This window comes from Lissotriton helveticus, chromosome 3_1, assembly GCF_964261635.1.
Source record: "Lissotriton helveticus chromosome 3_1, aLisHel1.1, whole genome shotgun sequence".
Classification (NCBI taxonomy): domain Eukaryota; kingdom Metazoa; phylum Chordata; class Amphibia; order Caudata; family Salamandridae; genus Lissotriton; species Lissotriton helveticus.
The window spans coordinates 142,492,921-142,637,099 of record NC_136061.1 but is presented as its reverse complement, the minus strand read 5'-3'; positions in this window follow the sequence as shown (position 1 = coordinate 142,637,099).

The window sequence follows — 144,179 nt, the reverse complement described above, 5'->3', positions numbered from 1 at the left end:
GAAGCATTGTTTTATTTCACTTTGCGTGTCTGCTCTGTGCACTAATAAGAAGCGTTGTTTAATTTCACTTTGCGTGTCTGCTCTGTGCAGTAATAAGAAGCGTTGTTTAATTTCACTTTGCGTGTCTGCTCTGTGCACTAATAAGAAGCGTTGTTTAATTTCACATTGCGTGACTGCTCTGTGCACTAATAAGAAGCGTTGTTTAATTTCACTTTGCGTGTCTGCTCTGTGCACTAATAAGAAGCGTTGTTTAATTTCACTTTGTGTGACTGCTCTGTGCAGTAATAAGAAGTGGTGTTTAATTTCACTTTGCGTGTCTGCTCTGTGCACTAATAAGAAGCGTTGTTTAATTTCACTTTGCGTGTCTGCTCTGTGCACTAATAAGAAGCGTTGTTTAATTTCACTTTGCAATTAGGTATGCACAGTTGGGAGCGCTTCGGTGTCTACACACAATAGCGGAGGCACTATTATCCTGTTTTGCAGTTGTAGCGCAAACCCGACTGGAAGGTATTGGAGCGCTTCACGGAAGCACTTGTTCTCCAGTTCCAGAGTGCCAGCTTGCCGCGCTTCCAAAGACGTGACAATATTTTTCAAATCTACAAATTGGGTTGTCACCTGATTTTTCTTAACAGTTTCCCATGGCAAGTCATAGAAAGACCCCAATGTCATGCAACCAAAAACAACAAAGATAACACACAACCAAAAGCACATAAACCACTCACTTAGTATTTATTTTACAGAACTAATATTAGGCCATTCTGTGCAGAAATCAAAATTCAAAGTCCAGTAGGAAGAACCGTCTTTGAAAAGCACCTATGTATGCCCATGATAAGGTAAAAAACTATATCAGTCAATGTTCCTCAATTATCAGGAAAGGATTGATATCCTAACTTCAAAGCTGCCAAGCATACCCGTTAAAGCCCCCGGCATCCTCCAAATCCATTTCCATGAAAAGGGAGGGCACACGCTCTACCTAATTTAAATCTATCACAGAAACAAATAACAGACCTACTCTTAGAAATTACCACAACATATATTTATCTCACTTGAAACACCATCATGGATTTAAACCCCTTGAACATCACATTAAAGGCCAATCACAGGATGTGTACATCCAATATACAAGCCGCCAATTAAAACAAATCTGTTTCATTACAAAGCGTAAGCAAGCACTAATGACTTTAAATGTACAAACTTAACATAATTTTCCCTACCTGCATGAAGAAAAAACAAAATCACAACATAAGAAGACTCAAACCTCTAATAATTCAAGTCAAACGCTACCCTCTAATCTTCAGTGCCATCCTTCCATAATAATTTGTCACTGTTTGTCTCAGGCTTATCAAAATGTAGAACATTGACTAGACACTTCTAAGCATGTATTTCTAATTGCTATTATAAGCCTAAACAGGACTCGAGCCTCCAACATGCTAAAGCAACTCCAATACTGTAGCGGTTTCCTATATTTGATTTTATGTTAATCTGAAAAAATAAAATGAAGACAGAAAAAATAGATTAGTAATTCTGTAGCTTATAACCAGTTACAAAAACAACAAATAAAGTACTAAAAAGTACACAATATTTCCAAAAGTCCAAAACCAAAGAATATAACGTGGTACACATGCAATTCCTTCTCAATACTCCCAACAATTATGGCATCTTTATGTGCTGCATGTAATAATTATCATCATGTAGTACAAATCACAGAGGAGGTTTGAATCTCCAATGTTGTCAGATTTCCTTTGTGCTTTTGTAATCCTTGGTACCCCCCTGTGGTAATATTCAACACTTAGAATGAAGGTCTTTGCATCTCATTTAGAGATGGGCTGACCTTCATTATGTTGATGGAGGAGACTACTCTGTCTCCACCGCTGACATAAACCTCTGATGGCCCGAAAGAGTATGGCTTCGAGTGGGCGAACAGATGGCCAGTTTTCACTGTCCCTCACTGCCAGTAACAACTGTGACATGCAGTGGAAACTGAAAAATATTTGCCTCGCCATGGGACAAAACCTCCACAGTGTTAGGGTTTTGTTTAGTAAATTAAAAAAATGCTTTGTAAGTTTGCTGTGTGGCTCTGCCATTTCGACACAGTTGTCCATCAAACTTGGAATGCATTGACAGGAACCATTGTGACAATGATTCCTACCAATGCTAGAGATGTCTGATGGGCCGGAGGACATCTCACAATATGGCAGACGGGGATCTGTCAGAGTGATAGAGTACTATACTCTACATTCCTGACAGAGTCAAACTCTAAATCAGGTTATTAGTATTCAACCTACTTTGATGAACCATACAACAAGTGAAGTACAGCTGAGAGCTTCAAGCAAAGTCATACAAAACTGTAACTAGATGTGGTGTTTCCTAATGGGTAAAAACTTCTCTTCCCGGTAGCAATTATTTATGACTCAAATAATCTCTCCCATGTTCATGTGGCAAGGATAGTAAACAAGAATCAAAGAGAAACCAAGGCGGTTGACTCATTATAGTTGCTAATATGTTAAGATACAGTAGGGCAATAAAGGTATGAAGGAAATGTAATTACCTTCAAGATTTTATCTTTGTGATAGGTGAAAATGCAGAATAATGCAAAAGAGATAATACTCTATTGCCTAACCTTTCAAATTACTAATCTATTAAAATGCAATATAAGATAATATATATTTGGACTAGATCTTCTGAGTAATGTAGTTAGACTGAAGAATTAAGTCACTAACCACAAAACAAGAAGAAGAAAAACTTTACTTTCAGAAAGTCACTCATTTCTGTGGTGGATAATAGGATGCACTACTAGGCATAATAACAGTCTGTGTAGCACTCAGTAAGCAGAGAACTCAATCAATCAATCAATCACGGCATTTATAAAGCGCGCTACTCACCCGGCAGGGTCTCAAGGCGCTGGGGGAGGGGGACCGCTACTGCTCGAACAGCCAGGTCTTGAGCTGCCTTCTGAAGGAGAGATGGTCCTGGGTTCGCCGAAGGTGGGTGGGTAGGGTGTTCCAGGTCTTGGCTGCCAGGTAGGAGAAGGATCTTCCTCCGGCGGTGGCTTTGCGGATGCGTGGTATGGTGGCGAGGGCGTGGCTGGTCGATCGTAGCTGGCGGGTGGGCGTGTAGAAGGTCATGCGGTCGTTGAGGTACTTGGGGCCCAGGTCGTGGAGAGCCTTGTGTGCGTGGGTGAGGAGTCTGAACGTGATCCTCTTGCTGACGGGGAGCCAGTGCAGGTCTCTCAGGTGTCCGGTGATGTGGCTGTGTCGTGGGATGTCCAGGATGAGTCCTGCGGAGGCGTTCTGGATGCGCTGGAGTCTTTTTTGAAGTTTGGCTGTGGTTCCGGCGTAGAGGGTGTAATCAACTACATGATAAATACGACCATCACCGTCTCCACCGCTAACAGGTCGTAAGGCTATAGAAGTGGGAGAAATGGAATGAGAAACTACCCCAAAACTGACTCTTGGGCCTGATTACGATGATGGTGGGACCACCACCTACAGCCCGTCTATGGCAGTCCCACCACTATCGTAATAATGTTTACTGACTGCCACATTCGGATGGGTGGTGGTCGGAGAGACCGACCTCCATGGATCCAACGGGCTCAAAGAGCCCCTCAGACCCTGGGAGGGGAATCCAATCCCTACAAAAGTGGTGGAGCCTTCCAGACACCGCCAAAGGGATTATGATGTCCCTCCCCACCAGCCGTTTCATGGCGATTTATCTGCCATGAAAAGGCTTATGGTCCCATTGGAGGACCTCCTCTCCCTCCTTACCCTCTGGCCCTCAGCAGAGGGGTTTGGGGGCACCTATGGTGTCCCCTACATATCCCTGCATATGTATCACCATGTCGCTCCGTCCATCATCTCCTTGTGTTTGCTTTGTTCACCGGCAGGGTATGCCCAGACGTGGGTCCGTTACTCACTTTGCCACTGGATTCAAGCTAGCCTGGCTGATGAAGGGTGTTACCCAGAAACCGGTCCCAGAATGCTTGTTTCCGGTTCAGGGAAGACATGGCTTGGCAGTTCGGGCTGGACTGTTCCCATGAGGCACAGGGTTAAGACTGATTTGGATATAGCTGGCTCTGAACTGAAGTGGCAAAGAGAGCTAAAGAATGATGATGGATTCAACACAGATCCGTGACTGGGGATGAGTGTCTGAAAAGTTTCAGAGCTCCGTACATCATCTCCTTGTGTTTGCTTTGATCACCCTAAGTTGGCAGGGTATACCCAGACGTGGGTCCCTTGCTCACTTTGCCACTGGATTCCACCTAGCCTGGCTGATGAAGGGTGTTACCCAGAAACCGGTCCAAGGATGCTTGCGGTTCAGAGAAGACCTGCCTTGGCAGTTCGGTATGGACTGTTCCCATGAAGCACAGGATCAAACCTGATTTGCATATAGCTGGCTCTGAACTGAGATGGCAAAGTGAGCTAAAGAATGGTGATGGATTCAACGCAGATCTGTGACTGGGGATGAGTGTCTGAAAAGTTTCAAAGCTCCGTCCAGCATCTCCTTGTGTATGCTTTGTTCGCGTTAAGTTGGCAGGGCATGCCCAGACGTGGGTCCCTTGCTCACTTTGCCACCGGATTCAAGCTAGCCTGGCTGTTAAAGGGTGTTACCCAGAAACCGGTCACAGGATGCTTATTTCTGGTCCAGGGAAGACCTGGCTTGGCAGTTTGGGCTGGACTGTTCTCATGAGGCACAGGGCCAAGACTGTGACGTTACAACGTGATCAAAATGATTGCGGTACACTACATCACAGATTTTACAACGACTTGCACTGGAGGGCGTTAGACTTTGGAATAGTATGATTTACTATTCCAACACCAGGCTATATACAGTAGGGAAGGTGTTGAAATAGTAAATCATACTATTCCTTAGGATAGAGCGCCATCCGGCGCAAGTAGTTGTAATGACTTGCGTTATAAAAACTGCGATGTAATGTACCGCGATCATTTTGATCATCTCCTTGTGTTTGTTTTGCACCATGTGGCAGGCACCGAATCCAAACCAGAAACAAAAGTTGTTCAAGTACCAACCAAGAGAATCAAGGACAAGAAACAAACAAACTTAGTGATCTACATCTCTGTGGAGAAGTGTGGTTCAATGGCTAGAGCGGCAGACCCTGATGCCGAAGGTCTAGCCCGGGACCAGGGTTCAATTCCCGTCTCGGCGGGTCTTGAGCTCAATTTCCTCGGACCTGATAATCTCGCCTCGGTGCCTATTCTAATCATGGGTCCCACTCTGCAACTCTGGGCAATAGCTTGCTTAATCTCCACAACGTGCCCCACAATGCTAGGATGCCTGGCTTCACCTTGGGGGTGCCCAGGAGTGGGCACTTCACAAGGAAAAGCCAGGAAGGGCTCCACGGCGGTATTCGTACAAGCGCCGAGATACCCCAGCTGGGGTTGATTGGTGCGCTATACAAGTACACTACATTTACATTTAGACATCAACTTAACCCTATCGAGATTCAAACTTTACAAAAAAGTGCCTCATTTGTCCCTACGTGTTATACCAACTGCCTTGAACTCGAAATCTATTCAAATTCATGCGCAATTAATGCATAAGAAATTGTTTCGAGAAAATAGTGGTTGACCAGGGCAATAACGAAGATAACCTTTTGAATGGTTTAAGACCTAAAAGTAACCATAAGATTTTGGACTCTTTTGAAACATTGGTCAGAAAAGCCATACAACATTTGAATTACCAGCAGCTACACAAATATGATAATTTATCTAAGAAACAAGCTGGAATTTTTAAGACAATTGCTCACAATCCTGATATAACGTGTCAAAAAGCTGACGAATGGGGAGCAGTTGTTATCATGGGCACTTCGTTTTACAAAAGAAGTGTAGACGAACATGTTACAGATATCCACACATATTGAAGTTTGAATTTCAAACGCACAGCAACATTTGCTATCGTTGCCGTTTTTGCCAAGTTTTTTTCACAGTTTACTTCACACGGGAACTTTCTTTGGATCTCTTTGTTTATTGTGTTGTAACCACTACTGAGCTATTAAACCATGTGCTTGCACATTGATTATTAATTACGGTGACTATTTTGATTGCACAAGACACATTGCATGCAGTTGTCCAAGGCACACCATGTGGTTGGTTTCAACTATGAGAGTCCTGTTGACACTTGACGGCAAACATTGTTGGCTGAGTTTGAGTCACACGACGTTTATTTTATTTTCATTTGATTCTCATGTTTGAGATTAGGGTTACTTGGGACACGTTTTTTTCTTGCTTGTTCTTTTGAATATTTCATGGTGACATTGTGATCTTTCTAATATTGCACTGATTTTAAGCATGATAACAGGACGTATTACTCTTTAAGAAGGTGTCAAGAATGAGCATGTTTTTGCACAGTCGCATCTAGAAGCATTTGCTGTATTCTAGTTGAAATTTAGTGATATATTTCTTCGTTATTTCCTCATGTATATTTAATTAATTTTCAAAACGGTTTCCCCTGATGTAGGGCTTCCCTAAGCCCGAAATGCACAGGCACAGGACGGGATGACATGAGAATAAATGTCATTATTGATGAACAGGAAATAATGAGTTACTTTTCTGAATAAGGTGGTGTCACAGACAAGAATACCACTGATTTGATTAATTAAAAACATAACATTCATAAATTGGATGCCTTTGGGATTTATTGTGAATAAAGTACCTTCATTCAAGAGGGGCACTTGGCAGTGCTGAAGGGGACATAACTCAAATGGGGAACGCTTACTGTGGCATATGCAGCAGCCCGCAACAACTGCTGTAAAATAAAATATAGGCATTGCAACTGCCGTAATGGCGTTCGCATTCCTAATGCTTATGGTGAGGCCACTGACATCCTGTAGGGCGGTGTCACCTCCAATAGGATGGCAGTCAGACGAAAATCCGACCACCATCATAGGTGGAAAAGAGGGACAGGATTGCACACCTCACCAGGGGCACCGCAGCTTGATCCCGGACGCTATGGCTGTCGATCTGCCCTGCTCCTATGCGCTTCCACAGTGCTGAAGGTAGTTTTACTGATTTCAAAGACATCACCGGAGCCCGAACGTTGGATGGCAACATTCAGGGACTGGAACATCGTGGATGAAGATTCACCCTCCTGCTAAGACCCGCAGCGCCAGAGGTAGCCTGCAGATCCACGGAACTCCCAGGGAACATCGCCACTGCACGTACTTTCACCCTCCCCCTTCCCCAGGGCGCAAGCATCCAGGAGTCGATGTTCGTGCCTGGATGGATCAGTTATTGGGATCGGACCGAGACTCCGCTTGTGCATTTGGGCTGATAAATTGAGTGTTGTGAAGCCTGGAGGTTGATAAGCGCTGATTTAACAACAAGCACGCTTGGTGCATGACTCTTATGACTGTGCACCAGAACGCCGATTTAGGGTATGGGGAACCAAACTGAGAATTGTCATTGATGGTACGAGCGCTGTGATAAGCACGATTCGCAGGATGTTAAGCCCCAGAGCACCGAATTGTGTTATGGAGAACCAGACTTTCTGCGGATGTGCAGCATAAGGCCCCCATTTTGTTTTGTCTTCCACTGTATACAGCAGTTGTTGGAAGACATAATGACCTAATTAGATATGGGTCTACCATCCCCAGTCCAATTCAGGAGAATCGACATAGGACCTCCACCCACTAATCATTGGTAAACAGTAACAAAGGACCAACCACTACTATTCAAATCCATGGAAAGTGACAGAGGACTAAACCTAGTGAAGCCCTTATCATGGAAAGAGCGAGAGGACTACATCGCAGATCATTACTATCACAGGATAATCAAGCAGCCATATTTGAAGGGCTACTTTACCTACTAATTATTCCAGTACATACTCAGATTCAGCTACTAGGACCTATTATTAAGGGTTTAACCAACAGGTCTCAAACTTGAGCAACATTGAGGGCTTAAAAGCACAGCTTTTGTAAAATTAAAGACAACCCACTTCAGGGGTAATGAAGATAAAACTACATCATTAGGAGGCCCACCATTGGAATTGTGGAGATATTTCACCCCTAGTATCAGTCATCGGTAACGAATAGGGCAACCAACTCATGCAACAGGATCTTATGTCCAATCTACGCAGAAGACAGCCATGATTCTAAACTGGTTATATACTTGCAAGTGTGATCTAGTACCTACTATACAAGATCGGAGGCCAGTGTGCGAGGCCCCTCCCCCCCTGAGATAGCTATATTGCTGAGAAAAGTGGCTGAGGTGGCAAGTAAGTGCAGAGTGCAAGCATTACTGTGGCAGCGTCAGCACTGACCTGGATCCTGTAAGTGGGAATCTGATGGGAGAGACCAGAGTTTGTGTGGGTCTATGCTCCGGGCCCTTCGGCGGGAAACCACAAGGAAGTCTCGAGTACAGTACTGAGGGTCCTGGGCTGACTACGGGCAACTGTGTTCTCCTTGGGGGTGAGACTGACCTGGACATCTCCATTTGGCAGGCTACTTGGAGGAAAGGGAGCCCCATGGGCATGAAACTGGTCGCCATTAGGCTCCTTGGACACTCTGCACAAGGTGCAAATCCCTGTTACTTCCTAGGATTGGGGCATTATCCGACTGGCCTGTTGATTCGGGGATACTGGATCACTGAAAGGGCAAGGAGGCAGTCCCCTGCCTGACCCCAAGATGGCTGCCATAGTGGTCCCTTCCACGTTATTGTACTTCCCTGGGACAATAATTGGACATTGACCAGACCTTTACCCTATCCCCTAACCTGCCTACACATCAGGAATTGAACCTGCGGAACTTACCCCAGACTGTTGAGACCAATCGATTTGGCTGATACCCGGTGGAGCTACCAGATAGCTAAAAGAGGAGATTGGTTGTGGACCCCCCCTGCGGTCACATACCCAGCCGGACCTTGGGCAGATTTTCCCCTTGTCTCTACGTCCTATCTCCCTCCTACCCCTTTACCCTATACCCTTTCTCGCTCCATCCACCTTGTCCCCTATGGTCTTTAAATGCTTTGCTTGATACTTTTTAAACTTTTAACTGATGTAAATTGCAACATTATTGTTCATCATGTAAAGCACTCTGATTCCTCCGGGTCTAGCTAGTGCTAAACAAAAGTCCTTAATTAATTATGTTCCCATTTAGTACTCTTTCTCCCTTTGTCTACTTCCCTAGCTCCTATCCCCTCTCCCCTGAATCTCCACCCTTGCCTGCTACTCTGCCCAGCCCCCTGTCCTTTGTGCCTTTTGACTAAGTACTCCTTCTCCCCTTGTTGGGGAAAGATCCAATATTTATACTCTGGAGTCTCAGCGAACCGGCTGAGAGAGTCCACTGCACCAAGGGAGCCACTCACAGTTGAGGTACGGTATGGCACCCCTTGCCAAAGCACTCCCTCTCCCCTTTTTGGGGAAGGATCCAGGATGTAGGCCTTGGAGTCTCAGAGACCCCTCTGAGAGAGTCCACTGCGTAAAGGGAGCCTCCCGAGATAGGAAAGTGATACCACTTCCCCTGGGATCACAGCTTACTGGACTTTGGACGTTGCTTTGACTCATCTACCGGTTCATTTCCCCGTCACCCTTCCCCTCCTCTTCCCTGCTGTGTCTCTCACCCTCCCCTCCTCTTTCCCGCCTTCACTATCTGTCTACTTCCCCTGCTCCTACCCCCTCCCCTGAATCTCTCCCCTTGCCTGCTTTTCCACTTACGTATTTTTGCTTATTGTTTATCTTGACCTTACAAGTAACTATGTTGCCATGCTCTAAGAACTGGTAACCTTTGTAATGATGTAACCTGTAACTATGATCTGATACTCTGGTAAAGCGCACTGATACCTCCGGGTCTAGCCAGCGATATATAAAAGCTTTAAAATAAAAAATAAATAAAAACATAACTGGGACCTTGCTATCAAAAAACTCCAACGATGTGTTAAAATTTATCTAAACATTCTCTGCCCCTTCACATTAAAAATACAGGTGGAGTGTGTCAATGTTGAAAGATGGTCTATATTGTCTCCACCCACCAGTGCTCACAATGGAGTTCATTGACTGGGAATAACAGTTAGAGATGTGCAGGAAAAATATCCGTTGGTCAGAGTGAGGCAAAGTCACTGAAGGAAAGTTGGTGGGATTCAGAGTGTGACTCCTCATTGCATCAATTCAGCTCTCCAGCAAAACTTCTGCCAACAATATGAGGTCACATTAAAGTCTTGCTTCATAAAAGTGATTGGCATTATAAAGATAATCTACCATGTTGTAGTAGTTGTATGCTCACACGCAGGAAAACTGCATACGATTACAATGGCAGAAATGTAGGCCCCTGAATTATTGATCTTCTCTTGTCAATGTCCTCTGCTTTAGGTTTACTTTGACATGACTGGGACAAGATAAATGGAAAAAATGTTCACCATGAAAGTTGAGGTTTCTCCTCAGCTGCTGTGCTGTAATCAGCACCAGTAAATTGTAATCTTCACCTTACCAGGAATCCAGGCTTAGTACCAGGCGTACTGGAGTGTTATAATGCCAGCAGAATCACCTCAGCAGGAAATTCAGCCTGTAAGTCCAAGCTCCACGCCAGGTGCTGAACAGTGATTGCCACATGTTAACTGTAGTAGGTAACGTCTCAGGGTGATACTGTCATGCTGCCTCCTTCACAGTAACAGCTCATTGCCAGTGTTGTAAATACTCTTTCATCACAGATTGTAGTTAAACCAATGTATTGCAGGACATCAAAAGCCACACATTCTTCACTGAGCTCTGACTCCCTCAGGCCAAACTAACTGCCACCCTACAATCATAAAGAACAATTGATGGACAGAAGGCTGATCAATGTCAATAATTCATCCTAGAACAGAGATCTGGGTCTTAATCCGTCATTTTTGTTGCTCCCCATGTCATTCCTGTGTAAACTCAGCCATATACAAATTAGTCTTGGCCCTGTTCCCCAGTGGAACAGTCCAGCCTGAAAAACTAGACCAGGTTCTCCCTGGACCGGAAACAAGCATCCTAGGATCGGTTTCGAGGTTTAACCCCTCATCAGTCAGGCTAGCTTGACTTCAGTGGCATGGCGAGCTTGGGACCCACATCTGGGCATACCAATTCCACTCGGGGAGACATAGCCAAAAAGAACAATTGATGGACAGAATGCTGATCAATGTCAAACATTCACCCAGTACAGATATCTGGGCCTAAATCCATAGTTGTGTTGCTCCCCTTGACATTCCTGTTTAAACCCAGCCATATGCAAATCAGTCTTCACCCTGTTCCCCATGGGAACAGTCCAGCCCAAACTGCCAGGACGGGTTCTCCATGGATGGGAAACAAGCAGCCTATGACCGGTTTCAGGGTTTCACCTGTCATCAGCCAGGCTAGGTTGACTACAGTGGCATGGAGACCACGTGATCCACATCTGGGCACACCCGTCCTATTTGGTGTAACAAATGCAAAAAGAACAATTGATGGACAGAATGCTGAGCAATGTCAAGTATTCACCCCAGTACAGAGATCCGGGCATAAATCCATCATTTTTTTCTCCCCATTCCATTCCCGTTTAAAGTTTAACCCAGCCATATGTCAATCTTTACCCTGTTACTGGGTGTGAATGTCTGCATTGTTCAGCATGCATGCATGCTTTTGTCTCATTTAATTGGTAAGGTTATGCTCAGACGTGGGTCCTGTGCTCTCTGTACCACTGGATTCAAGCTAGTCTGGCTGATGAGGGGTAATGACACGAAACCGGTCCCAGAATGCTTGTTTCCAGTCCAGGGAGGACATGGCTTGGCAGTTCGGCTGGATTGTTCCCATGAGTCAAGACAGATTTGCATATAGCTGGGTCCAAACTGGGGTGGCGTGGTGAGCAAAAGAATGATGGATTAAACCCAGACCCTTGTGACTGGAGGAGAATGTTTGCATTGTTCAACATTCAGTCTATCATTTGTTACCTTTGCTTTTGTCACCCTACAATCATTGCATTCCAACATTTAAAACAGTCAGAAGAGAAAACAATAAAGATATGTGAGGGGGTAATAACTGAGAAAGGTACCAGCGCTGGAATGGGGGAAGAGGATACAAATATATTACCATTTAACTAAGTGTACACAGTTGGAAGAGTACAACACATTACCTGGATGGCTTCTTCACAGGAACACAAAAGGCCAAAGGTTCCCTGCTCCGAACAATATCCAGAAGTCCAGTTGTGGGTGGACTTCAAAGGACCTAAAGAATGCTTGGAAAGACTGACATCTCATACCTGGAAGCCTGTCCTGATGACCATGGGACCGTAGGAGAGTCAAGTAGTGACTTTTCCATCATCAAAAAACATTTGCTAAAAGACAACAAGTACCAAAAAAAGTAACTAAGTACAATTCTTTGGCTTAGGATCGAGACAAGGCTAAAAATTCACATGAGCAACAAAGTGACATTGCAAGGTGAAAAATCTGAATTTGTCCCGCTGTGGGCTTTTGGTACTGTTAGAACTAGGGGTCTCTAGTTGGCAGAGGTAGGTACCACTGTCCAAAAAGGGACCCTTGCTTCTAGTCAGGGTAAGGAGGGACCACTTTTTAGATAACCCCTGCTCACCCCCTTGGTAGCTTGGCACGAGCAGACAGGCTTATCAATGGCAATGTGCTAAGTATTTGTACCAACACTCACAGTAACACAGTGAAAACATCACAAATACACTCCACAACAGTTTAGAAAAATAGAAGTATTTAATCTAAACTAGACAGGAGCAAAACGACAAAATCCAACATACACAGTTCAAGATTATGGTTTCAAAAGAGTTCTTAAGGTTGCGTTAAAATAATCTACAGTTGCGTGAAAATAATTCACAGTTGCGTCACGTTTAGCCAACAGTGCCTTTAAATGCGACAAAGTTCCAAAACAGAAGCTGCTGCGGTGGAAAACAAGCCATGCGTCACTCCTGAGGCTCTGGGGAGGTGATACGACAACCCCGCTGGAAGCAGCGGGCGTGTTGCGACCAATCTGGTCTGTATGGGGAGGGAGGCGATACCTTGTATGGATTCTGGTGTGTAGGTTCCGTAAGGAGTGTCTCGCAAAGGCACGATTGGACGATCTTCGGGACTCTCATGGCCCCTCAATGTGATGGCTCTGCGACGATACTCTCAGTGATGGTACTTTTCCCGCTCTGGAGCGATGCGTTCCGCTAGCGAAGGATGCGTCGGTTCTTGCAGAGGTAACAGGCACTGCGATGATCTCGATCTTCGCGGCAGCGGGAATTTCCTTGCACTGATTGGGATGTGCCCTGCAAGCAAGCGATGCGTGAAAATTTGTAGATAGTCTTAGTTTCTTGTTCTCCAGCTTTCCAAACTGCAGGCCACAACTTCCAGATGCCCCTCAGTCGAATTCAGCACTCAGGAAGGGCAGAACTCTCTCAGCAGAGTTCAGGGAAAGCTGGGGGGTGAAGTATTTTTGTTCCTGGGACTTCTTAACAGGAGGCCAGCTCACAACAGGCTGTTGGAGATCTCATCAAGCAAGGGGACAAACAACAACAAAGTCCTTCCCCTCTTCTTGGCAGCAAAGCAACTGCAGGTCAGTCCAGCAAAGCAACAGCAGGACAGTCTTCCTTCTTCAGTTTTCCAGCTTTCTCCTTGGCAGAGGTTCCTTCTTGATTCCAGGATGATCTAATTTTTGTAGTCAGTGGTCCTGTACCTATACCCCTAAAAGTATTTTTTCCCTTTGTGCAGGAGAGCACTGAGCCTGGTCTGAACCAGTTCTGGGTGTTCCATGAGCACTTTGTTTTCCTGGCTTCTCCTTTCCTTTTAGAGTGAGGGGCAGGGTCGTCAGCCGCCCAGCAGGAGGTGGAGTCAGCATTGTGGAAGACAGGCACAGCCCTATTCAGGCCCAGGTGCTATCCCCTCCCATCACTCTAGATGCAGATGGAGCTATTCCGGCCAGGGATGGCCCACTCAGCCTCTGGGAGCCACCCAGCCCCTGTCACTCACAAACCAGACAGTCATATCACAAACAGGCCAAGGCACACAGAAAGGTCAGGCAAGCGAACAGCCACTTTCTAAAAGTGCTGTTCTCAAACACAGGATTTAAAAACAACCTTTCCTAAAAGATGTGTTATTAAATTCTGAGTTCAGGGATACCAGACGTTTATGTCCTATCTTGCTCCTATGGGAATATATGCTGGTAGCCACTGGAGCCAACCTTCCCCATGATAGCCTGTGGGGCAAGATAGCCTTACAATAGTGAAAAACGAAAATGGGTGTAATTCACTACCAGAGCATGTCACCTGCACTAGTACATGCTCTATCTGTCACATACACTGCACCCTGCCCAAGGGGTTACATTGGGCCTTCCATAGGGGTGACCAATGTGCACAGAAAGGGAAGGCTTAGGCCTGGTCAGTGGGGACACTGACCAGGAGGACATGGCAGTTCACAGACTGCACATAGGCACTGCGATAGCAGGCCTGAGACACCATTTTAGAGCTACTCATGTGGGTGGCACAATCAGTGCTGCAGGCACACTAGTAGCATTTGAATCACCAGCCCTGGCACTCTCAGTGACCTTTACTAGGGACTTCTCGGTAATTTGAATATGCCAATCATGGATAACCAATCACAATAACAATTTATACAGGGAGCATTTGCACTTTGACACTGATCAGCAGTGGCATAGTGCCCAAAGCATCTAAACCAGCAAAAACGAAATCCAGCACAGCATCAAAAATACAGGAGGTCGAGGCAAAAAGATAGGGGGAAACCACGCCAAGGATGCCAGGTCCAACAGGTACCAAAACAGATGGCTTCTTTGAAAGCTCCCGATTGAAGTATTTGCCCTCGAGGGAACCTCGCTGACTTATGTATCCAGTGTTATCCTGTTGAAATATTGTGAGAACCAGAAATGTACCAAAATTCTGACTGGTGGGACAAACCAAAGGTTTCCCGGCTCCTGCTCCATCTGAGTTGACCTGAAATTGCTCCTAGGTCCGATGTGCAAACACTGAAAACAGAATGGCGTTCTGTATGTTCTTGGAGATAAAAACTTTAAAAAAACATTTCTCTAGTTCCCTTTTCTAAGTCTTTGTTCAGGTTACATTTTTCTTGATTTTTCTAAATTGTTTCGGGAACTTTAATGTGTGTTGTTCTTAACTTTTCTTTCTTGGTATTGCTTGGACGTTGTTCACTCCTCTCTGGTGAATAACATGCTGCTAGCACATCTACGATAGGTTAAGCAGAGAATCACCTTCAACTGCGTTGTGACCTGACAAGATTGGGTTTATTCACATGGTAGTGGTTCCCACCACCCAAATGAATAACCCAGTTTCTGGGCATATGCAGTGCACCTACTTGAGCACCTGCTCGGCCCCTCTCCTAAACAAAGCTTGCATGTCATGCTCATTCCCCTCCTCATGGAAGAAAGCCTGTATCAGACCCATTTTGAAGAAACCCTCATTAGACCCTACTGAAGTAAAAAACTACCGACCAATATCCTGTCTACCGCTGGTATCCAAGATTCTAGAAAAATCCACCAATTAGGAGTTAACTGGTTACCTAGAATCCAGCGACCTCCTAGATTCCGCTCAACATTGTTTCAGACCACGTCACTCAACGGAGTCAGCTTTAGCCATGGCCACCGAGGAGATTCGTAAACAGTTGGACAGTGGGGGAAGAGCCATCCTCATTCTATTGGACCTTTCAGCAGCATTTGATACGGTGGACCTCCAAGTATTAATACACAGAATGTAGGAAATAGGAATGAAAGGGATGAATTTAAGCTTACTCAACTTGTATCTGACTTCTAGGGAACAGAGGTTGTGCTGTGGTAACTTGACATCTGAGGCGTTCTCCCTCCCCTGTGGAGTCCCGCAAGGATCAGCTTTATCACTGACCCTGTTCAACATTTATAACACTCCGCTAGCTAGACTGATCAAAGCACACAGTTTCTCATTGATCTAGTATACCAATGACACTCAGATGGTAATATTTATATCTTCGAGTGTAGAAACTGTGGCTGGGAGGTTTCACAACTGTCTGAAACACATTATTGAGTGGATGCATTTGAATTTTCTTAAACTAAACACTGATAAAACAGAGGTTGTGGAGTTTGTAAAAGGTCCATCAATCTGGAATCAGTCGTGGTGGCCAGCGGAGGATGGGCAGTCTCCTGAACCTGCCGGGAAGATTAGGAACCTAGTAGTTTTGTTTGACGATCAGTTGAACTTTGCATGCCAGTGACAACACTCAACCTCCTCTTGTTTCTTGCTCCTATATGTCCTACGTAAAATTCTTCCATTCATTCCCCAGACCTTCGCAAAGCTTTGGGAGTAGCACTGATTTTTTCGAGAATTGATTACTACAATGTGCTATTTCTAGGTATTGACAAATGCCAATTACTAAAACTCCAATCTCTACAGAATGCCGCAGCTCAGGTGCTACTCAACATCCCAAAATACCATCCCATTTCCAACAGTATTAGGGAGCTTCATTGGCTTCCAGTCCAGAAACGCATCAAATTTAAAGCTCTGTGTCTGATGTACAAGGCACTGTAGGGAGGGGGTTCATTGGACCTACAGCAACTTTTTCGTTGGCACATCCCGCGTCGAGACCTCAGATCAGCCAAAAGTCTAGTCCAGGTCCCAAAAATCCGAAGAGCTCGATGGGGGGAAGAACACTCTCTTAAGGGGCAGCTAAACTTTGGAACTCGTTGCAGGTCACAATTAGGCCACAAGCAGATAGAATCCTGTTCAGGAGAATGCTTCAAACCTGGTTGTTTCCATCTAAACGAATTTAATTATGTTCACTCTGCAACATTTACCATGGCTCATTATAGCTCAGTGCCAAGACGCCTTGGCATTCGTAGCGCTCTATAAATGCTTTACTTACTTACTTATGTGGTGAGTGACAAATGTAATTGCAGCTCACATTATTTTCAAAGCTCAAGCATGCAGTGACCTTAACTTATGACATTGTTTTCAATTAATATACAGACAGCTCCTTTCTGTGCCTTGATTCTGGGGGTGACATCGCTCAAGAAAAGGTGGTATACATTTGATGGATTGTTTGGGAAACGTGCCTTAAATTTCTGGTTTCGTCAGAAATGGTCATACTGTTTAAGACATTAATTAGAATTTCACAAAAAAAGAAAACAACTAAATAAAAAAATATCAAGGCACACACACGGCAACCAATGACAGTGCACCTAGAGGAATAAAATATCAAAGAAATAAATCTATCAGCCTTTCCCGCCTCCACGGTGCAAGACTGGTATCTCGGCAGCGTGGATAAATGTGTCACTATCAGGCAATTGCAGTATAAGTCACACATGAGTAGCAGTCATTCACACACAAAGCAACACCACGTCCAGGAGAGTGAAAGGTCTTTTGTTAATGGGAGTGTTCCACATCAGCGAATCTGAAACCAATTGCATGTCACACAACAGAAGGGAGGGAACAGGACAGTTTACGCAATCTCTGTGCACACACGAGCATCTGCCTAATGATAAGAACGTGTCCATATTCCGATGAGGACCATCCAGTGGTGAAAAATAAGCGATTTAGTAGCGGCTGGCAACAACATGGAAAACAGACAGGAAAGGCTCAATGCGCACAATGTTATTTATTCCTCATATTTCGCAAGACCATTTGCAAAAATGCTTTTATTTCAAAGCATCGACATTGAAAAAGATCAATATAAAATGTGCAAGGTAGGTGTTCCTAGCAATTTCTGCTAAACTGCAAGATAATTCTCGCGTGACCAAAGTGTCAGGGGGTAGCGGAAGTGACATAATGCTTCATTTGACGTCAAAATGTTGATTGCTTGCCCCACGTTAATGTAATTATTACAGTTAAGAAGTTAGGGAAGAGCGTTATATAAAGCGCGTCAAACTGTACTGTCGTTTTCAAGCACTGTACATTACAGGTGTGGCTAATATCCATTATTTGTAACAACTGGTTTGAGACAAAGGTAAACATAGCCTCAGTTATGCTTTGAGTATCTTTAACTGCTAAAATCACCGACGAGTTGTCACTTCCCACGAACGGAAGAGAAGCGTGCATTTTCACCAACCAGTCTGAAGCAGCAATTGGCGTCGTTCAGACCTTTCCAAAACACTATGGGGCAGATTTATGAGGCTCTTGCGCCACGTTTACGCCGCTGTTGCGTCACGCAAGGCGGCGTAAACGTGGCGCATCCCTACGAACGATTTACAACGTGACGCATCTAGGCAGATGCGTCACGTTGTAAAGCCCTGCGCCGCTTGTGGGCGTTCCGGCGCAGGGTGGGCGTTCCGGGGCAGGCGCGCCTCGCAAAAGTGGCTGAGTGAAATCTGTAAGATTTCACTCAGTCACTTTCAGGCCAATGCTGCGTCAAAAGCCTGCGCCTGCTTGAAGCAGGCGTAGGTCTTGATGCAGCATTGGTCAGATAGGGCACCCCCGAGCCTTGCTGGAGCTGCGTCGCGCTTGCGACACAACTCCAGCAATGCGCCGCCTTTACGGCACAGATGCGTCACGCATCTGTGCCGTTTTTGCCCCATGGTGCGCCGCATTGTAAATGCGGCGCACCATGGGTGGCAGAGCTGTGGCGCACTGTGGCGCACATTAACTGGCGCATCCCTGGGGATGCGCCAGTTAACATAAATCTGCCCCTATGGGGCAGATTTATGAAGGCCTTGCGCCGCCGGTGCGTCACTTTTAACATGGGAAAAAGTGACGCACCGGCGGCGCAGGGCCTTCATAAATCTGCCCCTAAGGGGCATATTATCAAGAAACAGCGTTAAAGTTATCGCCCCTTTAGCAGCTGTAAACTGCAGCAAACGCAGAGTTAATGGACTTGACAATATGCCCTTGCGAATTCCCTTAGAAGCCCATGTTCCGGTGTGAACATGGGCTTCTATTGGAATTCTCAAGGGCTTATTATCAAGCCCATTATCATCGCTTTAGCGGCAGGAAACGCTGTTCTTGATAATATGCCCCCAAAATAGATAAAATAAATCTAAACAAAAAGCTGCAGCCAGCAATTGCTTTGTAAGAATCCCCACCCATAGGCAATGTTCCCACCTCTTGTAAAAAAGAATTGATTCCGGTTAAAGAAAGCAACAAAGAAGGTTGCCTCAGCACATTGTTTTTATTGTCTGGCTTGTCAACGTAGCTGTTGCCAGACAGTCATATGAGCAACACTAGAGAGAGGCTTTGGCTCTGCCTACATGTTGGCAGTATATATTTTGATTGGGCAGAATTTGTGTGCTTACACACAAAAGTGCTTGCCCTCCAAGCAGCTATGATCATGTTATTCATCCAGCTGCCTAAGATAGAACTTTAAGGAACACACACAAATGATATTGGAATGATATTAGAGAGTCTTAGAAAATACATATTTTATTGGGGCTTTTCTCTTTCAGGAGCACAGGCACAAATATGGTGACAATCACATAGAGATGCTGCAACATGCACCCCCAGACAACAAATGGCATCAGATTTCACGCGAAACATACAGACCAGGTCAGCCTTGGAGTGGAACAGCCACAACCATCACACGTCATTAATCTGCATGTATGCGTAGGTTTGCAACTATATCCTGAACCCTTAACTAACACCAATATTATTCTACAGTTGTTTGCTTCCACACAATTGAAGATGTATTCCCATGTTATTTACCTGTAATGCGTCACATTACCATACATCATTCCTTTAAATCCAGACCTATTGGCATTGTCAATGCTTGTTTTATTATTGAGATGGCTCAACAGTAAGAAAGGCAAGCAGAACTGGGCGGGGTTATGGAAATAAGCATGTCATTGTGAGGCTAGAAAGCTGTGGTTTGTTTGATGGCTCCGTACAAGGACTGTTCTGACATTGCTTTGATGATGATTAACATAATACCAATGTCAACATCACTAGTGCAATTATCTACAGAGGAAATTAACACTTGGCCGAATGATTCACTCAATTACATATCAATTACTGCATTGCATTTATTTTCAAATCTACTTTACATAAAAAAAAGATTTTTTATAGTACAAACGTCTTCAATTGTTTAAACATAGATTGTAACATTGGTTATTTATCAAACATTTAAACAGGTATACAGACAAACCATACATATTGCCACAAATCGTCATACATCAATGAGCAATAATCCTATAAAGCCATTAATTTCTAAATTAATTAAAGAGTAATTGTATAGACATACTCCTTCAGAAAGACAATGTTCAAAGGCAGCTTTTTGCCATTGGTGTTTCCAAATAGCAATACATTTGGTCGACACGTTTCATTGCTGAAACTGAGATGTAATGCACCTTCTACAGGGCCACAATTTATTCAGTCAAGATTGGCGAACATACTTCACTCTTGTCGTCAGGTCGGCCGCGCCCCACTAACGGAAGTCAGTGTCAGTGGCGAGTAGGCGTGTAGGCGTGGCGAGGCAGGGCAGCAGCAACGGTGAGTGCGCGGTGAGCTGCTGGGAGACGCTGGGAGACGGGAGACCAGGAAGCCGGAGTGGAGAGCAGTGAGCCACGGAGGGCCCCGATGGTCAGAGGCCAGAGGTGAGGAGGAGTAAAGAAACAGAGACGGAATGGGCGCCGTTTGGAAAGTTGCTCGACGGCCCCTAAATCACGTTGAGCTAAGCCTGTGTTGGTGTGTGGGCTGTGGGCGGTGAACTGCGGGCTCTTGCCTCCTCCCTTGTGTGGCGCACTCTTGCCACAGGTGCCCCCAAGTAGTCCCCAAGTGGCCCCCCCGCAGCACGATACACATGTCGTCTGATCCCTCCTGCCTCACCAGTTAACCCCAGCGCTGCCCAGGGACTGCTTCCCTGCTGTCTTCTGGCTCCCGGCTCCTGGCTGTAACCCCGCCGCCACCCTGCTCGAGCTGCTCCTTCATTTGTCTTTTGTTTGAGTCTGGTTCCTACCGGCTCGCACGGCGCACTCTCCCTGTGGCCTTTGCTCGCCTGCCAGCCCCGTCACCTCCAGCTCTGGGGCTGCTCCCCCTGCCTTCTTACCCTGTGCCCTGCTCGGCCCCGGTCCAGTGGAGGCCGGCTCGGCCGTCCCCCCCGCCCATCCTGTGAGTCAGCCTGGTTGTGCTACTTAATTGTGCGATTGTCGGTTGGCTCTGGATAGGGCGTGAGGGGAGCGGTGCGTGGGGGTCTCTACAGGTCGGCGCTCGGGAGGGAGGGTATAGTTGAGTGGGGGGGTGCCTTTATATCTAGCACCTGTGCTGGCACCCGTAGAGGCGTGGGGGAAGGAAAAGCTACACCATATCTTTAAACTCCTCCAGCCCACCAAGGGGAAGCGAATTCTTCACTCACTTGCTACTCAGTTTGCCGGGGATAGATTAACTTTAAATTCACCCCCCTGGCAGGGTTCCGTGCCCCGCATTTGAATTTGGAATTTGGAATTTGCGCAGCACCAGTCACTCTACAATCGGGAACTATGAGATCAGGAAAAGTAAGGAATGCTGCAGCGGCTCCCAGACGGAGGAGATCCAAACACCCTGCCCTGGCAGAGAAGCCCCATCTAGACTGTCAAATCCCGCCCAGAACCCTACAAGAAACGGCAAAAGTGGCAAAAGTGGCAAATCCACCTTCAACGGACGGCATAGACCTACATAAAGTCAGTTCCGCGGACAGGTCAAGAGCCTTAAAATCCTCAAGTTTGCTGAATTATTTAAAAAAAGACCCAATAATCAGCAACTCATTCTTTCAGCGGCAGTTACAACTCTCGGAGGAAAGAAGGCCTGACCCCCCGTGCGAACTAGCTGAATCAAGCGCATTTATTCAGCATTTGCCCTTGTCCCATCCTTCGTCCTTTGAAATCAAAAAGCTGGCTAAACCCCCGGGAGTTTATATCTTTGGATCCTCACCTAATGTTCAGCACAGGGCCCACGGGGGTGATGCAACTCTCAATCAGAATTCTACCACAAATCATCAAGCCCAGCTGTCACTGGGTCAGCTGCCTAAGTATTCCGTAGGGGTCACAGAAGTACTAGGCGGTGCACAGAGATAATATCGACTCCAAAATATCGTTTGGACAGAATATCGAGTTTTAAATATCGTTTGGAGAAAATATCGACAAGACAGAATATCGACAGCCAAAATATCGTTTTTAAGGTAAGTGAAGTAATATCGACTGTAAATAATATAGAAAGTGAAAATATCCAAGTATATAATCTAGATAGTAAAAAATATCGTTTTTTAAATAATATTTAATTATTTATAGTGTTTTTATGTTATAATATGTGTGAAAAGTGTCATTTTATGTTATAATTATTTTTAATTAATGATTTTTTTAAAATTATTGTGTAATTTTATTCTGTAGCGGGTTGTGGGTTTATAGGGGAATAGGGTGGGAAGTAATTTAATAATAATTAATTAAATATGTAAATTTATTAATTGGTAGTCATAATTAATTAATTGGTAATTACATATTTGTTAATTATTTAAAATTTAATTGGTAATTAATTTAATTTAATTGATTATTTGCTAATTATGTAAATTAAAATAATTTATTTCCTGTAGCGGGTTGTGGGTTTATAGGGGAATAGGGTGGGAAGTAATTTAATTATAATTAATTAAATATGTAAATTTAATAATTGGTAGTAATATTTAATTAATTGTTAATTAAAAAATATTTGTTAATTAATTAAAATGTAATTGGTAATTAATTTAATTTAATTGATTTATTACTAATTATGTTAAATTAAAGGGGAATTTTTAGGGTTCAGGGTCAGTTTTTGGTTTTTGGGCAAAGGGTTTTTTTTACGGTTCAGGGTCAGTTTTTAGTTTTTGGGTAAAGGGGTATTTTTAGGGTTCAGGGTCAGTTTTTAGTTTTTGGGTAAAGGGGTATTTTTAGGGTTCAGGGTCAGTTTTTAGTTTTTGGGTAAAGGGGTATTTTTTGGGTTCAGGGTCAATTTTTAGTTTTTGGGTAAAGGGGTATTTTTAGGGTTCAGGGTCAGTTTTTAGTTTTTGGGTAAAGGGGTATTTTTAGGGTTCAGGGTCAGTTTTTAGTTTTTGGGTAAAGGGGTATTTTTAGGGTTCAGGGTCAGTTTTTAGTTTTTGGGTAAAGGGGTATTTTTAGGGTTCAGGGTCAGTTTTTAGTTTTTGGGTAAAGGGGTATTTTTAGGGTTCAGGGTCAGTTTTTAGTTTTTGGGTAAAGGGGTATTTTTAGGGTTCAGGGTCAGTTTTTAGTTTTTGGGTAAAGGGGTATTTTTAGGGTTCAGGGTCAGTTTTTAGTTTTTGGGTAAAGGGGTATTTTTAGGGTTCAGGGTCAGTTTTGGGTTTTTGGGTAAAGGGTTTATTTTTAGGGTTCAGGGTCAGTTTTGGGTTTTTGGGGTACAGGGGTACAGTGTAAAAATAAAGTAAAATTAAATTTACATTAATTTAATTTAATGAAATGAAATTAAATTAAATTATATTAAATTCATTTTAAATAACTTAAATTATAAAAATTATTATATACTTACCAATACTTACGTTGTAATGGTAGTGCGTTGTAACGTCATATATCTACTGTTGCACTCTTTGGAGTGGGAATAGTAATTTTAACCCCTACGCTATCCAACGCTTTCCCTACTATTGCACCCACTGGAGTGGGAATAGTAATTTTTACTGTTTTGTATTTGCACGTTAATAATATTGGCTATTATTTAAAAACATTTTGTTACTATATATATATATGTTTTAAGAAATATGATTAAAAAAATATTATTTTTTTTACTTTCATTAATTATTTAATTATTAAAAGTTATTTTAAGTATTGTTAAGTATATTTTAGTAATTAATTTTTTATATTAATGTAATTAAACATTGTTTTTATTAAAGTCGATATTTTTTACAACTATATTTTTGTAAACGATATTTTTTACTCGATATTTTTGTACTTACCTGTTTGTAGATAGAAACTCGATATTTTGTCTCTCGATATTTTCTCAACGATATTTTTGTTGGTCGATATTCTTTCCCTCGATATTATTTCAGTGATCCGTACTAGGCCATTTGGAACCCCAGTTGGTGGGCCCTCAGCCTGTTTTAAGCCCCCGCCCGACCCCTCAGAGCCATTGGAGCACCAACAATCACCCACCAACCACAATTTGGTGTTACCAATGTCCCCTTTAAAGTTTTTCCCTAGTCAATTAACATATGCGCAAATTCACGGCCAAAGCACCAATGATGGTACAAATAAGATTCAACTGCTGGTCTCATCCCAAAACATAGCAAGCCCAACGGAGAAGCCAGCTGCACAACTCTCCGAGCACACTGCATTTTCTTCACCTGGAGCCACCAGGCATTCACCACAAAAGCAGCCAAAGACGCCCGATCAAAGCGAGCAGATTTAAGCGGATTTATCAATCTTTAAAAAAAAAAATAATAATTCTCCCAACTTAACGCCGATTTCATCACTTAATAAAAAACCTTTTCAAGGAGAGTATGCAGCAAGCAGTGTCTGGCCACAACTTCTTCAGGCTTTTGAACACACAGTCACTGCCCTAAATTATCATTCGGAAAAATTGGAGGTCCAGGTTGACCTCTTAAACACTTTAGCACTTTTTACGTCCAGGATCGACAACAAACTCGATAAATTAAACAACTTAATATTAGGGGCGCAAGCATCCACAAGGCTCGTTCAATCAGTTTGTTGTTGCTCCCCAATCATCGACTCTCTCTCCTCGCTTCCAGAGCTTTCAACCAGCATTATAAAGGAAGTTAAGTGCATGAAGGGAGGCAACCCACCCATTAATTCCACCCACCAACATCAAAACCAGTCTGACCCGTCCCAATATTCCGCCAATCCATCACCCACCATAATTAAAGAAACAGAGCTATTGGATGGAATAGCCCCACACACAATCCAACCCAATGGGCAGGGGAACGGCGGGCATTCAGCAATTTCACCAACAAGTGCCAAACTGTCGATCGATAAAGGCGGCGCACCGTGCGGGTACATAATCAACCCGGTCCATTTAACCACAGCGCTGAAGGATAGTCCAGGTTCTTTGAATGGGTCCAACCGGGAAAACCCATCTGCTCCCCTTCAACCGCGTAGCAAAAGAGAGCGCAAACGCCTAAGGAAAAATAGAAATAAAACCAGGGCCCACACACATACAGTTGACCGGCAGTTTTTCCCCATTTTTGAGAAAACAACAAACAACAGGCCTCTAAGCATGACGGGTGCCTCGCCACCCCCGACGAACGGTCATGAAGGATTCACTGGGTCAGCCAGCCAACAGGGCACGACGAGTGCACCCGCCCCAAGCAAATCAGATACGGAGACAGTAACAGACGAGTCCAGTATAGCCACAGAAACCCTAAGGTTGAAAATCAATGAATCCAACACGACCAAGCCAAGGAGTCCGACGACGAAACAAGAAAAAACCAACCCAGCGCCGGCCCCAACCTCTTCCGGAGTGGTCAACGCTACACCAAGAATGACTTACAAAAAAACAATTAACAACGAGTATGTGAAGCGGCCTATCCCAGCACAACCAACGTGGAAGATCCCCTATCGGCAGACCGACCCGATGCATGAAATAAACAAAGGGCATCCGCCCAATGAAATTAATACGTCTAAGCTCGCGACAAGAAATGACAAACCATATCAACAGCTCCTACTGGCCCCGGAATACAAATCAAAGGGCCGTCAAGACATTCTGAACAGATCAAACATACTGAAATTAGTGGGAGGCATTCCGGGGCTTGAAGGGCTGTCCTCGGAGGACATTGAAACCATAGAGTTCCTCCCCCCTAGAGGCACCCAACCGTCTGAGGTAACCTTGGTGTCATTCAAGCAGGCCAGATGGGTGGGAGCCTTCTTAGATCACAAGTCCCACTTTCGGAATTGGGGCATTAGAGTTTACCCATACTCTACCCCTGGCTATCCTATTTCCTGCTTCCTAAATCGCCGTTACCTCAGCAAGGCGCCAACAACCGACAAAGCTAGACCATACTCGATTTTAAAAAATGCACCAGGGTCATTAGACTACTGTATATCTCCGCAAGCAGAGGTTCATGAGACCGATCCTAGTCAGGGTTGGTGGTGGCTTCCAGGTATCCTGTCATCTAAAGGCACAGAATGAATCCCAGTGGCAGGACTTCCGCCCACGACAATTAATCCTCAGGGCGCTCTAACACAGGCCGTAGTTTTCCCAATACAGATGAACACCAAAGATATGCCACACTCTAGATGTGCTCCTGGAACATCAGCGGGATCCATCATAAAATCGAGAATCAAGAAACCTTATCCTTCCTATGTGAGCACACAGCATTAGCCTTGCAGGAAACCTGGGCAACTGACGGCCACCCCATTATTGGATTTATTGAATTTTGGAACCCTGCCATGAGGGATAGCCCCTATGGCCATGCAAAAGGCGGCCTACATATCCACTAATTTAAAAGGCACAATTGAAAAACTATCCATCAAAGAAGATTGGATACTAGGGGTAAAAACCAATCGGTGGCGACCTCTGCGTCCCCTATTTCTTTTAAATGTGTATATCAATCCAAACCCTCGTACCAAAAAAGCCCATCTGGCCCGCCTAATAGAAATTATGAGCAACATTGCGGCTGAGCATCCAAACTCCGATTGCATTGCTACGGGGGACTTCAATACCAACCTATTTCAGGGAATAACAACAGAAACTGACGAACATCGTCTCTTCAACATCGTTGAGGCCGCAACCCAAACTAGACCACCGAACCAAGGCCATAGTCAATTGGGAGAACTCTGTGTGTCGAGACTATACAGTGCCGGCTTCCTGGTAATGAACGGCAGGTCTGCAGGTGACACTCCGCCTAATTGGTCTTGGTCAAACGGCAGCAAATACTCCCACCTAGATTTTACTATCTGCAATGCTGACCTCTTTTACCACCTAGACTCTTTCAGTATTCTCCCACGCATTGAAAGCGACCACAGGCCTCAAGTCATTTCCCTTAATACAAGGCCAGTGTTCTACAAACCGGCTCCTTCAACCTGTCAGGGAATATACACTGAAAACCTAAAGCGACTCAAGTGGAGCGACGATATTAGCCCCAAAATTCTACAAGTGATCATGAACTATCTAAATGGCGGTAACAACTTCGACGCCTCACCGTCCGTTACATGGACAAGGCTCTGTTCCCATCTGACCAGTAGGTTTCCATCTAAAACGCAGGGTCATAGCCGATCCCAGCCTTGCAAGTTTGTAGTATCTCTAAAAACAAAATCGCTTAAGAAAGCAAGAAACAACGCTTTACGGCTGCTTGTTAAATTTACCGGGAACAATGAGATCCAAAACACATACCATAGAACCCAAAAAGCTTTTAGGAAGGCGATTTCTGATGACAAGCGGACCCACGAAAATCAATTCTGGTGTAAACTGGTGTGGGAGAGCAAGAGAAATAACCCAAGGAAATTTTGGGCTTTAATCAACCACTCAAATTCGAGCTCTTTACCCCTTGGGTCCGCAAACATAGAAGAGGCAGAATGGGTTAATTACCTCACGGACCACTTCAAGTCACAAGTTCAATCAGACTCTGCAGGTCACGGTCTGCAAGTAGAAACGGGCATTAGCCTTGGCCCAAATGGGTGCTTCCATACCGGGCCACAACACCTGTTTGACAAGTCTTATCAGGTGACCGAACACAGAGTCATCAATGCAGTGACAAAGGCCAGACAAGACGGAGCTCCCGGGCCCAACGGCATCCCACAAAATCTTTTTTAATCGGATATAATCTTCTGGTCTGGATTCCTAACAAATATTTTTAACTAGGCACTGAGGACTGCTACAATTCCAGAATCATGGCGGGGTGCAATAATTCAACCTATTTACAAATCCGGTTCGCATGCTGTCCCCAATAACTACAGACTCATAGCCCTCCTGGACATTGAGGCAAAACATTACGCAGGGCTCCTCCTGGATGACCTGAGGCATTGGGCAAATGATCACAATCGGGTGCCAATGAACCAAACGGGGTTCACTGCCAACTCAGGGACCATGACCAACTTATTAGCGGTATCTTCCATTGTCGACAAAGCCCTCTCCACATCTAGGTTTGTGTTTTGTTGCTTTGTCGACTTCAATGCCGCCATCGATAGGGTCCCCAGGGATGCCCTCTGGGAAAAGTTGAGGAAGTGGGGAATCCCAGACAATTTATTGAATGCAGTTATTGAACTGCACTCACGCACCTGGGTTCGAGTAAGGTTAGGGACCGGCACGCATCTCTCGCGAAAAATACCAACAACGAGAGGCGTTAAGCAGGGATGCGTGCTGGCCCCTCTCCTTTTCAACCAGTTCCTGGCTGACTTATCCAGCACCCTGGACGACGTTAATAGCCACCCGCCAAAGGTAGGGGTACAGCATTAAGTAATCTTCTATATGCCGACGATCTGGTACTGTTTTGCCTGACAAGGGTAGGGCTGCAAAGGCTCCTTGACACACTGCTGCAATACACGATTAAGAACCAACTAGAGGTCAATATTAAGAAAACCCAGGTAGTTCAGTTTGGGAAAAAACGATACGTTGGTGGCGGTTGGTCATTTAATAACTACGGCCTCGCCGCAGGCAATTCGTATAAATATCTTGGGATTCACTTAGATTTTAGGGGCATTTTTAAAAAGCATCGTGATGAGATCGCGGTCAAAGCAACAACGCTTGCGGTGTCTTTGACCAAGCTCTCGAAAAATCTGTCAGGTCCTACCCTGTCCCCCCTTCTGGAAGTCCTGAAAGCCAAAATAGGCCCTACCCTGTCGTACGGCATAGGGATATTCAAGGGCAAACTGAACTCTGCTCTAAATCAGCACACAACCAAAATTTATAAGAAGGTCCTTCAGCTCCCATACTCTGCTTCCCCCCCACAGATCAGACTAGAGATGGGGCTACTGAATTACGACGCTCCCAGTATTGGGGTATTTCTTAACCTTTGCCACAAATTAAGACAATCTAACCCAGGCACACTAGAGTTTTTAGTCTGGCAAGAAATACGTGTGAAGAACCCAGGAGGATCATTTGGCCGTCTGTTTAGGGACTACATTCAACAGATGTCAGCTGACGGCCTCTGGGCCATTAACCCAAGTCAGTCAGCGTTTAAGCTTGCAATTAAAAAATGTGTTCGATCGCTTTCACTCATCAGCGACAAAGCACTGTTTGCAAAGTGAAGTCACTCATGGGCAGTTATCAACTCTTATAATCACCTAACCCCTGCCTCGTACTTCTCCAGTCCTTATTCATTGTTCTTAAAACGTAGTTTCACAACAATTAGAATGGGTGACTGGCGATTTTTGGAAAACCTACCCCCCTGGCGTCGCACCGAGGAAGAAACATTATGTAGAGGGTACGGCGAAGCAGCAGAAACGCTAATGCATGTGGTTTGCATTTGTCCAGCCTTTGATCTCCAACGTAGGTTCAAGCTGAGGGGGGAATGGAATCGGCTGGCTGTCCGGTCCTGTAGGCAAGCAATTATCGCGGCCTTGAGCCCAGACAACACAGACCTAAACATAAGACTGACAAACCTGATTCAGCAGGCATACCGCAAGTTTAAACAAAAGTGAACAATTACAGTTTTTCACCTAACCTTTTTAAATCATCCTACGTTTTAAATAAAATATCAAACCATGACGTTATCATAGACAAGAACAGCTAAATAACTTTTACGATCATGGTCTGTTTTATAAGTTTTAAGTTTAAGTTTAAGTTTAAAATTATTTATAGAGCGCACGTCTACCAACGGTTTCTTGGCGCTAATGCTAACATGGTCCAGGGCTAGAAAGCAAGGGGGGGTGATGGCGTGTTACTCAAGGAACTTCTTGAACAAGAAGGTCTTGAGATGTTTTCGAAATTGGGGGTACAGAGTGATGGAGCGGAGTTCGAGGGGAAGGGAATTCCAGAGGATCGGGGCAAGAGGGTAAGTACCGCAAGTTTAAACAAAAGTGAACAATTACAGTTTTTCACCTAACCTTTTTAAATCATCCTACGTTTTAAATAAAATATCAAACCATGACGTTATCATAGACAAGAACAGCTAAATAACTTTTACGATCATGGTCTGTTTTATAAGTTTTAAGTTTAAGTTTAAGTTTAAAATTATTTATAGAGCGCACGTCTACCAACGGTTTCTTGGCGCTAATGCTAACATGGTCCAGGGCTAGAAAGCAAGGGGGGGTGATGGCGTGTTACTCAAGGAACTTCTTGAACAAGAAGGTCTTGAGATGTTTTCGAAATTGGGGGTACAGAGTGATGGAGCGGAGTTCGAGGGGAAGGGAATTCCAGAGGATCGGGGCAAGAGTGGCAAATTTTGAGCCTCCCCACTTCTTTCGTATGAAACTCCAGATCAGGGGAGTAGTTTTAATAATTTATGTAACTATGAGACCGAGGAAGATGATTATTTATATCTCTGCTATGTGTTTGACTGTTTGTACTGTTTTTAACATTTGTAAACAATATGAATAGGCAATTTCCCTTTTAAAGATATATGTTTTATATCTAAATAAAGATTATTATTAATATTATTATTACTTCAAGTAGGACGGTGTCTAAATAGAAACATAATTTTATTGTTTGTCCATCTTAATTTCCTTTAAGCATTATTTACCTTATTTATTTCATCATCTATCTCCCAGTGAACCTATCATATATACCAGTGTTCCCTTTACCAATTTAACTCTGTGGTCAATATAGGTTCATGCGAGCCCATATTCCCATTCCGAATTCCTCCATGTGTTGTATATAGGTTCAGATAGGTGTACACATCTACCACCAATTCACTCACATGTTTTTCACATTCCTGGGTGTTTTCTCAACTAGCTGATGTTTATGCTATTGCGCACAGAAATAGTTTATTTGTCTTTCGTGTAGGTGCTTACTTACATCAATCAAGTTAAGTACTTAATTTAGGTGACAATTGAACAAGTTCTAATTTTTCTGTAAAATGGGGCATACGTTCCTATCTGGATTTGAGTAAGTTTAGTGTATGATCCTATAGAAAGATAAATGACAAGGGGCGTGGTCTGACCACAAGAGTAGATGGCCGCCTGAGCTGTGTGCTCTGTTCCAAGACAGGCCCCAGACAGAGGCAGTGGCCTTCCATATGCTGCTGGGAGCACGCAATGGGCTTTCTCCCCTCTCCTCAGCCCTCCGGACTGCGGCAACACGCTTAAATCCGCGGGCAGCGGTCTGCATAGGCTGAGTGAAATCCCCTGAAACCGAGCACGGCCACTGGGCCTGACACCACGGCAGGAGCCTCGGCCCTTGGGTAGAGGGCCAGCCCGCCCCTCATTCCCGGACGCTGCAGCTTGCAATCTGAGGCTCGCCTCCTGCCCCGCACTGGAGGTGTCTTTGGGGAATGCGGTTACTGGACCTGGTCATGACGGTGCACCCATATTTCCAGCAGGCTGTCCCTGTACCCTGTCTAACACCGCGTACTTGACGGGTTACGGCCCCACCGTCAGAAGGGCACTCGTGGCACCGAGGGAACAGAAGCCGCGAGCCCTGGAGGCAATGTGACAGCCTCGATTCTAGCAGCCCCATCACTACTTCTAGTACCCCTTTCTCTCCATACTATGCACGCCGGGGGATAAAGATGCCCAGATGGGGCAGGTCGCCTCAGAAGAATCCACCACACCCTGCAGTCAAGCATCAGGCCTGCACAAACTCCTGGACTGTCCCACACCCCAGGCCCAGCAGACACCCTGGCACGTATAGGGGTTCCACAGCAACACGTGCCCCTTCACAGGTGAGCAGCAGGACCAGAAGGGGCGCACCGACACACAGCGGCCTTCTCCTCCCCCCTCATTTTCACCTTCTCTGCTGGACTGGTCAGCAGGGGAAGGCCAGAGAAGACTGGGACAACCCAGGGACTTTTCCTATCCCAGCAGGTCCTCCATCTGAGCGAGCAAGATTATACCTGTCCCATCATCCCTCAGTCGTCTTGTGTGGCTCAGCTCCAAGGGACATAGTGGAGGTCATGCCAGCCTTCAGACCAGGTTTGAAGACCTGGCTTGCCAGTCGGGCTGGACTGTTCCCATGAGGCACAGGGTCAAGACTGATTTGCATACAGCTGGGTCGGAACTGAGGTGGCGAAGTGAGCTAAAGATGAATGATTGATTCAACCCAGATCTGTGACTGGGGGTGAGTGTCTGAAAAGTTTCCGGGTGTAAGGATTTCCAGTCTGGTTCCGCAGGAGCGTCAGGAATCCGGAGAATAATCCTCAGCCTTCCCCTACGGCCTTCCGACTCTATCAGACTCTAGAGTACCGAAAGGCTCGCCAGGGGAAAACAGGGAAACCAAACAAGGAAAGGTTGGGGAAGACAGTAGGTCTTGACTGTGGACCTCAGAGTGGACGCTTGGTGAAACCGCTTGGTGAAACACAGGCTGTAAAGGAAGGAGGATATTACCATCTACACTGATAACAGTACAGTGTTATTTCACAAAGTCTAATACATAAAGAAGAACATCACCTACCACAGCTAAACATCTGTACTGTTGGATATGGTGGAAGGGTAGATGTGGGTGTTCGTGTTTCTGTGCATAATAAGACAAAAGAGAATCAAAACTCTATTCCAACCTACTATTCGTGTGAAAAGGAAATAGTGTAGAAATCTCACTGTGCTAGCTTCTGGATAACACTGGAAGAACATTCAATTCTCATCTCAGGGCTGGATACATGAATACGCGTCTTGCAGTATGTACAAGGCTATCTGCCAATAAGAATCACAATTAGTTATCCAAGCTTATAACTCTTCCTGATATAGAGTGTAGTGTAGTTCCTATTATCCCAATAGGCTCTGCGCATTGGAATAATATCTTCAATAGTATAGACGTAGGACTGTGGTTAACTAGGTCTTCTACCGACGATATTAGATTTAAAGTTATGTGTGTGCCAGCTAGCTCAGAGTTCACTAGAAACTTTCTCGAATAGGCAAGGAGGAGTTTAACCTCCCTGGATAGACAAGAAGGGATTTAGTTTCTGACAACCATAGAACATGACAACTTTGCTCTCCCCTAATCAAGAGTATATCTCTAGAGTCGTGTGAAAACAAAAGACAACTTATTTTACTCAGTCAGTACGTGCATTCTTAGTTTCACCAGATTGTAGAGAAAAGGAAGAGACGGGCGTGTTCAATAAAAAGGTGTTATTTATTGATCAGTCTCCTTTCTCATACAAGAGAAATGAATCGCTATTATTGCAATACTTATAGTTAAGTAAAGTGCATACAGTAAAAACAGAAATATAAAATAATACTGTAAAAGCATTGATATGGTTTCTTAGCCATATTATACTTAAAATGGATAAAAGTTATATACATATATACATTGACTAATCGTACTCAACTGGTGCTTCTAGCTACGCCTTCCCCAGTGTACCTGACCTAAGCCTAATACGTGGGCGGGAGTAGATAAGTAGCAGTTTAAGTTAAGTTTGCTTTGCCAAGGATCTGATTCAAGAACTCTCTGTGAGGGGTTATTCGGTTCAGTACCTGGGATTTAGAAGGCTGGAGGGCTGGTATCTCAATCTCAGGACTCGATATCCCAGTTGCCCGCAAGGGCAGCTGGAAACGCCGGGGCTGGATTTCTCAGCAAGAGAAAAAGCAGCGTCTCTCTCTCAGCGCGTCAAAAGGGAGGGGCAGCGTCCGTGGGCTTTTTCTGCATCAGCTGGGCTCCTCGGCAAGTATCGCTGCTCCAATCTCGTCACCACCGTGTGTTTGCTTAGGGCAATGTCGGTAATATTTATACCTGAAAGGTGCCGAGATTGACGTAAGGATGGACATAAATACGTCAATAAGGATGTTATAAGAACTGGTCGTTCGTACATTCTTTACTGGAGTTCGTGGTTAAATCAAAACAATAGCTGCGGGGGATTTCCCAGGTTGCTGGAGGTTTGATTTGGTTTGAGAACTCGGTATGCTTTCTATGGGGGCTGGGGGAATAGTGCTTGCCTAACGTGGTAGCATGCGCTATGACCTAATCAGAAAACGGGTTTCTGTGCCGTTGTATGGCCACTATTGATTTATTAACCGGACAAGGGTCAGAAACAGGAATATTGATACAGTTCCCATAGGAAATACATCACAAGAGTAATGAAAGCAGCCCAAGGCACTGTTACCGCGTTTCCTGTAGATGAGTCTTGAAATCACACCACACTCTGGTCCACGCAAGTTCCCCGAAAGAATACCAAAAAGGGGGGGAAATGGTGTGAGGAAATACACAATGGGAGTCAGCTGGATCAGGGAACCGAATTACTATTTCTCTGCAGTGCCCGGCCGGATGGGCGGAGCACCAGGAATGGGAGCGAGATTGGAATTGCAATGCCCGGCCGGATGGCGGAGACAAACCCGGCCACCGGGCGGAGCACTAGGGAAATGGGGCAAAACTGGAGTTGCAGTGCCCGGCCGGATGGCGGAGATAAACCCGGACACCGGGCGGAGCACCAGGGATGGGGGAGAAGAAGGAGCGACTGTGCCCGGCCGGATGGCGGGGAATAGACCCGGCCGCCGGGCGGAGCACAAAATGCGAAAACTAATTAGACACAACAAACACGGATGTAAATAATCCGAGACAAGGGACAAAGACAAATAACACAACATAAACTGACTGTAAGACGAGAAGGGACAGGGCGACGAGGTTACAGAGGTATAGCGGTAATAAGCAGCTAAACGTAACCACCCGCACGGAGGAGGAGGTCGGGAACAAACAGGAACGAAGGAGCAACAAGAAACCGGAAGTCAGGCAAACGGTATCAGGACAGAAGTCAGGCTAGACGCAAGAACACAAAGCGGCGTTCTGAAGATCAGGGTGTCTTATATAATGTCATGATTAAGGCTATAGTACGCGTGGTACGTCGGGGCATGACACCGGGATCCGTGCATCATTTCCTTGTGTTTGCTTTGTTCACCCTAAGTTGGCAGGGTATGCCCAGATGTGGGTCCCTTGCTCACTTTGCCACTGCATTCAAGCTAGCCTGGCTGATGAAGGGTGTGACCCAGAAACCGGTCCCAGGATGCTTGTTGTGAGTTCAGTTATTTACAACAAGGGGTGGTGATGGACAGAGTCTCTGAATTAAGCAGAGCACTCTCACCCAGTCAAGAGATCAGGGCTAGATCCAACACCGTTTTTTAGCTCATTGCACCATCCCAGTTTCAGAACCTGGCTGTATGCAAATTAGTCTGTCCCTGGCCCAGTGCATCATGGGAACAGGGCAGACCAGACCACAAAAGCCAATTCTTACACTGGGAAGGAAACAAGCTTCCGGGGACCGGTTTCTGCCATTTCAGGCATCTTCGGCCCGGCTTGCTTGAATCCTGATGGTGCAACGAGCAAGGGACTCACATCTGAGTATACCCTTCCACGCTTAGGGTGGACAAAATTATTTACAACAAGGGGTGGTGATGGACAGAGTCTCTGAATTAAGCAGAGCACTCTCACCCAGTCAAGAGATCAGGGCTAGATCCAACACCGTTTTTTAGCTCATTGCACCATCCCAGTTTCAGAACCTGGCTGTATGCAAATTAGTCTGTCCCTGGCCCAGTGCATCATGGGAACAGGGCAGACCAGACCACAAAAGCCAATTCTTACACTGGGAAGGAAACAAGCTTCCGGGGACCGGTTTCTGCCATTTCAGGCATCTTCGGCCCGGCTTGCTTGAATCCTGATGGTGCAACGAGCAAGGGACTCACATCTGAGTATACCCTTCCACGCTTAGGGTGGACAAAATTATTTACAACAAAGGGTGGTGATGGACAGAGTCTCTGAATTAAGCAGAGCACTCTCACCCAGTCAAGAGATCAGGGCTAGATCCAACACCGTTTTTTAGCTCATTGCACCATCCCAGTTTCAGAACCTGGCTGTATGCAAATTAGTCTGTCCCTGGCCCAGTGCATCATGGGAACAGGGCAGACCAGACCACAAAAGCCAATTCTTACACTGGGAAGGAAACAAGCTTCCGGGGACCGGTTTCTGCCATTTCAGGCATCTTCGGCCCGGCTTGCTTGAATCCTGATGGTGCAACGAGCAAGGGACTCACATCTGAGTATACCCTTCCACGCTTAGGGTGGACAAAATTATTTACAACAAGGGGTGGTGATGGACAGAGTCTCTGAATTAAGCAGAGCACTCTCACCCAGTCAAGAGATCAGGGCTAGATCCAACACCGTTTTTTAGCTCATTGCACCATCCCAGTTTCAGAACCTGGCTGTATGCAAATTAGTCTGTCCCTGGCCCAGTGCATCATGGGAACAGGGCAGACCAGACCACAAAAGCCAATTCTTACACTGGGAAGGAAACAAGCTTCCGGGGACCGGTTTCTGCCATTTCAGGCATCTTCGGCCCGGCTTGCTTGAATCCTGATGGTGCAACGAGCAAGGGACTCACATCTGAGTATACCCTTCCACGCTTAGGGTGGACAAAAATATTTACAACAAGGGGTGGTGATGGACAGAGTCTCTGAATTAAGCAGAGCACTCTCACCCAGTCAAGAGATCAGGGCTAGATCCAACACCGTTTTTTAGCTCATTGCACCATCCCAGTTTCAGAACCTGGCTGTATGCAAATTAGTCTGTCCCTGGCCCAGTGCATCATGGGAACAGGGCAGACCAGACCACAAAAGCCAATTCTTACACTGGGAAGGAAACAAGCTTCCGGGGACCGGTTTCTGCCATTTCAGGCATCTTCGGCCTTGCTTGCTTGAATCCTGATGGTGCAACGAGCAAGGGACTCACATCTGAGTATACCCTTCCACGCTTAGGGTGGACAAAATTATTTACAACAAGGGGTGGTGATGGACAGAGTCTCTGAATTAAGCAGAGCACTCTCACCCAGTCAAGAGATCAGGGCTAGATCCAACACCGTTTTTTAGCTCATTGCACCATCCCAGTTTCAGAACCTGGCTGTATGCAAATTAGTCTGTCCCTGGCCCAGTGCATCATGGGAACAGGGCAGACCAGACCACAAAAGCCAATTCTTACACTGGGAAGGAAACAAGCTTCCGGGGACCGGTTTCTGCCATTTCAGGCATCTTCGGCCCGGCTTGCTTGAATCCTGATGGTGCAACGAGCAAGGGACTCACATCTGAGTATACCCTTCCACGCTTAGGGTGGACAAAATTATTTACAACAAGGGGTGGTGATGGACAGAGTCTCTGAATTAAGCAGAGCACTCTCACCCAGTCAAGAGATCAGGGCTAGATCCAACACCGTTTTTTAGCTCATTGCACCATCCCAGTTTCAGAACCTGGCTGTATGCAAATTAGTCTGTCCCTGGCCCAGTGCATCATGGGAACAGGGCAGACCAGACCACAAAAGCCAATTCTTACACTGGGAAGGAAACAAGCTTCCGGGGACCGGTTTCTGCCATTTCAGGCATCTTCGGCCCGGCTTGCTTGAATCCTGATGGTGCAACGAGCAAGGGACTCACATCTGAGTATACCCTTCCACGCTTAGGGTGGACAAAATTATTTACAACAAGGGGTGGTGATGGACAGAGTCTCTGAATTAAGCAGAGCACTCTCACCCAGTCAAGAGATCAGGGCTAGATCCAACACCGTTTTTTAGCTCATTGCACCATCCCAGTTTCAGAACCTGGCTGTATGCAAATTCGTCTGTCCCTGGCCCAGTGCATCATGGGAACAGGGCAGACCAGACCACAAAAGCCAATTCTTACACTGGGAAGGAAACAAGCTTCCGGGGACCGGTTTCTGCCATTTCAGGCATCTTCGGCCCGGCTTGCTTGAATCCTGATGGTGCAACGAGCAAGGGACTCACATCTGAGTATACCCTTCCACGCTTAGGGTGGACAAAATTATTTACAACAAGGGGTGGTGATGGACAGAGTCTCTGAATTAAGCAGAGCACTCTCACCCAGTCAAGAGATCAGGGCTAGATCCAACACCGTTTTTTAGCTCATTGCACCATCCCAGTTTCAGAACCTGGCTGTATGCATATTAGTCTGTCCCTGTCCCAGTGCATCATGGGAACAGGGCAGACCAGACCACAAAAGCCAATTCTTACACTGGGAAGGAAACAAGCTTCCGGGGACCGGTTTCTGCCATTTCAGGCATCTTCGGCCCGGCTTGCTTGAATCCTGATGGTGCAACGAGCAAGGGACTCACATCTGAGTATACCCTTCCACGCTTAGGGTGGACAAAATTATTTACAACAAGGGGTGGTGATGGACAGAGTCTCTGAATTAAGCAGAGCACTCTCACCCAGTCAAGAGATCAGGGCTAGATCCAACACCGTTTCTTAGCTCATTGCACCATCCCAGTTTCAGAACCTGGCTGTATGCAAATTAGTCTGTCCCTGGCCCAGTGCATCATGGGAACAGGGCAGACCAGACCACAAAAGCCAATTCTTACACTGGGAAGGAAACAAGCTTCCGGGGACCGGTTTCTGCCATTTCAGGCATCTTCGGCCCGGCTTGCTTGAATCCTGATGGTGCAACGAGCAAGGGACTCACATCTGAGTATACCCTTCCACGCTTAGGGTGGACAAAATTATTTACAACAAGGGGTGGTGATGGACAGAGTCTCTGAATTAAGCAGAGCACTCTCACCCAGTCAAGAGATCAGGGCTAGATCCAACACCGTTTTTTAGCTCATTGCACCATCCCAGTTTCAGAACCTGGCTGTATGCAAATTAGTCTCTCCCTGGCCCAGTGCATCATGGGAACAGGGCAGACCAGACCACAAAAGCCAATTCTTACACTGGGAAGGAAACAAGCTTCCGGGGACCGGTTTCTGCCATTTCAGGCATCTTCGGCCCGGCTTGCTTGAATCCTGATGGTGCAACGAGCAAGGGACTCACATCTGAGTATACCCTTCCACGCTTAGGGTGGACAAAATTATTTACAACAAGGGGTGGTGATGGACAGAGTCTCTGAATTAAGCAGAGCACTCTCACCCAGTCAAGAGATCAGGGCTAGATCCAACACCGTTTTTTAGCTCATTGCACCATCCCAGTTTCAGAACCTGGCTGTATGCAAATTAGTCTGTCCCTGGCCCAGTGCATCATGGGAACAGGGCAGACCAGACCACAAAAGCCAATTCTTACACTGGGAAGGAAACAAGCTTCCGGGGACCGGTTTCTGCCATTTCAGGCATCTTCGGCCCGGCTTGCTTGAATCCTGATGGTGCAACGAGCAAGGGACTCACATCTGAGTATACCCTTCCACGCTTAGGGTGGACAAAATTATTTACAACAAGGGGTGGTGATGGACAGAGTCTCTGAATTAAGCAGAGCACTCTCACCCAGTCAAGAGATCAGGGCAGACCTGGCTTGGCAGTTCGGGCTGGATTGTTTCCATGAGGCACAGGGTCAAGTCTGATTTGCATATAGATGGGACTGAACTGAGGTGGCGAAGTGAGCTAAAGAATGATAAGGGATCCAACCCAGATCCTCGACTGGGGATGAGTGTCTGAAAAGTTTCAGTGCTCCGTTCACCATTTCCTTGTGTTTGCTATGTTCGCCCTAAGTTGGCAGGGTATGCCAGACATGAGTCTCTTGCTCACTTTGCCACTGGATTCAACCTAGCCTGGCTGATGAAGGGTGATACCCAGAAACTGGTCCTATGATGCTTGTTTCCGGTACAGGGAAGATCTGTCTTGGCAGTTCGGAATGGACTGTTCCCATGAGGCACAAGGTTAAGACTGATGTGCATTTAGCTGGGTCTGAACTGAGATGGCGAAGTGAGCTAAAGAATGATGATGGATTCAACCCAGATCTGTGACTAGGGGTGAGTGTCTGAAAGGTTTCAGCGCTCCGTCCATCATTTCCTTGTGTTTGCTTTGTTCGCCCTGAGTTGGCAGGTTATGCCCAGACGTGAGTCTCTTGCTCACTTTGCCACTGGATTCAACCTAGCCTGGATGATGAAGGGTGTTACCCTGAAACCGGTCCCAGGATGCCTGTTTCCGGTTCAGGGAAGACCTGGCTTGGCAGTTCGGGAAGGACTGTTACCATAAGGCAGAGGATCAAGACGGATTTGCATATAGCTGGGTCTGAACTGAGGTGGCGAAGTGAGCTAAAGAATGATGATGGATTCAACCCAGATCTCTGACTGAGGGTGAGTGTCTGAAAAGTTTCAGCGCTCTGTGCATCATTTCCTTGTGTTTGCTTTGTTCGCCCTAAGTTGGCAGGGTATGCCCATATATGGGTCCCTTGCTCACTTTGCCACTGGATTCAAGCTAGCCTGGCTGATGAAGGGTGTTACCCAGAAACCGGTCCCAGGATGCTTGTTTCCGTGCAGGGAAGACCTGGCTTGGCAGTTCGGGCTGGACTGTTACCATAAGGCAGAGGATCAAGACGGATTTGCATATAGCTGGGTCTGAATTGAGGTGGCGAAGTGAGCTAAAGAATGATGATGGATTCAACCCAGATCTGTGACTGTGGGTGAATGTCTGAAAAGTTTCAGTACTCCGTCCATCATTTCCTTGTGTTAGCCTTCACCCCAGCCCATGCCAGCCCTACTGCCCAATCTGGGGCACATCCATAATTTGTGAAGCGCCGCACAGTGCCCTGCTTCCCACCGGACCCTGAGATGGGTGGGAGGACGACCAACCCCAGACCGCATACCACACAGGAGCTCGTACCCTGTACTGCCTATCCCCGGCAGGCGTCCAGGCTCACTGCGCCAAGACGGAATAGAGGAAGGACTTGGGCAGGGAGGATCCCTCTTACTTGGTCTGTAGGGAATGCAAATCTTTCCTCCCTTGTACTCTGTGCTTCAACGGCCATCTCGGTCTTGACGCCACCTTTTAGCCTACCTCCACGTAGAATTGGAGAAACCTCCATAACAGGCGGTGCCCCCCTCTACTTCGCCTTTTAAAGGAACCAACTGTACAGTCATTCTAGATACAGTAGAGGCCAACAACACACCACCGCCCCATCAGCTCTCTCCCGCATGAACCAAGTGCAATGGCACAGGAGAGCAGAATATTGTCACACTGCTCCATGCCCTTCCCTCACGCCTGGCACCTTTCACTTTCCATTACTCCCCCTATCTGTAGATTATTTTCTCTCTCTTCCTCTCTGCCCCCTCTCCTCTTTCATCACTCTCTTTTTTTAAGACATGCCACTATTTCTTCTCTGTATCTAACGATCACTGCGCCCTCTCTCTACATCTCTCTGCCCCCTTTCTCTCTCACACACACCATCTTTGCTGCCAAGCACCCGAGCAAGCCCTCCAGACAACTTCTCTTTGCAGAAGTGCTCAAACAGCAGTGCAATGTTGCCACGAAAGATACCGCCCCTCCCACAAGCAATGCACCGAAGCCCCCCACAACCCCTATGCAGGGCAAGACAATGGACCGCATCAAGCAGGAAATATCAGCAGTAAACCGACGTCTAGAAGTAATGGACAATAAAATCTTCACACTTGCGCTAGAGACAAAATCGCTAAGGTCGGACATTGAGGGGTTTCACATGTGAGTGGAGGGGTTGAACCAAAGAGTGAAAGGGGTGGAAGGCAGACTCGATGAGGTTTTGGACAAAGACCGTGAGCTCCTCTTCCTCCACAGTAAACTAATAGACTTGAAGGACTGCAGTAGGAGGGACAATGTTCATTTTTTTGGCTTAGCGGAAGGATCAAACACCAAGGCATTTCTCAGAGACATCCTCAAGGGACTTACGTGTCTCACCCTTGACCCCCGGCTAGAAATGAAATGTGCCTAATGCATCGGCCCCCCTATACAAAGACTCTGCGGTGTGTCCTCGACTCCTATTACCTGCTTCCTGAGCCATGAACAAGCGCAACAGCTGCTGTATGCGACCCGTCGCAGAGTCCATTCACCTATGAAGGCCATGAGATCTGCATGGCAGCATATTTCTCTAGAGAGGCCAATGATCATGGCAAGGCCTTTCTCTGCCTTTGGCCCCGGCTATGACAAATGGACATTCAATACAGTCTCTTTGAGCCTGCTCTCTTCTGGATCACCAGGAATGGTTACTCCAAGGACTTATATGACCCAGGAGACCTGCGCTTGTTCCTGGACAATTTCGAACCACAGGACATGGAAGTCCATTGCCCCAAAGCAGGACACAAACACACCAATGAATCATCCTCTCTTGCCCCGGGAGGCAAGCGAAGAACCACCAGTGGCTTGCAGGACCATGGCAGAGACCAGGAGAAAACAGTACATACCCAAGAGGACAAAGCCACGGCCCTTCATTCAGTGACTGCTTTCATCCACGAGCAAAATAGAGACAAATATTGCTCTCCTTTAAAACCCACCTTGTAGGTGAATTGAGGGGCTCAGAATTGCGCTATTATCCCCCTCCAGTGATGTTCCATAGTACTGATGCTGCAATATGAGACTTGGCAGATTCCAGCCGTCAGACAGCTTAGTATCAATCTTATTCTCACTGTATCAGTTGCATGCACAGTTGCCCACATGACCTGTGGATGATCGCAACGTTATGGCTCTTGTTGGTCCTATTGGAATTATTGCTTGTCTTATCACTGTTATGCTTACTGTTAAGTTCCTTGTGGCATTGTTCCTGTTTCCGTCTATCTCTCTTGCCTTTCTCCCCCGGAGACAACAGTATTGCATCCTTGCTATCCCCCACTACTACTACGTGCATCTGGTACCACATCCCCTGGACCCAAAACCCCCTCTTCCCTTCTGATGGTTTGCACAATGCACTAAACGCAGGCCCCCCTCTTGGGTGCATGCAGGAGCACACACGACAACTAGAATCATGGGACCCCCGTGCAGAGTGCACTGTCTGTAAACACTGCCCTTACTACACTCTCCTCCCCCCCTCCCCTCAGACCCTGACTACCCTACTATCCTATGCCATCCGCCTTGACCCCTACTGCACAACCACAGTATATTTTCCTAAGTCCCCCCATATGCCACTTCCAGTCCACTTAAGCAACCGACATCTGACAATGCCCTGCCCTTCCGAAGGATCCACCCCTCGAGAGTTAGACCCACTGAGTTTAGACCCATGGTACAAAGTTTAGAACCACCAGTGCTGCGAACTAGATTGCAGACACTCTCCTTCCCCCTTTCACCCCCCCTTACGGGCCTATCTCTAATCCCTGAGCCCCTCTCCCTTTCTGACTCAGACCCCCATACCTTCAACATATTTCCCCAGTTGCCAATCTCCCTCCACATACACAATATCTGCGCTCTGTTCCCGTCACCGCCTCTCGCGTCCGCCCACCTAGAGGAGTGACAATAAGAGGTCACATCCCCCAGGCCACTAAAGCTCCCACCATGGGTTCAACACATCCCCTACGCACCATATCTTGGAATGTGCATAGAATCACCCACTACATTAAAAGGAAAAAAATACTCTCTTACCTCCAATCCAAGTGGTGGATGTAGCACACTGACAGGAATTGCATTTGAATGCTCTAGAATTTGACAAACCACGCCGGGACTGGGAGGGTAAGGTGATCCACAGTAATGTACATAATGAAGGCAGCTTGGGCAAAGGTCCACCCCATAAATGTGGCGTAGTAAATCCCTATCATTTACGATAACAAAGATGTGGACGGACACAGTTGGAAGGTATGTGTTCGCCAAACTATGCCTAGGGGACATATCTATATGTGTAGAGTCGGTGTGCACCCCAACGGGGACAAAATGGTTGTTCCTTCTCCAACTGAACTGTCTCTTAGTGGAGATAGGTGCCTCGCACTACCACCTCTGTGGAGATTGAAACCTAGCGAGGGATCTGGTCCTGAATAGAACAGGGCCCATTGACAAAAGTAGTGCTGCGGACAGGGCACTGATGGACGATGTGCTTGCGGACAATGGTCTTATAGATCACTGGCACCTTAGCCACCCAACAGACAAAGAATTCACCTTCTCCTCCCAGGTTCACGGCACGCTGTACAGGCTAAACTAATTTTTGGTCTCCCACAGAACGGTAGTGCTTATACGAGACTCTCAAATATTGGAGGTGATGCTCTTGGACCACTCCCCAGTCCTCCTGTACCTGGAATTAGGACTGTCCCGTCCGGGGCGCAAGCCCTGGTGCATGAATACACAGAGCCATCAGATCCCCCAGAGCAAATCCCTATAGAAGGCACATCTCACAGAGTGTGTTATCAAAAGAGACTAGCTTAAATATGACCAATATTGTTAGGACTCTGATTAGATTTGTCATGGGCACCTCGTTGGTGAGTTCATGCAGCCCTCACCCACCAACCTGGTTGGTGGCATGCTTCATCATCGGGCCCACCCAGTGACACCTAATGTGTCCCGGGTGTGCTGCGACGCCTGATTACAGCGGAGCTGGTATTTTACTGAGAGTGCAGTGTGAGGTGTAAAATGAAGTGTGAGTTAAAACAGCTTGGCGAGGGTCCCAGTACCCGAGGGTAAATTACATTTTAGTAACTGGGCCCCCGTCAGCGGTTAAAATAAGGCTTAGGGATGTTTAAGGGAGGCGAGTTACTACCTCCTACATCCATCAGTTGGTTGACATGTTTCAGCCAGTGCCTTATACTAAATCTGGATTTCCTCAGGACCTTTTTAAAATAGAGTGTAGTGCAGGTTAAAAAGGAGTGTAATCCAGGCTATGTGTTACACTCACTAAGGTGTTTCTCTAAGTGTGAGAGGGGGGATTCCCTTCTCATATATGAGCTTAGATTTTGCAGCCAATGCTTCCAGGAGTGAAGCGGTAAGGGGTTGACCAGCTTTTCTGGTCAGAGCCTGCCTTGTACCTGTTGCACCGTCCACGTACTCCGGTAGCCACATCTCACAGAGTACCTCTCCTACAACCAATGGTCAGTGGATTCCCACAGGACCCAATGAGATGGTGCAAAGGCCAACATCAGAGGTCACCTCATGAAGGACGCAGCGGAGGCCAACAGGCAGAAGGCTGCCAGACAAAAGGAACTAGAAAGGGATATCTCATCTAATACCCGTCTATATTCAGAAAACCCTACCCTGCAGCACCACAAGTCCCTGGAGCAGCGTCGGATGGCCCTAAACAGCCTTTTCACCTCCAAAGTTGAATGTGTCCTGCAACGGATGAAAGGGAGACCCTATGAACAGCGGGGGAAAGCAGGACAACTACTGGCAGCATTGCTTCCCCAGCGAGTAACAGTCATGGTCATCTCTGCCATACAATCAACAGGAGGTGCGATCCTCACAGGTCCTCAGGACATAGTGAACCTCTTCACTTAATTCTACACATCAGTTTACACCCCAGGAGATGCCTCCTAGAAGGACAACATGGATACTTTCTTGAAGAAACTGGACCTCCCCCGCCTCTCAGACAAGGGTAGGGAGCTACTGGATGGGGACTTAAGCAAGGAGGAGATTGCGTTAGCAATATCTAAAGTACCCTTTCACAAAACCCCTGGGGAGGATGACTTCCCCGCACAATTCTATTGATGAGCAGGAGATACTGTACTCTACAGACTGCATTCCAAGAGGCGGAGCGAACGTCCTCCCTAGGCCCCCTCTCCAACAAAGCAGTGATTGCCGTTCTACCCAAGCCTGGGAAAACCCCCCTATTATGCAATAGTATTCGGCCCAGCTCCCTGCTAAATTGCGATATCAAAATCGTGGCCAGCATCTTGGCTTCCCATCTATGCAAAGTCCTTCCCTCTCTGATACATTATACGCAAGTAGGATTCATACCTGACCCAAGACCCACCTAAGCACTCCGGCCCACTAGCTTTGGTCAGCCAAAACCCTTCTTACAGAAGCACTAGCTCTCTCACTTGACGCCGAGAAGGCGTTCTATCGCCTTTAGTGTAATGTCCTCTTTAAGGTGATGGAACGCTTTGGCCTGGGTGATCAGTTCAGTTCAGTTCATAAGCCTTTATTCGATTTGTCAAACAAATCATACAAGCAGCAAATTAAAAAAATAACAAACATTTCCTAAAAATTCAATAAGATCAAGATGCTCGATAAAAGCTAGATTCATTTAAAACATACAACTATAAAACAAATATACAAATATACAGACAGGAGTCCAAAATTGAGACATGGCTCAATCAAATATATCATATAACTATGGACATCCTGGCAGCTGTACATTTTAACGGTAAAACAAAACTATTTGTCGCTCGATGAAAACTGAATTCATTTAGAAATCATGCAGCTGTATGGACAAATATACAAATATACAAATATACAGACAGGGATCCAAAATTAGATCATGGCTCAATTAGATGTATCAGATAATTATGGCCTTCCTGGCAGCTGTACATTTTAGTATATATGAAGCTACAAAAAAGCAAATGTCCAGATCCTTCAAAGAATGTAATAGCTGTAGAGCAGTCTTCGTGGAGCCTGGGTGATCAATTCATCGCTAAGGTGCGATTGCTGTATGACAGCCCCACTGTGCAGGTCAGTTGTGGGGGCTTCCTATCAGACCCCTTTTCGATTCCTCGAGGAACTTACCAGGGATGTCCTCTTTCCCTGTTCCTTTTCCTCCTAGCCATGGAACCCCTGAACTCCACCATACACAACATGGCCAATATCACTAGCATACCCCACCATACCGGCGCCTCTAAAATATACCTTAGCATCCTGCTAACACTCACGGACCTTCTCTACTAGGCATTATAGATGACTTCTCATCCTTCTCTGGATACAAAATCAACTGGGACAAGAGCAAAGTTCTCCCCCATCTTGGCTAACACTACTAAGGCAGTCATACACAGACATCCCTTCCGCTGGCAACCCTTTCACCTTAAATATCTGGGTATCCTGGTGAACAGAGGAGTGGTGGGAATGGTACAGGACAACCTGAACCCAATGATTGCACAGATGCGAAGTGACTTGGAGAAATGGGCCACATTGGGATTCTCTATGTGGGGCAGGGACAAGCTGTAGGAATGGTGACCCTCCCACGCTTTATCCACATCCTTGGAATGCTCCCCATCCAGGAACCTCGCACCACCGTAGCAGCCGAGGTCTGGGCCTCTCATCTGCTGAACACTATGCCCTTGCCTCCAGCTCTCCCAGTTGACATACATGCTACTGTTGCAGGGATTCTGCTCATGCACAGAACTATGCGCAGGAAACCAGGACCTCTGTGTATTGTGGTATACCAAAAGCCACCCCAGTGCCTAGAACCCAAATCCCACTAGCAATAGTGTCTCATTCGTTCTCCGTACTACAGAGAAGATACCAATAATTAGATAACCTAGAACAAGCAACTTAGTAAACTCTCAGGAATAGTGGGAATTAAGAACAATCTTTCGCTCTACCACTCATCATAGTCCAATTGAGTAATCAGAGACACGGTATAGTTTAACTAACGTGCTCTAAGGTGCAGTACACTAGCCAACACTATCAGCAAAATGCAAAATGCATAAGAATAAAACAATCATCATTGTTACAATTCCATAAAACACAAAAAGGGAAATCATATTATAATGACAGTGGAAACAGGACTATAGCGCCTTTACCACCCTCCCCGTGCTTGAAGCTAGGTTATGTATAATAATAGAAGACCTCTAGGCTTTGTCAGGGGGACCCCATACCTCCAAGATCAGATACAGAGGATCACATCCCCAGACAATCACAGGTTATCTCAGTTGGAAAGGTTTTCTCCAAGTGCCTTCTCATACATGCAATGTCATATTAAAAAGCACCTTGGACAGTTGTGCCCTGTGTTATGTCTATGTGCGTGGGACTGACCAACGTGAATCAACAGTATACATTGTTATTTGACCTTGAACACGCTGTGCAGACAGACAGCACAGTGTACGTCTAGATCTTGAAAATCAGACCACTCTCATGTGAAGAAGGCAGGCCGTGTAATTACGAGAACAGTGCTATGAGTGTTGTGGGCAAAAGCAGCAACATGGTGTCTAAGCATATTTTTCACTTCTGCTAACTTTAACAATGTCTGCAGCTGACCCCATATCCACACTACACTACCTGAGGCCTCAGACTCACCACAGTGGGTGCTCATCAAACAGCAGCTACTATCAGCAGATCAGGGCCTTTCTGCTATACATGGGAAAGGGGCATGTCAACATGACCCCACGCATCCAGTGCTGCATTCCATACACAAGGCCTGGCAGCGCACACACTGCTTTCTAGGCGCAAGTCCACGGCTCCATGAGGAAGCCCCCCTATGGGGGAATATTAGCATACGAATCAATGGATAGAGTCTGTCCTGGCCCGATGAAAAGCAGTGGGAATACACGCCCTTGACCAGCTCTTTCAAAATAGGGATTTCAAATCGTTCGAATGACTTGAGGAGGAGTTTGGCCTCCCTGCCCCACAATTTTGGTGCTACATGCAATTACAGCACTGCCTGAGGGGATGCCTGGGCCCATGCCCGTGGTCCCTGACTACATCTCCGGTGGTATCATATCTCCATACCTGGAGGAAACACAATGGGATGACATCAGGACAGTACACCACGCTCTCTTCTCATCGCTTCTCGCAACCTTTATCGTAAACTCTTTATTCCAGATGGCAGGCCAGGCTATCAGTCTCCTTTGAAGTGGATGAGTTGGCGGACATCCTTCACACCCTGGACAGGGGTACCAGAGAGGTGCCTCTTCTATACATTACACAACTCCCACTGGACTCCAATGAAATTGAGCAGAGCAGGCTTACTCCCACACGCACACTGCTGGAGATGCGGGAATACCCGCTGCAACGCAACTCACATCATCTGAGAGAATATTCTTGTGCAGGTCAGGTCCCTGAGCACTTCCATGCCCCTCCAATTGCCACCTACCCCTCAGCTATTCTCTTACATGATTTACAGAATATACCTAAGCTGTCAAATCCGCAACATCGCCTATTTTCTTTCACACAGCAATGGCTGCAGCCAAAATCTGTATCCTCCGACAGTGGAGGTCACCTGCACCCCCATCTCAGGAGGCTTGGATAGTTACCATGATACAAACTGCATCTCATGAACAAGTCATCTACAACTCACAATACCAGACAGATCTATTCTTACAGATCTCAGCACCCTTTCTGTGCCTGGGGGAAGATGGGGGAATTCCTAGACCAATCGTTCATATGCTTACTACAATTGCAACAGTCTAAAATGTCCGGACCAGAGCAAGCATTGCTGCTGAGCATACCGGCTTGGCTCCAGAATTGCTGCCCCCCTCCTGCACTCTCATACTCTCTCTTTTCTGCCTCCTTGCCACTCCCCCTCTCACAATGTATCTCATCGTCTCAGACACACTCTTCGTCTATGACTCCTGCCCCCCCTTTATCTTCTCCTAATAACCCTAACTATGGTCCATCCCCTCCCCCTCCTTTTATATCCCCATTCTACTTCCCCCACACAACCCTTCTGTTCCCCCTCAACCCTCCCTTTCCTCCACGCCCTGCCCTCCCACCTCTCCTCCCTGGTCATGCAGATCTATGGACCCTCAGTAAAGGCCCCTCCCTCTTCTCCGCTTTGATAAATGTGGAGAAGACCCCCGGCACTGCTGGATAGAACTGCGCATTCCTGCCTACCCTTATCATTAACATCCCCCTGGTAGCCGGCACCCATCCTGACAGCAGTACAGACCTATGCAAGTGACAAACGATAATGGAAGGGGCGGCCATAACTGCCAGCCACTACCAACTCCACCTCTGCAACCATACTTCCCGCCAGCCGACATGCTCTTCCACCCGCCACAGACATGAATGCCACCCCATCCAGGCACTTCCCCTCCACATTACCCCCCATCCATCTGATTTATATTATGAACCCCTTATCCACACTCCCACTAAATATGATTATTATACATGTTTGAATGATGATGGTTTCCCATGCAGTACATCCTTGTTATTGTCAGTTTCTTCAACAAAAGAATTATAACACATAAAAGAAAGATGTATTACCATTTAGTTTCTTTGAAAACATTCTCCTTTTTTCTTAAATAAATAATTATATATTTTTTAGTTTTTTGACAGTGCTTTTTTTAATTGATCCATTGATGGTGTAAATTAAGCCACAGCTCAATACATCACACTGACCGGACGAAGAAGTTAGGGGTTTGATCAATCAATGGGATTTGGGGAAAGGTTTGATGCAGACAAACATTAAGCAAGAACAAGATTCATCTGGCAATGAACAGAACATCATTCGTCATTAAGCTGTTGAGGAAGGAAACAAAGGAATGAGTATGACAGAGTACAGATAAATGCATTGCAAACAGTTTTTCTGCCCTCGAATCCCAAGTTATCTAAATGTTCTTTCTTGTAGGTTGGGAGTGAACCCACCCACCCAGTTCTCCAAATATGTTTGTTAAAAGACAAATTATACTGTATTGCAAAATTAGGTGGTGAATCTGCATGCACTTTGGGAATGTCCATTCTTGGTTGCCTCTCTGGACTGTTCCGGTAGATAAGCAGGAATATTGTTGAACTCAGCTTTTGCCTTTCATTTGTGCAGGAGACTATAAGAAGGCCTGTAGATTGTAAAGGGAGTTTCAGAGTTTCACTTTTGCCATAAGTCTAACACACACACACACACACACACACACGCACGCGCACACACACACACACACATACAGTAGCATTTTACAAACGTACATCTCTCTCCATTCCGCATAACTAAGTACTAGGCTTCAGACTCTTGGTTTACCTTGGAACTGAAGTCAATAAGATTTGGCTTATAGCTGTAGATGAGGTAGTCCTACAGCTCCCGCCATTAGATTTTCTATTTTCCTCATGACTCCTGACTATTAGTAATTCAGTCTGAGACCAGTCTTCATCATGACCCGAGTAAGATGGAGGTGTAGTGCACTTCTGTTAAAGAACAAGTAGAGAAACAGAATGGCAGTATTTTGCATTGATTTTGTTCCTTAACTAAAGTGACTGTTCTGGTCTCTGAAGAACCAGAAAAAAGGAGAGGACCCTACAATTAAATCTGTGTGAACCGACCTCCAGACAAAATAATAATCGCCCATCACTGAGGCTGCAAACATTTCAAAACTATACTCATCTTGAAAATTTCCAGTATTAGTGCTCAACACACCCTCCCTCACTGTCAGCCACCATATCATTCATCACTCACAGTCACTCGATAATCTGATCACTTATTGATGCAATGATTACTTGTTCCAAGCCTGTACACTATCTCCCCTTTGATGCAAGCAACATATTGGAATTTGGCAGTCTTGTAAGTCAAACTATTAGAGGGCAGCCAACACTGAAGGATCATAGGAGTTGACCATACAGGCTAGTTAATTTTCACTACTACATTTTTAAAGGTCAACCACATCCAGAGAGAAATGATCGCCCATCACTCAGGCCCCAAACATTGCAAATCAATCACCTAAGGCATGTTCCTACATTACAGTTCAACATCCTCCTTCACTGTCTGCCACCACATGGATCATCAATCATCATCACTCACACACCATTGCAATAGTTGTAGTTACCTCTTCCAATCCAAGCAAAGGTAGAATAGGTATAAGGTTTTCATCTTTGATGCAGACAACACAAATAGAATTTAGTATTGGCAGGTAGGCTTGTAAATCAACGATCTTCTGGGGTAGATCTGATGGAGCAGCATAAATCTGGCACACAAATAATAATGGTCCACTAGCTAAAACATTTTTATTGCAAAGATAGAAGTTAAATGAGAAATAATTTAAAAGTTCTATAGAGGCACTGGTATACTTAGTCCGAGAAGAAGAGTTTGTCCTCAGATTTAGGTCCTTCACATTAGCTAACACATTTGATTCAATTTCAGGCCAATAACCCTCCACCTGTGCTGTTTCAAAAACAGTGTAATGGTATAGTATAAAATGTTAGTTCATTTTAGTCGTAGTCAATCCCTACACGTTTTGAGGCATGAGACTGGTCCTTCTCACTGTAATAACCACACCAGCTACGCTCAACGCATGCTCAGCAGACACACTAGCTACAGAACATGCCAGATATTTTATTGAAAACCTGCTGAGCTCTGGCCATTGGCGCATCTTCCTATACCAATACATGAATAGATTTTGATTCACATAGACCTCTATAGGATTATCCAGATACTCCTGGAACATCCTGTGGATGGTCATTCGTGCTGCCACTTGTTCATCCTGTTTTGCCATCTCCTCTCCTCTGCACTGGAATTGAGCCCTGCCGATTGAATCCAATGCAATGCAGAGGTTGGATATGGCCCTTCTGTTGCTGTTGTTGCTGGTGTTCTGGTTGACGGTGTTATTGGCTGCTGTGAGACAAGACTGCCCTCTCTGGAAGTTGAAGGTGGCACCCTAGAACTGCAGGGTGGGACTCAAAGTTCCAACCGTTCTTATTTCAAGTCTCTGGCATGCTCTACAATGCACCCCTTCATTTTGAAACACCCTCTTCAGAAAATGGAATGATAGTGGGCAGATTTGTTGGTACCATGGATAAAGTAGTGTGACACAAATGTAGTCTTTGGAAATGATGATGTCATGCTGCTATCTTATATTATAAGCCAAGCGAAGGATTACGGTCTCAACCAAGGCATGTGCTTCTGTATTTTCATTCACACCTGCGGGGGTGAACCTTTCAGACACCTTCTTTACCAGCTCCTGTAGGACATGCAACAATGGGAAAACTTGGCCTATCGTACAGTTTCCCTTGCTAACTTCCAGTTTGATGACCACAAAAGGGAGTGGCATCTGTGTCAGGCATTTGACTAGGCTGCATTTGTCTGCATCTATAGTCACAGCTTTACCAACTGCATCCCCTCCTTTTTGAATGACATAGTAGTTGAACTGTTTGACTTGCTCAAACATACATTGCAACATGTAATAGGTCGAGTTCCACCATATTGGCACCTCCTGTATCTTGGCTTTAACTGGTGCTATAGTATTACACGGAATAATCCGCAACTGCTTCCATGCTTTATAAGAATGGCTGAAATGAGTACAGATACTTCTGCAGGAGGTTAGTATGCTGCTAACTATGTCTTCTTTATTAGGAGGTTTTGCATCACCAGGTTGATGCAATGTGTGAAACACAGGACCCTGAAATAGCCTGTCTGATATGGCCTTGACTATGTTACTGCCATTGTCTGTGACAACAAATCCAATTCTGATACCTATGGGTGGCAATCATTCATACAAATTGCTGTTAAATTCCTCCAAGATGTTTGCAGCTATATGTGACTTCTCCATGTCAAACATGGCTACTGGTTCATGCCGCTGGATGCTCTTAAAACTTGCTTCAGGGCCAAGATCTGCAGATATCTTTTGCTTTACCCCCACAAAAGAGATCCAGTGTGCATTGATGCACATGTAATGTTACCTGACAACTGGTCCACATGTCTGTCATCAGTTGTATGGTGTGAACAACACTTTGCTGCACAGCTTATCCAACAAACTGCAGCACATCGTGATGTAGCGATGGAACAGCACTCTGGCAAAATGGATCCGATTTAGTACCTTCCACTATGGGCAGAGGGCTGCCACAAATTCAAAGAACCCCACTCCTTCCACAAAAGAAAAATGGAGGAGGTCCAGCCCTAACCTATTTGCCAGCTTTTCATTGTTTAAGTGTTGTGTTGGGTGCTTCTGCTTGTAGGGCACTTTTTGCCAAAACATGCCCAGAATAGTAGCTGGATTTTCTTCTTCTGTGGGGCCACTAACGCAGGCATCATTTGAGAAGTAGATGGTTGTGGCAGACTCAATGTGCAATATGGTGGGGCAGTCACTGTATGCTGTGGTTTCTCCATCTAACTCAGAGTCTTTTGAGTGTTGGCTGACTGTGTGATGTATTCCTATAGGTTCTGTATCGATCCCCCTATTCCTGACCCTATTCTGGTTAACAAGTTAACTAGCAGCCATCCCATGATGCAGAAACCGTTATCTGATTACGCCAGACCACGGCACAGGAGCGCGTTATCTGATTAGGTCATAACGCTTGCCATCTAATTAGGCAAAGCAATATTCCTCCAGCCCCTGATAAGGCATACGGAGCTCTCAAAACAAATCAAACCTATGACAACCTGGGAAAAACCCTGCGGCCATTGTTTTGATTTCACCGAGAACTTCAGCAAAAGAATGTGCTAACGACCAGTTCGTATGACATCCTTATTGACGTATCTATGTCCATCCTTACGTCAATCTCGGCACCTTACAGGTATAAATATTACCGATATTGCCTTAAGCAAACACACGCGGTGGTGACGAGATCGGAGCAGCCAGACTTGCCGAAGCCCAACACAGAGCGGACCCCGCTGGCGCAGCCCCGCCTTCCTGATGCGCTGAGAACGAGACGCTGCTTTCTCCTGCCGAGAAAATCCAGCTCCGGCGCTTCCAAGCAGCCCTTGCAGGCAGCCTGGAATATCGAGACCTCAGATGAGAGATACCATCCCTCAACCATCCTAGATTCAAGGTACAGAACTGAATAACCCCTTGCAGAGAATTCTTGAGTCAGTCACTTGGCAAAAAAAACTTAACTTAAACTGCTACTTTCTTTTCCCGCCCACGTATTAGGCTTAGGTCAGGTACACTGGGGTAGGCGTAGTTAGAAGCACCAGTTGAGTACGATTAGTCAAAAGTTTATATGTATGTATCTATTTTATCCATTTTAAACCACCATATGGCTTAGAAACCATATAAATGTTTTTACGGTATTATTTTATAATTCTACTTTTATTGTATGCACTTTACTTAACCATAAGTATTGCGATAATATCGATCCATTTCTCTTGTACGAGAAAAGAGACTGATCAATAAATAACATCTTTTATTGAACACGCCCGTCTCTTCCTTTTCTCTACAAACTGGTGAAACTAAGAATGCACGTACTGACTGAGTAAAATAAGTTGTCTTTTGTTTTCACACGACTCTAGAGATACACTCTTGATTAGGGGAGAGCAAAGTTGTCATGTTCTATGGTTGTCAGAAACTAAATCCCTTCTTGTCTATCCAGGGAGGTTCAACTCCTCCTTGCCTATTCGAGAAAGTTTCTAGTGAACTCTGAGCTAGCTGGCAAACCCAAAACTTTAAGTCTAATATCGACAGTAGAAGACCTAGTTAACGTCTGGTCTAGGTCTATACTATTGGAGGTATTATTCCAATGCGCAGAGCCTATTGGGATAATAGGAACTACACTACATGGCGCCCAAACGTTTGGAAAGGCGATAAAACTAACGCAAGACATTAGAGTAACTCAGTCGTGCTTTTTCAACAGAACCCCTTTTTTCCCATAATACTCCAAAGACGTCTGGAGTGGGTGAAAGGTCACATCCACCAAACCTCGCAGGAGGAAACTCCTATGTATGGTTCTTGGTTTAGTCAACGTTGAAGGATACACTGTTCCAAAATATTGTGCATCAAATCTTTGTTTCCATAAGAAACCTGATCTGCAAACAAACGGTAAAACCTTCCTGTCGGTAAAATGGTAGACAGTGATGAAGAAAGAGAGAGAGCTAGATTAGCAGCTGAACTAATAGAAGCTGATAATACTATGCAAGAAGCAGACCCGGATATAAAACTCATCCCGGTCAACATAAGAAGATCTATAACGTTAAAACTTATAGACAATGGACTGACACCAAGAGGGGGTACAGTCATATTCGTAATTGAGGCACACGAATATCGGCAGACAGAGGTATTCTATTCATGGATAAACTTTCCAGCAGCAAACGCTGTAACAAAAGAGTTCCACTATTATAAAATAGAGGAACCTCCAGATACCTACACTCCTTTTGAGGAGGTGGAAGTACCACTCAAATTCCAAGAGCACCTGCTCTTGTTTAATGGCGCCCTAAAACATAATAATCACATCACCAGGCTCGGTCCACTAGGTAGACTAGGAGCAACATGGCCGGCCCTAGCCGGATACACACCACATCCAGACATCGAAAGAATGTCTGCAGCAGATGTTTTAGTACAACTAAAACAATTAATTAAAATATATAGACAACTAGTCCAATATGTAATGCGGACTTCAACCATCCAACCTGTAGTTAAAATTCCACAGCAGACCCCACATCAGGGGAACACAAATAAAATTACACCACAGAACATACAGTCCTGCCTAGGTAAAGTACCAGCTAAACGGGAACAAATACCATTCTGGTTAGCACAGAAAATCACCCAAATAGAGGCGGTGTTTCCAGACACCACCCCGTTAGAAAAACACAGGATTCTGACTATCTGTCTTCCAATGGGAATCACACCACACGTGGAGGACTGTGACACTTGGGGCACAGTCTTTGCTTCCATCTACACAAAAACGTATGGTGTTCCATCCATCTCGGTAATACCAGATGTGCTAAAACAAATTCAAGATGAATATGGTCCAGAACTCGCTTTAACTCTCGGTATGAAACTACTAAAAGACTTCAAGCAGGTCTCGGCAATATTACTAGCCAACATAAAAGGAGAAGCAGCGAATGTGGCGATCCGCCAGAGGTTAAAAGAGACAGATATAGCTGACCAACCAGCTGAAATTGCCAGAATTATAGAAAAATCCTATGAAGAACTAGGTAGAGATAGTTTGGGTGGAATACCAGTGAAGCCCCAACTAATTGAAAGTCCTGAAAAAATATTTATTAAAAATAATCTAAACAGTCAAAAAAAGAACTGGGATGGAAACAAACAATCCAATCCAAAAGAAAAAAGATTCCAGACCAGAGGAAGGTCTCCTCGGCGGAGAGAAAGATCTCCTGACCAAGGACGCAAGTCTCCCCAAATGGAGCCCTCTGTGAAAAAATACAACCTAAGAAATAGGGATAATATAAAGAAACCTGATAGATATCAAGATAATGATACACGTCCCTCTCAATCTTTTCAGACTTCCTCGCAGAAATCGGAAAGAAGAGGACGATCAGAACACAGGGAAGGGCACGTCAAGTCCAAAGACAAGGAACCTGCTCATCCAAATAAAAAATTACAGTTTCCAAAGAAGAAGGTAGCCAGTATTAAAGTATTCAACAATGCCGAGAATACTGAGGACACAGCTGAAAAACGAAGAGTGGGCTCAGACAATGCTAGACAGCGCAGCAGAAGTGAGCATAGCACGCAAAGTCCTTATGAATCATCTGGAGACAGTGGACACGAATGAATACATTCAAGTGGAAACTGCAGACACCAGAGTTAGCAAACCTCACAAAATATATGAAATAACTTTACGTATAGAAGGGGATAAGACTAGAAAAATAAGGGGCCTTTTTTGGGATAATCTCTCCAAGGGCTATGACATCCTTCTAGCTGAAAAAGATTGGCCACCAGATTTTGTCAGGGAGTGCCCACATGGCGAAGAAATAATTATGCCTGCCTTCTCAAATCATATTCCAATTCATAAAAAATATACACTTGCAAGAAAGTGGGCAGTAGCTCAGGCTCCTGCTTTATATAAAAATCATGTGGGATGGGATGAGGAATCTCCTCCACACAAAATCCAGTTAAAATCACAACCGACTGCACAAAGGCAGTACCCAATTAAGCAAGAAGCTAAAAAACAGGTAAAAGAAATTCTAGATCAACTTGAATACCAGGGGGTGATTGAAACTTGCACCTCACAAATGAACAACCCTTTGTTTCCTGTCTCCAAACCAGACAATTCATATCGTCTAGTTTTGGATTACAGACACCTTAACTCATGTTGCAAAACTTTTGCAGTACAAAACTCGCATAGTGCTGCACTAATGAATAACATAGTGCGCAAAAAATACAAAACAACATTAGACATCTCTAATGGATTCTTTTGTCAGAATATAGCACCAGAGAGCAGATACTTGTCTGCGTTCTCAATAAATGGCGCTCAAAAACAATTCTGTTGGTTACCCCAGGGGTACAAGAACAGCCCAGGATTATTCTCAGCGAGGGTAACAGAGTTACTACAAACCTATGATGACGAAGCATTATCGTATGTCGACGACATATACCTAACAGACGATGACTTGGATACTCACTTGAAGAGAGTGAACACCATAATACTTGGGTTCGCGGCAGAGGGTTACAAATTCAACTTTAAAAAATCTAGAATTGCCCATCTAACAGTCCTGTTTTTAGGATATGAATTATCAAGTGAAGGCAAAAGCCTGGCTGACAATTTCCTAGATTAATGTGCCGTACTCCAAGCACCTAGAACACTAAAAAACCTACAGTCAATTCTAGGATTCCTAAATTTCGGAAGAACATACATTGCAAATTACGCAGAAAGGGTCAAACCCCTTTATGATCTAATAAAACCAGATTTAAAAAAAACCAATTGGACTCAAAAACACACAGAAATTCTGAGATCCTTACAAACAGATATGTTAATTAAAACAAAATTAGAAACACGTGATAACACACGCAACCTTGTGATTCGAGTCATCCCAGGAAGATGCGGATTCACATACCTGACCTCTAATGAGGGAGAAAAGGTACCAATTGCATTCAAATCACACTTGTACACAGAAGCTGAAAAGAAATTCAACATAAAAGAAAACATTGTTCATGCAGTTCAAACCGCAATAGCTAAAGAAAAAGATAAAGCTGACGGTAGACACATCACAGTCAGAACAGCAGAATCAGCCTTTGAGGCATTAACAACCCCGTGTAATTTACCAACAACAGCATTGAATCCGGAATGGATACAATGGGTGAATTCAATTACAATGGATAAAGTAAAATACTACTTTGATCCAGAACTAGAGGAACTAAAATATCTAGAATATGAAAGAATATTCCCTCTGCCAATCGACATTCTGCCATTACGACAGTACGCTTGTGTAATCTATACAGACGGACATGCTCAACCATCCGTTTGGGGAGAACAAGCATACAACCCCACATGTGAGATTACAAAAGAAGTGTGGCGCGGAGGTATACTAAGACCTCTATTAACAAAAACACACTCTGTAGAAACAAATTCAGAACAACAGACTGAAATAATAGCATTGAAAATGGCGCTAGAAAATGCAGATCGCGAATTCCCGACACTCATAGTGTCCGATTCATATTACTGCGTCAAATCATATAACAGCGATTTACAGAAATGGATTCAAAACGGTTACAAAGATGACACAGGTGCAACAATAAAGCAAAAACTGCTTTGGGAACAAGTAGTTCTTTTACAGAAAGAACTACCAAAGACTCACGTGATACACTCACTGAGTCATCAGCGTGATGGCGTTCACGTTGCAGGGAATTCATTGGCTGAAACAGCCACAGCGGTAGCAACTAAATCGGCTTCCGTAGCCAGGAAAAAGCGTACAGTGAAATACATTGACGGTGAGACAGTGCTGGCGGTGAAAACGTCATCAAAAGGCGACTGCTCAGCATTACCGATCAGTTACCCACTCAAATATACATACATAATCGATGCGAACTCCGTTCCTTTTGCTCGAATCCCTGGAGTGGGGGATAGAGTAATTCCAAACATGGACAGGAGAACTTTGTTAATAGCAGACACACATATGGGCGAGGGTCTCAGACACCTCAAACTAAAAGATTCTCTGGAAGAATTACAATCAGTATACTGGTGGCCAGGCATGAGCCTGCAGCATCACATTTTTGTAAAAAAATGCCCGGGCTGCAACAGAGATCGCAGCGGCGAGAGGAACGGGGTAATACCATGGCGTTTCACCCAATAAGAGCTAAACAATAATCAGTAAAACCAGTGTGAATAATGCGTCCCATTAACAAATAAAGACTAGTTTCCACTTATAATGTAGACCCCAGCACTCGGCTGACGTCGGGACTGTTATACAAAGATTTGCGAGTCTAAATGGCATATACGCTAGGAGTATGCTACGTTTGACCAATGTTTTCACTTTAGCCCTCAAGCTTGTGGGGAAGCACGGCCAAATGAGCATAGCGAAGCGGGATTCTTCTCACTTCCTTCCTGAGGGATACGGGATGGTGTAAAGAAAAAACCAAGGCATAAAGCTATCTATAACAGAAAGGATATTAGGTTCGGGAGCTGGGTGGGTCAAACATCTAATAAGTGTCCAACGTAATCTAAACAACTTGCCAAGAAATTCTCTGAAGGGATTCAGTCCGTACGAATTATTGTTTGGAACTAGGATGTTGGTCTTAGATCTTGACAGTCAGACTTCAGTGGTGAAGGAAAAAAGCTTTGATATCAAAGATCGTTTGGCTATTTTGCAGGACTTAAACGAAACAAGAAAAGACCTGAGCAACATAAAGTTGAAACAGCAGCCAACAACCACTGAAGAACCACCACCTGTCCCAGCAAGACCTGTCTGGATTCCAAAAGTCGGGGATCTAGTCAGAGAAAAGATCGCGGTAAAGAAGGAATTTGGGCCTTCTTACAGAAAAGCAGTTCCTGTCTTGTCCATCAACGGGACAAGATCAGTTGTACTACTGCCACTTGCTGGTAAAAAGGAGAACCGAGTTGTATCCATCGACCTGGTAAAACCACAATCATGTGGCCGATAACAAACAGTAGGCCAAGTGGACTCCCGATAAGTAGTAGAACACCGAGGTTTGCTACAAGTACAGAGGTGCTAACTTAAAGGCTAATCACATTCGAAACGCCTACAGAACAACAACAAGGACTATGCAACAAAGCAATGGAACTCACACCTCTGAAAACCCAAATAAAAAAATTTAGTAGAGACACACCAACCTACAATGAAGTAACAAATGAATATGCTGAAGCTGCAAGAAACAGTAATCCTGAAGCAATTGGAACAATAGACAGAACGGCATCCGGCTACTTCATCAACTTCGAAGATTCTTCTGAAGATCTAAGTGAATCAAAGACACAGCCATCAACAAAAACTTTTAAAGATAAAGCTAAGGAACTTTTGAAACAGCTGAAAGAAACCTATCTGATTTCTCCATGGATTGAATTTTGGGTGTCCTTTGGTGTATTTATCCTTATACTTTGGCTCATCATGATACTATGTTTGGGACGCTTCATTGAGGGAAAATATACTAAAATGGACACAGCAAGCCAGAAAATCAACTTGATCCTCAAGTCACACACGTCTTCACACGTCAGGAAAAGAGAACTGTCTTCAGTCAACTTCACAGCCAATCCTATACCGGGTGGGGTAGCATGGGACAATACTGACTATGAAATTTATGGTCCGGTTGAAATCCTCAAATATCCACACCAAATTAAGATCTCGTTAAGTGACTTTGTAAAACCAAACTCATTTGCTGATGATTGGGACTTTGAAAGTATCAATGACATGATGTCTGACCTAGTGATGTCTGCTAAATTTACCAAACATGATTATTTGCAGGGTTCGTCTAATTATGATAGTATGTACTGCTACAACCACTATGGTAACCATTTTTTACATAAATCAGCACAACCTAGAAATGTTTTAAATTATAATCAATGGGAACATTGTGCAACCCCTCCAAAAGGAAGCTCAAGAACCTTTTATGACAAATATTCATACTTTTCAGGGTTCAACACAAGTAATGCTGAAACATTTTATTTCAAATTGTCAAATAAGACAGGAACAAAAACCATGCTTACAAACACGAAATTGATATATTCGGACTCATTTTTTGAACAAATGAATACATTTGGTTTTGATTATTGGGACAAAAATGTTGAAGTAAAAAGTGTTTGGGGTACAAAAGAATGGCAAGTACAAGGTATAGAATCATTGTTTAGAGCCTGCATGATCCCAGAACAAATTATATTCTTGAATGACACTATTCAACAAACTACCTGTCTTGGATTAGCCAAAATCAAAGACTTAAATAAACCGTCTATTCCAAAGCCAGCAATGAACAGCAATAGCTCTACAGATGAGGAGATAGACGTAAACTATGTATTAAACCAAAACAGAACGCATCCTGATTGGAAACAATGGTTAATCTGGCCCACAGATACTAATAACTGTCAAGACAGATTCCTGAACAAAACACAGGGGTTCAAATTGACCAGGCCAGACCCTAGATATTCCCAAAGACAACACCCAGGGATAATCACCACCTACAGTGTGGGCAAACTCTGCCTTCAATGGCTAAAAACTTCCACACTGACAGAAATTAAGCAATACCTAACTTTACTTACTGATGGTGCTGACTTGCGTGATTTCATTATGGGACCGCGCAAACAGCGTCAAAAACGCTTCATAGCAGCCTCTATATATGCAGCTTACAACGAGGCCTGGAAGATAACTCAAATTGAGACAGCAGAAAGTATACGGGAAATTGACCGTATTCATTTGGAAAAATCGCTTTCTGTAGTGGACAATGGGTTAATGACTCTGTCCTCCAGAATTTTTTCATTGGACAGTATTGTGTCTTCAGCAATCGACATAATATCGCAAGACTTACTGTTGTTACAACACGGTCAGTCTCAATTGCGTTCTATTGTACAGCTTGGCTGGACGTTACAAAATCTGCGTTCAGGCTATGTGCCTTGGCGTTTAATCAACACAACGTCACTATTCAATATCTTTAACCTTACTGATAAACAAATCAGTATGGCACAGAAGGGTGCTGATTATACAATCCTGAGCATTGAGAAACTCGAGAGATTACCATTGACAATGTCAGAACGACCTGTCATTGAATGGATAATACATGGGATAATTAATATTCCAATATCGACTTTCAGGTTTCAATACTGCCAAAAATATATACAGGCTGGCATGTACGAAAAATTGGGAAAAGGGTACATTAAGACAACATGGAACTTGCCCTATTCACATGCATGTGTCAGTAATAAAGGACAGAAAGTGTTTCTTAGTGGCAATAATTGTGCGATGTCACTAAGCGGTACACTTCTGTGTAATGGAATTAGTTTGCATGGAGCCTGTGAAGGGAACTCAAATAACCTTTCATGTCACCAGCTAGGCACACCTGCAACAGAGATAGAACCATTCTTTAAAAGACTCTATAACGGGAGTTACATTCTAATTGTGGATAACAGATGTTGTAGTCTTCTGCCCGGGATTCCTTATCTCGTAACTACGACTGCAAAGGTCATGTGCTGTGGACGCTTATTGTTCCCCAGCTCCTTTCCAGACAGGGAGGCAAGGGCATGGCCTAACTTGAAAATTACTTCTATTCGAATTGATACTTTAAGCAGAATGAAAACAGTGCTTCTTCAGACGCCGACCAGGCTCACGTCATCAAAAGAAACGTATGATCTCCTAGTCGCAAGGACGACTGCAGAGATTCACTCATTGTTATCAACTAATTCCCCCATACATTTCGCAGAAATCCTGAATGAAATCTTAAATATTTCTGATACCAGTGGAGTCTCAAAAGTATTTAAGACAGTATTTTCGATGGCATTAACACCATTCAAAGCCATACTGGGTATTTTTCCAGACTTCGTCCATTCGATTTTTGGAGGAGTTCCCCTCATTTTGGGACAAATTGCAGGAATCCTATTCTTGGTCCTTATATTTCGTTATGGCAAACCATGTCACAGACAAAACACCTGCGACAAGGGAGCATGCTGTGCGGAGAAGAATGCGTGTTGGACACCTGTCTGACGCTACAATCGGATGCGCCAATGGATGCAGAAACATTGTTGGGTCCGGTAACGGCTCATGCATTGTGCTGCCCTCAACGGCTGCCAATCCTGATGACGGCATTCGTGGAAACTTCACCACTACGATTAAGGGGTAGTGAAGTTCAAGATGAAAGCAGCATCGATCAGGTACGACCTTCTGTCAGCAATACTAATCAAAACGTCAATGGAGACAATCATGCACACGAATGCATGGTTACATCTTTTTCCGAGTTAGTGGAACATCCACAGGAAGCTGTTGACAGCTTTTTCGACAGTCTCAATGATATGATGTTCTCTCCAGAGCAGAAATAATGACTCTTGAGCAAGCTAGCACACGGCGTTCCCAACACCCTGAATTTGGCCTTCAACTTTAATAATAAAGTAGCATGAACAATTTTCCCTCCAGTTCACGGACAGCAATTTTTTCAGCGGCCCCAAAATATTTTTTACGATTTTTTCGGGACACTTATCTTCTGCTTAAAGTAAGAACTATTCTTAGAGAACTACATTTCTATTTTTAGAAACTTTATAGACATTAGCTGCCCGCTGGTATGTTCATAATTATTTTATTCTGTGATGAAATGGTCTCGAACTTTTCTTTTGTATTAAGAGCCATTTTCATGTGTAATTCTCATATTTGATTAATAATAATGTATACATATGCGTGATTAATTTAGCATTATTTTACAGCTTGAGTGCATATAGTACATGTGACTATTTTTTTCTGTATATTACATAATTTCGAAATGCATTATATGTATTTTGGGGTGGTAAGGTATACACGATACTCTACAGTGTGTTTTACTATGCCTAGATTTGTAAATATGGCCATAGTTAGCGTGGAGTGGGTGTGATGTATTCCTATAGGTTCTGTATCGATCCCCCTATTCCTGACCCTATTCTGGTTAACAAGTTAACTAGCAGCCATCCCATGATGCAGAAACCGTTATCTGATTACGCCAGACCACGGCACAGGAGCGCGTTATCTGATTAGGTCATAACGCTTGCCATCTAATTAGGCAAAACAATATTCCTCCAGCCCCTGATAAGGCATACGGAGCTCTCAAAACAAATCGAACCTATGACAACCTGGGAAAAACCCTGCGGTCATTGTTTTGATTTCACCGAGAACTTCAGCAAAAGAATGTGCTAACGACCAGTTCGTATGACATCCTTATTGACGTATCTATGTCCATCCTTACGTCAATCTCGGCACCTTACAGGTATAAATATTACCGATATTGCCTTAAGCAAACACACGCGGTGGTGATGAGATCGGAGCAGCCAGACTTGCCCAAGCCCAACACAGAGCGGACCCCGCTGGCGCAGCCCCGCCTTCCTGACGCGCTGAGAACGAGACGCTGCTTTCTCCTGCCGAGAAAATCCAGCTCCGGCGCTTCCAAGCAGCCCTTGCAGGCAGCCTGGAATATCGAGACCTCAGATGAGAGATACCATCCCTCAACCATCCTAGATTCAAGGTACAGAACTGAATAACCCCTTGCAGAGAATTCTTGAGTCAGTCACTTGGCAAAACAAACTTAACTTAAACTGCTACTTTCTTTTCCCGCCCACGTATTAGGCTTAGGTCAGGTACACTGGGGTAGGCGTAGTTAGAAGCACCAGTTGAGTACGATTAGTCAAAAGTTTATATGTATGTATCTATTTTATCCATTTTAAACCACCATATGGCTTAGAAACCATATAAATGTTTATACAGTATTATTTTATAATTCTGCTTTTATTGTATGCACTTTACTTAACCATAAGTATTGCGATAATATCGATCCATTTCTCTTGTACGAGAAAAGAGACTGATCAATAAATAACATCTTTTATTGAACACGCCCGTCTCTTCCTTTTCTCTACAAACTGGTGAAACTAAGAATGCACGTACTGGCTGAGTAAAATAAGTTGTCTTTTGTTTTCACACGACTCTAGAGATACACTCTTGATTAGGGGAGAGCAAAGTTGTCATGTTTTATGGTTGTCAGAAACTAAATCCCTTCTTGTCTATCCAGGGAGGTTCAACTCCTCCTTGCCTATTCGAGAAAGTTTCTAGTGAACTCTGAGCTAGCTGGCAAACCCAAAACTTTAAGTCTAATATCGACAGTAGAAGACCTAGTTGACGTCTGGTCTAGGTCTATACTATTGGAGGTATTATTCCAATGCGCAGAGCCTATTGGGATAATAGGAACTACACTACAACTGCTGAATGTGGTCATGGCGGTAAGGAGAGCCAGGGAACATCAGCTAAAAGTCCAATCCCTATGGAAGGTGATGATGTGGAAAAAGGGGATGACTTTTCACGCAAAGCAGCCCTATCCCCAGCGACTTCACAATGGCACAAGAAGACTCAATCAATCAATCAGGAGTTTGTGAAGTGCGCTACTCAGGTATTGGCTACATCGCAGCCAGGACCTGGAACGAGCTCCCAGTGAACATCAGACGCTCCCCGACCCTGCACACATTCAGGAAGGACCTCAAGACCTGGCTCTTCGACTGATCCGGAGCTGCCCACCAGCGCCTTGAGACCCTCACGGATGAGTTGCTAGCTTTACAAACCCCTGATTGATTGAGTCTTCTTGTGCCATTGTGAAGTCACTGGGGATAGGGCTGCTTTGTGTGAAAAGTCACCCTCGTCTTCCACATCATCACCTTCCACGGGGATGTTCCCCAGCTCTCCTTAACTCCATGACCACATTCAGCATTTTTTTTTGATGTTCTCTTCCCACTGGATTGTTTTGTGTTTTTCATATGTGTCATTTGGCCTTCAGTAACATATTGTGTACCAGACTTACCTTGATGAACAGTCGTGCTACAAATGCGGCACCCTGCAATGTGCTCCCATACTTTAATAACCATAAATAAAGTCCCGTACAAGGGAGGAGTTCTTTTTTACAGTGCCACTGCCAATGCCTGAAGAACAACTGGAGATAGGTGGGCATGTTGTTCATTGCCTTTCTGCTTCTTGTGAAGTAGGGGTTGGTGCAGGTCTCAGCTAGGGCTTTGCAAATATGGGAGCTGGTGTTGGCGCTACCTGTGCCACATCCATCGGAGCAGGTTGAATAGCAATGGAAGGCTCCTCTGTGTTACCTTTCACCAGGACTGCCTCGCTGTCATCATCCTTTTCATCATCATCCCCTTCCATAAGCCTAAGCATTTCAGGAACTTTTATTTTCCCTTGTCTCCATTATCCCCTGGATTCTGACGGGCTCCACTCCATGTTCCTATCATCATCATCAGAATTGGTGCTTAGATAAGGTGGTGGAGTACTACCCTTCCTGTTCCATTGCTGGAGATGTGGGAGCCAATGATTCTAAAAGAGGAGGTTCATGCTAGGAAGGAAGCTCAACCTCCTGTTCTGCTCCGACATCAGACAAATTAATTATTGCTGGCTGCGGCTGCTGTCCACTTTTCTCTGTTTCCTGAAACAATTGTGTACTACTTTACGAAAGGGACAAATCCAATTCAACTTCACTACTCATCATCATGATATCAGTGCCTGCCACACTGTCAAACATGGTCCTGGGCTTATATAGGGATGGTGCTGTTGATGCTAGAGTGTTAATCGCAGCTTGCTCCCTGGAGGCTGGTGCAGCAGGCACAAGGTTCTGGTCTGCACGCCATCGGTGGAAATCTGCTTCCTCTCCTCCTCTCTGGCCACTTTCTTGGTATCACCTTTCTTTGAGGTCATCTTGAAGCTGTGAGTTGGCAGTGGCACTTAGCTTCACAAGCTGAAGAGATGTCTGTGCTGTGTAGTCAGCAACGCTTTCGGTCGTGCACAGGCCTTCTGTTTGGCAGTACTGTGGATGATGTCTCTTTTCTTGTGCACCAAACAGGAAAGAAGAACATCAGTGAAATGTTACATTGTTGCAGACAATTAGTAGGACAAACAAACAATAAAATTTAGAGTGGTTTCTGAAGTTATTATAATTATTCAAATAGAAAGTGTATTCATTCATAAAACCACTCCAGCATAAACTTGGTGTACACTCGGGTAGGATAAGAAAGAGCAACAACAACAACATACAGATGTAACTGTTAGCTTTATGTGCATCTTCAAGCTGGGATGTGGCACTCAGGAAGTTTCAGGTGACAATGGAATAATCCTTAGACAATTAATGCTATTGTGGAACAATTGCAGACATGGGGTTGATGCCAGATGTTAGGAAAATGGGAAATATAAAATGAAATAAAAAAATTGAAAACAAAATAAAAAATAAAATACAAATTTAATTACATTGAAAAAATGTAAAAAAGAAATATTTTTTTTGAAACTATTGTAAAAAACAATTAAAAACTAAAACTAAAACAAAATTAAATTGAACTAAAAAAATGGCTGCCAGCCACATGGTCATAACAACATTAAGCAACATTAAGCCTATAGGCCCATAGGAATGAATGGGGAGGTATTCCTTAATTGCGACTCGCAATTTGCGAGTCGCAATTAAGGAAATGTAAGAAATCGCTATTTTTTTTGCAATTTCTTGATGCATTGCATTTTGTGATTCCTTATTTGCGATTCCTTATTTTTCGCAAATAAGGAATCGCAAAATGTAATACTGAGCATCATAGATTAAGGAATACAGCTGGAATTTTATTTTCATTTTAATGTTTTTGATATACTCATTTCATGAAGGAACCTGATTTGTGTTGGCATATTGGGCATTATTATGTACAACACAGTACACAAAATTAGGTTAAATGGATCTATGATTTTTCTAAATTCATAATCTAACATTAAGTTGCTTGGGTCTCAGTTAACAGCAATCTTTATATGTTCAAATAAGGCTAATCACATGGTTTATTACCAGTACAGCGCTGACATATGTGCCTTACTCAGTTAATATGAAGGTCAAACAAGTTTACAGAAGCATAATTCAATTAAAATCTCTAACGACTATACTTATTTATATTTATTGTATGCCCTAATCAGTCACTCTTATTCAGTGGGCAGTGTCAAACTATATGGAAAAAAAACAAAGAAATCAATCTGAGTACACTGAGAGTGTGTCTAGTTGTTCCTATTACGATAACTTCCATGTGCACCATGTTTCATTTAAAGGCTCGACTGATTCTTACATTGGTGAGTCACTTGCAGTTAGCTGCAACTTTGTTTATGTTATTTACTTATGAGGTGAACCCTTTCATAACAAAAAACTACTTAAGGCCCATCGTTTCCATGACAGTTACATATATTTCCTGTGTTCCTTAACAAATCTTTCACTAAAACAAGTGCCCCCATTATGCTTACTTTTAGGTTGTTATAGTCTGTGGGTGTGCCTACAATGAGTTTATCACTTGTTATGGTCTCCTATTTCTTAAGTAACTGTGTAGGCACTCTTTAAACATATCTTGTGTGCTTTAAGTTTGTGTCTAATGTCTGTGTGTCTTTATGTATCGCCTGATGTTATTTTTGTACCTCTCACATTCTATCATATATATTATTGCTTTAAGCAAGATATCTTTATCCCATGCAGTTTTTTAAATTTCTATGTCAACTAAAATGATGCGCAACGTGGAAGGGAAATCCAAAACACAGTTAATTCAGAAAATAGTGTGAGAAATTGGGTTACTGGTTGAGGGGGATAACACCCTTACTGAGGCATTAACCACAATCCTTGTCAGTGCGAAGCAAAAGGAAACCCCACATTTTACGGTGCTCAACCCTCTGGCAGGTTGGCACAGGGCAGTCAGGCTTTACTTGTGAAAACGCAACACAAGAAAAACCCCATTCCGATTTAGAAATGTAGATTAAAAATTAATAAATAAATTGAGACCAAAAAGACAAAAATCCAATCAGCACAACCGGAGATATTTCAGTTATAAATATTTAAGTGGAAATACCACAAAAACCCCATAGTGCCACTCACAGCTATCTCGCCATGCGAAGACGGTAGAAAGTCACAAGAACAGGACAATAGCGATGGAGCGTGGGTCAGGTAATGGGACCAGGTTTGTACAGATGAAACGTTACTTTCTCAGTCCAGCACAAAGAGTCCTGTTCATAGAGGAGTGGGCCGTGAGGAGAAGGGAAGCATTGTGGGCGGCCGTCAGTGCAGCGCCAAGAACAAGCTGGCCATCATGGACAGTCAATGCGTAGTCGCAGTCCCAGGATTATTTTTTCCAGTCCTGGGAGGACCTACCTGGCAGTTCAGGCTGGACTGTTCCCATGCGGAATAGTGTCTAGACTGATTTTCATATGGTTGGGTCCAAACTGGGGTGGCATGGTGACCACAAAAACACTGGATTGAACCCAGATCTCTGTGACTGGGGGTGAATGTTTGTATTGTTCAGCATTCCATCTATCATTTGTTCTGTTTGCTTTTGTTTCCTTGAGGCAGGAGAATGTCAAATTTATAAAAGTGTGATTTTCAAAACTGTAATTTAAAATCCAACTTTATCATAAGAGAGGATTTTTCATTACAATTCCAAAGACACCAAACATAAACTGGTGACCTGTCCCATTTGGATGGTACATCTTTTTAAATGTAATAAGGCAACTCGAATATTATTCTCTTGGAGAGGTAGGTATCGCAGGATTGAAGTAAACAAATGTAAGAGTTTTCACTACCTGGGCACGTAAAACAAACGTTTATGACCTACTTCTTAAATACCCTGCACCCTGCACTCTGAACTGTCCAAGGTATACCCTAGTGGTGACTTATATGTGCTAAAAGGAAGGATTGGGCTGCCAAAGGTTGACTTTGCTAGGTCATCGTGGCATTTTAAAACTGCACACACAGGCAGCAGTGGCAGGCCTAAGACATGTTTAAAGGGATACTTAAGTGGATGGCACAATTAGTTCTGCAAGCCTGCTAGCAGCATTTAATTTACAAGCCCTGGGCATGGGTAGTTCCACTTTACTAAGAACTTACAAGTAACTTTATTATGCTAATTAGTTATGTTATGTTATGTTTAGAGGAGCTAGCACAATTGTTCTGGCACTGGTAAAGTGCACAGAGACCTAAAAGCCACAAAATGGGTCCAGAGAACAAGAGAATGAAGTTTTGGGATGACTCTGCAGAAAGAGCTAAGTCCAACAATTATTGACTAAAAACATCTGTTGATCTGTCAAGATGTTTTCAAATAGTTTCACATTATGGCAGAACAGGTGTGTCAGGGAAACACTACAATCATAACTGCAGTCTCAACGGCTCTGAGTAAGCAGAGAGCAAGGAACGTTTTAAATTCATTTTAAAACCTGCACCGTGTATTGGAGACATCGTTGTTTTAACCTTTTAGATGAGCACTGCAACTTTTAACTAAACTGTGATTTTAGAACTGCTATCGCATATTTGCACTTCTTAGAGACTGCATTTCCGGTCTGCCACAGCATGCTGGTTGCCGATTCTGCGGAGAAACGCAGTCCCACCCTCTGAGGCTGCACCCACTTCTGGCAGGTTGCCGAACCAGTGGTGGACTCCTCCATTTATTTAAAGCCCATGCTCCACCGGACGCGCAGCGGACGCGCAGCGGACGCGCGCATCTGGTGCTGCCGGCGCGCCAAAGGCAAGCCGGTCTGCGCCCCTCCGGAACGCACCCAGCGCCAGCCACGCTGCTCCATCCCTGCCAGGTATTGTGTACACACTTAAACACTAAAAAAACTTAACACTAAGGGAAAATGTAGCTGCCGGTTATCACCAGATAAAATTATGGGCCCTTTGACATGTTATAGTAGTCAATCTGAGCTGCCACGCATTGATATAGGGGACAATATTGCAGGAAGGAGAGCCAATATACCCAGTAGTATGATGATAAGAGGGGGATTAATAAATGTGTGGTAAATGAAGCTGGAAACCACGTAGAGATAAGGTTGGTTTATTGTAGAAGAACAGCAGGAAGCAACCACGACACAAGCTGGCCAGGCACAAACTGTCGCTACCTAGAACGCTAGGAGGGAACAGAGCCAACTACATTCTGGAATTGAGAACACAGGTAAGGATAGTGGTACAGCATAGAAATAAAAGAAAGGTAATATACAACACATCTCTTCCCGTAGAATATAAAAGAAAATATGTCACAAAAAAAGGAAACTTAACGCATTTAGGAAACAGTCATGAAAAGGAAACTTAGCCAAAACTAAAGAGAGCTAGCTGTACAAAGAAAGCTAGTAATGTCAGCAAAGTAATTTAAGCATTCAACAATTCAGAATCACCAGTGAAACTAAGTATTGAAATGGACACACGTCACCCCTCTAAAGACTAATCACAACAGAAATCATTAAGATGTGCAGGAGGCCTACGGCACCTCTGAGGTCTGGAGGCAGACACAGGAGGGTTGGAATCGGGAATATGGTTGGGAGAAGAGAGTCCAGGATCAGGTGCATCCCCACCCCCATCACCCCGCACCAAAACATCCGGAGGAGTAGACACAACCGGAGCTGAAACCTGAGAGGGAATGAACAAAAACCCGGAAGATGTAGGATCCTGGGTAGGAACAGAGGAGGAAGGTGAGACAGAAACAGGACCAGTGTTAGCTTTCTGGTAGAGAGCGACTCTCCTTAAATTCCATTTTTCACCATTAGAGAGGACTACATATTGAGGATAGACCATCTTGACAAGAAAGGGACCACGGAATTTGGACAAACCACCTGAAAGACGACCGGACTTTATCTTGACGAGATCACCTTTAGCAAGCTTCCCTGAATCCTTACCAAAAGGCAAACACACTGAACTCTCACCAGAGGACTTAGGAACACTTTGGGCCTGTATAGAACGACCAGCAGAAACTCCTTTATTAGTAGATAGGTTCACAGAACTCCCACCAGGAGAATACTTAGTAGGCGGACCCACAGAACTTTTACCTGGAGGTCTTGGTACACTTGGCAGCTTATCTAAGGTTGATTGACAAATCATGTCCTTGAGCCAAGAAGGAATAAGTTTGGTATTGGGGACTCTACCCCTCATCATTTCAAAAGGGGACTTGGACTGAGAGGTATGAAGATTGGTACAATACGCATATACCATCTCACGAACAAGAGAAGAGACAGAAGAACTGCTGGAGAGAGCCATCTGAATGGTGCCCTTCATGAATCTATTAAGGCGCTCACAAAGGCCATTGGCTTGGGGATTGTAGAGGGAAGTCCTATGGTGAGATATACCACAATCGGCTAAAAAGGCTTGCATGGTATGTGAGACCAACTGAGTGCCATTGTCAGTTATGATAACACTTGGAAAACCCTCTACAAAGAATAGGGACTTCAGGTGTTTGATGGTATTCTCCGTGGTAATATCCTTCATGAATTCTACGGATAACCATTTTGAATGGCAATCCACAATGACTGCGGCAAACCTCTGTGAAAGAGGTAACTCGGCCATTGGACCTATGAAATCCAAACAGATGGTATGCCACGGGATTTCAGGAAACTGCAACGTACCCATCTGGGACCCTACAGCGACTTTTAGTCTCTTTTCACCATCCTTACAGATATGACAGTCCTCAACCCAAGAAGACACCATAGAGTCCATACCGGGCCACCAGAAATTTAATTTGAGACGTTGTTGTGTCAGGGTTTGGCCAAGATGGCCCTCATGTGCTAAAGAAATGAGTTTGGGTCTCAAATCAACAGGAGGTACGAACTTATCACCTCGCATCACAACATTGTCACTGCATACAGACAAATCATCAATAACTTTTAGGAAGGGCCGAACTGAAACATGGACACAACTCTCCCTGCGGGAACCAAGTTTTATCAGTTGGATGACTTCTTGTAAGACATTATCCCGAGACATGGCATCTACCCACTCAGAACGAGAGAAGGAGCTTTCAGTTAGTAGAAGAATATCATCAATCCATGCAACATTCTCATCAAGGCCCTCCAGACTAAAGCCAACATCAGCACCAGAAGGAACAGCCAACCTAGACAGACAATCAGCCTGGAAGTTCCTCCAACCAGAGATGTGGGAAATGTCAAAGTGGTACTCCTGGAGTCTAGATGCCAACCTCGCCAACCTTGGAGAACCAAAAGCCCCCCCGCCAGGAGAAAGGATGCGGATAAGGGGTTTGTGATCCGTTTTGAGGTTGAAACGAATGTCCCATAAATAGGGTCGAAAATGGTGTACACCCCAGGCAGCAGCGAGAGCCTCTTTCTCTATGACAGAATAATTCTGTTCACATTTGGAAAGAGTGCGTGAAGCGAAAGCAACAGGCTTGTCACCATCTTTATGAGACTGCAGTAAAACAGCGCCTAGGCCATGTGCACTGGCATCCACCATGAGAGTTGAAGCCTTTGAGGTATCGAAGGGTGCCAGCACCTTCGCACTGCAAATTGCTTCTTTGATCTGCTTGAAACACTTTTCTAGTTCTGGGCCCCAAGTAAATTTGCAACCTTTCTTCATTAAAGCCCTCAGAGGTAAGGTCTTCTCTGAGAATCTCTCCACAAATTTGGAGTAGTATTCGATTAAACCCATGAATGACCGTAACTGGTCCTTGTCAGATGGGCAAGGGGCTAGGCGTATTGCATCAAGAAGATTCTTTTTAGGTTTTACTCCGTTGACTGAGATCTCATGTCCCAAGTACTCAATGTTCTGGACGAGAAACGAGCACTTCTCCTTACGTAAAGTAAGGCCAGTGTCCCAAATTCTGTGCAAAACATTTCTTAGCACAAGGTTGTGGTCTGCTACAGTGTTTCCAAAAACCAAGATATCATCTTGAAAGAATACCACGTTGTTTAGCCCCTTGAATACTTCACTGACCAGTCTCTGGAACACACTCGCTGCCGATATCAACCCAAAGGGAAGACGAGTAAATTGGAAGATCCCATCAGGGGTGATGAAGGCAGTGAGGCGCTTCGAAGACTCATGGAGCTTGACCTGATGGTAGGCACTCTTCAGGTCGAGCTTGGAAAAGTATCTGGCTCCCTGAAGAGTGGACACCATCTCTGCAATGTTGGGCAATGGGAATGTGTCTGCAACGACACACTTGTTCAGGGACCTGAGGTCCACACAAAATCTCAATTTTCCGTCTGATTTTTTTTTTAAATCACGACGGGCGAAACCCATTCAGATGCTTCTGTAGGCTCTATCACACCAGATTGAAGCATCTCCTCAATCAGGAGTCTGACTTCATCACGGATAGAGATGGGAATCCTCCGTACACGATGCTGCACAGGCAAACTATCCTTCTTTAGTTTAATAAGATGGGCATACCCCCGAAGTTCACCCAATTCCTCCTTGAACACAGACCCAAATTCAGAGAGGATAAATTCTATAGAGTCATCATCAACAACCATAATTTGATTCTTTGCTCTTGGGTTGATTACTATATATAGGTCATATTGATGTACCCAACCCAGAATGGGGGGTCCGTCAACTGAAACATAAACTTTCCCAAATATAGATCTTTTCTCAAAAACTATCTCAGTCTCGAAGAAACCAAGGATTTCAATCTTCTGACCACTGAACCCTTTAGGTGAAATGTCACTGTTGTGCAATTCTACCCTTTCCCAAAAAGTGTCAAAGGTGGACTTTGGTATGATGGTATGTCGAGAACCAGTGTCAACCATCAGCAGCACCTCATGGGAATCGATCTTAAAAATGGCTTTGGGTCTGTTTTGTCTTGGATCATCACAGATTACATCAACTTCGTCAATAATCAGGAGTCTATCAGGTTCAGTTACAGAGTCATCGACGTAGTCATCAACGATGGCAACCCTCTGCCTAGGTTTTGTCTTGCACATTTTGGAGAAATGTCCAACTTTGCCGCACTTCAAACATTCTTTGTTTGCGGCAAAACAAAACCTAGCTTCAGAAGAATGGCTACTACTGCCACACCTATTGCAAAATCTACTTGTTGGTTGTTTCTTCGCTGGAGGTCTGGGTCTGTTTTTTACTACTGCAACGTTGTCTCCGCAGCAATGTTCACACTCCGCCATAGTACCTTTGTCGGAAACAACAGAGACCTCTTGATGAGGAGAAGACTTATGTGAGTCTAGGACTTTCATGCATTTGCTGGACTCTTCAATTACTTTAGCCAAGTCAATTGCATCTTTCAAGGTCGGGTTCTTAGCAGCCCATAACCTCTCCTGAATCTTTCTGCTTGAGCACTGTACTACCAGTTGATCTCTAATAAGTTCGTCGTTCATTGCGCCGAACTTGCACTTTATAGATAACTCTCTAAGTCTAGCTACAAAGTCATCTATTGTTTCTGAGTCTTTTTGGCGTTGTGTGTAGAATTTATAGCGGTTCATTATCAGGTTCTCTTCTTTGGCAAATCTGATCTCGAGACGATCAACCGCTTCCTTAAATTCATCAATATCTTGTGGATTAGCTCCTAGTGTGATCGGTAAGAATCTGAAGATTCTCTGCCCTTCTTTGCCAAGAGTGCTTAAAAGGATAGCCTTTTTCCTTTTTGGTGAAAATTCCTGTCCGTCTAGCGCTTCAAGATAATTATCGAACATTATATACCAGTCTTCCCATGGTATCTCAGGAACACCAGGTTCGGGTAAAAACTGAGGAGGTAATGTGACTACGAATTGTTGTGCCATTTAATTGTGTATTAAAGTCAAAATAAGATAAAATGATTAAATTAGCACAACCAGGTTATAAATGTAATTAAATTATAAGCATACCTCTGTTGCATGGAGACTGGTAAAATTCTGCAATTCGATGTCTTAGCGCTGACAGTTGTGACAGAAATGATAAGGAAAGGGTTTCTGTGATAAAAATCGCGTTTAAACTAGTTAAGATGTCCTTCACCTTTATTTATCGAAATTGAGGCTTGGCAGGCAAACAAAAGAAGCTAAGATGGCCGCCGCTAGCGAAAACGAGGCTTGGAATCCGCTTATCTAGTCTTGAAATGCAAGTTTTCGTTTTGACGGAGTTAAGATGGCCGCCGCTAGCGAAAACGAGGCTTGGAATCCGCCTATCGAGTCTTGGAACGCAAGCTCTAGCTTTGACGGAGCTTGCTGATGTGTTGTCTCCTAGGCAACAAGCTCCAATAGCAGGGAGACGGTGACGTCAGGTCCACTGCCGTTACTGGGGTTAGCTTTGCGCTCGAGTTTTTAAAAGTACTTACAAGTACACCACAGGAGCATCTTTAGCCGGATTTGAGGGGCACCTCCTGGAATTAGACGGAGTCCACACGCAGCAGGTTCGTTTCTCGTCGTGGATGTTCTGCTGTGTTCCGCTGCGTTAACAGGAACGATGTCTTCAATATTTTAAGTACCAACTCGGAATCTGTTGAAGCTTGCTGGCCAGCGCTCAAGACGTCGCCAAAAATTGTGGTAAATGAAGCTGGAAACCACGTAGAGATAAGGTTGGTTTATTGTAGAAGAACAGCAGGAAGCAACCACGACACAAGCTGGCCAGGCACAAACTGTCGCTACCTAGAACGCTAGGAGGGAACAGAGCCAACTACATTCTGGAATTGAGAACACAGGTAAGGATAGTGGTACAGCATAGAAATAAAAGAAAGGTAATATACAACAAAATGCATGATCTATGTGCAAACAATCCCTAGGTATCAGGGAGCTCATCATAGAAGAGGAACTTGATTATTTGTTTGTAACAGAAACTTGACTAAAGGAGTGGTGTAACCTGGATATTGCGGCAGCACTTCCCCCCAGCTACACAGTTTGTAGAAAAGATAGAGGGGAATCGAGAGTAGGGGGGTTGGCCATTATCTTTCGAGATTCACTACAATGTAAAAATAATTGATTTTCACTCACTCAAGGGAGCTGAAAGCCTTGACTTCTGTTTTACAATAAATGTGTCTCTCTCCTTCACAGGAGCATTGATTTATCCTCCACCCAGACCAAGCGCCATCTTTTTAGACTCACTAGGTGAAACCCTTAGTCATTTCCTGCTCAGATATGCCAACTTCACCATCTTAGGAGACTTGAACCTCCACTTGGAATGCAGGAATGAACCAGGGGTCAATACCTTTTATGAAGTCATGGATTCCCTGGGGCTGCACCAATTAGTCAAGGCCCCAACGCACCGGGCTGGGCACACATTGGATGGGGTATGCACTAATTTCACCTTGCTTTCTGCAGACCCCCCCATTCCTCAGGTATTGTCAGACCATGAGTTCATTCCTATTAATATTAGGAAGCCATGTGTTGCTCAATCAGCAAAGAAAGTCTTGGTGGTGTTGCAGGGTTTCTGTACTCACACAGAACTGTGCACAGAGGAGTGGAACCTCGGCAAATTAGGATGTCCCAAAACTTACCTTAGCAACCAACTCACCCCTTACCGAGCTAGCTACAGTGTCTCATTGGACATATCAAACACCCAATGTTTAGACAAACCAGAACATGAACTTACAGTACCTCAGGGTACGTGGGACTCATGAACACTCTTTCGTTATATTATCATTACAAACCAGAACATGGAGTAAAGAAGACACATGTGCATTTGAAATGTTTATTTACTAATGCCGTCTTCTCAGGCGCAGTATCTTTGATAATACAAGTATACTTATTATCAGTAGCAAAATTATCAGCATAGTTACTAAGACATAAAAAGCGAATGGTGACAGCATGTTAACATGCTGTAATGAATAAGAGTTAACAACACTTATATCTCACCCTCCCTAACACATATATTATATTATTATCTAAGAAGGTCTCTTTGGGTTGTTTTAGGGCGGGCCCATACCTTAGTGTCCTAGCATGAAGGAATCACATCAGCATACACCAGCTCTCTCTGCATGTGCACCGCATCAAGTGTGTTAACAATTCTCGTGCAAAGCAATATCAATCCCGCCTTAAGCCCAAGTTGGCAAAGGCTGCACTTGTGTTATGACTATGAAGGCGTGGAGATCAGACCTCATAACAATTCCATATCGTGTTGCTCCTGAAACTTCAGCACTCTCCGTGCAGACATGTTTTATTAAACAAAGCAGATATCAGAGCAATAACATATTATTCTCACATTCACCACGGCAAACCACTAGGTTGAAAGCTAAGTCAACAATTAAGGGTCGTGTGCAGAAGTTGCAAGAAAGGAAAAATGGCGTTTAAATCTGAAATGTACCTATGCTAACTTAACACGAAATATGGATATATAGGAACTATACAACACCCCCCCATGATCCGAGAACGGACTAAATAAGGTAACAGAAGTGCCATCACATGAGAGCAGAATCCATTTAAAAACGAGCATGAATAAAAATTCAATTAAAAAAAACTAATGCTAAAAAATAGCCCACAAATATAATGTGGCTCAAGCCAATAGGCAAGCAAAAATAAAAATGTCTTGACCAAAAGTCAATAAAATCAAGGAAATGCTATCAATCAGCATGCCAATCTGAGGCAGTGTCTATGATAAGACCGTATATGAAAAGTAAGCTGCAACAGCCTCAAGGAGGAAGTCACTGTCCTCATCCGAAAACAGTTCAGCCATCCAGTTTAAAAGATGAAAGGAACATACGTGATCTTCCAGCACCGGATCCTCTATAACCATCAGAGGACAGCTCGGTGGGTTTTCAAGAAAACTTTGTTCCAAGAAATTTCGCGCTGCCGACAACACATCCCAGGGACCCATTAGTCCATGTGCCACCGCCAAGGCCATAATCCTTTCGTCAGAACAAACCAACTCGTGAGCAATGATAGGACTCATCAGTTGATCAAAATCGACGTCAGAAGATGCTGGTCCGCAGAGACACAAATCAATGGCCCAAAGGAAATCACAGGTCAGGCAGCGAAATACAGGCTGGACACAGGTGAAATAGGAGAACCGAAAAGATAATCCAAACGCCGTGCTTAGAGTCGCCAACGGCAGTGTGCCATAATAATCAAGCATGCGGTTGCGAAACCGCGTCAGTAGTAGCTGTGCGTGGTCTTGCACAGGAAGGGCATCCATATTTAAAAAGGCAGAAAACCACCAATGCGCCTGCCGCTAAAGCAAGTAAAAACGGGAACCCTCCAAATAAGGAAGAAAAAATAGAATGGAAGAAAGCAGGGATGACTCCAAAAATCTTCTCAAAGGAAGTCACGAGACCACCGCTAACAACTTTAAAAAAATGTGCTAGGCCCGTTGTGGAGGATGCGTTAAAGATAGAACGGACCATGGCTCCGAAATGCAAGGGCAAATCAGTGTTTAAAAGAGCCTGAACCTCCGTGCGGGTGTTAGCAATGTGAAGCACGAAAGTTTCACGGGCCGAGCTCAAGGCCACCTCTTTCTGGGACAATAGAGCTCTTATTCTAGCCATGCCGCTGAATTCTGCTCCCAAGGTCGGTATCTGTGGCCAAATGGAAGACTCCCTATGTTCACGTGTGGGAGGATAAAGAACATTTCTGCAGCAAATAACTCGCTCACTAACTGTTACTATGAAAGCTATACCTTTAATTAAACCACAACAGTTTTCATTATTGAGCATTAAATAACTACCATTCTCTAACAACTTAAACGTGGGGATGATAGCAGGAACTGGCGTGCCCTGTAAAACGCAAGCCATATTCGGGCGGTCCTTATTACATGAACCGTGTAACTGTATGTGTCTGCACATTAAAGAATGATCTGGCGTCTCAGTGCACTCATCCCCTGTTAGATAAACCTCTTGGTCATCCTTGAAACATCTGTATGTGTATGGGAGTGACCAGACCTCATGAAGAAAACCGCTACCTAAGGGTTCAAAACGACCTATTGGCACATATTTCATACAATTTGAAAACTTATATAAAGCAAAAGGCAGTGTTATTAAACCGTGGATAAGCCACGTAGCAGCGGTGGATTCTGCCACAGAAAAAGGTAAAGATTCCAACCTTTCAATATGTAGCATGGAAAAGGAAGCATCACGCATTGAAAGCAAGCGTTGTTTGTCTGTCAAATTAAACGGTGCAAATAAAGAAGAAACGTTCATGTATCCCCAGGGAACTTTACCCATTTTCAGAGTCTGAAGTGTCCACGCAAACTGCATGATTGAACGTAATTGATTTTGACCATGGTATAATACAGATACTTCATCATGTACAATATCAACAACAGACGACACAATATTATCCAATGTGTAAATTCTTGAGGAAAGCACGTTAATGCTATTGTCAACAACTGCAAGAACTTTCTCAAGATTTGCCTGATCAATAGCCCTAAGGCGTGAAGCAGCCTCAATTTGTGAGAGTTTCCAAATTTCATTGTAAACACCATATAACCAGCGTTTCGACCTGCCACTAGCTGGGCCCTTAATGAAATCATTCAAATCCACGTCTGCATTCAGTTTGGAAAGGTGATACTTAACCGCAGGTAAAGTTGAATGTTTCAGCCAAGCTTGACACAACTTGCCAACAGAGTAAGAGGTGACAGTATGACTCAAATCAAAACGGGGATCAGATCTAACAGTCTTAAAACCGTCAGTTATATTTAAAAATCTTTTTTGGCAAGCATCAGCACTACGGTGCCAAAGCAGCCAACCCTTGGGATTCATACTGGAAATGTTAAAGGAGGAATTCAGAAGCAGAGCCTGTATTTCTCTAATGGACAATTTAGTAAAATTACTCCAATCCTCATATTCCTCCAACTCCGGGAAAGACGGGGTGTTTAACCTTTTAGATGTAGCCAATCCAAAGCACGTGGTCTGGGAAATGGTTTCATTCAAAAACCACATATGATTTGGGATGAGACATGCACGGTGCAAAGCCTCAGTGCCTTGTACCTGCCAGGCCCTTGAGCCCCAAACTGATTTAAGGTCTATGGTATCCTTCCATAACTCATACCCTCCAGCAACTAATTTATCCAGGAAGGCCTTTGAATACAACAATTTTGTATTTGTAAGTCGAACCTTGGACAGTGGCTGTTTGTTAAATTTAAAATAAAATGACTCGGGATTGGACTGATTAAAGTCAGTGAAATAAGTATACTTTTTAAGAAACGTTTCTGAACTTCCTTGTTTTGGTGCTGGGCAATGTTCCCACTGAGTAAAATTAACCGCATCCCTACGGGAAGATGTCTTGTGTAAGAAGTGATTGCCATAATGTTGGTAACAGAACAATTCACCATAATTAGCAGATTCTAAATATAAATCCTCAGCATCAAAAGCAGCATAATATTTCAAATCAGAAAACAAACTTTCCACAGCATTAACATCCCAATCATCAGAACGAATGTTTTGTTTCACCACATCCCCCATATTAACTCTTAGTACATTAGGAACATTAACGACTTCCGTTGGGCCATGAATCTGAAAACGAACTGCATCCCACGCGATTCCATCCAGAACAGGCCATGCTGTGATGTTAACCAAAGGCAAGTCTCTTTTTAATCTGTGTGTAGAATGTGAAGAGGAAAGTGGGGCCAAAGTTCCATTTAAATGAGTAATGCAAGTTCTCTCCTCGACATAGTGTCCATTCATAATCCGAAAAAAATAAAACACAAAACCAATTGACATAAAAAGGTAAACTGAAAAAAGGACCAGCCAAATGTACATCCAAGGAGGTATCAAAAAATGTTTTTTAAACAGGCTGGCATATACTGCAATTTTAGAGGGTTTTTTCGAGGCAAGGGAAGCAGAGTCAAATGAAAATCTGGATTCCGTGGCTAAACGAGCTTGCAGGTCAGGCATGGACAAATCAGTGGGGTATGTATAGTCTGTCTCATCAAGGTTAGTTCCTGGTAAGTTATTCAATAATGGACTGGAAATAGCAGGTAATTCGATGGCCACCTCAGGTTCATTATTAGAAGCAGTGGGCATAATTGAATTTCTCACAATGGAAGGACAGGAAACAGCCGGTGTCATGCTAAGAAGAATCGGCCACTCTGTGTATCTTGACATTGTCAATAGAAATAAACCTGTTTTCCTTACGACCTGGAAGTGGTGGTAGAATGACTGTTCTTGTGCCCTTCACTCCAAGCACTGGGACTGGAGCTCGATAGGAGGGACCAAACTCTTTCTTGTTGTCGATCTTCTCTCGAACCAGTTCTCCAACTTGGGGTAGCCAGCCAACTACCGGGATCTGCAACGCATCATCCGATGTGGAGGGCAAATGTTCCTTAGCAAGAGTGTCTCTCGTCTTTTGTAGATTCTGTAAAATATTGCAATGTTCATCTGCGTCAAAGGAAGTGGCGCGAACCACCGAGTCTAGACCGTCAAGGTCAGGGACGAACATCTTGATGCCAAAGAGCATTTCGTATGGGGTCCGCCCACCCAGAGACCTTCTAGGGAGATTATTAAGAGCACGCTGCACGCCATAGAGGTGGGCCAGCCAGTTTCTGCCAGTGCCTATAACTCGGGCTGTCAAAGATTGCTTTAAATCACGGTTCATTCGTTCAACTACACTATTACCCTCGGGTCTGTAGGGTGACGAAAACTTGACTTGGACCCCCATCGAAGTCATGGCATCCTTATACGCCTTAGAGGCGAAAGCCGGACCCTGATCCGAATGGAAGGTACCACAGGCAAAAATCCCTATAAAGATACGCAAATCTCTGATGACAGTCCGGGAATCAGCGCTGCGATGTGGCCATAACCACACAAAGCGTGTGCATGAGTCAACTGCTACTAAGATGTATTTATACGCAGTATCAGATGAAAAAGGACCGCAGTGATCTAAATAAACACAGCCTAGTGGTTTATTAGAAATGTACAACTGAGTCTGAGGCGGACGCGTAGCAGTTGAAGGTTTAATCTGCTGGCATATGTCACAAAGAAGGACATAATCACGCGTCTGTTTGTACAGTCCCCGCCACCAGAAACGTTGTTGTAGTTGCGTTACAGTGGCTGAGACGCCCGCATGCGCAGACGCCACACCTTCATGAGCCGCTGTAATCAAGTCTGTTCTGCGATCCGAGTTGGGAATCAGCCGTTCCCCAACATCAGGAATTGTCACAAAAGGAACCTTTTCGGGACTTAAGTGGTATTTATACTTCGAAGGGAATCCCGAAGGATGTTTACTTCCCTTCTCAGAGGCAGCAACCGCTGCCAAGATGTCGCTATCAATCTTGGTTTTAGACCTAGTAACCGCTGCAACTAAGTATGTAGATACTGCTGATTTCGCCGCTTCATCAGCAAGCGAGTTGCCAAGAGCGTGTACTCCCACGCGCTGATGACCGAGAGTATGAATCACATAAACGAGTGGCAACATAGCCTTAAGCTCTGCCACTCGAACCCAGATCATTTTATGTTTTATTGTGCTACCCTTGGAATCACGAAAGTCATTTTGAATCCAAAAAAACAAGTTTTCATTGTAAGACTGGACACAGTAGTAAGAATCACTTACAATTAGAGTAGTAACACTTGGATCTGCGTACTCCAAAGCTAGTAATAGAGCACGAAGCTCTGCTAATTGTGCAGTGCAATCGCCCAGGGGCAACGTGTGTACCTCCCTGGAAATGAACTCGTCATTCAACATAGCACCGACCACAATGGCGCATGCGGAAACGTAGGCATGTTTAGAGCCATGCGCAACCTGCGCCGACCCATCAGTGTAAATGATGCAATGGAAGTCCTCCAAAGGTCGCATCGACAGAGGAGCAGGATGAACGAATTCATACTGCAAGTACTCCTGTGACCGTAAGGAGGCGTCAAAAATAAACATGACATCTGCGGATGACAATGACGCAGCCCACTGAATCCACCGAGGGTGCAAAGCCTTTGAATTTGGTACACTGGCTTTCGTGACTGCCTCCAAATGAGGACAGGGTGTTACCACTAGCATGCGTTTCCCCTGTGACAGAGCACGTTCTTTTAGAATTGCCATCTGTACAGCAGTTAAAACCTTTTCTATGGTGGGAAACCGCATCTCAGCCGAGGTGTACAAGTGTGACTTGTAAGCAATAGGTACTGTGTCACCTTCATTAAAAGTGAGGTAGGTGAAACCCACCGTCCCAGGAATTATTCTTATTACCAGGTTGGTGTGGTTATCACGAGTCAGTAAATATTTAGAAGCGAGCAGATCAGCCTGCAACGATTGCAAAATGGCTGAATGCTCAGGCAGCCAGCATGATTTTGAGAAAGTTGGTTGTATCAAAGCATACAGAGGCTTGACACGTTGGGCATATTCCGGAATGTAAGTTCTGCCGAAATTCAAAAAGCCCAGTAAGGATTGTAATTTCTTCAGTGTTGTTGGTGCGCGCAATTGTGCGCACTTCTCCAAGAAGTGAGGAGCCAAACCTCTACCTTCATTGTTGAGCTCATAGCCCAAAAACAACACTGTATGTTCAGCAATGTGCGATTTTGCAAAGTTGAATTTGTAACCCATGTCTGCGAAGTTGCAAACAAGAGAATTCACACGACACAGATGCTCCCAAATATCGTCGTCTGTGAGATATATATCATCCACATACGAAAAAGCATCAGGGTCGAGTGCCTCCAGAATAGAGACAATTCGAGCGGTAAATACACCAGGACTATTCTTGTAGCCCATTGGAAGACGCCGGAATTGCTTTTGGACTCCAGCGCTTGTAAAACTGGTCCATTGGGAGCTAAAGCTGTCCAATCTGTGGGCATAAAAACCATTGGATATGTCAAGCGTTGTCTTGAAACGCTTACGCACGAGACTATCCACTAGGGCAGAGCCGTGGGTATTCTGTACTGCACAGTTACGGCAATGCGAGTTCAAATGCCGGTAATCCAAAACCAAACGATATGATCCGTCAGGTTTATTCACAGTAAAAAGGGGATTATTCATCGGTGACACACACGTTTCAATAACTCCCTGATATTCCAATTGTTCAAGGATTACTGCGACGGAAGATTTTGCTTCACGTCGAATGGGATATTGAGGTTGAGGCTGCGGCTGAGACCGCAACGGAATTTCGTGGCAAGGCGACAATTTATCCCAACCACATTGGTTACGGTACAGAGCCGGCGCGAGAGCCCGAGCCCACTCTTCTGCAAAATGCTGCGCATGCTCCTTCGAGACAGTGTTCGCGAAACTGGGTAGGATTACCTCCTCCCCTCGCGGCGCCGCGAGCACAAAAGGTGGGGGCCAGTCAGCCTCCGAAAGTAAAATATCATATGTGGAAGACAGATTCTCCCAAAATACACCTTTAACGGTACGCTGTATGTCACCTTCAATTAACAGGACGATTTCATATAGTCTTTCAGGGGGAGCAAGTCTTGTATCCGCTGTTTCTATCACAACGTAGACATCAGTCGCTGTCACCCTCAGTAGTGGACGCAGCGCCTCTCTGACTATTGTTATCTCCGCCGCGCTGTCCAGCAAGGTCAGAGCCCACGTCAGATTCCGAAGCCGCGTTCTCACTATCTGTGGCATATCGATGCGCTGTTAAGGCTGCGACTTTCTTTTTCGCAAACTGCGGACGCCTAGGCGTAGAATCCTCCTGCTTCACTGCGCCGTCCGTCTGGCGGGACTGACCACGTCCTTGTTGGCCACCACGTCCACGTCCACCCCCTCCTCCTCCACCGGTTTTCTGGGCCGATGCGTCCTGAAAGGAACGAGGAGAGCGTTGATCAGAAACCTGAAAACGATCAGGTGATTTAATCATCGCGCGGTCGCGCAAATCATAAACTTTGTCGGATGGTGCAGGAGCTTCTATTGCAGGAAAAGAACCCTGAGTCTGCATTGTCTGCTTCCCCTGTGTCTGTTTTTTAGGCCAATTTTGTTTCTTGGACTTTGGCTGGGCATCTGTCACTGCAGACTGCCCCTGTGGTTGTTTTTTCTCCTTCACTGGAAAATATTTCAGACCTCTACTGGTGCGGCCAATCGTTTTATAAGCGGCCACCACAATCTTTGCTAACTGGCGGGGTTTGTCGGCATCGGGCAGAGCAGCCAAAGCATTCGACACCTGAAAGTTAACTGCATCTCCTTTAACATTGGAGAGAATGAGATCACTTACAATCTCAAAAGAACCACACAGGCGCATACCCAATTCAACCGCTGCCTCTGGACCGTGATCATTCTGAACACGTCGAACGATTTCAGGCAGGGCAGTCATAGACGGGGTGCCGAAGCACCTTGTATAAACTGCCGCAAATGTTTTTCCCCAGCTGTCACAGTCAGCAAGTTCAGGAGTAATATCCTTCGGGAGAGTAATCGTCAACATTCTATGTTTATCAGCAGGAGTGGAATTCGGAAAAACCGCTTCCAGTTGATCAAACTTCTCTGCTAGCCAGAATGGGAAGTCATCGTTGTCAACAGGACGCGCACCAAAAACCGAATTTACCATCACTGGATTGAGACGCATTCCGCCTCGTTCCAAGGGAGCGGCCGCACCCCCCTGGGGACCACCAGGAAGATGTCGACCGATGTATTGCACTAATGCACGAATCACGGAAATGGAAACTACATGTAGCCGGCGAATTTCTGCCAGGGTACAAGCCCCGTGATTCGGGTGCGGGGTAAAGCCACCCAACGCAGGCCAATTAGTACCTGGAATAGAGAGTGGACCTAACCTCGCACGGGACAAAGAGTGGGGGAGGGCGCCATCAAACCAAACTCGATGCTGCCAATGATCAATAGGTATTTCCAATGCCCTGTATGGCGTATATTCAGCCGGGACATCCGAGGCGGTGTAGGAGTGGTACAAACCAGAATTAGCGTCCACAGCCGGAAACGTAACCCAAGAGTAAAACAACTCGTAAGGAAACGCCGGATCCGCACTCACCACGAAAATCACAGCCATCCCATCTACTGGGACCTGGTACGTCTGAAGATGGTTGCGTATCGCTACGCGACTATGCTGCGCAATAGCCACCGCTGCCGCCATCACAGAATTGGAAACAAGAAAACACAAAGAATACTTTGTAGCACAACTGGGTAGTAATTCAAAGAAACCGTTTAAGTAAGAATCAAGCTTGAATAAAGACCTATTTCAAAAAATAGGTAGGTTTCACCAACACCCCGTTTTCCGGAAACGGATGTGAAGGGGTTAAGGCATGAATGATAAACTACTCGAGTGTCATGATATAAGACCACCGAAACCGTTGGGCGCCATGTTGCAGGGTTTCTGTACTCACACAGAACTGTGCACAGAGGAGTGGAACCTCGGCAAATTAGGATGTCCCAAAACTTACCTTAGCAACCAACTCACCCCTTACCGAGCTAGCTACAGTGTCTCATTGGACATATCAAACACCCAATGTTTAGACAAACCAGAACATGAACTTACAGTACCTCAGGGTACGTGGGACTCATGAACACTCTTTCGTTATATTATCATTACAAACCAGAACATGGAGTAAAGAAGACACATGTGCATTTGAAATGTTTATTTACTAATGCCGTCTTCTCAGGCGCAGTATCTTTGATAATACAAGTATACTTATTATCAGTAGCAAAATTATCAGCATAGTTACTAAGACATAAAAAGCGAATGGTGACAGCATGTTAACATGCTGTAATGAATAAGAGTTAACAACACTTATATCTCACCCTCCCTAACACATATATTATATTATTATCTAAGAAGGTCTCTTTGGGTTGTTTTAGGGCGGGCCCATACCTTAGTGTCCTAGCATGAAGGAATCACATCAGCATACACCAGCTCTCTCTGCATGTGCACCGCATCAAGTGTGTTAACAATTCTCGTGCAAAGCAATATCAATCCCGCCTTAAGCCCAAGTTGGCAAAGGCTGCACTTGTGTTATGACTATGAAGGCGTGGAGATCAGACCTCATAACAATTCCATATCGTGTTGCTCCTGAAACTTCAGCACTCTCCGTGCAGACATGTTTTATTAAACAAAGCAGATATCAGAGCAATAACATATTATTCTCACATTCACCACGGCAAACCACTAGGTTGAAAGCTAAGTCAACAATTAAGGGTCGTGTGCAGAAGTTGCAAGAAAGGAAAAATGGCGTTTAAATCTGAAATGTACCTATGCTAACTTAACACGAAATATGGATATATAGGAACTATACAACAGTGGTACAGCCAGGAAGTAAGTGGCTACAATTAGCCACGCATCCGAAGTTATCCATGATTGTCCAGGATCGCACTCCAGCTCTAACGGGTATCACTACAGAGGACTCTCACCTCTTCCATGCATGGATGCCATCTATAAGTGATGAGCTACTTCCATCTAAGAATCCTCGGAAAACAGTAAAAGTGAAGTTACACAAAGCCCCCTGGTTTATGTCCGACTTAGCCAAACATCTGCTCCACTGCAAGCAATTAGATCGTAAGTGGAGAAGGGCCTATGATCCAGCGGTGCAAAAAGCTTTTAAATAGGTAGGAGGCAATATCATACCTGTATCAAATCAGCAAAAAAAGATTACTACTGAAATAAAATCGTAGAGGCTAACCATGATCAAAAATCGATCTTTTCAATAATAAAGGGCCATATTATCAAAGAAGCTGCGGTAGTTTATCGCCGCTTTACCGGTAGGAAACTGCCGATAAAGCGGCGATAATGGGCTTGATAATATGCGATTTGAATTTCAATCGAAGCCCAGGTTAGATGTGTGAAAAATTATTTGATCTCATTCCTCTAGGAAGACTGTCGCAGTGGCTTTGATCCTCTCGTGCCTAGACTACTGTAACAGTCTTTTGGCAGGGGTCAACAAATCCACACTTAAGAAACTTCAGATGGTCCAACATGCGGCAGTCCGCTTAGTCTTGAAGCTCCCTCGTAGGTCATCGGTGTCGGCAGTGCTAAAAACCCTACATTGGCTGCCTCTACATACGAGAATTTTATTTAAAATCCTTCTAATTACTTTTAGAGTAGGAGCAAAAATTAGTCCAGTGTATCTCTCAGCCAGATTTTCCCCATATGTTTCAGCTAGGACCCTCAGATCTTCCGCAGCAAACCTCCTTAAGCCTCCCTACTTTAGACTCAAATCCAAGGCAGAGAAATCGGTAGCCCCCCTAAGAGCTAAAGCATGGAATCTCATGGCAGTTCAACTGAGGCTCGTGATAACAGAAACTCAGTTTAGGAAGGCATTAAAAACTTGGATCTACGGAGCCCTGGACGATTTTTTGCGGATCACTCATATAGGGACTCACTACTCTCTGCTTGGTTTTATCCTCACCCACTTCGCGCCAGGATGCTCCTTTCAGAGTGAAAGTTGCACTTTATAAATACACAATGCAATTCAATTCAACTCAATTGATCTCATGATCTTCTCCATCAAACGTACAAAAACAACACTTGGAACCCCTGGTACATTTACAACAAGACACTTCTAAACCAGCAACATATAGAAGCTAGGTACTATGTTGGCTGAGCACCTTAAATGACAGTTTCAATCTTAGCAAACAAAATATATAGAAACCTGGAATACATCTCAGCCAAATTAGTGAGCTTTTTTACAATTTATTCTGTAGAATGTATCATCAATGCTTAATTTCTAAAAGAATAACAGCCTGATTCATGTAGGCAATAGCGCTCGCAAAAGGGCCAGATTCTGAGAATCTGGCCCTTTGCGAGTGCGATATTTGCATTTGGTATTCACAATCCCAAATGCAAAAATCGCTATTTAAGAATTCGCATATTTGCGAGGAATGGCATTTAAGGAATCTCTAATAGAGATTCCTCAAATGCTATTCATGACACATCAAGAAATTGCGATTTTGCACTTTTGGGGCCGCTATTTACCGAGAGGTCAGACCTGTCGGTAAATAGCAAAAACTCAGAAAAATGCTTTTAAAAGCATTTTTCTAAGTTGCATGTTGCACACACACATGTCCTTTGGACATGTGTGTGCGCAACACCTGTTCAAATGTGCATTTTAGGGGTGCTACAGGGCGTCCTTTGGACACCCCTGGCACCCTTAAAATCGCTATCTTATTTGCGAGTAGCAAATTGCTACTCGCAAATAAGGGATACTCCCCATTCATTCCTATGGGCCTCTTGGAATGAATGGGGTTGTTGCGAGTAGCAAATTGCTACTCGCAAATAAAGAACATGTAGGAATCGCTATTTAATTAGCAATTCCTACATGAATGCCGTTTTGCGTGTCCTCAATAGCGAGTCGCTATGATTCGCTACTAGGGCCACGCAAAACGGCATGTACATGAATCAGGCTGTAAGTGCCGTAGCCCGGAGCTCTGCTCAGAACTCCACAGCCAGTGCAATTAATTATCAGCATACCCAAAACCAGGGCTGCGTTGTCTTTATTCCACTTTGTACCTCTTTAATCTAGTACCAGTCACTCCCTTCCACTTTATCTCACTACAGGTTTCTGCTTTTTCTCTTTAAGACAGTTTTCCATTTTTCTTTTATTCTGTTTTACCATTTTTGTTTTTTCTCTCTCCTGCCCTCAGTAAAGGTCTGAATGCTAGTCCCCAAAAGTGAGTTCCAGTGGCAACCACCGGCTCAAATTCAGCACTGTATATAACTCACTGATAAAAAGCCCATTGTGAAAAATAGTACTACTCACTGCAATTCAGCCAGTGAATTTCAGAGACAGGGTTCAATTTCTTTCAAATTTCTTGGGTAAAATTATTTTTAAACATCCAAAGTCAATATGAGAGCCGAACATTGTCACTGAATAGCCTCAGAGGGCCAGTGGGGTGTAGAATATTGTTTTTGGAAACCTTAATGTGCTGTATGACAGATAACCCCATGAACATAACTAAACTTGACAAGACCCTCCATACGTACCAAAGCAATTCTGATTACCATTTCTCTCAAGAGTAGCTAAGGTAGTAATACAGTATTACTCCCTTGTAATTCCACTGAATCACTGTTGACAATTTTCACCCTCCAAGTAAAATGATGAGAATTCAAAACAGTGTTTGAAATTGTATGTTTTTTTTAAAACTTCTAGAAAATTATATAGAAGTAATCATATGGCATGCAATGTACTTTGACAGTCTCTTGTATTATATTCTCATGTGATGGCATGCCTCATGTGAACAAGTCACCCATGATACCATCAAAAGATAGGTTCCAATCTACTATGTTAAAAAAGGCACAATGTTTTGAAAATGTAAAATTTCACTATATTTTTGCCCAATGGCAAATTTGCAGATTTCGTGACTAATTAAAATTTCAGCTGGGCCCACTGCTTGTCTCAGCTTGTTCGTCAAAATTATGCAGAAAGAAAAAATTAATTATGCGTTGGAGTAAAACACATTTTTGACAGTATTACTTCATTAATATGTCTTTGTTGAGGTGAATTTGAAGCCAAGTAGAGCTGTGAAGTTGTCCTAAAAAGTATAAAATTTCCTGAGCGAACCTTAACACGGAAAGCTCTCACCCATAGTGAATCCGAAGGAACAGTGCTGAATTCTACATCCAAGCAGAAGCAAGTAAAATGGCAATATATGACACCCTGGATGTCTACAGAAATTTGGACTGCGCATGTTGAACCAGACTATCTCTTTCAAAATATTGTTTGACAAACATGTTTTATCCTAAATATACAGTTTACATAGCTGTCGCTCCATTGGCGCTATTAATAGAATATTTACACCCAATTAAAACCAATGTATGTAAATGATATTTAAAACAAGATAATTATATAAGACAATAAAGCTGCATATTTCCTGGTTTGTGCTAGAACAGACAGAACAGATGTTGAATATAAGAATTATTCCTAGCTAACATTTATGGTGTGTGTATGAAAATGCCTCATTATGCATGATCAACCCATGTTTTGGGACTGATGCTGCTGATGTTTTGTTCTGTATACTTGGAATGTGCTCACCAGTCTCCATGCATATGCTGTGACCCCCCACACATGTTTAAATTGGCTCCATTCTTGACTGTCATATTTAACTTACCTGTATGTCCCTACTCTATAGTACAAAGCATGCCCTGGATTTGTACGTCAAATGTCACTAATGGATAGCAACTCCCATTGTGCCACCCACTATAGTGACCGTGGCAATATGGCTGTGTGCTTACAATTGTAGCCTGGCTGTGAAGTTTTAAAACTGTAAATTTAATCTGTTAATATTACCCCTTTTTGACATGCCTAAACCTTTCCCTGAAATATGAATAAGTCACGCCTAATTAGACCTTACTGCCCATAAAGTGCGGTGCATTGTATTTAAAAGTAGGCCATTTAAATATGTAATGTTAAACATGTCCTTGTAGTGAAAAGGCCGAAAAAGGAATCTTCATTGTAGCATGGTTAGGTGTTCCATAGGAAAGCATTGTGACACAATTTTGTATTTAATAATTGTATCTCCAGGTAGAAAACAGCAACACATTCCATTCTTGGGTTATTAAAATATTTATTGCAAGCCCAATTCATTGGTAAAGTTAGATTGTAATGCTAATTTTGGAAAAAGTTATTTTAGGATGTTATCTTTTTCTAAATCCTCTGGCTTCAATTGTCTCCTATGAGGTGAATGGTCCCATTGATAAAGTGTCAACTTGATCTTGAGTATGAGGAGGTGTTCTATTCCTCAGACAGGATGCCCATCTGGGCTGTGCCCAGGAACCTGAATAACTTCAGAGAGGTCTACCCTATCCCAGGTAAATGCTAGCTGGCACCTGGACAAGTTCCCCAACTTGTCCAGGTGATGTTCCCCAAGTCAGGAAATCACCAGTCACCAGTGGCAGAGGAGCTACACCAGGAAAAATTTGAAGTAACCACAGAGGAGAGGTGGCTCATGTCCCTGGTCACATCTCATAGGCGGGCACATAGGCTCTGCACAAGGGGGGGGGGGTCACCATCTTGAATTTAGACAGAGAGGAACACTTTGGAATTGTTTGTAGTTGGGCACACAGATATTTCTGCAAAAGCCTGTTGTGTTACCCCTGTAAACTCTTTCCATATTGTTGAGAGGGTGGTCATCCCCACCCATAGGATAGTGCCAGGCATAAATGTGGCACCCCTGGAAACCTTCCGCAGACCCTGCTGGACCTGTAGAAGAAATAAGTAGGACTACACCTGCTGTTAAAACCTGTAAGGGGACCTGTAAGGGTGGACCTGCTCCAACTTGTAACAAGAACAAAGAGGTAGACTCCAAGGATCAGTTAGCTCACCTTCTGTTTTAAGCTACAGGACTACAAAGAGCTGAGAGAAGCCCATTTTCTTGAAGAGCTCAGCTGATCCATTCTAAATGGACCTGAGTCTTGATCCCTGTTAGAACTGGGGGTCTCCAGTTGGCAGAGGTAGGTACCACTGTCCAAATAGGGACCCTTGCTTCTAGTCAGGGTAAGGAGGAAACCCTCTGAGATAACCCCTGCTCACCCCCTTGGTAGTTTGGCATGAGCAATCAAGGCTTATCAAAGGCAATGTGTAAAGTATTTGTACCAAAACTCACAGTACCACAGTGAAAATACCACAAACTGACTCCACAACAGCTTAGAAAAATAAAGGTATTTAATCTAAACTACACAAGACCAAAAAGACAAAAATTCAACATACGCAGTTCAAGAATATGGTTGCAAAAGCGTTCTTAAGGTTAGCGATAAATTTATCCACAGTTGCATCATGTTTTACCTACAGTACCTATGTTTGCGATAAAAAGTTCCAAGCACAAAAGCTGTAGTGGTGGAAAACAAGCGAAGCGTTACACCTGAGACCTTGGGGAGGCGATGCGACAATTTCGCTGGATGTAACGGCGTGTTGCGACGAATCCGGTCTGTATGGGGAGGAAGACGATGACTTGTATGGATTCCGGTGCGTAGGTTCCGTAGGAAGTTTTCTCTCGCAAAGGCACGATGCGATGATCTCGGGGGGCGCGACGATCTCCGGGACGACGATGCGTGGTCCAGCGGCGATCTTCCTCTCGCAGCTCCTCAATGCAATGGCTCTGCGACGATTCTCGCAGCGACGTGATGCGGTGATCTCACCCAGCGAAGACAGGCTTTGCGTCGATATTCGTAGCGATGGAAATCTTCCCGCTAACGAAGGATGCAACGTCTTCTGGCAGCAGCAACAGGCGCTGCGACAATCTCGGTCTTCGTAGCGGCGGGAGGGACACAGCACAAAGCAAAGTCCTTCCCCTCTCCTTAGCAGCAAAGCAACAACAGGTCAGTCCAGCAAAGCAAGAGCAGGACAGTCTTCCTTCTTCAGTTTCAGCTTTCTCCTTGGCAGAGGTTCCTTCTTGATTCCAGGATGATCTAATTTTCTGTAGTCAGGGGTCCTGTTCTTATACCCCTAAAAGTCTTGGTTCGCTTTGTGCAGGAGGGCTCTGAGCCCGGTCTGAACCAGAGCTGGGTGTTCTTTGAGCACATTGTTTTCCTGGCTTCTCCTTTCCTTACAGAGTGAGGGGCAGGGTCGTCAGCTGCCCAGCAGGAGGTGGAGCCTGTATTGTGGAAGGCAGGCACAGCTCTATTCAGGCCCAGGTGCTATCCCCTCCCACCACTCAAGATGCAGATGCAGTCATTCAGCCTAGGGCTGACTCAGCCAGGCTCCTGGGGGCTCCCCAGCCCCTGTCACTCTCAAACCAGACAGTCAATTCACAAACAGGCCAAGGCACACAGAAAGGTTAGACAAGAGAACAGCAACTTTCTAAAAGTGCTGTTCTCAAACACGGGAGTTACAAACCACCTTTCCTAAAAGATGTGTTATTAAATTCTGAGTTCAGGGATACCAGACTTTTATGTCCTACCTTGCTCCTATGGGAAGATATGCTGGTAGCACTACCAATCATGTCACCTGCACTAGTACATGCTCTACCTTTCACATACACTGCACCCTGCCCAGGGGGGTACCCTGGGCCTTCCATAGGTGTGACCAATGTGCACAGAAAGGGAAGGGTCAGGCCTGGTCAGTGGGGACACTGACCAGGAGGACATGGCAGTTTACAGATTCCACACAGGAACTGCGGTGGCAGGCATGAGACACCATTTTAGGGCTACTCATGTGGGTGGCACAATCAGTGCTGCATGCCCACTAGTAGCATTTGTATCATCAGTCCTGGCACACTCAGTGCACTTTACTAGGGACTTCTTGGTGAGACAAATATGCCAATCATGGATAACCAATTACAGTCCCAATTTACGCAGGGAGCACTTGCACTCTGACACTGAACAGCACTGAACAGCAGTGGCAGAGTGCCCAGAGCATCTAAACCAGCAAAAACTAAATCCAGTACAGCATCAAAAATACAGGAGGTAGAGGCAAAAAGATAGGGGGAAACCACGCCAAGGATTCCAGGTCTAACAATCCCCAAAAACTGTTCCTGAGGTCCTGTGATCATTAGCTGTGTTAAAGTGTACTCCTCCTAACAGCTGGAGAAATCTGGGACTTAGAATTTGTTAAGCATCAAAGACCTAACCCGCTCCCTACACTTACCTGATTACACAGCCGCAGCTCCTTCTGCATTCCGCAATGGAAACCACACCAGCTAGAAAAAGAAAGCAAAGTGTTAGGAAGGGGGCGGGCCAAAATCATAAAATAAAATGCAGACAGTGAGAAGGGACTCTTGATTGCAGGAGCAAGAGCACTAAAAGGGACGACGGACCAAGGAGAGGAGGCCCCAAATCCAGGAAGCAACGCTGGCTTCAAGAACGAGAAGGATAGGAGAGAAAGTGAGGGCTGCATGCAGCTTTTGGAGGAAGTTGATGGAGGTGAGGAAGAGGGCCACCATACCCAGAAGGCTAGAGAGGAACTTGATAAAGGTACAGAAGATTGGAGCAAAGAGTGGTAGACACCACCAGCCTTCACGCAGACGTCTGCCATAACTCTATTGAGTTTTGGCTTTGGGGTTGAGAGATACTGGGACAGGCTGAAAGGGGAAGCATAAATGGAATTTTCTAAAAAAAAGTCATGATCAAAGGAGCCCCTCCAGAGTACTTTTGAACCTCAGGCATGGGTAAAAGAAGGGCAAAGGGTACCCTTACTCTTAAGTTATGTTTGATAGATTGTTTTCTTTACCCCTCTGGAAGAACTACCATCTCATATGATATCCAGATTTAGTTATACAATGTAGGGAAACTCAGGAGAGGGAGCCTGGAAGCAGGGGGGTAATGGGCAACAAGACGCATACAAGAAGAAACTAAACAGGAGATAGAACCCTTATTATATGACTGTATATTTCCATTCTTTGTTCATTTACTTATCACCTTTGGCATCTCACTGGTGATTGGTGATGGGATCTACAGAAGCACAACCAACTTGGGCTGGTCATAAAAGGGGAACCAGACCAGCAGGACCCAGCGGTAGGGTAGCATTATTCCACATTATTCCTACCACAACATTCTCCTATTTTTCCAAGGGTACTAGTGGCTACCATATTGTAAGACCTAAAAGGAAAATAAAAGAAGAAAAGTGGGGCGAGTGTAATACCGTGGTAACATCCACCATTAAGAAAGTTGACCTCATCCAACTTTTCATAAATCCACTGGGGCTATATACTTTATATATAGTTCTGTCAAACCCTTCAATGAAGCCACCATAGGAAAAACAGAAAAGCCTCTTAAGCCATATTTATGTCCATTCCGCCACACTACAGCACTGAGGTCCAACGCAAGCCCATATTGGTCAGAGCCTGCTGCCTTGCACGACTGAGTATTTGTGACTTCCATTTCAGATACTAAGGGCCTTACTATGAGTTTGGCGGCCTTGGAACAGCCCCCCATGTCAGAGCCTTGCTCCAAAACTGCCAAACCCATAATTAGACCGCCGGTCGGATTCTGACTGGGATTCAGGTTGGGCAGTCCTGCGGCAGCCAGCCCACGGAGGTGCGGTGCTAATGTGTGAGCCTCAGTAGACACTGCGATGGGAAAGACATTGCACGTCCCTGCATGCCATGAACTGTGAAGTCCATGCCATGCAGGAACTGGGGGTGAATGCAGACAGGGGGGCACACCATATGCCCCCCTGCATGGATCCCCTGGAATAGAGGCAACATAATGCCCTGCAGGGCCCCCTTAGTTTCATCATCCCCACAAAACTGTAGAAGTGAGGAAACTCGTAAAATGCTTGCTGGTGCTGAAGCGATCCCCAGTGGTAGCAGTGGTCCTGTGGCAGTCTGACCCCCATAGTCAGAATATGGGGGTGGACCACCACCATGAGTGCGGCGAAATAATGTACAGCCAGAATGGCAATAAGGCCCTATTTCAAAAGGTAAAACTTCCAACAAGAAAAAACCTGGTTTCTGTATCTGACCTCAGCTCCATTGATTTTGGCCCTAAATCAAGCCTAGGTCCTCGTCAAGTGCAATCAGATGACCATGGTTGGCTCTTAATGCTGTTTGGCATTAATTTTATTTAAAAATTAAACAATTCATTGAAAATCCTTCAAAGGTTCCCCTTGAAGGATTTCTGTCATTTTAGTGTCATTTTGTTAAATAAATTATTCTCTATTTGTATATACTGAAGTGGGATTTTTAGTGTGTGATATTTTCTGACTTTAGCTGATTTGGTACTGCTAAATTCTTCACTCATTTTCATAAGTTAAGCTTGTCTCCTCTGTGTCGTAGCTAGAATGGGTTGAGTTCAGGTTTAGATTTCTGAAATGTATACTGGACCTAACAAGTGACATTGTTATTTTTTTCTAAATAAGATACAATTGATAGGGTGTTGGAAGTTTTGAAAAAAATGACACCAACACATTATTAGGTCACTCACTGCACTCAACCACATAATGCCCACCCTCAAAGAGTCATACAGGGGAAAATGTCCTCATCATAAATATTGCATTAAATTGATAAATATTTATGCACTAGATTTAATGGATTTGCATGAAACACGTGCATAGTGAGTTGCGCATGATAAGTAATCAACTGCTATCATGTTGCACTCAGGTACAGTTTGCCAAACATTCTCATGTTTTACACTGAGAATAAAGAAATTTGAGTGGCCAATATTCAGCCTACAAGTGAAGTTATTGATTTTCATGCATCTGTGATAAACCCATAGGAAAAGAAGGGTTGTTTTTAGTTTTTCAGTTTTATGTTTTCTGACTGGCACAAAATCTGCAGCTGGCACCCATGATGCTCCCTGCTTTCAGGTTGAGAATGCAGCAAACTGAAATGATCTCATATATTGCATGAAAGTATTGCACAAATGTGAAATTATTTTCTACATATTTTCTCTATTAATAAACACAGGTACTGTGGGATAGGCTCATGGAAATGTTGTGGCTACACACCTAAGAGCGGATATGCAATTGCATTTGAAAGCCCATACTATATGCATGTCAGAGCAGTAAACATGCACGCACTCCTCAAATATTAGGGGAGAGGATGCCAGAGCTGCTAACTTTGGAACTGGTGAGCAAGGTTCGACTCGAGCAAAGAGTACAATGAAATCCAAGCAATGTAAAAAAAAAAATAATCATTAACCCATCAATGACAAATTTCCAGCACTAGGACGGGGCATAAGATTCTGCTCCGCTCGCAGAGTTTGTGTAAATTCTGCTTTCCGCAAAAAGAATTTGTGTTGGTGTTCTCGAATCATGACATTGTATGCACTGGCAAGTGGTATGAGGCTTGCCAGGTGCTCCCAAGCGCCCATGAGATTTGCTGATCCCAAGCTCTCTTGAGATTTGTTGGCTGCCAGCATGGTTTTCAGGCACACCTGCGCCTTCTGGAGCCTTTTTTGTGGCATTAGCGAGTGATCGCAGCTACATCTTGAGCAGATTCTCTCCCCTAGAAGCAGCTGAATCTATTCAAAAGGATGTTTTTGAGTTAATGTTCTTCTCCAATGGACCATTCAAGATGTTTTTATGCAAGAAGCCTTTTTTATTGGGTTTTTTTCAACAAGGAGAAAGTGACCCAGAGACTCCACATTTCTGTTCCTGTCTAGCAGGCTCCTGCTAGTGCTTTGTCCATTTCCTGGTAATTTTCCATTTGGATTTGGAGCTGGAAGGATCACTCTCTCTGTCTGCTGCATATATATAATTGGATTTAAGGACTTTGTTTTTGTGATATCACAAAATGTTGTCTACGGGAGATGTTTGTTTGGTATAGGGCATTCACCAGGATTTATTTGTACTTTTATTTGATTTTTAAAATGTATTGTGGTGGGTAGCCTGCAGTTTAGGTAGGGGCCCAGATATTTTCTTCTTTTGTAAAGGAAAAATGTTGCACGGTTCAGTAACTTTTTTCCATTTCTTTTGAATAAATTAGCAATATTCATTTATTTTACTATGTGGCCTAATATGACAATGGGCCACCCAGCTAATAGGCCCAGTACTAGTCATGGGTGTAGGAAACACGTGTTTATGTGGTGTAGTTTAGGGCAGGGATGGCATTAGATTACATTTAAAAATGTGTTTTTTGGGGTAATTGTTTATCTAGGTTGTTTTTAAACCAATTCAGGTGTAAAGTATGATAAAATAATTTTTCTCTTTATTTTTTAACAACAACAAAATCTACCCTTTCCATCTACAACAAGCCTATCACTTTCCCCAAACAATTCGCTCCATCCCGAACCAATGTCCAATGTCCAACGAAAACTGTTCAACAAAGTCCAAACTACTGGTCCCAAATCCCTTCCCAATTCTGACCCTCTCCACCCATAACAAAAGTCCCTCCCATCAAAACAAACAGTTTTAAAAAGGTTAAAAGATGTGTCTATGCAGGTCCGGAGGTATCAAGGTTCTGCTCCAACCGGACCATCCTGCTTTCAAATTAGTCCATCTACTGCAGGAGGAAGCGCTGGAATCGGCGGTCTGAGTGTGGGGGCATTGGCGGTTAGAGCCCCTGCCAGCTGGTGACAGCGGCGGTGTATTGGCTAGGAAGCTGGAGGCTACAGCTGGCTGGAGAAACAGGTGCCTGGGGAAGAGGCAGATGTTCCCGCCTCCTCTTCAAGGGCCACTAGCTGGCAGTATCCTCCCTTGATAGTCTCCAGCCTCAGTCACTGCAGCCAGGTTGTTATCTACTGCTATATCAATGGTGGTAGTGGTGGACCAGCAGGAATAGCTAAATCAAGAAAAACACAAAACGAAAAAAGAAAAATTGTAAACAATACTCTGTGCAAACACTTGTTTAAATTAAATAGTCCCAACGGATTCATCAGGGATATATCAATTAAATTGAACGATCCGGCACTCTGGAAGGGATTATTTCACAATGTGTTTATTTTACAAAGCCCAACCAACGTGTTTCAGCCTCTCATGGCCTTGCTCACACTCAGTGAGTCTTTTCTTTCTTGCACTATTTGTACACCCATATGGCCCTAATGTGGCATTATGGGTATTAAAGTGCAATTAAAAATATATGTTACAATCTTTACACGAAAGAAATCTTTTGTATGATATTTACAAGACAATTGCTGCATGGCAGTGCTGATATAGTATCAAGCGAGGTAGTTACCATTCTTTTCAAGCCATATTCAGTTAGTACTTAATGTCAATTGTATAGTACTTAATTGATCATTCGAATACTGATGGCAAATGAATGAAAGGAAGGAGACAAGGACAAGGAAAAAATTAAAATAAAAGAAAGGGAAGGAAAGGGGGAAAGGAATAAAATAGACAAAAGAGAAAGGTTAGAGGTTTTGGGAGACTGTTATAGTATCTTATTTTTTCTTTGCATGGAGGAAAAAGTACCTTACCACCTTGTGGGGTTGCTGTTGTTAAATTTGTTCAAGTATATATAAAGTTTAACATTAGTACTCTTATGTTGAGGATCGGCCTAAATATTTCTTTTTTAAGTTACAACTTGTCAGTAGAATCCCAGAGAAATTGGGGAACATGGGAGTGGAAAGGGGAGGGGAAGAAATTAAATGAAAGAAAAGAAAAACAAGAAAGGGCAAAAAGATGGACAAACTTAGTTTTAGTGTCGGGACTAGTACCCTAGACTCAATTTTCTGAGTTTCAGATTTCAAAAACTTCATCAAAGTTCAGTCAATAGGTGTATGAATTTCTACTCCAGGTGTACTGACAGTTCTTCGTCATTATTCATTCCTATTGGGGTCATTGTTTTAAGTCTAATAATGTAGCGTGATTCCAAATTGCGCAATTGTTTGGTTCTATTTCCGCCCCATTCATCTGGCATGATGGTGGCAATTCCATAATGGCACATTGCCCACCAGTCTCCATTCTGGCATAAGAACATATGTTTTGCTGTCACGTATGCAGTGTCCTTATTTTTGACTGCCTGAATGTGCTCCAAAATGCTTTTTTTTCAAGGGGCAGATAGTACTGCCAATGTACTTTTGGCCACAGGTGCACTCAATGAGATAATTCACATACTGTGTAGTGCAAGTGAATCTTTGATTTAGCATTATTGTATTTCATTCGGTTCTGTAATAGCTTTCATATTTTTTCCGATCTTACAGGCTTTACATGAATTACATTTTGTAAACCCATTCTGTTGTTCAACTAGCCAATTGGTTTCTTCTTTACATTTAAAGTGACTGTTCACTAGCATGCCTTTCAAAGACTTTGTTTTCCTGTACGTCACTGTTGGTTTAGGACCTATTAATTGTCCGATGCCTGGATCTTTCACAATCAAATGCCAGTGTTTTCTGATTTTATTCATGATTATGCCACTTTCTTAACTATAGGTGGTAATAAATCTGGACATTGATTCTCCTTCAATATGGTCTTGTTTTACCTTTGGTGTCAAGGTTTCTGCTCTTGATATGAGATCAATCCTTCTCTTGTTTTTCTTCAAAGTTTTTTCTCTATACTCTCTCTGTTTTAATCTTTCCATGGTTTCCTGAATTTTTTCCTCTGCGTCTTCTGATTGTGAGCATTTACGTTTCATCCGCATGAATTCACCATTCGGGATACTGTTCATTAGGGGTTTAGGGTGAAAACTGGGTCCATGAAGAACACTATTGGTGGCTGTCTCCTTCCGATAGAGCGTGGAACGTATTTGGTCATCTTTGATGAATACAAGTGTATCAAGGAAGGGAATTACAGTTTTGCTCATATTGCACATGAAAGATAGACCGACTTGGTTACTGTTCAATTTATTATAATAGGCTTGGAATTCTTTTTCATTTCCATTGCATATTAAAAACAAGTTGTCTATATAACGAACCCATAGTATAATTCTTTCCAGATCTTCTTGGTTCACCACATCTCAGGCCACTGTCTTCTCCCACCACCACATAGTTATGTTACCGTAGTTCACAGAGAATGAGATGCCCATGGCAGTTCCACATAACTGTTTAAAAAGTTCTTTACTAAAACAGAAGATATTGTTTGTGAGGCACATTTCAATCATAACAAGTAGCATCTGTGTGTGTTTCATCTCAGAGATTTTTCTCTGTTTGAGAAAGGCTGCAGGCTTTCAGTCCTATGTCAGGCCGTATTGACGTATATAATGAAACTACATCTATGGTTACCAATAAAAATTGGTTATTCCAAGAAATGCCATTATGAATCCGCAAAAAATCTCCAGTGTCCATGATGTAGGAGCTCATACTTCTGGCTATAGGAGCAAGAAATTGATCAACATATTCAGAAATGTTCTCATATAATGAGTTGTGTGAGGAAACAATCGGTCTTCCCAGTGGATGGTTGAGAGTCTAATGTATTTTAGGCAAAAAATATATGGTTGGAATGACAGGGAGTTCGTTCATCACGAATTTCAATTCATCATCGCTTATAAGGTTCACATTGTACCATTTTGTTAGTTTATCATTCAGATCTAATGTCATTCTATTGATTGGATTATTGGTGATTCTACCATAATTTGTGGTGTCATTTAATTATCTATATGCTTCAAGCAGATAGTCTTTGGTGTCCAAGAGTACAAAATTGCCCCCTTTGTCTGCAGGTTTTATTATTAGTTCTTTATTCTCTTTTAGGCTTTTGATTGCTTCCCGTTCTTTTTTTGCTTAAAAATTCTCTTTTATTTTCATTTCTTATATTTGCTATCTTCTCCAGTTCTTCCACTATTGCTTCACTAAATTGATCAAAACGGTTCCCTGGTGGCAAGACAGGGCAGTATTTTGATTTCCTCTTCAGGCCACTGTCCACTTTTTTGTTTGTTTCAATTGCAAGTTCATCTAGAACTTGCTCCTCTGTCAATTCATTTTCATTCAAGTCATACAAAAGATCGAAAATGTTCTTTAGATCTTGTACTTGATCTATACTGATCATAGGTTCTGCTGTTTGAACTGTGTTGTTTGTTTCTCCTGGTGTAATCGCATTCATTTTGGTCTTTCGACTGGCATGTATTTTGGCAAGTTTCAGTTTCCGTATATATTTGTAAAGGTCTATTCTCACTTGTCTGTGGTCATAGTAGCTCTCTGGGCAAAAGGATAAACTTTTGTTCAATGCTGTTTCTTCCTCTGGTGTTAAAACATATTTAGATAGGTTTATAATCAAATTGATGTTATTTATTTGCGATTGCCCAGTGGATATTGTTTTCTTCCGTTTGGCATGTCGTGTTTTTCTAGTGCTGGTGAGGCATTCTCTCCTCTTCCTCGTCCTCGATTTACATTTCTTCAGCGGCCTCTTCCTCATGACAGGGTTTGGTCCACATGCATTAACCGCATCTCCTCTAAAAAGTTGGTTTTTGGCCCAGATATACTTCCACTGTTCTGTTCTCCTTCGCTTAGGTCTGATTCCCTTGCACTGGTACTGTCAGTTACTTTTGACGGCTGTATGGGATAGTTCTTTTTCAATGTTTCGAATCACTTTGCAAATGTCAGGATTCTTCCATACCGGTAATCTTTCTCATCTCTTGTGAATTTACGTTTTTTGCGCTCTTGAATTTACGTTTCATATTTTTATAACCTTGTTTCCATATCTTTGCGTAATTTTGCAATTTCATTATGATTAGTATAATCTTGTGCTTTTGCTTCCATTTCCTCCAGTTGTTTCGTTAGATCAGTAATATCGATTTTTGCATGTTTGATCAAAATTCGCATCATCTTCAGTGAACATTGTGCATTATTCTCTGCCCATTCCTCTAGTAATTCGATTTTCGTATTGGGGTGTGTGGGCATCATGAAAATACGTAACCCCCTCGGGACTCTTTTGACTTCAACATAAATTTCCAGGGCCAGTATTTCCCAACTTTTATTAATCTCCTTCCTGTAAAGTTTCTCCATTTTGTTAAAGTGCTGTTTAATGGTTTAATCGGTTGAAACAGAAGCATTTGGCTCTCCATTATTCAATTCGCCTGCTCCTTCAGGTACTTGAAACAATGTTGCCACAGTTGTCGCTCGTTTGCCTTTCTGTGCTTCCATTGTCTTGTATTTTAATCAAATCAAATCAAATAAACTTTATTCGATTTTTAACATTAAAAATCATAAAAGTCGAATATTAAAATTTACAGGGTGCAGTTAAAAAAAGAATAATACACACAGCAGTTACATCTTTATATATCACTTGAATCTTAAAATCTCTTCTTCAGTTAATTCTTGATTATTATAACAGGTGTTCTATACATTAGTCCACCTCATGTTGGGTTACCCACATTATACTTTTCCTATTTTTTCAGTATGGACTTCAGGAGTCCAGTCATAGCACCCACACAATACACATTGTCCAACTTTTGTAGATAGAGGAAGGGCGACATTGCCTCCAGCCTCCTCTCTTCAGCAATGGCAAAATCCATCTAGTTCTTTCCGAGCTATAAAACTTGCAAAATAAAATCACATGTATTATCGTCTGAAGAGAGATTTTATCGCAAGGGCACCTGCAGAGACCTCTGGTCCGTTCATTTAGTGTTGGGAAGCTTACTAATCGATGAAAGCTATCACATCTGAGTTGTGTGAGGACATACCTGTCATATCCTCCTATACACCATTCCAAGTATGGTTGAATAGTGTGGGATACAAGAGATAACTGATGTGGAATAACAGTACTTTTCTTCATCTCTGTAGCCGCTCTTAAGGACTCTAAGTGTGCCTGGCAGATAACTTTAAAATCCTTCCTAGAAATTGTAATCAGGGTTTCGGGATTATTATAAAAGTCAGGTTTGCCCACGTCTACTAATAATCTTCTGATATAATTCAACCAGGTAATCTTGTTTGCGTGGGTTAAGCTCATAGCATCTCAAATTATATCTCTGTTTAGCTCAGTATTATTAGACATCCAGACTCTATGCCATAATAACAGAGGCTGCATCTTAATCAAGTCAGAGATATAGGGAATCCCCAATTCATTATGACAGTTATAAATGGAGAAGCTCTGTGGTACTGCTAATAAAACCCTTAAAAACACATTTTCCTCTTTTTGTAATATAACCACATCCTGGTATCCCCAAAAGACTGCCCCGTACATAGCTATACTCAAGCATTTTGCTTGGTAAATCTTAAGGAGCATTCCCGGGGGTCTTTTACCCAATGTATTAGAAAAATTCATCAGTGCCCTGATTGTTCTTTTGAAGAGAAGAGTTCTATTCTTAACTGCCGGGATCCATGACCCAGAATGATCAAGCAAGACACCCATATAGGAGAAAGTGGTGGTTGCATCAATCCTGTCATTCCCTAGGGGTAAACCTTTACAATTATTTCTCCCCTTCCCACATATCATCACATATGTCTTCTTGACATTGAGTTTTAGGCCCGGCTATCCATAAAATTAATATATGTTCTAAGGGCACTCTGGAGACCTAACTGGGTTCTGGCCATAAGCACTGCGTCATCCGCGTAGAGAGGTGACACTATGGGCTTATTGTTGTAATAAGGAGGGTCTTTTGTCCTGGCCGTTAATTCCTCTTCTAAAGCGTTGGTATATAAGGAGAAGATGAATGGAGCCAAAACGCACCCCTGCCCCACACCCTTCTCCACAGCGAACAATGCAGTGTATTCGCCCCCTACTCCATATCTCACTTTTGCTGAAGCACGAGCATACAATTGCCTCAAAAACTGGACTAAAATTGGATCTACTTTTAAGTCCTGCAAAATATCCCAAAGTCTATTATGACGGACGCAGGCGAAAGCGGCCGTAAGGTCCACAAACGCTACGTACATTTTCCCTTCTTTAGGTTGGGTATATTTCCCTGATAACATTATAAAATTCATCACTTGCTCAATAGTCCCTAGCCCCTGTCTAAAACCATACTGTACTTTACATAAAATGTTATTATCCACGGCCCATGTTTGTAACCTGTTCAAAACTCTTCTACCTACTATCTTAACCAAGGAGTCCAAAAGAGAAATGGGTTGGTAACACGCCGGGTTATCCCGTTATCCCTTTTTAAAAATTGGAATGATCACAGATTCAGACCACGTCTTAATAAATCCCTTCTCACAACAGGCCTTCAATACCTGTGTCAGCAAAGGGGACTAGAGTGCAGGAATGTTCTTGAATAAATCCATGGGGACGCCATCTGGCCCAGGAGCTTTGCCACCTTTGCTTGCGTTAATTGCTACCGTAACTTCATCTAGAAGTTAAGGTAGCATTTAGCCCTATAGGCATGAAGCTTTCTGCCCCTCCTTGTACCCGAGAATCAATATCAGTTGTGGGATCATCCCCCTATTGCTATAAACGCTTGAAAAGAATTTGATCCAAGCCTCTTCGTCTATAGCCATTTCTATCCTGAGTCCATCATTGTTTGAGAAAAAAGGGGCATTTACTGCCCGCCAGAATAAAGTGCCATCCCTTTTTTGTGAGGCCTTGAAGAGTAAATCCCACGCCTGATCTTTTAGTTCTTTTTTCCTTTTTTTTCTAACCGGGTTATAATTCTTTCTGCAAGTACTAATTTCTTCCTGGTTTCTCTCGATTTTATAGAGGGCAACCTTCAGTTGGTTATAGGCTTTCGTGCATTTAGTATCAGACCATCCATTAATCCTCATTGGGGGTGCCTTCTTGTGGGCTCTTAACGAGTTTTGTATCTCAATTGTAATTAATGAGTAGGCCCTCAAGATTCCATTATAGTCTACACTATCTTGGAGACATACCGCTATTTGTTCGTGTGCATTACCAATAATCTATTTAGTCACCTCTTCAGCATTTATCTTAGCCCAGAGTAAAGAATAGCCATTCTGGCGCGCTAAAAAATATTTTGTGACAGTGCCAGATAACTATTATTTGGTTGTTCAACTAGTTTGGGGATGATTAAGTTAATGCTCAGGGGCAAATGATCGCTAAGAGTATTGGAATGAGTTTAATAGGGACGATTATAAAATCTATAAATGAGACTTGACCTCTGCCAACAAACATATGTGTAAAGTCAACGGGAGGAGTACACAGAAAATTAACAAAACCCAATTCATGCCCTGCCATGAAATCATTGAACATTTCGCCCCTTGCAGTATGGGTAAAATGAGGGGTATGTACATTTACTTCATCATAGAAACCACACTGACCATTTTCTATATTACAGCAGTTACCAGTATTGAAATCCCCACCCTGTGAGCTGATCACATCAGTATCATTTGGTACCCTTATTTTATGTAGTTCATCACTGAGAAAATGTATAATTTTACCCAATTCACCCTTTTCAATGTTATTATAAAAATTCACTACGCATAGTACTACACTAGAATTCAAGTGGATACCCAGCATTTGGTAGTAACTTGTGGAACTATACATTTCTATTTTTCTGACCTTGATCAAATTTGTGATGTATACACACAAGCCACCTTTGTGTCTTCCGTGCGTAGATCTAACAGCTGGTATGTGGAAATATAGCCATCTAGATTAATCTCCTTTAATAACCAGGTCTCCTGGAAACATAAAATGTCAAAACTATATATAAAACGTATCCAGATAGAGTTACGACTTTTGATTGTAAGCCAGCAATATTCCAAAATTCTACTACGCAAACTTTGTTGGTTACCGATTCGGAAAAGGATCAATTTCAAGATCTGCTGCATGGTATACAAAGCCCTGAATAACCTAGGACCCAACTATATCGCAGATAAATTGCTCCGCTACGACCCCTCCAGGACTTTTCGCTCTGGGTCCAAAGAGCTTCTCTGTGTTCCTCGCATAAAACAAACCCGGCTGGGGGTGCATCCTTCTCCTATGTTGCACCATCTCTCTGGAATCAACTCCCCATACACATGTGTCTCTCCCCCTGCTACTTATCTTTCAAAAGCCAATTAAAAACATTGCTGTTCGAATTACTGGGCTTAGTTGTCTACAGCTGTCATAGCGCAGAGATACCCCGTTTGGGGTGATTCATGCGCTCTAGAAATGACATAAATAAATAAATATGGATTTTTATCAAACGCACATTGACATTTTTATGTGTCTGTTTGTGCTTTCGATTAAAAACACACGCATATTTGACACACTCGTATTCGAATCCAACGTTGTGTATAGAAAAACAAGCGCGTATTCGAATGCAACGTTGTGTCAAAATTTCAAAGCAATCGGGTAATAACTTTCGGAGATTTGAGATTTTGAACAAACGAACTGTTCAGCTGCGTGGAGTGACGCACAATCAGTAATTTTTTTATTTATATATATATATATATATATATACATATATATATATATATATATATATCGTGCTCACTTTCCGTCTTCAGCTCCCTTGCACTCGCGATCAGGTGCTTTGTTGCGGGGTGGCAGACACCCCGCTGATATCCAAGATCCCAGCTCTCAGTACACACAAATTGCACCAGCACTCTCAGGAATGTAAGTTGCCCAGATTTTTATTGGGATAACAAATACACGACTAAACGCGTTTTGGCTGCCGCCTTTGTCAATAGTGGCTGGCGCCGCCATGAGGCAGGTTTAAATATTCATGTTCTGTTAACACAAAGAAAGGACACCCAACTTGCTCTAGGTCAGAGTGTCCACCATTACTGAGTGGGTCATTACATAACATAAAGCCAAAATTAATGCAATAAACCAAGATTGAGAGCACGCCACATCAAACATGTGGCCCAAGATGGGCTTTTATAGCAATGCTCCCATCTGCAAATAATAAGCACAATAAATTTGTAGTGATAATACAAAATAATTTTGCTCTGGATGGGCTGTGTAGCATTCTGGCCAATTACATATTCAACCCCAGTGTCTAAGCCTCATGATAGCATCTCAGTATTCTGTCTGAGACATAGACATTTAGGCCATCAGGAGCTGTGGCTCTGTTTGTATGTACCTTAATCTCACTACCTTCGATGACATTTGTTAGACTTACAACACTGGTTTCATCCATCAATAGATTTATCAGTTCCTCCCTATTATCTTTTATCCCACTCTGGGCAAAATTACATCCCCCATCTTCACTCTCTAAAATGTTTGCGCTAAATTTTGGAGGTGCTACTTTATCAACACCACTACGCTCATTACCATTATCTGGGAGTCAATTGTTCTCGCCCAAGGATTGGAGTGGCATGACGCTATTAGACACCTCTATGTTATATGCCAACTTGCTTATAGTCTGTGCATGGGGATACCTGTCCCTATTCCATTTAGAAGGTCCTGGTTGATAGAAATGACTCAGGGGTAAAACCTTTATGCCTGCTTCCAAGTTGCTATTATTATTGCCCGTCTGTCGGAAATTTTCGAGAACCAGAGTTGCAATTCCAAGGGAGAGAACTACACAATCCCCTTGCACACATTTACCAATTGTACCCACCCAGGGGACCCGTCTAACCATTTTATAGGCTAAGAACATATCCATAGTTAAACCTGTTCTAGTTCCCAGGCAGTGGATTGTCCTGTTCCTTAGGGTGTCCCATGTTTCCTTTCCCCCTTCAAATAACGGGGGAACGTTTGCCAACACCACTGTATATGGTACTGCCGTGGGGGGTAAATTTAGTATTTGGCGTTTCTCTAGCTGTTCAGGCATTTTAATATTTTCTTTCCCAATGTTAGGGCCTTTTTGCCTCTGTTGTCTATTATTCTGTTGTTTATCTATCCTGTTAATACTCTTTTCTATTGATTCACTACCATTCCCTAGACTTCTGGTATGCACAGCATTAGATTTTTTTTGGGTTCGGTAGCCAACGTAATATAACCCTCTCTTTTTACCTGCTTCCCGGGAGACACAGTGTTACCTGTATTTTAATCATACACTTGAGCTGTGCTTGTTACAGACAGTTAACGTAAGTTTTGAAAGTTATACATATATATATTCACTGAAAAAACCATAGGTTATAGACCATATATAGTTAGGAATTAGCATTTACAAAACCTTGAAAATTCACTGAAAAAACCATAGGTTATAGACCATATATAGTTAGGAATTAGCATTTAAAAAACCTTATTTTACTCACACAAAACCATTGAAATTCCATATATAGTTAGTTGCACTAACTATATATCGCGCACCTGCAATCCACTGCTGATGATGTCACATATTACATCATTCATGACATGGTCAGTGACATCACTGATGACATCACTGATGACATCTCAAATGACATCACTGATGACATCACTGATGACATCTCATTTGACATCATTCTTGTGCTAATACGATAAACCTCTTCAGACTCTAATATAACCTTAGATGCACTCAGTGTATACAGACACTCACACACTGTCACTCATCCATGGAGTTACTCACACACCTAGTCAGTCATGCAAAGAAACAATCTCACCTCCATTTCTTCAACTATACAGTTATACACACCTTACTTATTCAAACATATACTAACACATATTTACTCTCTTATACAATCCCTGATACAAGTTCACAATGATCCATACAACCACTCACACATTCAGTGGCTCTCATGCACAGTTATTTATATATGCCAACTCTCACATGTACTGTGTTTTACATATGTACTTACTATGACATGTAGCATTGAGATATCCATTCACTCATCAATACACTCATGCACACAGTCAACTGCCCATGTAGCTGTTTCCACATGCACTCTTGAACTCATACACCTAGTGAATCAACTGCTCACACATCTATGCACAGAGTCACACACCTCCCAGCCACCCCCACACAAACTCAATCTCCCATACAAATACTTGGGCAACCAATCAATAACACATATAGCCTCTCGTATAGCTAATGATCAACACATGCAGCAGTTTACATCACAACAGACATAATGATGCACAAATTAAGACAGTTTAGTCACTAACCCATGCATTCAGTGAGACACATTTAATCACTCACTCATACAGTCAGTCACGCACCTACTAAATCCTTCATCCAGACACTTATACATCCACTCATTCTTCAATATGTAAGACATATTTTAACTTTACAGAAACATACAGTCACTGGATGTTGTCATCAGTGATGTCATCAGTGATGTCATTTGAGATGTCATCAGTGATGTCATCAGTGATGTCACTGACCATGTCATGAATGATGTAATATGTGACATCATCAGCAGTGGATTGCAGGTGCGCGATATATAGTTAGTGCAACTAACTATATATGGAATTTCAATGGTTTTGTGTGAGTAAAATAAGGTTTTTTAAATGCTAATTCCTAACTATATATGGTCTATAACCTATGGTTTTTTCAGTGAATTTTCAAGGTTTTGTAAATGCTAATTCCTAACTATATATGGTCTATAACCTATGGTTTTTTCAGTGAATTTCAATGGTTTTTTAATAGCAAATATCATAAGCTGTCGAATGTCAAGTACGTGGTAAGTGAAAACATTTTCGTGTTTATGCACACTGATCTGCTTTGAATGGTGCCCCCCCCCCTCATTTCTATTAGGAGTACTCTCTCTTTGCAGATAGTGAAAGGTAGTTAACGCAGGTCTTTGCCCCCATTGTAATCCGTCGTGCCTGCTTCTCTCTCCATTTGATTCATTGTTATCCAAGTATTTACTGTTTTAGAATTAGTTCTCTTTGGTTCATTCTCTATTTACAAACAAACACAGAGTCGCAATACTCTGTTTAGTCTTTGCAGATAACGAAAAATCGTGTAAAAAAAAAGAAAAAGAATCGAGCAAAATCAGTAGGCCACTAATGGGATCTCTTTTTGACCTCGCAAAAATAGAAACATTAGGAACAACCCCTCATGACAAATACAAAACTAGTGAGATGAACTGAACTCCACACAATGATGGCTGCAAAACAGCTCGGCTCCGCCACCCACCCCGCCCAAAATAACGATAAAGAACGGCTGCCATGATTGGTTGCGGAATGACCACGACGGAGCTACGAAATGGTGCTGCTCTCATGCTAACCCCAGCTTCAGTCTGAAACATCCAGAAACACTGTAGACTACCAATTCGATCAGTTCCGGTAGCGCCCCAATGTAACCCGGTAGAGAAGAACTAGCCCTCCCCTCTTTGACTGATGGTTCTTGTTGCCTGTCCCTTCTGTTGTCATTTAACAGAACTATTTAGCCTGCTGAAAGGGGTTGTGTTCCGACCGCTGGTTGGTGGAGACATTTTGACTATATTCTGTACCTGCGTTGTCGCGTAATGCGTCATATGACGCGCCGCGTTAGCGCATCCGGAAGTCATCCGGGGCGCGCAGCGCGTAACGTAAGCATAACAAGTCATGTGACTTGTTAATAAAACTTTTCATTGGTTCATTTTACTTTTCTTATTGTAATGATGAAAGGCTTGATCATATGACCTAAAAATTACGCTTTTCATTACTTCCGAACATTATTTTTTCTTAAATATATGTTATAATGTTCCAGGCTAATGTACTTTCCCGGAAATTTTACAACTGTCCTGCAAGTAAAATATATTCTTTTTTCGAGAAAAAGAGCGTTTCTTCGTCCCATGACGGAGCCGTTGAGCAAAAGAGGGTCGACCTGCTGTCTTAGTCGCCGATACGCCTGAATATGAGATTCTTATCGATCACTTTATGTTGCAGGAATAGAAAACACAACAGCCCTTGACCATTTATCTTTACTGCGTTCCTTCGTATTATACCTTTTACCCTTCATGTAATTGGTCTGCTTTATTTCACTTGCCTTTTAATGATTCTAAAACAGTGACTATTATTAAAAACTTTACCAATGTATATACTACTACCATGTTTTCTTTTAAAAACCTTTATTGTGAAAATTTCATTATACAAATACGAGCCTATAACCACGTGGGCCGGCCACGGAGCAAACTGTAATCGTATATGATGAATAGACATTTACACTGTAGAGGAACGTAACGGGCGGGCCATTAGGTTGCAAGAACTAAGGTGTCTAACAGTTACGGAATCGGTGGACGTACATTTTATAATTAAAATACGACAGGGCCAGTTACAATAAAATTATCTAGATATACATTTGCGGGCAAGTACCATGGGTGACGTTAATTCGAACTTTCAACAGTACAGTAATCAATAACACATCAGAACTTAATATCAATAGGGATGTCGAAATATTCAATCAATTCTCGTCCCCGCCCGCCATGTGCTTCAAAACTGCATACGTATCTCGTGATTTCAAGGTTCTGCAACCAGTACACAACAAGGAGTTACGAGTCCCATTTATTCTGGCGCCATTTTGGGCGAGGACGGGCAGGTCCAGGATATAGTCAAAATGTCTCTACCAACCATCGACTATGATGATGTTCATATGCTGTATTTATTAGAGTAACACTCAGATGTCCACATGAAATAAATTTGCCACAATCTAAACATGTCATTTTAATCTTTCCAAAGTTCTTCTAAATATTTGGGACCGTTTCCCTTGCCTCTGAAGCTCTCAGTGCCACTTCTTTGATGAATGTACTAGCAGGTCAGGGGTTCTCCTCCAAATCTCTCTTTTATGCAGCACTATAATTAATTGTTGCCACCTCTCCATATGACGATGCATGGTATAGTTACCACAACTATATTTTTTTTCGGTTCCTCTAGAGAGTTCATCGTGGCAGATGAAGCGTGTAACGTACCGGGCATTTACCTTTTTTTGCATGTACAGGAAAGGAAAAAAAAATCGAGCGTCCGAGTTCTAAGGTGTCCCAGGGCCATTTTAGTGGACCAGGCCCAAATCCAAAGAACAGGCCGCCATTTTGAGAGTCCTGTTGCAGCCGCCTGTCGCTGTAGCATCAAGAGCAGCCGAAACTCAGCTGAATGGCAACTGAAACGGTAAAGGGGCGCCCCACTACAGCAGACGAGCCAGGCCCAAATCCAAAGAACTGCTATCTCACAGGCTAATGGGGCGACCCACGCCGAGTTTCAGCATTGTAGGATGACCACACAAGTACAGCAACTTGCTAGACATCACCTCGGTGCCATCCGGATCTCGGCGCCCCACTGCAGATGAAGTGCCTCTCAACTATGAAACCACCACGGTGACATCCGGATCTTGGCGCGTTGTGCTGCCTTCGGCCTATTCGCACATCGGTCCGCTACTGACGCCATCTCACAGGCTAATGGGGTGACCCACGCCGAGTTTCAGCATTGTAGGATGACCACAGCAACTTGCTAGACATCACCTCAGTACCATCCGAATCTTGGCATCTCAACGCCTAGTGGTATCTTCCATACAAAAAATATTGTTACGCTGCCTTTGGCCCCATTCGCACACCAGTCCGCAACTTAGACATCACCTCGGTGCCATCCGGATCTTGGCATCTCAGCGCCTTGTGGTGTCAGTCAGAAAATATTGTTGTGCTGCCTTCGGCCTATTCGCAAATCCAAAGAACTGCTATCTCACAGGCTAATGGGGCGACCCACGCCGAGTTTCAGCATTGTAGGATGACCACACAAGTACAGCAACTTGCTAGACATCACCTCGGTGCCATCCGGATCTCGGCGCCCCACTGCAGATGAAGTGCCTCTCAACTATGAAACCACCACGGTGACATCCGGATCTTGGCGCGTTGTGCTGCCTTCGGCCTATTCGCACATCGGTCCGCTACTGACGCCATCTCACAGGCTAATGGGGTGACCCACGCCGAGTTTCAGCATTGTAGGATGACCACACCAACTTGCTAGACATCACCTCAGTGCCATCCGAATCTTGGCATCTCAACGCCTAGTGGTATCTTCCATACAAAAAATATTGTTACGCTGCCTTTGGCCCCATTCGCACACCAGTCCGCAACTTAGACATCACCTCGGTGCCATCCGGATCTTGGCATCTCAGCGCCTTGTGGTGTCAGTCAGAAAATATTGTTGTGCTGCCTTCGGCCTATTCGCAAATCCAAAGAACTGCTATCTCACAGGCTAATGGGGCGACCCACGCCGAGTTTCAGCATTGTAGGATGACCACACAAGTACAGCAACTTGCTAGACATCACCTCGGTGCCATCCGGATCTCGGCGCCCCACTGCAGATGAAGTGCCTCTCAACTATGAAACCACCACGGTGACATCCGGATCTTGGCGCGTTGTGCTGCCTTCGGCCTATTCGCACATCGGTCCGCTACTGACGCCATCTCACAGGCTAATGGGGTGACCCACGCCGAGTTTCAGCATTGTAGGATGACCACACCAACTTGCTAGACATCACCTCAGTGCCATCCGAATCTTGGCATCTCAACGCCTAGTGGTATCTTCCATACAAAAAATATTGTTACGCTGCCTTTGGCCCCATTCGCACACCAGTCCGCAACTTAGACATCACCTCGGTGCCATCCGGATCTTGGCATCTCAGCGCCTTGTGGTGTCAGTCAGAAAATATTGTTGTGCTGCCTTCGGCCTATTCGCACATCGGTCCGCTACTGACGCCATCTCACAGGCCAACGGGGCGCCCCACGCCGACTTTCAGCATTGTAGGATGGCCACACCAGTACCACAACTTGCAAGACACCACCTCGGTGCCATCCGGATCTTGGCATCTCAGCGCCTTGTGGTCTCTTCTACACCGGAAATATAGTAGAAAATATTGTTGCGCTGCCTTTAGCCCCATTCACACATCAGTCCGCTACTGACACCATCTCACAGGCCAACGGGGCGCCCCACGCCGACTTTCAACATTGTAGGATGGCCACAGAAGTGCGACAACTTACTAGACACCACCTCGGTGCCATCCGGATCTTGGCGCGTTGTGCTGCCTTCGGCCTATTCGCACATCGGTCCGCTACTGACGCAAACTCACAGGCCAACGGGGCGCCCCACGCCGACTTTCAGCATTGTAGGATGGCCACACCAGTGCGGCAACTTCCTACACACCACCTCGGTGCCATCCGGATCTTCGCGCGTAGTGAAGCTGCAGCAGCTGCAAATAAGCTTCAGACAGTGTTACAACCGCTGCTCAGAACTCTCAACTATGACACCACCTCGATGCCATCCGGATCTTGGCGCGTTGTGTTGCCTTCGGCCTATTCGCACATCGGTCCGCTACTGACACCGCCTCACGTGCCAACGTATTTTCTCCACATTTTATACCCTATGCCGCATAACAGGTCATGTGACTTCTTTATAAAACTTTTCATTGGTTCATTTTACTTTTGGTTTCCTAATGATGGAAGGCTTGATCATATGACCTAAAAACAACACTTTTCATTGGATGAAAACTTTTTTTTCCCCCCAAACGATGAAAGCCCCACCTTGTTTCTGGATGTTTCAGACTGAAGCTGGCGTCACCATGAGAGCACCACCATCTCGTAGCTCCGTCGTGGTCATTCCGCGAGCAATCATGGCAGCCGCTCCCCACCAGAAGCCTGCAGGAGTCGGGGCCCCCAAAACTTTTGATGAATTCTCAAGGCGGAGGGGACGCTTTCGAGAATGGGGTCCAAGACCTAGCAGACAAGCGTCCGATTTCCAAGGTGTCCCAGGGCCATTTCAGTGGACCAGGCCCAAAAAGGAAACAGCCTGCCGCCATTTTGAGAGTCCTGTGGCAGCCGCCTATCGCTGCACCGCAAGAGTGGGCGCAACTCAGCTGAATGGCGGATTTTGACACAGTGGACCAAAAGCGGACGGAATGGCAACTGAAACGGTAAAGGGGCGCCCCACTACAACAGATGACACTCCACCTGGAGAGGCCCGTTCACGCCGCCTCCCCCGGGGCGCCCCACGCCGTTATTCGGAGCAGCATTGTAGGATACCAAAACCAGTGCGGCAACTTACTGGACATCACCTTGGTGCCATCGTTCTGCTGCCTTGGAACTATTCGCACAACAGTTTGCTACTGATGACCCACCCCCCGCGACGCCCCACGCCGTTATTTGCTGGGTGGCAACTTACTAGACATCACTTTTGTGTCATCTAGATTTCGGCGCGTTCTGCTGCCTTGGAACTATTCGCACAACAGTTTGCTACTGATCACCCACCCCCCGCGACGCCCCACGCCGGAAATCTGGACGTTGTGCTGCGTTGGGACTATTCGCACAGCCGACCGCTACTTCGTTGTTTTTCTCTAAAAATGTTTATATGTTATTACTATTTTTGTTTTCTTGTATATATTTATAAATTATTAAAGTTTTATAATCTTACTACTTTGTCGGAGTGCTATATATTTTTAATGTGACACATAATTGTAAAAACTTTGATGTACAAAGAGTCATCCCTGGAATCTTCCGCTTCACGCTCGGTCCCCTCCCCAATCACAATACAGGATGGTTTTCAGATAATAGCAACGCTTCTGCTGTGACGGATCTCATCGAGTGTGGGCCTTGATCTACTATAACTCCTTTGAAGACGGGTGATTCTTTACAGCTGTGGCCATAAACTACATCTGCAGGGCTAGCTGATAGCCTAGGACCGGCCTGGACAATCGGACACAGAGGAAAAGGAGTGTCAGAGGGTGCGGTAGTGAATAGGGCGAAAGGGAGGTGTCGGGCGGGCACAGGGTGTGATTCTCAGGGAAGAACAGCGCAGATGGGGGGAGGTTTATTACCCATGCATAAAACAGAGAGCGGGGGTGACCACTGCCTGGGGGAGATGCTTGCGAGGGTGGGGAGCCATGGTAAGGATCGACAGCGTTCACAGAGTGGATCTGGTCAAGGCATCTAAAATGGCTGCCGTGCACGACAAAAGTGTGGCATTTGAAAAAAGACAAGATGGCGCACACAATGTTTTTCAACAATTCCTGATTTCCTTCGAATCGAACGTTAACAGACGTTGGGGCATATTACCAAAGTTAAGCGATATTTATCCCTAACGATGCATTGCAAAGATTTTTTTACCGTCAGAAATTATCGCAGATAAACCTTGCTATTATCAAGGTTTATCGCAAATACGATAAAAAACGAGCGCAATGCATTAATGTCGCTGAAAACTCCGCGATATTCATGCATTACCGAGCTAATGCTCTTAGCCATGTTATCCACCTCCCATTGGATAACATGGCTAAGAACTGCTCAGGGCAGCTGTTACTTTTTGGAGATATTCGCGCTTATCTCGAATATTTCCAAAAGTTGATAATAGGAGATAGCGATGTTAGCGACTGTTTCCAGTCGCTAACATCTTGGCATGCCCACTTTGCATGTCATTAGTGATAAATATCACTCACATGCAAAGTGGGACCCAAGATGGTCGCTATCTCCTACTAGCCGTCGCTAACTGGTGTTAGCAACAGCTAGGTAATACACATATAATTTTATCTCCGCGAAGCGGAGCGCTGTTACAGATATATATCTTGTTTTTGAACGTTAATTTCTCAAAATGCACTGAAGCACATATATTGAGACATAGCAAAGGCACATCGGGCTACCAGTCCCTAATATTTTACCAAGTTTCGTGCAAATCCATTCAGCCGTTCGATTATTATTATTATTATTTTTTTTTGCCCCGCGGGGCCCTTTTAAAACCTCCACATCAAACCTAGGGGGTCAGCGAGGATCTACTATGCCCCCTTATGGTCATCAGCCGTTCGATTATTATTATTATTTTTTTTTTTGCCCCGCGGGGCCCTTTTAAAACCTCCACATCAAACCTAGGGGGTCAGCGAGGATCTACTATGCCCCCTTATGGTCATTTGCCCCTTCGCTTTGGCCTCCTCTTGTCTCTCGATCCTACCGAGAGACAAGATGGCGGCCGCTACGTACTGTTTGGAATGTTTACAGACACCGGAGAGCCAATCAGCTTCGCTTCGCAAAGCTCCGTAACGCGAAAAGTACGCGAAGCGGTGCGCTGTTACAGATATAAATCTTTTTTTGAACGTTAATTTCTCAAAATCCACTGAAGCACATATATTGAGACCTAGCAAAGGCACATCGGGCTACCAGTCCCTACAATTTTGCCAAGTTTCGTGCAAATCCATTCAGCCGTTCGATTATTATTATTATTATTTTTTTTTGCCCCGCGGGGCCCTTTTAAAACCTCCACATCAAACCTAGGGGGTCAGCGAGGATCTACTATGCCCCCTTATAGTTATTTCCCCCTTTGTTTTGACCTCCTCTTGTCTCTCGATCCTACCGAGAGACAAGATGGCGGCCGCTACGGACTGTTTGGAATGTTGACAGACGCCGGAGAACCAATCAGCTTCGCTTCACAAAGCTCCGTTGCGCGAAAAGTACGCGTCCTGGGCCGCTGCCCAGTCCGCTGTTACAGATATATATCTTTTTTTAAACGTTAATTTCTCAAAATCCACTGGAGCACATATATTGAGACCTACAAAAGGCACATCGGGCTACCAGTCCCTACAATTTTGCCAAGTTTCGTGCAAATCCATTCAGCCGTTCGGGCTAAAAGTGAGGCCAACCGCCCTATGGAAAACTCAATGTTAAAAACACGTTTTGGGACCCCCCTTTTTTCTCGACCCCCCCTGGACGAAACCCCCCCCAATTTTCAGGGGCTGCTCAGAAACAAAATGTGCCATTTTCCTGAAAATTTCAGCCAATTCCGTCCACAAACGCCAAAGTTATTAGACATAGAATTTTCAAAAAACCCATAGAGAAAAAATCCTAACTATATATACCTACTGGCGACCGCCAGTAGGTAATATATATACTAGCTGTACCCGGCCACGCGTTGCTGTGGCTCAGTCTGGTTAAATGGAAGAGAAAGAAAAGAGTAAGTGCACGTTTCTAATATGTTTAATTTCACAATGCTTGTGGGTATACAACATGTTTTTGTCCATCTAATATATGTAGCCTATTGTCTATATGCATCCCTTGAATTTGTTACGCAGCAACCAAATCAATAGGGTCTGTTCGGGTGAACCAACTCCTCCACCCTCCCTCCAACCACTTCCCGGTCTGCCATCCTGACACCAACTGTCCATCCTAATATATGTAGACTATTGTCTCTATGCGTCCTTTCCTAATGTTGCCAAGTGAGCCAACTCCTCCCCCTCCCTCCACCCACTTCCCTGCCTGATGCACTAATGTTGCAAAATGAACCAACTCCTCCCCCCTCCCTCCACCCACTTCCCGGCCTGCCATCCTGACACCAACTGTCCATCCTAATATATGTAGACTCCTGTCTCCATGCGTCTATTGTAGTTGTTGCACAGCAACCCAATCGATAGGGTCTGTACGTCCTTTAGCTTAAAAACACGCACGTATTTGATACGCACGTATTCAAATCCAATGATGTGTATATGTAAACACGCGCTTATTCGAATTCAACGCTGTGTCAAAATGTCAAATTAATTGGTGAAACGTTCGTAGATTTAAGAGTTTTATCAAAAGCACATTCAACAGTCAACCTAGGCCCCTTCAGATCACAAACTACCATGGTCAACAAGGGGGTTCCCCAGGGCCTGAGCCCTACCCTGTTCAATAAATATGTCACCCCACTTGCTAACTTAATAAGAAACTTAGGGTTTTTCCCAATTTCCTACGCCAATGACACACAACTGCTCCTCTCATTTGACAAAAACTGCACCAACGTTCAGAACACCTTTTCAGAGGGATTGAGATCCATCACTGAATGGATGAGCAATAACTTTATTCAGCTTAATGCTGAGAAAATGGAAATAATGGTTTTTAGAGATGCAGTGACAAGCTGGTCTTCAAACTGGTGGCCGGGAGACTTGGGCCCAGCTCCCTCCCCTAAACCAGTGGTAAAGAACCTAGGGGTAAAAATGACCAGAAACTTAACCTCGAGGAACACGCCTCCACAACCGCTGGTCATGCTCTGCTGATCTCCGCTAAAGAATCCTCCCTTAATAGTTTGCAAATGGTCCGGAACACAGCTGCTCGACTGGTGACCAATGCTCCCCCGGAACACCCTCACTCCCTCTACTACGCAAACTTTGCTGGTTACCGATTCGGAAAAGGATACATTTCAAGATCTGCTGCATGGTATACAAAGCCCTGAATAACCTAGGACCCAACTATATCGCAGATAAATTGCCCCGCTACGACCCCTCCAGGACCATTCGCTCTGGGTACAAAGAGCTTCTCTGTGTTCCGCGCATAAAACAAACCCGGCTGGGGGTGCATCCTTCTCCTATGTTGCACCATCTCTCTGGAATCAACTCCCCATACACATGTTTCTCTCCCCCTGCTACTTATCTTTCAGAAGCGAATTAAAAACATTGCTGTTCTAATTACTGGGCTTAGTTGTCTACAGCTGTCATAGCGCAGAGATACCCCGTTTGAGGTGATTCATGCGCTCTAGAAATGACATAAATAAATAAATATGGATTTTTATCAAACGCACATTGACATTTTTATGTGTCTGTTTGTGCTTTCGATTAAAAACACACGCATATTTGACACACTCGTATTCGAATCCAACGTTGTGTAAAGAAAAACACGCGCGTATTCGAATGCAACGTTGTGTCAAAATTTCAAAGCAATCGGGTAAGAACTTTTCGAGATTTGAGATTTTGAACAAACGAACTGTTCAGCTGCGTGGAGTGACGCACAGTCAGTTAAATTTTTATTTATATATATATATATATATATATATATATATATATATATATATATCGTGCTCACTTTCCGTCTTCAGCTCCCTTGCACTCGCGATCAGGTGCTTTGTTGCGGGGTGGCGGACACCCCGCTGATATCCAAGCTCCCAGCTCTCAGTACACAAAAATTGCACCAGCACTCTCAGGAATGTAAGTTGCCCAGATTTTTATTGGGATAACAAATACACGACCAAACGCGTTTTGGCTGCCGCCTTTGTCAATAGTGGCTGGCGCCGCCATGAGGCAGGTTTAAATATTCATGTTCTGTTAACACAAAGAAAGGACACCCAACTTGCTCTAGGTCAGAGTGTCCACCATTACTGAGTGGGTCATTACATAACCTAAAGCCAAAATTAATGCAATAAACCAAAATTAAGAGCACGCCACTTCAAACATGTGGCCCAAGATGGGCTTTTATAGCAATGCTCCCATCTGCAAATAATAAGCACAATAAAAATGTAGTGATAATACAAAATAATTTTGCTCTGGATGGGCTGTGTATCATTCTGGCCGATTACATATTCAACTCCGTTGTCTAAGCCTCAAGATAGCATCTCAGTTATTAACTTAGACATTTATTAGAACATGTTCAAGAATCACATTTCATCCGAAAAAAACATTACAGGTGCACAGCCATCTCTTCACCACTGTTGAGAACCCCTGGTCTCTTTGTTTGGTTATCAATTATGTACCGTGACTCTAATTTGTGCAGCTGCAATTGCCTGCTGCCCCCTCTCACATTCACGGGCACCTGGTCCATACAAAAGAAACTCAAAAGATCCCTGTTACTTTGATGGAACATATATATATATATATATATATATATATATATATATATATATATATATATATATACATATATATATTCACTGAAAAAACCATAGGTTATAGACCATATATAGTTAGGAATTAGCATTTACAAAACCTTGAAAATTCACTGAAAAAACCATAGGTTATAGACCATATATAGTTAGGAATTAGCATTTAAAAAACCTTATTTTACTCACACAAAACCATTGAAATTCCATATATAGTTAGTTGCACTAACTATATATCGCGCACCCGCAATCCACTGCTGATGATGTCACATATTACATCATTCATGACATGGTCAGTGACATCACTGATGACATCACTGATGACATCTCAAATGACATCACTGATGAGATCACTGATGACATCATCCAGTGACTGTGTGTTTCTGTAAAGTTTAAATATGTTTTACATATTGAAGAATGAGTAGATGTATAAGTGTCTGGACGAAGGATTTAGTAGGTGCATGACTGAATGTATGAGTGAGTGATTAAATGTGTCTCACTGAGTGCATGGGTTAGTGACTAAACTGTCTTAATTTGTGCATCATTATGTCTGTTGTTCTGTAAACTGCTGCATGTGTTGATCAGTAGCTATATGATTAACTATATGGGTTATTGATTGATTGTCCAAGTATTTGTATAGGAGACTGAGTGTGTGTGTGGCTGGCTGGGAGGTGTGTGACTCTGTGCAGATCAATGTGTACTTGTATCAATGATTGTATAAGAAAGTAAGTATGTGTTAGTATATGTTTGAAAATGTAAGGAGCTCTATGTTTAACTGTATAGACAAGAAAATGGAAGTGTGATTGATTCTTTACAGGACTGACTAGGTGTGTGAGTAACTCCATGGATGAGTGGCAGAGTGTAAGTGTCTGTATAGGTGTATGAGTGCATATGATAGTGTTGTAAACATGAGTGATTGTATGTATGAATGATTGTATGGGTGAATGAGTGAATGTGTGTGTAGACGTAGGAATCAGTGAGTGCGTATGTAGTAACTAGTATTGGTGTGTCAATGGTTTCAAAAATTATACTCTGTATTTAACACTGGGTGTAACAGAGGTTATATTAAAGTGTGAGGAGATGCATTGTATTGTCACATTAATGATATCATCATTGATGTGACCATTGATGTCAAATGAGATATCATCAGTGATGTCATTTGAGATGTCATCAGTGATGTCATCAGTGATGTCACTGACCATGTCATGAATGATGTAATATGTGACATCATCAGCAGTGGATTGCGGGTGCGCGATATATAGTTAGTGCAACTAACTATATATGGAATTTCAATGGTTTTGTGTGAGTAAAATAAGGTTTTTTAAATGCTAATTCCTAACTATATATGGTCTATAACCTATGGTTTTTTCAGTGAATTTTCAAGGTTTTGTAAATGCTAATTCCTAACTATATATGGTCTATAACCTATGGTTTTTTCAGTGAATTTCAATGGTTTTTTAATAGCAAATATCATAAGCTGTCGAATGTCAAGTACGTGGTAAGTAAAAACATTTTCGTGTTTATGCACACTGATCTGCTTTGAATGCTACCCCCCACCCCTCATTTCTATTAGGAGTACTCTCTCTTTGCAGATAGTGAAGGGTAGTTAACGCAGCCCTTTGCCCCCTTTGTAATCCGTCGTGCCTGCTTCTCTCTCCATTTGATTGATTGTTCTCTTTGGTTCATTCTCTATTTACAAACAAGCACAGAGTCAAAATACTCTGTTTAGTCTTTGCAGATAGCGAAAAACCGTGTAAAAAAACAAAAGGAATCGAGCAAAATCAGTAGGCCACTAATGGGATCTCTTTTTGACCTCGCTAAAATAGAAACATTAGGAACAACCTGTTGAAAATAGCAATGCGTATGTACATAAGCGGCGTTCATTTGTGTTCACAGTACCCCTTGTTGATTGTTTGAATCGAGCATTGAATTGTTCGAAGTTGGTTCTCTTAAGGATCTTCTCTGCCTGCAAACGAGGAAGAATAGGAATATTCTCTCTCCCTTTGCAGATAGTGAAGGGTAGGTAACGCAAGCCTTTAACACGTCGTACCTATTTCATTCCTCATTGATTGATTGATTGATGCACCTGTTTCACCCGGACCATTTACTAGACATACGTCATCTGGCCCGACCAGAGAGCACCCCTAGTGAAAAAGACATATGCAATAATAACGAAGTGATCACTGTATCCTGTTAACAGAAACTTTAGCATGAAACAACCTGGAAAGAAAAGAATAGGAAATCGAAAATCAGTAGGCCACTGATGAACATGAACTTTTATTAAACAACGAACAAAGAAACGATAACATAACGTAATGATAAAACCTATTAATGTCCTAGAAACAAGAAAACGTTAGAAATATGCCAGTGGTGAGAGACCAGAAAAACAGTAAGAGAAACCAAATCACCCCTCGCTGTCCCACCGCCTGCCACGCCCAAAAAATCGATAGACTAGGGAAAATGCAAGTCAGTAGAACATCCGCCCCCACTCTGGAAACTTCCAAGGTGGGGCAGGGTTCCGGCTACGCCCAGCCGGGAGCAGCCCATATAAAGCAGGTCCTGCTGCCACGCCTCGGCCAGGAGATCCTAACGTAGGGTGTAGCCGGAGGAGAGGCCGAGACCAGCGGGACCCGGCCAGGGGATTGCCTTTACAACGCTGAACAGTTGCAGGGGGGGGGGAATGTCTCCTCGACCCTCCCCTCTCTCTCCCAGTCCGGCCGCGGTGGCCCTTGAGAGTTGCAGGTAGTCCCGCCACATGCTCTTCCGGTCCGGCCACCAACGGTCGGGGGGCCGAGGCCGACGGGATCCGGCTGCAGCCAATAAACCAAGAAACCCGTTAATGGGGCCAGAGCCAGGGGCGTCCGGCCGACATCTACCGGAAGCCCGGCCCGAAGACGGACGGGACACTTCTTCTTTCTTGAAAAATGGCTGCGACAACACTGGGGGGGGGATGTCTTGCACATGCCTCCGACCCCCCCCCCCTCGTCCTCATCGCCTGGTCCGGCCATAACAAATCTCAAGCGAGACGCCGTGGGATGCACTGGCAGGGAGAGACGGTGCGAACAGGCCTCTCCCGCCTCCCCAGGTGGAGGCTTCCCAGCTGCACCCTCAGCGCTCCAGGCGCCCGGAAAAGGGTTCTTCCACTGTGGCTATGCTGCAACGTCTCGCCCGGCAGGGTGGAGCCCGTCCGCTCATTTGACCCCGCGATCGCCAGTAGCTACCGAACTCTCAAAATGGCGGTCGACCTGGCAAGAGCGGGCCCAGCATAAAGAAATGGCCCGGTCACTGGTTGACTCCACCACCGTAGTCCTCCACGACCTTGAAGATTCTAGAGGAGCCGCGGGAGTCTCCGACCCCCGATGGGGAATGACTGCCATGATCACCCGTGGAGTGACGAAACTGTATCCGCGGGACGTCGGCGCCAGCCTCACTTTGAATTACTAGAATCCTGCAGACCTCACTTCCGGTGAAAGCACAGTGTGACCCGGTAGGAAAAATTGTTGCACCCCCTCCCCTTTTTGACTGATAGTTCAAACCACCGATCCTTTCCTTTGCCCTTTTAACGGAACTTTGGACTGCCTCCCCCTCTTTTACATTTTCTAGAGAAAACAAAACATTAACCACTACAATAGCATAGCAGTTGACACCAGAACTGTTTTCAAATTGAAAACCAACAACATCTTCAACAGAATCCTTTTTGTTTCTGCTGTGACCCTGCTACAGCACAGCCATTGTCCCCAGCAGTAATTCTGCAATGCCGCTAAGAATAGCTGTGGTGCCTACTGGACTCACTCACCCCCGCGGCGCCCCACGCCGTTATTTGCTGGGCGGCAACTTGCTAGACATCACTTTCGTGCCATCTAGATTTCAGCGCGTTCTGCTGCCTTGGAACTATTCGCACAACAGACCGCTACTGACAAGAATATTTCATTATTGGTGCTGTCAATTTCAATAAATCTATTGGATAATTCAAAAGAAATTGCCACGGTCTCTTCGTTGTTTAAATGTTTTTACTGTTTTTGTTTTCTTGTATATATTTATATGTTATTAAAGTTTTATATTCCTACTACTTTGTTGGAGTGCTATATATTTTTAATGTGACACATAATTGTAAAAACTTTGATGTACAAAGAGTCATTCCTGGAATCTTCCGCTTCAGGCTCTGTCCCCTCCCCAATCACAATACAGGATAGTTTTCAGATAGTAGGAACACGTGTGGTGTGACGGATCTCATCGGGTGTGGGCCTTGATCTACTATAACTCCTTTGAAGAGGGGTGATTCTTTACAGCTGGGGCCATAAACTACATCTGCAGGGCTAGCTGATAGCCTGGACAATCGGACACAGAGGAAGAGGAGTGTCAGAGGGTGCGGTAGTGAATAGGGCGAAAGGGAGGTGTCGGGCGGGCACAGTGTGATTCTCAGGGAAGAGCAGCGCAGATGGGGGGAGGTTTATTGCCCATGCATAAGACAGAGAGCGGGGGTGACCAGTGCCTGGGGAAGATGCTTGCGAGGGTGAGGAGCCATGCTACGAATCGACAGCGTGCAGAGAGTGGGTCTGGTCAAGACATCTAAAATGGCTGCCGTGCACGACAAAAGTGTGGCATTTCAAAAAAGGCAAGATGGCGCAGACAATGTTTTTCAACACTTCCTCATTTCCTTCGAATCGAACGTTAACAGACGTTGGGGCATATTACCAAAGTTAAGCGATATTTATCGCTAACGATGCTTACCAACGAATTTTTTACCGCTAAGCATCATCAGAAATTACCGAAGATAAACCTTGCTATTATCAAGGTTTATCACAAATGCGATAATAAACGGCCGCAATGCATGAATATCGCTAAAAACTCAGCGATATTCATACATTACCGAGCTAATGCTCTTAGCCATGTTATCCACCTCCCATTGGATAACATGGCTAAGAACTGCTCAGGGCAGGTGTTACTTTTTGGAGATATTCGCGCTTAGCGCGAATATCTCCAAAAGTTGGTAATAGGAGATAGATATCTTGCATGTTGTAATGCAAGTTATTGTGGTATATGGAACTCATACCATAATCTCTCAGGAAAGCAGAAACTGATCCTTTTGGGACCGCCTAAAAAGGCCTAGGGGGTGAGGAGTACTCTACTTTGCCCCCTTTTCACGTTCCGAACTATTTTATTTTACTCTCTTCTGTAATTACACAAAATACCAGCGATAAGATGCATCGGAGACACACACTGAGAGAAAGGAGGCCGGAGATGAAGAAGACATGTCAAATACACATTGGAGATAATATAGTGGCAGAAGGGAAGTAAATATGAGTAAACTTACCATGTAACATAAAAATGTTGCACTCTATACTATAAGTCTCATTTTATACTACAATCACTTCGCTACAACCTCATAAATTAAAAATAAAAATAAATAATGTCTCAAACAATTTTTGATTTCTAAATATAAATTTATTCTTCAGAATTTTCTAAATTTGAAACAACTAGTAACATGTCCTCATCAGTAATTTCCTCTTCAATCATCTCATCTGGAATCTCCTCATTAAAAGTCTGCAATGATGATTCTTGTAACTCTATGGTCTCCAAACACTCGATAAATTCGCCATCAAGAGATTGATCAAAAAAATCATTCAAGTCATCTCCTCCTTCTGACAATATTTCATTATTGGTGCTGTCCATTTCAATCAATGTAGTGGAATCATTCAAGTCATCCCCTCGTGACAATATTTCATTATTGGTGCTCTCAATTTCAATCAATGTAGTGGAATCATTCAAGTCATCTCCTCCTTGTGACAATATTTCATTATTGGTGCTGTCCATTTCAATCAATCTAATGGAATCATACAAGCCATCTCCTCCTTGTGACAATATTTCATTATTGGTGCTCTCAATTTCAATCAATGTAGTGGAATCATTCAAGTCATCTCCTTGTGACAATATTTCATTCTTGGTGCTGTCCATTTCAATCAATCTAATGGAATCATACAAGTCATGTCCTCCTTGTGACAATATTTCATTATTGGTGCTCTCAATTTCAATCAATGTAGTGGACAATTCAAAAGAAATTGCCACGGTCTCTTCATTGTGAGCCATTTTATTTTGAAATTGCTTGCTGTAAATTGCAGAAAAAAATAATCACTTTCATTTATCGTTTTTAGTAATACATAATATAAAACTAACTTTATCAAGTATTTAGTATAACAGAAGGACTGCAAATAAATAACAGAAAACATTTTTCAAATTATCTTCAAGTGTACAACATAGTTCCCCTTACAAATTAACAACTCACCTTTTCAAAAGTAGGAAAAGTGTTAGTACTGTGTAAATCAAACACCAGAAATTCACCACCAAAAATTCCTCACAAATGTACCTCAGACAGTAGTATCACAAAATGGCTGTGGTTTCCTCTCATTTGACATATATACATAACCAATTAACTTTCATCACACACAAATACAAAACCAAAGTAACATTTTAATTGGTTCTAAATTTCAACACTTTCAAATGTGTTTTCCCCATGCAATTTTCCATAGGACATTTACATACGTCTACAGCCTGAATGGCTGAACGGAATTACACCAAACTTGACAAAATGGTACATCAAACCTAAGAGGTCAGGAAGGATCTACTATGCCCCCTTATGGTCATTTCCCCCTTCGCTTTGGCCTCCTCTTGTCTCTCAATCCTACCGAGAGACAAGATGGCGGCCGCTACGGACTGTTTGGAATGTTGACAGACGCCGGAGAACCAATCAGCTTCGCGAAGCTCCGTAACGTGAAAAGTACGCGAAGCGGAGCGCTGTTACAGATATATATCTTTTTTTGAACGTTAATTTCTCAAAATCCACTGGAGCACATATATTGAGACCTAGCAAAGGCACATCGGGCTACCAGTCCCTAATATTTTGCCAAGTTTCGTGCAAATCCATTCAGCCGTTCGATTATTATTATTTTATTTTTTTTTTGCCCCGCGGAGCCCTTTTAAAACCTCCACATCAAACGTAGGGGGTCAGCGAGGATCTACTATTCCCCCTTATGGTCATTTGCCCCTTCGCTTTGGCCTCCTCTTGTCTCTCGATCCTACCGAGAGACAAGATGGCGGCCGCTACGGACTGTTTGGAATGTTGACAGACGCCGGAGAACCAATCAGCTTCGCTTCACAAAGCTCCGTTGCGCGAAAAGTACGCGTCCTGGAGCGCTGCCCGGTCCGCTGTTACAGATATATATCTTTTTTTAAACGTTAATTTCTCAAAATCCACTGTAGCACATATATTGAGACCTACAAAAGGCACATCGGGCTACCAGTCCCTACAATTTTGCCAAGTTTCGTGCAAATCCATTCACCCGTTCGGGCTAAAAGTGAGGCCAACCGCCCTATGGAAAACTCAATGTTAAAAACACGTTTTGGGACCCCCCTTTTTTCTCAGCCCCCCCTTGACGAACCCCCCCCAAATTTTCAAGGGCTGCTCAGAAACAAAATGTTCCATTTTCCTGAAAGTTTCAGCCAATTCCGTCCACAAACGCCAAAGTTATTAGACATAGAATTTTCAAAAAACCCATAGAGAAAAAATCCTAACTATATATACCTACTGGCGACCGCCAGTAGGTAATATATATATATATATATATATATATATATATATATTTACTCCACTCTGGTTCAAATCGCCGTTTCTGCAGCGCTCTATCCGGGTGCGGCACCCTGCAGCCGAACCACGCCGCTTCCAATTTCCACTCAATCTCTCAAGAGAGACAAACGGGTCGCACTCCAAAGGTCGATTTGCAATTTTTCTTTTTATTTTCTTTACATTCTCTTTGTTTGTGGCAAAGGGCAATTAACACGATCTACGCGTTTCGGTATTCCTAGATACCTTGCTCACGATCAACTGACTGCTTGGTTCCCACTGCTACATATAGTTAGTTTAACACACCCTCATTTCCTGTTTGGGAACCCAAGCGCCTCATTGCATTTTGGGAAATGTCGTTTTTTATGTACACTTATGTATATATGTTAAAAATAAAACTTTATTCCAACATTGGGAATGACATAGGGCTCAAGGCATGTAACTTTTTTCTACAAGAAAGAAAAATGCAATTTGGAAACCATAATCAAATGCTACTGGAAATGATTACAATATGCCTGACCAGAAATATTGTTGTATTTGGGGAAGAAGTCTATTGTCAAAGTAATGGAACTTCAATGGGATTTTCCTTCAGTCCCAGCTACGCCTGTTTAGCAATGGGATGGTGGGAGAAGGAAGTGGCATGGAGTAACAGCAATGAACAGGCACTGAACAAAGTCAGTTGATCGTGAGCAAGGTATCTAGGGGAATACCGAAACGCGTAGATCGTGTTAATTGCCCTTTGCCACAAACAAAGAGAATGTAAAGAAAATAAAAAGAAAAATTGCAAACTGACCTTTGGAGTGCGACCCGTTTGTCTCTCTTAAGAGATTGAGTGGAAAAAAAATATATATATATATATATTACCTACTGACGGTCGCCAGTAGGTAGTTATAGTTAGGATCGTTTTCCATAGGAAATCGGCAACATTCTATTGGGAATAACTTTGGCGCCGAATGAGGGATCTGCCTGTAATTTTCCTTAACTTTGCCTCGCTGTGCTCCGCTCCTTCCCTGACAGTTTCGGGAGGATCCGTCAAGCGGGGGCCGAGATAAAAGGGGGGCCCCAAATGTGTTTTCCCCATGTTAATTTCCATAGGGCGGTTGGACTCACTTTTAGCCCAAACGGCTGAATGGATTTCCACCAAACTTGGCAAAATTGTAGGGACTGGTACCCCGATGTGCCTTTGCTATGTCTCAAGATATATGCTCCAGTGGTTTTTACGAAAATTAACTTTGAAAAAATATATATTGGGCTACATTGGGCTATATATATGTTAGAGCCCAAATGTAGCCCAATATAGCCCAATGTAGCCCAATGTAGCCCAAAGATGGCCACCAGAGACAAAAAAAACAAATGTAGCCCAAATATCAGCCAGATGTAGCCCAACTATAGCCCAATGACAGAATGTCCCAGAGTGTTCTAAAGAACAACTAGAGCGCTAACAGTCTTACTTATGACAAAAGTATGGCACAACTGAAGTCATCTTGATTGGAATAAAGTGGTAACACTTAATACATTTAATTTGAAAAGCAACAAAATGAGGGGTTTCATTTTGCCATAGAAATTTTATATATATATAAATGGTGTGAAACCTATGGTTTTTTCAGTGAATATATATATATATATATTCACTGAAAAAAACATAGGTTTCACACCAGTTATAGTTAGGTGGAAATTTTACTCGCATAAAACCATTGAAATTCCCACTTTATAGTTAGTTGGACTCACTATAACTTGCGCGTGCAATGCACTGCTGATGGCGTCACATATTACATCACTCATGACATGGTCAGTGACATCACTCATGACATCACTGATGACATCTCAAATGACATCACTGATGACAACATCCTTGTGACAAAGTGGCAGACCTCCTATCAGCATAAAATAACCTTTGACACACACATTCAAAAATAGAAACTAACATTTTTAAAAAAAAGGAGAAACCAATACCAATTACAACAACTTATTAGTTAATTCCAACATCTACATACACATCCACTCATTCACCAACAGTTTTATATAGTCACTCATGCATGTACTTACTCATCATATGTACTCATACACCTATACATCCTGTTACACACTAATACTCATCCATATAGTTACTCACACACAAATTCACACATGCAAATAAACTATCAAAAAAACATTTACTTGATTATACTGCTATATACACACCACTACACATACTTCTACAGAAACGGAAACATATTTACTCTCTTAAACAATCAATTATAAAAACACATACTCACTAACCCACCCATACACACAATCATCCACCCATACAGTCTTGCACACATGCTGTCTTCAAAATACATACAAATAGTGAGTCACTCATTCATGCATCTGTGCTCTAAGTAATATCCCCCACCGAACCATACAGACACTGATACTGATACTCAAAAAAACAACTAATAACCCATATACACACTCATGTAGCTACTCGCCAACCAATGCAGCCACTTATACACAAAGTGAGACACAGATACAGATATTTAAATATTTAAACATTACTCGCTAATATATGTATTCACTAAGATACATTTAATAAGTCAGTTAACCAATCAATTTTACACAAAAAAACATCCATTTAGACATTTATTCACCCATTTATTCTTCCATCAACCTTTAGATATACATATATAAAAAATATTTATTTTTCAGAAAGATACACATTCACTGGATGATGTCATCAGTGATGTCATTTGAGATGTCATCAGTGATGTCATGAGTGATGTCACTGACCATGTCATGAGTGATGTAATATGTGACGTCATCAGCAGTGCATTGCACGCGCAAGTTATAGTGAGTCCAACTAACTATAACGTGGGAATTTCAATGGTTTTATGCGAGTAAAATTTCCATCTAACTATAACTGGTGTGAAACCTATGTTTTTTTCAGTGAATTTAATAGGTTTTTTAAATGCTAATTCCTAACTATAACTGGTGTGAAACCTATTTTTTTTCAGTGAATATATATATATATATATATATATATATATATATATATATATATATATATATATAAAATTTCTATGGCAAAATGAAACCCCTCATTTTGTTCCTTTTCAAATTAAATGTATTAAGTGTTACCACTTTATTCCAATCAAGATGACTTCAGGTGTGCCATACTTTTGTCATAAGTAAGACTGTTAGCGTTCTAGTCGTTCTTTAGAACACTCTGGGACATTCTGTCATTGGGCTATAGTTGGGCTACATCTGGCTGATATTTGGGCTACATTTGGGCTCTTTTGTCTCTGGTGGCCATCTTGGGAGACTGCATATCAGAATTTTTTTAATGAAATATAAGAGGATTTGAGAAGTCACTCAAAATGTGCCCTAATTTTTCTTTCTTCAGCACTAATCATAATTTCTATGGCAAAATGAACGCCCTCATTGTGTTCCTTTGCAAATTAAATGTTTTAAGTGTTAACACTTTATTCCAATCAAGATGACTTCAGGTGTGCCATACTTTTGTCATAAGTAAGACTGTTAGCGCTCTAGTTGTTCTTTAGAACACTCTGGGACATTCTGTCATTGGGCTATAGTTGGGCTACATCTGACTGATATTTGGGCTACATTTGTTTTTTTTGTCACTGGTGGCCATCTTTGGGCTACATTGGGCTACATTGGGCTACATTTGGGCTCTAACATATATATAGCCCAATGTAGCCCAATATATATTTTTTCAAAGTTAATTTTCGTAATAACCACTGGAGCATATATCTTGAGACATAGCAAAGGCACATCGGGGTACCAGTCCCTACAATTTTGCCAAGTTTGGTGGAAATCCATTCAGCCGTTCGGGCTAAAAGTGAGTCTAACGCCCTATGGAAATTAACATGGGGAAAACATGTTTTGGGACCCCCCTTTTATCTCGGCCCCCGCTTGACGGATCCGCCCGAAACTTTCAGGGAAGGAGCGGAGCACAGCGAGGCAAAGTTAAGGAAAATTACAGGCAGATCCCTCATTCGGTGCCAAAGTTATTCCCAATAGAATGTTGAGGATTTCCTATGGAAAACGATCCTAACTATAGTAGGTAATATATATATATATATATTCACTGAAAAAACCATAGGTTTTACACCAGTTATAGTTAGCTGGAAGTTTTACTCGCATAAAACCATTGAAATTCCCACGTTATAGTTAGTTGGACTCACTATAACTTGCGCGTGCAATGCACTGCTGATGACGTCACATATTACATCACTCATGACATGGTCAGTGACATCACTCATGACATCACTGATGACACCATCCAGTGAATGTGTGTCTTTCTGAAAAATAAATATATGTTATATATGTATATGTTATTGAATATATTAGTGAATACATATATTAGTGAGCAATGTTTAAATATTTGAATATATGTATTAGTGTTTCAGTTTGTTTAAAAGTGGCTGCATGGGTTGGTGAGTAGCTAAATTTGTAAAAAAAATATATATATATATTACCTACTGACGGTCGCCAGTAGGTAGTTATAGTTAGGATCGTTTTCCATAGGAAATCCGCAACATTCTATTGGGAATAACTTTGGTGCCGAATGAGGGATCTGCCTGTAATGTTCATTAACTTTGCCTCGCTGCGCTCCGCTCCTTCCCTGACAGTTTCGGGAGGATCCGTCAAGCAGGGGCCGAGATAAAAGGGGGGCCCCAAAACGTGTTTTCCCCATGTTAATTTCCGTAGGGCGGTTGGACTCACTTTTAGCCCGAACGGCTGAATGGATTTCCACCAAACTTGGCAAAATTGTAGGGACTGGTACCCCGATGTGCCTTTGCTATGTCTCAAGATATATGCTCCAGTGGTTTTTACGAAAATTAACTTTGAAAAAATATATATTGGGCTACATTGGGCTATATATATGTTAGAGCCCAAATGTAGCCCAATGTAGCCCAATGTAGCCCAAAGATGGCCACCAGAGACAAAAAAAACCAAATGTAGCCCAAATATCAGCCAGATGTAGCCCAACTATAGCCCAATGACAGAATGTCCCAGAGTGTTCTAAAGAGCAACTAGAGCGCTAACAGTCTTACTTATGACAAAAGTATGGCACAACTGAAGTCATCTTGATTGGAATAAAGTGTTAACACTTGAAACATTTAATTTGCAAAGGAACAAAATGAGGGGGTTCATTTTGCCATAGAAATTATGATTAGTGCTGAAGAAAGAAAAATTAGGGCACATTTTGAGTGACTTCTCAAATCCTCTTATATTTCATTAAAAACATTCTGATATGCAGTCTCCTAAGATGGCCACCAGAGACAAAAGAGCCCAAATGTAGCCCAAATATCAGCCAGATGTAGCCCAACTATAGCCCAATGACAGAATGTCCCAGAGTGTTCTAAAGAACAACTAGAACGCTAACAGTCTTACTTATGACAAAAGTATGGCACACCTGAAGTCATCTTGATTGGAATAAAGTGGTAACACTTAATACATTTAATTTGAAAAGGAACAAAATGAGGGGTTTAATTTTGCCATAGAAATTTTATATATATATATATATATATATATATATATATATATATATATATATATATATATATATATTCACTGAAAAAACCATAGGTTATAGACCATATATAGTTAGGAATTAGCATTTACAAAACCTTGAAAATTCACTGAAAAAACCATAAGTTATAGACCATATATAGTTAGGAATTAGCATTTACAAAACCTTATTTTACTCACACAAAACCATTGAAATTCCATATATAGTTAGTTGTACTAACTATATATCGCGCACCCGCAATCCACTGCTGATCATGTCACATATTACATCATTCATGACATGGTCAGTGACATCACTGATGACATCACTGATGACATCTCAAATGACATCACTGATGACATCACTGATGACATCTCAAATGACATCATTGATGATATCACTATTGACATCACTGATGACATCATTGATGACATCTCAAATGACATCACCGATGACATCACTGATGACATCACTGATCACATCTCAAAATACATCACTGATGAGATCACTGATGACATTATTCATGTGATAATACGATGAATCTCTTCAGACTCTAATAAAAACTTAGATACACTCAGTGTAAACAGACACTCACAGACTGTCACTCATCCATGGAGTTACTCACACACCTAGTCAGTCATGCAAAGAATCACCACACCTCCATTTCCTCAACTATACAGTTATACACACCTTACTTATTGAAACATATACTAACACTTAGTTACTCTCTTACACAATCCCTGATTCAAGTTCACAATGATCCATACAGCCACTCACACATTCACTGGCTCTTATGCATAGTTATTTATATATGTCAACTCTCACATGTACTGTGTTTTACATATGTACTTACTTTGACATGTAGCACTGAGATATCCATTCACTCACCAATACACTCATGCACACAGTCAACCGCCCATACAGCTTTTTCCACATGCACTTTTGAACCCATACATCTAGTGAATCAACTGCTCACACATCTATGCACAGAGTCATACACCTCCCAGCCACCCACACACACACTCAGTCTCCCATACAAGTACTTGGGCAACCAATCAATAACCCATATAGTTACTCATATAGCTACTGATCAACACATGCAGCAGTTTACAGAACAACAGACATAATGATGCACAAATTAAGACAGTTTAGTCACTAACCCATGCACTCAGTGAGACACATTTAATCACTCACTCATACAGTCAGTCATGCACCTACTAAATCCTTCATCCAGACACTTATACATCCACTCATTCTTCAATATGTAAGACATATTTTAACTTTACAGAAACATACAGTCACTGGATGTTGTCATCAGTGATGTCATCAGTGATGTCATTTGAGATGTCATCAGTGATGCCATCAGTGATGTCACTGACCATGTCATGAATGATGTAACATGTGACATGATCAGCAGTGGATTGCGGGTGCGCGATATATAGTTAGTACAACTAACTATATATGGAATTTCAATGGTTTTGTGTGAGTAAAATAAGGTTTTGTAAATGCTAATTCCTAACTATATATGGTCTATAACCTATGGTGTTTTCAGTGAATTTTCAAGGTTTTGTAAATGCTAATTCCTAACTATATATGGTCTATAACCTATGGTTTTTTCAGTGAATTTCATTGGTTTTTTAAAAGCTAATATCTTTGCTGTAAAATGTATTCTTCTTTAAATCAAAAAATATATTTTATATGTTTATTAATAATTTTTTTTATTATTTTTTGTTGTTTCGCTCCCGGTCCGCGAACCGGGTCGCTTCCCGTTAGCTCAAAATGGTGCCGCGACCCGGTCCGCGAACCGGTAAACGTTCCGTTTGCGCAACTGCCACGTTAGAAAACAACATCGTGACGCGTCGCGTCAGCGTGACGTATCGCGTTGTCGCGTGAAACGTCATATGATGCGCCGCGTTAGCGTACCCGGAAGTGAACCGGTACGCGAACGAGGCGCAAAGCGCAGCTTCCCGGAAGCGATCCGGGACGCGGCGCAAAGCGCGTAACGTAAACACAATAGGTCATGTGACTTGTTAATAACACTTTTCATTGGTTCATTTCACTTTTGGTTTCCTAATGATGTAAGACTAGGTCATGTGACCTAAAAGTAACACTTTTCATTGGTTTAGAAGTATTGTTTTTCCCAAATGATGAAAACCCCTCCTTCTTTCCTCACTCTGACTTTCATCTTTGTGAGAGGAAGACCCTTTGTGATCACTGAGCAATGGCTTCATTAGTAGCTTCAGCTGGTGCACCCCCACCACCTCCACCACCTTCAAGGAAGAGAGGACCACCTGCTGAAGTTATCATTCAGCAAGAGGAGGAAGAAGAAGAACAAGAGGAACAGCAGGAAGAGAGGCATGTTTTGCCTGAGGAGCCCAGGAGGTCTCATCTGAAAGAAAACTTTATTTGGCAATTTTTTAAATATCCTCGGGGCCAAAAAAAAGTCAATGCACGGTACGTAACTTGCCTGATCTGTAAGAAGGATTTGTCCAGAGGGACAGATAAGAAATACAGTTACGGGAATTATACTATGCATCGCCATATGGAGAGGTGGCATCCTATCAACTACAGTGCTGCACAGTTACGTGACCAGCAAGATAATCCCCCTTCTATGGCCAGAAGATCAGTTGTGCAGGAAGTGACGGGACCAGAGGCGAGGGAGACGATCCCAAATATACAGATGAGGTTTGGGGAAGTGAAACAAGTGTGCGTGCGTTGTAACCAATTACTTTGCTACAGAGAAAGTAGCATCACTCTGATCAACAAAGCTATCGACAATCATGATTGTCCAAAATGCCCCAGAGAATAAATTCTTTTTTTTTTGTTGCTCCTGTTGAGCCCTTTACAATGAATCGTTTTCGTTTCCCCCCCCAAAAAAAACAAAAAAAATATAAAACCGTTCAAAAAATACAAAAAAAGTAAAAAAATGTTCAGAAAAATAATAAAAAAATATAAAACAACAAAAACAATAAACAAAAGTTCTTATCAGAACTACCTCCCCTTTATAAAAAAATTGGTAGAATATTTAGCAATCTGCCAACATCTATTTCTTTTGGTTCGCTTCCCGGTTCGCTCCCTGGTACGCGAACCGGGAGCGAACCAAAAAAATTTTTTTTTTTAAAAAAAGAAGAGTAAGTATAAGGGAAGTAAACAGAGAGTAATGTTAAAAGAAAGACAGCTATAGGGCCTAAACCAGAGATACTGTTTAATAGATTTATTTACCGAAGAAAAGATGGAAGAGGATATAATTGTGAAAAACAAAATAGATAAGGAAGTGAAAGAAAAAAGGAGAGTAGAAGAATAACAAAGAAGAGTTTCTTAGAGAATGTGAGTGAATATTCAAAATAAGATTAAAACATGTGGAATAACAGAGAGAAAAAACAGAAAGCAGAAAAGAAGAAGTAACAGAAAAAGAATAATTGAAACAGCAAAGAAATCTAAATAACATAGGGGCATATTATCAACATAGGCAATAAAAGTTTTGAAGCTTTTATCGGCAGAAATGTGTCGCTAAAGCCGCTTTTGCAGCAGAAAACTGCCGCTAAAACCGCTTTTGCAGCAGTTTTCTGCCGATAAAAACAGCAATAATTTTATTGGCAATATGCCCCTTATTGTTCTTCAACTACACAGAGAAAGCATAATGAACAAGTAGTGAAAGAGTGATCAGTCAGAGACACTAAGAGTAATAGAGACGGAGTGAGTGAACAAGAGTGAGGAACTATGAGAAGAGAGGGACTGAGAAAAGGAGTGGAAGTAGTAGAGTAAGTAAGTAATAGAGAAAGGAATGAGGGAAGTAGCAAAGGCAGGAAAGTGATGGTTAAAGAAATGAAGCAGTGGAACTAATAGTAGCTAAATGTGATAGAAATGTAACGAAAAGAGTACAAAACATTTACCTTATAATTGTCGTTAACTTAGTCACTTGTTATTTTTATACTTTCAATCTGTGAAAGAGAGAACAAACATTTGAAAACTATTAAAACATGTATTTAAAAATTAGAAAAGACAAGGGAAAAGATTGAAGGACAAACAATTTTTCAACAACTTTGACACTTACAGAAGTTTCTGCTTCTCCAGGCCCCCTACACAGTCCTAAAGATATACATTTTAAACTAACAGTATCTTGATGCAGATGAAGTGAGGCCTATCTTGGAACATGGTGCATCTTTTGCACTGCTGTTGTCTCACAAAAGTGACGCAATGGCAGCGCAAAAGAGGTGCACAATCATCATAAAACTGTTCCTAACATTTTAAATGATTGTTTCAGGATGCCAATAAGGTGTGTCCTATCCAGACGTTGGTTTCAGGTGAGGCCTACTCAGGGTTGCAGATGAAATTTAGGCTTGTTGAAGAGTATAGAGGAGATAATACATGTGCAGGCCTAATAACGAAGTGAGTCATGTCCACTGCACTCTTGAACAAATGTCAGACCGCCTCTGTCTCCTGGAACAGGCCTAAACCTCATCTACACAATGTGATGTGTAATGTTAGGAAACACAGGTAATATAATTGAAAAACGTGCAATTTTTTTTGCTCATTCCACAATCACATCACTTGTGTTTCCTTAGCTTAGGTATCTCATTGTGGAAATGTAGTCTATCATATGAAAGACTATGTAGAATGTGAGCACTGTATGCAACAACTTTGACACTTACAGAAGCCTCAGCTTCTCCATGTCTACTACACATTTCTAAATGTAGATCATAAGTACAAAAAGTACAGAATTAATTATACATGTTAAATGGTTTATTTTTGCTGTTCTCAGAATTTATCAAATTTCACTAAAAACAGTGACTTGAAGGTATTCATCATATAACAGCGGGGGGGAAAAAAACACAATCAAAATGATTGTGTTTAAAAAACCCATATAACATAACCAATCAGAAATCAGAACTCCTCAAAAGTAACTTACTTTCCATGACGTCGAAGGATGTCCTATGAACAGCTTACACTCGGTTGTGCTGTTTTTATTTTCAGCCCGCCACTTTCTGAAAGAAAAGCTCCATCGTTTTGAAAAATATGTTACATACAATAAATGACTTCTCGCTCTCTACCGCACGTTTCCACAAGGCCAAATCGTGTAAGAGCCATTTATAACTCTTGGAATTCTTCTAAGCAAATCCCGTCATTTTGTATTTCCGCAACTTTCAGAAAGAAAACGTTCAAGATCACTTTCACAATCCTGGACTAGTAATATCTTACCCTTCTTTCTCACTCATGTTCTACATTTCCTATGACACTGATACTGCTTACTATGAAGCAGACTTACACTACCTCTATGAGTACTACAATTATTTAATTCTCTACATCACTTTTAATCACAAAGCAATATAAAACAGTAGATAAAATTATATCAACCCCTAGAATCATTATACGCCAGTTACCTACCCTAAATTCTCTTTTCTGAAAACAGAAAGTAAGAATATTTTTAAATAAAAAGGCAACATTGTATCGTAGTCAAATGGGAATAATTTCCGAAACAGCAAATTTTTTTACATTTTTAATAAGCTGTGTAATAAGCGGATCTGTCAAATGACCATCATGCCATAGAATAGCTGCAGTTACAAATGTTCTTCCTAAAATCAACGACTGTGTAGCCACAACATTGGTAATTAAAGTTGAAGACTTACTTTCATCAGGTTTATATAGTTGGATTTTCAAAATGACATTATAATCAAAAATTTGGACCAATAATCTAGACAGCATTGCAGACTTACATTCCCTCTACTCCATGTTTTGATTGGCTGCTTGAATTAGCGTATAAAAAGAAACAGTTTTTCTGAACTCATTCAAAGTGCAGTTATTTTTCCATGATGTCAAGTGTTATGGTAAGAAGACCGTTTGCTTTGGGAAATACTCTGTTGTCCTTCAACTAATCTGTGCCCACCACTTTCTGTAAGAAAATCTTCTTTTTTGCCAGGAACTATTGTCTCTGTACTACACTTATCCTCAAGGCCAAATCGTGTAGGAGCCATTAGAACCTCTTGAAATTCCTCAGAGCACATCCCGAGATTCTTTCCCTAAAATTTTGGTTTTAAAAACACCAGGTAAGAATTTTTAAGGTCATACGGCAATTTTTTTTTTAAAGTTAAAACAGAATCGTTTCTAGACTTTAAATAAGCTGTGTAATGTCCTGATGTTATTGAAGGACCATCATGATATATAATTGCTGCAGTCACAAAAGTCCTTCCTGATATTGACAACTGCGAAGCTACAACATTTTAAATTAAAGTTGTCAATTTTGTTCCATCAGGCCTACATCGTTGGAACATTAAAATGACATACTGGCCATATGTTCGTATAAATAATGTGGACAACATTTCAGACTTACATTGGCTACACTCCATGTTGTGATCAGCTGCTTTTACTAGCTTATTAAAGGACACTGATTTACTGTCTGGCAAAGTTAAATATATAAATTTTTCTGAGTCAACACTAGTAGTACTTGATACCCTACAGTTCTCGCAGTCATGCTGCCATTGATAAGAAAGCCCAAACAGGTGATCTACATCTACACCTTCAGCATGCAATACATCAAGCATATACATTAAAAACTCCTGACAATCTTGCTGAATATTTTGAGAGAATTGTGTTTGACCTGAACATCTGTCTAACAGATTTCGAATTTCAGACACACTTTCTATTTTTGTTCTATCAGTGCTACATTTCTCTAACACAGAATTTAACAAACTGCAAAATCTGTGATCCGAATTGACCACAATCTCTTCTTTTACATTTTCTAGAGAAAACAAAACATTAACCACTACATTAGCATAGCCGTTGACACCAGAACTGTTTTCAAATTGAAAACCAACAACATCTTCAACAGAATCCTTTTTCTTTCTGCTTTTAACATCAGGTTCATCGACTTTTCGTCTTTTTGCTACAACCTCCCTAGTATTGGTCACATTTCTTCGTTTCCGGCCTACCACATGTTTCTCAAACAAAGGATATTGAGGCAAATGTGGCGCATACTCTCTTCTTAACCTATTGTATTCCTTAACACAATCTAGATCCGCACAAATGTTTGTGACATCACACTCAATCAAGTACAATCCCGATAAAGTTCTAACTCGTGACAATGCCACATATGCCATACCCTCCTTGAACACAGAACTGCCAATATTCACCAATGCACTGTCTACACGTAAACCTTGTGATTTATGGATTGTCACCGCATATGCCAAGCAAACAGAAAACTGCTTACGGCGAACATATAAGTCTTTTACAAGCAAAAATCTAGCAGAACAACGACCAATTAGCTGTACTTCCTCAATGCCATGAAAATTAATTTTTAAAAATTCAATTCCATCTCTATTTCTGTATTTCACAAAATCAACAACATTACCCATTGATCCATTTACCAGACCTCTTTCAACATGTAAATTCCTTCTTAAAATTAAACGGCAATTTAAGCACACATTCAGAGTCTTTTCAAAACCTGCAGTTTTAGATATAGTCTTCTCTAATGAATCCAATTTTGTTTTCAAATTCTCAGACAAAATAATTGTTGATCCCATATGCTCTACTCTGTCAATAGCTTCCAGTTTCACAATCTCTTGGTTTTCTAAATGCAACATTTTGTTGTTGAAGATGGCACATTCTGCAAGAGTTGGCATCAAACATATTCCAGATTTCTTCTCAGTAATTTTCTGAAAAATATTCTCAGGCACAACGTCTTGTTCTGGATATAAATTTGACAGTAATCGTGCATGTAAAGCTTGTTTCCCATGCTCGGTCACTTTTCCAATTCTAACATCTTGTAGAATATTCTTGTAAACTTCATCCTTCGCCTGACGCATATTTTCATGCAGTTCAGCATAATTGAAGTTTAACCATATATTGACGTTGCCAATGCTCCCTAGGCACTTCCTGGTATCTTCATGCGTGAGCATTTTGAACACAGGTTGTCCTTTCACTGGTGTCAGCTGCAGAAGATCTCCGAAAACAATGATGTGTTTGCCACCAAATAACACATCATACTCTGTTTTAAGAACTTCTTGCATTCTCAAATGCACAAAGGCAAGCATGACATTGGAAACCATGCTTACTTCGTCAATGATAAGAAGTTTCATTTTCCTCAAGACTCTTGAAACTTCACAACAAGCATCTCCAGATAACTTGTGGTATTGTAATTTGTTATCATGCTCCACTGGCAGCATCAGTAGACGAAGCAAAGTAATACCTTTAATGTTATGTGCTGCCAGTCCAGTTGGAGCGGTGACAACACAAGACAGCGATGACTCAGTCCTTTCCTTCAAATAACATGAAATTGCTTTAATGAGGAAACTCTTTCCAGTTCCCGCTTCTCCACTCACGTACAGTCGGACAGGCTTCAACGACGTACATGAGCACTCTTTCTTCTCATGACTTAATCCATGATCAATTTGCTTGGTAACTTCGTCATATATTTTCCTCTGCTCAACGTTGAGTTGTCTTTCCAAGTCTTCTAAGTTAACCGCATCCTCCTGAGCATGTGCCATGGCTCTTTCCACTTCATTCATGGCAGTGGCAGCTTCATTTTCGATAACAGGTCCTCCTAGTGGATCCTGACTCAATGAAACAGAACTCTGACTGTCCTGAGAACTGTCTCTGGCAATCTCGGCTGCAATCGTTGCTTCCTGCTCGATTTCCGCATTCAACATTTCTACATATTTGGGAAAAGCAGGACATTCTATGGTCTCCTTGGCAGCAGTGAAAGAGTCTTTGTAACAGAGGAAATCTCCAAGCAGTTCCTCTTCTGCACGCCAAGGCTTGAAAAGTTGCAAAAGTGCTAAATAGAAAAACTCCTTTTTTTCAGGAGATTCGCCACTCAATTTTCGATGGTTTACCAAGTGGCATTTTCTTTGCTTGAC